The sequence below is a fragment of the Rattus norvegicus genome, chromosome 18 (assembly GCF_036323735.1).
Source record: "Rattus norvegicus strain BN/NHsdMcwi chromosome 18, GRCr8, whole genome shotgun sequence".
In the NCBI taxonomy this organism is placed as follows: domain Eukaryota; kingdom Metazoa; phylum Chordata; class Mammalia; order Rodentia; family Muridae; genus Rattus; species Rattus norvegicus.
In genome coordinates, this window is record NC_086036.1 from 66,410,322 (window position 1) to 66,532,549 (window position 122,228).

At 43.3% G+C, this 122,228-nt stretch overlaps 1 protein-coding gene, 1 long non-coding RNA gene and 1 pseudogene across 4 annotated transcripts; 2 read left to right on the plus strand and 1 right to left on the minus strand.

The window, feature by feature from the left end:
• Positions 1-38,874: 38,874 nt before the first annotated feature.
• On the plus strand, positions 38,875-105,791 carry Mbd2 (methyl-CpG binding domain protein 2). Of its 3 annotated transcripts, NM_001115025.1 has the most exon segments (7): positions 39,037-39,587; positions 50,839-50,998; positions 65,292-65,429; positions 95,490-95,580; positions 96,821-96,998; positions 102,057-102,195; positions 105,418-105,791. In NM_001115025.1, coding segments are annotated over 6 exon segments (1,239 nt in total). In that variant the 5' UTR covers positions 39,037-39,042; the 3' UTR covers positions 102,184-102,195; positions 105,418-105,791.
• LOC134483047 (uncharacterized) lies at positions 66,525-89,256 on the plus strand. Its single transcript, XR_010059879.1, has 2 exons — positions 66,525-68,539; positions 68,628-89,256. It is a non-coding gene; the product is annotated as an uncharacterized LOC134483047 (long non-coding RNA).
• Positions 105,792-113,801: 8,010 nt separating the features above from the next.
• On the minus strand, positions 113,802-114,739 carry Polr2k-ps3 (RNA polymerase II, I and III subunit K, pseudogene 3; annotated as a pseudogene).
• Positions 114,740-122,228: the final 7,489 nt, after the last annotated feature.

The window sequence follows — 122,228 nt, forward strand, 5'->3', positions numbered from 1 at the left end:
GAGGTCTGTTTGTTTTATTTAGAGAGACTGTGTTGCATTGAACCCCTGAGTGGTTTGTAAAAAAAATAATAATAGTGCTTTGACACACTAGCTTTGGGTCATAAAATCACCATTTCAGACTGGTTTTGCTGACATTATGACTCCGAGTATGTTATGTAACCGCTCTGAACCTGTACTGTAAAGACAAAACAGCATTCACTTAATTACATAAATGGAGAAGAAATAACGTAGTTTAGTATTTTGATGTCTGTAAAGCACTTAGCACATTAGCAGCTCACTGTGTCCATGCCTTCTCTAGGGGTGCTTTTGTGCCGGTATGTCAATATTTGATTCTGTGAGCTTCTTCTGATACCTTTCTCTCCCTATCTTGGTGGAGTAGAACATACTGATTGTTGAGAGAAAAATGTCACACTTCACTTCCTGTTGCTTTGATAACCACCATGACTAAAAGCAACAAGGACAGAAAAGGGTTTATTTGGGTAATACGCAGCCTGCTTCCTTCTACCGCCCAAAACCAACCCCTCAGGGGCTGCACTGCCTACAGTAGGTTGGGCTCTCCCACATCAATCATTAACCAAGGAAATGCCGCTCAGACATACCTATTAGTCAGTCTGTTGGAGGCATTTTCTCACTTGAGATTCCCTCTTCCCAGGTGACTCTACCTTGTTTCAAGTTAAAGGAAAAACTAATCAGCAGGAATGTCAAAAGACAAAACAGCCCTAGGCTGTTTTAGGCCCTTTAGAAAAGTAGCCATTTACTTTCAGCCTTTGTGTCTTGTCTGGAATGTATTGTTAAATTTAGCGAATCTCAAGCCTCTGTGACATCTGAAAACTCCTGGAAAGATTTGCTGGATTCTGTGTCTTTATTAAATGTGCTGATCATAACTGTTGTATCCCTTTGACTAAAAAAGTTTGTATCACTTTCATTTTGCATTGTGTCATTTGGGGTAGCTTAAAAAAATGCATGTTCCTCTACCACAGTGTTGTGTGACACTTCCTGGGGAGATGGGGACACAACGTTACTACTCACCCTGAATAAGAAACTGACAGAACAAAGCAGAGATGCCACCCAAGTTCAACTTGGTCAACTGTTGAGTTTACAGAGGTTACTTACAGTGTGGGTGAAGGGGTTACCTACAGGAGCATGGGAAGCTCAAAGGCAACTGCAACCCCACCCCAACAGGGCTGATGACTCCAGAGCTGTCAAGGAGCCTCGAGGTAGAAGGAAATTTCTACGTAACATAATGAGAGTGACCACTCTCATTTGACTTAGAATAAACTATTTTCTTTCACAGAAAAGTTCTTAATTTATATGAACAATTAATATACATGTGTATAATACATTAATTTTTTTGCATGATTCTATTCCCTCCCTCTCCCCCACGACCCATCTTCTCTACTACCTAGCTCAGACTGGCCTTGAACTAACTCTCCATCCTCTTCCCTTTGCCAAAGAACTTCTGAGATTACAGGCATGGGCAACCCTGCTCAACTGTGATTCTGTTTCTTATTAAGTATGAAGTGAGGGTCTTAAGAATGAGAACAACTCTTTTAAAAAGTGCCATACAGCCATACAGAGTAATAACAGGGAACACACGTGTGTGTGTGTGTGTGTGTGTGTGTGTGTGTGTGTCCAGTATATTTCTTTACAAATCACCATTGCATATTTAATTCTTAGACATCTAGAGCAATTCCCAAAAAAGTTTGCATAGGATCAAAATCAAAGAACCATACTGTTCATGTAGGTTTCTAAGGGAAGGAACCATCTGATAGTCCTACCCAGCTATGCTGCCTTTGAAATCAAACAATGACCAGCAGTCATGACACACCAAGGGTGCAGTAGTGGCATACGTGCCTTAGCTGTAACCAACAGCTCTCTAATTGGATTCAAGACCTTTCACCTAAAGGAAAATTACGCCTGGTAGTGGAAACCTGTCCACCTACCCAGGGCTAGAGAAGCCATGGGTATTGGAGGAGAGCCTACATAGAACAGTTTACTAAACGAGCATAATTCCTAACTACATTCTAAATACTCATACGTACAGGATAAGCATAGATCTCACCCCTCAAAAAAAAAAAAGTATTCCAACAGATGTAAAAACTTCACAGAAAACCACAACCAGTCTGAATGCTGAGAACACATGGCCATGTGATCCCCGGCCCCAACTAACTGATCTCTCTACAATACAATCCTTGCCCCCTTGCCCCAAAGGCTCAGAGATCAGAGCAGAAACAACAGTAGTAAGAGTGTGAGAACAGGAGCAGGAAGTGTGCTGTGAGGTTTCATTTAGAAATATCAGAGACGCAATAAACACAAAGTGTGATCATGTGTCTGCCCAAGCAGAATATGAACAACGATGACACCAGACACGCCAACACGGAAGGGGGAAATCTCACGGGGCCTCTGCTCTAGACAAAAAACTACAGGTAAGTAAATGAATGCTGGGAGTAGCCTTCCTCAGGAAAGAGCCCTCACCCCACTTTGCTTATCCAAGACCAAGCGGTCAGCCCTGATGTCATCCACATCTAAGAAACATTATACAGACTGAGCAGGTTGTATTTATATATTTAGGAATAATAAACATATATACCTATGTGTATAACAACATATATACCTATGTGTATAACAACAACAACAAGGACAGAAAAGAAACATGCAGAACTAGGTCCGCGAGTCACACAGAACCTACGCTTGGTTTAATGTTCTGCCATTGATTCGAGTTCTTAATAGTTTTTCTTTTTTCACAAGAGTGCACTTTTGTTCTGTAACTGAATCCCACACATGAATTAACCAGTGCTGGGGCGAGGGAGAAGAATAGAAGTGACACCCACAAAATGACACCTACGAAAGTCCCAAATGTCAGAAACAGGTGATAGCTCGAATGAACGAGGTTACTTCACAGCACAACATTAATGGCTCCCGAGTGAAGATGTTATCACTCTCATTTTACCAGAGATGAAAGGGGTGAGGAGGAGTGTGACTGACGACTCAAGCTTGCAGTCCCAGCATTTTGAAGCAAGAGGATCGGGAGGACAAGCATATACTTATGTGTCAGGGGCTGAACTACATGAAATCCTCTCTTGATGAACAGGGAGGTGAGGGAGTGGGGGGAAGCAAAAGGTCCTTGATTGAAGATATGAATCTAGCCGTGGCAGATCTACTTTTCAGAGTTCTCCACAAGAAAAATGGAATAATTCGTCTTCGGAGAAGGAATCAATGCCTCCTGGCCATTTTCCATTGTGCCTCAAACAGCAAAGCCTTTGGAGAGGGGAGAGTGTTTCTCAAATATATTAGCAGGCCGAGCCGGCTAGTTCTACGTCAACTTGACACAAGCTAGAGTCATATGGGTAACCTCAAATGAGAAAATGGCCTCATCAGGTTAGCCTGTGGGCAATCCTGAGGTACATTTCCTGTATTAATGATTTATATGGGAAGGCCCAGTACAACAGCACTATCCCTAGATGGACGATCTAGGTATTATAATAAAACAAGCAAGCCACAAGGAATAAACAAGCAGCATACCCCAGGGCCTCTGCATCAGTCCCTGCCTCCAGGTTCCTGCTATGAGTTCCTGTCCTGACTTCCCTCAGTGATGGACTTACTTGGACAAGTAAGCCGAAATAAACACATTCCTCCCCCAGTTGCTCTTGGTCATGTTCTTGGTGGTGTTTTTATTGTTTTCCTTTGTTTGTTTGGAACTATTCTATGAGTCACACTTTTTTTTTAAATTTTTTTAAAACATTTATTATGTATACATCATACAACTTTGTGCCTGCGTGTATGCAACTACAGGCCAGAAGAGGGCACCAGACCTGATTATAGGTGGTTGTGAGCCACCATGTGGTTGCTGGGAATTGAACTCAGGACCTCTGAAAGAGCAGTCAGTGCTTTTAACCTCTGAGCCATCTCTCCAGCCTGGAGTCACACATTTTTTAATGAACAGATTTTAATCTAGGATAATGTTAGAAAATATCTTGAGATTTGATAGTGTATCTGAGTATCAAATGAGAAATACAATGAAATGATAATTGAAACAATATTTATGGGAGGGTGCAAGATTGGAGAGCGTTGCTAGTAGATCGAATACGAGGGCAGCCAGCCACAATGGTTTGCACCTGCTAGAAAGAGCTTTTCTTGAGGCAGGAGGATCCCTCCAGTACAACAGTACGCGATCAGTTTAGACGACATAAGACCTTGTCTGTTATTTTTAAACAATGTCTGAGACATTTTTAAGCACCAGTAATCAATGTGTTGAGAGTTTATGGTCATTAAAAGCAACAAACATTCTTTTTAGTGAAGTTTTAGGCATGGACACCTTATAATGACTAAATCTCTCCTGGTTGCCATGCTGGCCACTCAAGCCTCTTGGGGCAGGGGTGGGGTGGTGGTGGGGAGTTGCCTGGAAGGGGAACAACATTTGGAATGTAAGTAAATAAAACAATTTTCTTTTAAAGTTCTTACCTGAAGAATGTAAGAACATGTCTGTGTATTCATGCTCTATGGTGGTTGCTGGGTGAGTCAGTAGAGACTGGCTGCTGGAGTTTATTGCTGACCAAAAGCAACTTGGGGAGGAAAGGGTTCATTCAGCTTGCACTTCTGTATCACAGTGCACTGTCTAGGGGAGCCAGGCCAGGAGCTCGAAGAAGAAACCTAAGCAGAGACCATGAAGGAGTGAAGATTGCTATCTTGTTTTCCCTGGCTTCCCTAGCTTGCTTTCTTAACCAAGCCAGGACCACCTGCCCCACAGACATGGCCACAGGCCCATCGGATGGAGTCGATTTCTAAATTAAAGTTCCTCCTTGCAACAAGACTCGAGTTTGTGTCACGTTGACAAAAAACTAACCAACACGTTCACCACAGAGCAAAATGAACAATTTGAATTGGCAGAGGCCCAAAGGACTGGTTTCACAATTCTTTTGCCTAGCTTAGCACTTACCAGCTGAAAGTCATTGTCTTTTCTCTAGCATGTTGTGACATTTTTGATGGTCCTACTTGGGGGGGGGCTGGGCCAGTGCTATACTGGTGGGTGAAGGTCATATGTTAAGTGCAGGCTGTACCACATAAAACTAATCCTTCCAAGTATCGACTAGTCAAGACAAGGACTTTAGTGGGATCTACACCCCATTACTCTCTGCCAAGCCACCTCAGATTAGGGTCCTGCTGGACAAGTTGGCCATTTCAGTTATGGGCTTTTAGTTATCAATTGCATCTATTTTTTTTAAATATTTACTCAATAGTTATATATAGAACATTTTTCGAGACACGAGAATATAATGAGAGAAACAAGTATTTGCTTTACTTCTGTGTGAATTAATATACTTTACCTAAAATAATCTTTCCAGCTAAGAACGATTTCAGAAAAATAGCTCCTTGCTTGTGGGGCTGGCGAGTTGCTCCAGGCATGAAGGGATAGCATGTCAAGGATCATTTAATGCATGGGGGAGCTCAAACCCCAAATCTCAAAAGATCGAATGACTAGAAGCCACCGTACTTGTGCTAAGATGGCCGTCATACAGCGTGCATGCCCTGTAGTCTTTACTGAGTAGCTTGCATCCCAGAGTCTCCGACTGATTGAACCCGGAGCTGTCATAAAGAAAATCCCACCCACGTCACACTGTATACTATTAGTGTGGTTCACAGTCTCAGGCTTTCTGTGAGTAATCTGAAAGTGCTTGATGCACCCCGTGGCCAAGAAACAGTACGAGAGGCTAGAGCTGATTTTGCCACTTGATGGGCCCAATGTTGTCTGTTTGAATGAAGAGGGTAGGAAGCAACATGATCCCTGTAAGATACCTTTGATAATTCATTTTTAAACAGAGCCTCCAAGTTTTAGTCATTGAGGAAGGAACTGTCTGATGTGCTATCCAGTTGCCACATATTGGATATGCTGTATTAAGTATCTCACACATTTCTAATAGTTCTATTATTATCAATACCGTCTTTAATAGTTCTCTTTAAAAAGAACCTCTTTCGAATTGCAAAGGCCTGGCATGATTATTATGTAGAGTTTGGAAAATATAAATAGAAGCTAAGAAGAAAATGGAAATTATTTGTCATAGTCTATAACTTGGTGCCCAAAGATAATCACGATTTGATAGTTTTTCAACAAAGCACAAGTTTAAGAAATTTTTTTCACTTCACAAATACATACATACATATATGAATATATATAAAATGTATGAATGTATGCAAATTTATAGACATATTTTTCCTTTCCTTACCATCACATCTGGCACAAGTGTATTTATAGGCCATTTCCTAAAGTTTATTCAAAGAGTTCATTGAGGGACTGGGGTGATGGCCCAGTTGGTTAAGTGCCTGCTATAGAAGCCTGCTGAGTTTGGATCCCCTGAATAAAAGCTCTTAAACTTTCTTAAAACTCTGTAAGGTTGTGATCCCTTTTATTTATTAGTGAAACCATTTGGAAGGACACTAAGATACACAAACCTTGTCAGTTCTAACTCCAAATGTGTGTTCTTGGATTTCCCTGCTTTCCTGTGTGTTTGCTGACATGTTCTGCACCAAGAACACACTCACTGGTTACCTATATATCATCTGCCTCTTCCCAGAGCAACCACGGTGATATTTTAATAAGACAATTCATAATAATTTGTTTTCCTGCTAAGAGGCCTTCAAAGGTCTTTGCTATCTCTGCGATGAAAGTCAAATCATTGGGCCTCCTTTTAGGGCCTCCCTCTACTCTGGTTCTTATAATATTGACCCTCATGCCATCTGTTGCTTTATTATTATTATTATTAATAGTAGTAGTAGTAGTAGTAGTAGTAGTAGTAGTAGTATTTTACTCTTAGTGGGTTCTTATATCTCTACCTCCACTCTAATCCTTATCCTACCCTAATCCCTTCCAACCCCTTCCCCAACACTAGGTAGGAGAGAAGGAAGATTAGAAAGGACTGTGCATAGACTTCCCTCAGTCAACAAAGACTACTTCGTGTTGATTAAGGGCACTGGGTTTCTAGGGGCAAGTCCAATCTTTGTCATGAGAGTATCTCCAACATTATTGTTCTCATCAACCAGCAGCAGTGACCAGGAGCAGTAGTGGCAGCAGCATCCACATCAGAGCATCCTGCCCTCTGCTCTGGCACTCTTACCCTCTGAAGAGTCCCCAGAATTGCAAAGCCAAACTATCTGCAGCTGGCGAAACCATGCCCCTACTAGTGTAGGTCACGATTCCTCTAGGTGAAAGTCCAACCAGCATAGTACTGGCTCTGATGAACTGTCCCTTGGCTGCACAAGCTCATGGCAGATGGAGAGAGTGGGAAGTCAGAAGCACTGGAGAGACCAGGCTTACCGTTTATGAAGAATGCATTCATTCACAAAGGCTAACCAGGCTCCTAAGACAAGTACCTCAGTGTCTTCCGAGGGCATGCCCTGTAGACCAATGAACCTCCCACTAGGTCCCAACCTCCTCAAAGTCCACAGCAGGACCGAATAGTGCCACCCCAAGGATCAAGCCTCCAATAATAGGGGAAGGTAGGTGAAGAACTATGGCAAACCCCCTCTGTATTATGGGCACTCGCATTAGTACTCAGTCAGCAAACTGCAGAAATAACAGAACTTGTATTCCTATACTAATCTGAACCAGGAAGCCCGAGAACCAGGAGAGCTGGTGATGTAACCTGCATCTTCATCCACAAAGGTAAAAGACCAATCTCCCACTTCAGAGGGACAGCAAGGAGCCAATGTCCCATCCTTGGCCTTTGGATTGCATATAGGTCTTCAGGAGATTCCATGACATCCCATATTACAGTCAGAGAGTGAACTGGCCTCACAGGATCACTGTTGTTTCTCAAAAGTTGTGGAACCATTAGGCAGTGGCACCACACTAGCAGAAGTAGGTTAATGGAGGGGCGGACACTGAGGGTTGTAGTCGGGCCCTGGTTCTAGCTGGAATCATTCAGCTTCCGGAATTGTCCACCAGCATACAGTCAGTTGCTGAACATACTTGTCTCTACCTCTTCCCCTTCTTGATTGTCTGGATCTCCTCAAGTGACAAGACAAAATAAGTCACTTAACGAGAAACTTTTTAAAGTTGCTTCTTGTCTGGTGTTTGGTCTCAGCAAAGAGGAAATAACCAAAGCCTCCCGTCATATTGGGGAAGGTAGTTTGTGTTTGTTCGGTCTACTGATTCATACGTGAATCTCACTTAGAAACACACCCTAAAAATATGCCCAGAACAACGTTTAACCAAATATCTACACGGCCCTGTAGAGCTGATATCTGAAATAACCAGGCCAGGACCATTTCCTGCCTCTTGTAGACCATCCTCTGGTCTTGCAATCTCTCAGATCTCCCCCAAAGTTATCCTAGTCTCTCACATAGTTCAGACTCACTCACTGTCCTATTCACGCTAACTATAACTACCTCAGCTGTTCGTCATTGGCTTCCTTTTAATCCCTTTCTCTTATTAGAAAATAAATCATTTTATGTGGTCGTCTCATACATTTTGTACATTATTAGAACCCACAAAAATATATGCAATAGACTGTTGTAGTTCAACATCAATAAAAGAATTGGATACCTGAATAATAATAGATCATCATCGTCGTCTTCGTTGTCATCATCCTCATTGTTGTTGTTTTGTTTTGTTTTGTTGTTTTGTTTTTTGAGATACAGTCTCTCCATGTAGTCAGATATTCTGGAATTAGCTTATAAACACCTTTCTTAGACAAGTCTTCCTTCCATAAGAGTCCTAAGCAGCTCATGCAGCTAAGTCTTGCTGTGGGACCTGACTTCCACCTGCCCCCTTTGCTGACTTGGCATAGTCATTGGACTCCAAAGGATAAAGGCTGGAGATCAAGGGACAGGGAATGTGCAATGGGAATGAATGCCCAGTGGGCATCCAGTAGGCAGCGTCCTCACCAAACAGTCACGTGAACATCACACACCCCGAGAAGCAGCACTCAGGAAGGCACGACATAGCATTGCTTCTGCGGAATTCTAAACAAGAATTCCCAACTCCAATCAAATCATAAGAAAAGATCACGTAGAGTCAGACAGAGAGAAATTCGCCCAACATTCATTCCAAGGTGAATATTAAAACTAAATGCATTCTGGGTTAAATTCTGGAGCCAAGGCAGGACATTAATGGGAAACTCAATGAAATCTCAAGTTTATAGGGGGAAAATGTGTTTATGTTGGGGTCTTCGTTTTGAGCTGTACATCACAGTAATACAAGCTGTTGACAAAATAAAAAGAGGGTAACTGGGTTTTACGACAATTTTATTATCTTGTAACACTTCTCTAAGCATAATCTAAAACAAAACTTTTGCTAGGTATGGTTGTACACACTTGTAACCCCAACAGTTAGAAGGCCAAGGCAGGGGAATCAGAGGTTTGAGACCAGCCTAAGCTACATAGTGGGTTCCAGGCCAGACTAAACTACAAAGCAAGTCTCTTACCTCAAAAGACCACAACAACCATCACCAAAAGGAGAGTTTGTTTTAAGAGATGGTAATCCCAAGTCAGAAACTAAATAAACCATAAACTTCTACTGTTACAAATTAAAAAAAATGTTCCTCAGAGGAGGACACCTATGCTGGTAGAAGTACTCAAAAGTGCAAGAAAATGTTCTGCCTTTTTATGTTATTCAACATATGAATAGATTTATGATAACCATTTAAAACTATTTAAGCTTCCTAAGTTTCGACTGCTCTCTCTCTCTCTCTCTCTCTCTCTCTCTCTCTCTCTCTCTGTATGTGTGTACTATATTTACGTACATGTTTTGTGTGAGCATGCAGGTGTGCTCACCCATGCATTTACCTTGGCCTCAGCCCAAGGCTGACACTGGATATCTTCCTCTCTCATTCTGTGCCTCATTTTCTGAAGGCCTCTCACTGAGTCTAAAGCCTGTTGACTCCGCTATCCTGATTGGCCAGGGATTCTCGGGTGTCTGCATCCCCATCGATGCTGTTGTGGTTTTGCACTTTCCACCCCTGGATTCTCTGTGGTTTCTGGGAACCTGAATTCAGATCATAGTGTTTACATAGTGAGCACTTTACCAACAGAGAGAGCCATTTACCAGACCTTACAGGTCATTACCCTGGCCTTCAACTGTACTTTCTTATTTCTGCCAACATGGTTTAAAATCCATAAAAAAGATGTTGCATTCCCATTGTTAGCATTTAGCGTTTTATAGCTAAACACTTGTTGATGTTGAAATCATTGTAAAGGTTTTGACATGAAATCACTCTCACTTGTTTACAGGCTTTAGCTTGCCTTTCTTTCCCATGAAAGTAGAAAGATTCTGGGTTGGGAATTTAGCTCCGTGGTAGAAGCTCTTGCCTAGCAAGCTCAAGGCCCTGGGTTTGGTTCCCAGCTCCAGGAAAAAAAAAATAGAAAGATTCTTGGGAAATGAACAGTAACCAGACCTAATTTAGAAATGTGACAACTGCTATCCCTCTGAAGTGTTAGATAGCACACACTATCAAGAAATTCTGTGGGTGCGTGAAATGGTTCCTTCTAGAAGATACTACCTATTGAAGAATACCGGTAGTTTGATCTTCTGGTGATTACTCAGACAGTCAAAGTTCACCTAGTAACGCCTTCTGCCACATTCACTTGTGCAATGTCAAATTAGTAGATCTGCTGTCATAGAAAATATCCTTGATTTTTTTTATTTACACAGAAATATTTGAGAAATCAATATGAGAGGTGAAAAATAGATACTGGGTTGATTTAATTTCTTTACCTTCATGGACTCACAGATCAAAGTCACATCGGGCGAAAGAAGACAGAATCATCACAGGAGAGAGAAGATTTTAAAAATGGGATGACTTAATGAAAGATGTGACCCTGTATCAGATCTTGGGACAGAAAAAAATTGATGTTAGGGATGAGAACAAGATCTGTTGTCTAGTTCACTGTTCTACCTCACAGTTCTCTCCTGGGTTTTGGTTGTTACATGATGGCTAACTTGGGAACACTGGGGAAAACTCAGCAGACAGTAGCAAGCAACTTTATGAACTATTTGGTCATTTTTTGCAACTTCCGCGAGTCTAAAATAGTTTTGAATCAAAGGAGAGTCACATGTGTCTTGGAAAAGTCCTCAGGAAGCTGTAACTTTCAAGTTAGACTCACTGTTTCCCAAGAGCCCCAAGATAGCCAGTTTCCCCCCAACTCTGAAAACACACATTGCTTCTTCAACTGAGCAGTAGAAAAAGTACAACGGCTGACTGGAGCTGCAGACTAGTTATCCAAATATACAAATTTCAAGTGCAAATGTGGCATGTGCCTATGATTCTAGCACTTGGACAGAATCATCAGGATGTTGGGGCCATCCTTGGCTACATAAGGAGTTCAAGGCTAGCCTGGAGGGACATGATAACCTGTCTCAAAAAAATACGCACCTCAAAACACTATAATTATACTCATTTTGTAGAGATATTCTTGCTTAAAAAGCCATTGAAGCACTCACATTTCTCCTTAAAAGTATGCCAGGCATTTGCTCATTGATTGAAAATTACACTGAAGAAGCTAAAGATAATTATCTTTAAGAAACTGAAAAAAATGCATGCATCTTTTTCTTTCTTGTCAAGCGAATATAGCTGGATGTTAATTCTCTAAATTCTGATGTCATGTGAGACTGTTATCTAATAGAGAAAAAAAAACATACAAGATTTTGGGAAATGGCCAGTGGAAGACTCATTTTCCTGGATGACTTTATGACAATCATTGAAAGGAAGTCCTTTTTGTGGTTCAAGGATTCTATGTTGTTTAATTAACTACACGCTTTCCCATTAATCTCCCATTAATATAACACTTAAGCCTTCTGTGGAAGGAAAATAATAGAGTCTGAGGTATCCTCTGATCCATGCCTTCATGTTCTGGTGCATGCAGGTCTGCACTCAAGATTTATTTTATTTTTTTTTTAAATTGTGTGTGTTTGTGTGTGTAGGTATTTGCATTCAAATGCAAGTGTCTGTGAAGGCCAGAGGCTTCAGATAACCTTGGGACTGAGTGACAGGTTGGTATATGTCACCAAAGGTACTCAGGGCCTTTGTCAGAGCAATGTACACTCCTAACCCACTGTGTCATCTCTCCTACCCAGATTGGCCTCTAAGTGTCTGTGTAGATAGGATCTTTGTAGAGGTTGACCTGACTGTGACAAGTTCACCCTTTGTGAATTGTGTCATAGTAATATCTCAGCATATCTCAGCATAAAGTCTTTATAAAAATACTTAATTTTAATATCAAATATGATGTTTTGCTGGAAAATTCATATACGAACATACTTTATTCAAAATATACACAGAAGAAAAATATTAGGTCTTTTATATATTGAGTAAATTGTTAGGTTCTGCTAATAAATAACAACGTATTCAGCTAATTACAAATTTTACCAGTATATTAAACATACCAATGTCCCAGAGATGTCTTTAAGAAGGGAACTGTCACAGAACATAAAGTGTGCTTCTTTTTTTTTTTTTTTAAATAAAGTGTGCTTCTTAAAAGTCAGGAAAAATCTTGGTGTTTTCTGGAAAATATTTGCTTCCATGAGTTTTTTTATTAAAGATTTTATTTATTTATTTATTTATTCAATGTATATGAGTACACTGTTGCTTTCTTCAGACACACCAGAAGAGGGCATCGGATCCCATTACAGATGGTGGTGAGCCACTATGTGGTTGCTGGGAATTGAATTCAGGACCTCTGGAAGAACAGTCAGTGCTCTTAACCACTGAGCCATCTCCCAACCCTCCATGAGCTTTTATTTACTAATCAGAACTCCAGTGAGGAAGTCATGGGTCTAGTCTCAGGCTGGAGAAAATAATTACATTTACTGCAACTCCATGAAGCATTCCTACTAAAAGGTTTATGGACTTTAGATACAGGAAATATTTTGCCGTTGAGCTTTCAATTTTTCTGTACAGGTGCCATATAATTGGATCGGCAGATAAAGATCATTTACCAGGTAAAAGGGCAGGATGGGGGAGGTGGCTATTGTTGCTTTCGCATTACAATTAAAAGTGCCATAATTAGACACTGCACCTCAGCACCCTGTTATGAGGTACAGGTTTAAACCCATCCCTGGCATCATGAAACCAGCGAGTTTCGTTCCATGTGCCCCCAGCAACTCCGCTTAGTAATGCGCAAGTGCATTAAAGGGGTTCTGAGACGTTCTTTGCCTGAGAGGACAAACCTCTTTGATAAGAACCACAGAACAGGCAGTACCCACTTGAGTCTGCAAAACTACGGTAAGACTTAGGCAGTTACTTTTCTTAAATGCTCAACCAATTACCAGATGTTTTTTTTTAAACTGGGCTTTTTTAACTTATTATTTATTTAGTAATAATTACTGCAATCCTGGGACTCTAGACCAGTGTGCTATATCTATTCTACCCCTGAGCTTCATACCCAGGCTGAGAGTCAGAAACGTAGACAGATGCCACGTAAGCACATTTGACCCACTGTGGTCTCAATTATTTTCCTATGTATGTTTGTGACTAAGTGTATGCCTGCTTGTGTGTGTGTGTGTGTGTGGTGTGTGTGTGTGTGTGTGTGTGTGTGTGTGTGTGTGTGTGTGTGTGTGTGCACAAGAATACTATTCTATGTGTCTGGGTCAGAGAACGACTTCCCGATATCTTGTTCGCCACTGACTATGGTACCCAGCGGGCCCGAGGGCTTCTGGGTATTCTCCAGGCTCCCGCTCCCATCTTGTCTTTCTAGCTCTGGGATTAGAGAGATGCTGCGGTATCCTGCTTTGGGTGTGTTCTGGGGGCTTGAACTTAGGACCCCACAAGCGCCTTACCTTCTGAGCCATCTCCCCAGCCTTGTTCTCGAAGTTCAAAAATCAAGTCAAAATAAAGCCCCTGCTACCTCTGGAGGTGTTATTGGCGTATTAGAAAGACTGTGAACTTTGCTGTTAGAAAATCTTCATATTTCTTCCACTGAACAATTATTCAACCTCACCATATTCTGTTTCGAAAGATAGTAATAACCTTCGAATTCATCGTGACAACTACGCATGAAACCTCTTGGCTCTTGCCACGTGTGACAGGGAGATCAACAGACGGCGTGCTCTGAAAACACGTTAAAAATGCAGAATCTGAGACTGCTTCTCTGACTATGAACTGAACTTTGCTTCTTTCTTTCTCTTTCTTTCTTTCCTTCTTTCTTTCTTTCTTTCTTTCTTTCTTTCTTTCTTTCTTTCTCTCTCTCTCTCTCTCCCTCCCTCCCTCCCTCCCTCCCTCCCTCCCTCCCTCCCTCTCTCTCTCTCTCTCTCTCTCTCTCTCTTTCTTTCTTTCTTTCTTTCTTTCTTTCTTTCTTTCTTTTCTTTTTTTCCCCCGAGCAGAGGACCAAACACAGGGCCTAGCGCTTGGTAAGCAAGCGCTCTACCACTGACCTAAATCCTCAACCCTTAGACTTTGTTTCTTCAGACCATCCCCTAGGCAAATCACCCTGAAACTGGAGAAGCACTTACATCTTCACGCAGTATGCAGTATGTATTCAGGAAATGCTAGGTTCTTTCCTTCTCTTCCTGATCCTTGTGCCAGAATTTTTACATCAGCTGCACTCCTCAGCGTCTTTCATTGCCAGTTGTGGATTTAATTCTGGTGGGTACACTGGGAGTGCATCACACCGGGCGCGCTCACACTGGGCGCGCTCACACCAGGCATGCTCACACTGGGGGATGGCATTCACAATGCACAAATGCCTGAGCTGGTGACCACAAAGGTGACAGTGACACTGCTCAGTTCCGTCTCCCACATACCACTGCAGGCATGAAGCTCACAGCAAGCAGGTTTTAAGTTTTTCAGGGTGGTTTGGTACCTTCGATGACAGTTTCCTGAGAAGGTTCTCATTATCATTGAGGAGGGCAGGCCCAAGGCTAATAATTAAACGGGTCACTGCTTGAATAGAAATTTAGGGAAGGCTTCTAAAAATGGCTCTGAGTTTTCTCCTCCTTTTAATCTCCAGAGTTTATCCACGAGCCCTGAGGTGTCAGAAGGGAATTGGGTAAAACCTGTCTTACCACATCAAAGGGATGTTCAGTGCCTGCCCACATTAAGAGGCACAGTGCAGGTCGGCACATGACAAATGAAGATTGCGTTTTAAACTCTGGGGTGTATTTAAGAGAACAATGGAAAGGCTTGTTACTACAATTAATGTCGTCTCTGAGATGCCTTCATTAAATCGGCAAATAAATCTAGTTTTATGTTTTTAAGCAAGTAAATAGGCTAATTCTTAGCTTGATGGATATGTTGGCTTTTGAAGGAGTGACTTTTACCATGCCTAGGTTTCTTTGGGCTCCCAGCAGAATGTCTTGAGAACAGGCATTTGTGTGCCTTCTGCCATAGATGTATCCCTTACAAAGACTATTCTGTAGGGGCTGGGCTAGTAGCTCAGATGGTAAAACACTTGCAGTGTGAACACTCATTGCAGAAACCTGAATGAGATCCCCAGGACCTGTATTTTAAAAAGCTGTGTGAGATGCCACCTGCCTGTCATTCCAGCTCTGGAGACACAAAAACAGGCAGATCTTTGGGTCTTTCTGAGTGACTCAGAGAGCAGGAGACCAGTGAAGGAACTTGTCCCACAAAACAAACAAACAAAACAAAACCAAAGCAGAAAGTTTCTGAAGGGTCCTAGTCAATTAGACCCCTGACTCTCACCTCGCATAAAAACTAACTCCAAATAGATCAAAGATCCACACGTGAAACCTGAAACACAGAAGCTTCCAGAAGAAAACTTAGTTTAGTACTGCTTCCTAACCCCAGGATACAGGGGTAAGAAAGAACTTTCTGAGTAAGAGTGAGTAAGAGTAACAACACACACACACACACACACACACACACACACACACATACACACACACACTTTTCTATGGCCTATTTATGAATTGAATTTATTCATCATATTTTTTAGTCAGTAATTCCTATTTTATATCACTGTTTTGGGCATGCGTTCTTTTATTGTGCTCTAAGTATCAAGGTGATTGACCTTCCCTAGTCTTATGTATAACTCATGGTAATTTACTTTCTGCGTGCTATTATTTCTCAAATGTTTTTAGTCTATTTAAAAGTCATCTAGTCTATTAAAAGTCATTTTTCCTTTTACTCTTCTCCATGAGGCCTTTTTTTTTTCCCTCATTGCTTTGTTCTTCCAAGTTTCTTGTACCTTATTGCCACATTTCTGATGAGAGAACCTGTGGTGGTTTGAAGGAGAGTGGTCCCCGTTGGTTCATATGTATCAATGCTTGGTCCCTACGTGGTGGAACTGCTTGGGAAGGATTAGGAGGTGTGGCCTTTTTGCAACACATATGTCAATGAGAGTGAGCTCTGAGATTCAAAAGCCCATGCCATTCACAATTACAAGTCCAGGACAGATGTTTCCCATTAGCACTGCCTTCCCGCACCCCACCCCACCCCCAGCCTTGTGGTTGTTGTCACAACATGTAAGGTCTCAAATACTGTTGCAGTGCCATGCCAGCCTGCCAGCAGCCATACTCCCTGACAAGATAGTCATGGACTCACCCTCTGAAATCATAAGTGCAATAAACTCTTTTTTCTCTAAGTTGCCTTGGACATGGTGTCTCTTCACTGCAAAAAATAAATAAATAAATAAATAAATTATAAATAAAATAAATCACAGAGACAGGGCCCATAACTGAATGACACCCTTTCAGCACAGCATATCTTCAAACTTACCCACAAGGGCTTGGCTCTTATATTCGATCCTGCAAAGTTACTCTCTTCCATTGCACTGGAGTGCCTAGGTCATTTCCTTACTCTTGTTTCTGCTACTCACTTTCAGTTTTGAGTTCCATATGCTTTGAATCACTGAAGGAAATATTTCTAACAGAAGCGATCCCTGAATGTAACTAGCTGTTCCAAACAAGCTTCCTCTCCTGTGTATCACTGTGGGGAACATAGACCACACAGGGATACCTGAGGTTATGTCCCACTTCTGCTAATTACCTAATCTCCCCTCAGGAATCACATCTAAAATGATATACCCCCGTTATCTCTCAGTCTACTGAAGTCCCAGCCTGTCTCCATCAGGGATTCTTGTGAGGCTAAAATTATAAACTATTTGTGAAAGAGCTGTGTAAGAAATGTCAAAATAGTTTGAAACAATAGATAACCAAGTATCCATTCCCAGGAAGGGATCTAGGGGAATTACCCAGTCTAACTGAGTGATTTTACTGACAGGGTAACTAAAAGCCAGGAAAATGAAGTAATTTGTTCATGGTCACTGAACTGTTTGGCTGAAGAAGATTTCCTGGTTCTTAGACCAGAGCTTTCTTCACCTCAGCAAACCGTCTTCCTAGACGGAGTGCATAGCTCAGGTTGCTTAAGCTTTCCTTCCCATATCATGGCTCCATGTTATGAAAACACAACCACAAAAGTCAACTGTGCAGAGCGTAAGTCAACTTTAGAAAGTTTAGGAAGGAAAAAACTTTAGGGAGAGGAGACAATGCACCCCAAGGGTGATAGCTAGCTGAGAGCCACACTTATTATTTGAAAGGCACCAAGAAATCCTACTTGTCTACCGGGATGCTCAGTTTTCAAATGCCTCCTCCTCCAGGATCTGATAGTCTAAAGATAAACTCCCTCTTTTAAAGTCAATCCAGGACCAAGAATTGTACCACTTTTCAGCTGATTGGATTACAAGATTTTAAAAGTGTAATAAGTTCCTCAGAGAATTCTTCAACCTAAAATCCATTTCAAGACTGATCTGAAGACAACTTGCAATCACCAAGGGTGATACTTGGAGATGAAACGCCACAAAGTAACCACCTATGTGTAGTGTAAGGTGTTGGAGTAATGTCCCCTTGAACAGTGGGTTAAACCCACTCACTCAAACACATCTCAGTGACTGACTGTAAGAAGACTGAAGGATTGGCAAGACTTTCAGCGGACAGATCCAAAACAGGGTTTAGAACTGTTCTGACCTGCTGTGCGCCCATTGAATTCATAACTGCTGTCCGAGTGAGTTGTCTAACCCTGAATTAGGGAGTTTTCAGAAGAAAAGACTAAGATCAAAAAGAGCTATCTTTTTGGGACACGAGAACTGACCAGACCTCCAGAACTCCTGTCTGAAGACCTTCCTGACCCCATATCCCAGAGTTCTTCTGATGCCTTCCCTAAGTGTTAAGAGGGGTAGTTCTTAATTATTTCCCATGGGACTTATTTATAGGTAAACTAAAAATCCCCAGGGTCCCAGACAGTCTCCTCTGAAGTTTTGCCTTGGACTAATCATGAATGTTGCACTAGGAAGAGATCGACTGTGTTAGGTCACGATGGACCTTTTGATAGACACCCAATGAAACTGGAGAATAATAAATATGACTGGAGAGCATATGATCATAAATGAGAATGTTTACACATTGTCATGTTGGTTAATGGGCTTTTCTCTACATAGGGGCGTTCATACTATGGAGGTCCTTGGTCGACTGTGCTTGTTCTGTTCTTGGACAGCCCTGTGGTTTGCATAGCTGAGATTATGATCATAGAAAATATCCAGACTTGAGAGGAAAACTCATGCCACTGATCTTGTCTGTATTTTCAAAGATTTCTTCTTAAGTTTTCGAATTTTAAATGAGTGAATGCTATGTATTCAGAGACGCTCTGACGCCTGAAAGAGTCAGATCCCCTTCGAACCACAGTTCCTGGTGGTTGCGAGCCACCTGGTATGGACGCTAGGGAGAGGACTGGGGTTCTCTGCGAGAGCAACGGTTGCCCTTAACCCCTAAGTCATCTCTCTGGCCGATGCCCCATTTTTTTTTAAACTCAATAAATGAAAGTAGAAGGCACCAGTTCTTCAAGCAAAGCAGAGTTGGTTTTAAATCCATACTGCATGTAAGCCATCCATTTCCTGAGTCACTTTCGTGAATTATTCAGAACGCATTTCCAAGGAGCCTCTCATGTGAGTGAGAATCATGTTGTCAGACTATAACTCAGAGCCTTTGAACCAGCCGCCCACTTAAAAAAAAAAAAAAACAAAAAAAAAAAAACAAAAACCAAAAAAACCAAAAAACCAAAAAACAAAAATGCCCTTAAAATGTAGAATTCCATTGAGTTAACTTTCTCCTGCCCAGCCTTTGGGAAGGCACCATAAGACTCAGGAGGGAGAGGGGAGAGGGGAATTCAGTCCTGAAGCTATATCCGGAGAAGGAGGGGCAAAGCCAGAGTTCTTCCTGAACTGCTTTTGCTCTGAGCTGCTGTGAAGGGAGCAGAATCAAGCTATATGGTTTTATGTGAGGCAATCACTTTTATTTTATTTTATTTTCCCTTTCAAAGCTCAAAGTTCAATGCCCCCCCTTACTACTAATTCAGAAATATATCCAAAGAATTAGAAGAGGTTCTCATTAACAACTTTATAAGCAACCGGTTATTTGGAGGAAAAGGGAATCTTGCCACCCAAGGACTCCTTCCTTCCGTCCCTCACAGCTTGCTCCTGTGAACTAAGTGTCAGTAGACAGGACACTTGTCCCCAGGAGCAAGCAAGAAACTGATTCTGAGAGAACTCAGGCCTGTTGGGGCCTGTGAGAGACAGATCACTCCTGCCTGTCCGTTCACTGATTAGAACCTGGAAGCCTAGCCGCCCACACTAACCCCTCAGGCAGCTCAGCAAACCTTCTAAAGGCAGTGCCCAGGAGCCATTAACCCCGCTTAGCCTTTGATTGTCAGGCGATCCTCTTCTCGTTACATAAATACCCCTCAACAAGGAGAGACAGAAAAGGGAAATGTCTTGACTTTGGACCCTAGAATCCCTTTTAATTATTAAAACATTAAAGAGCACATCTTAAAAGCGCTTCGTCTCTTCTCTCACAATAGCTCGAAGCAGAAATAACATCTAGTACATCGAATGTGACTCCAATTTTTTTATTTTATCAAACAACACAGATTTTGATAGTCCATTATCCCTATCCCTTAGCTTAGAAATAGCTATTGAAGACATAGACTGAGTGGCTATTCATCATGGAGGCCAAACCATGTCCTGGGGATGGCTGAGCTAAGTGCTAATTGTTTTAAATTACCTCCTACATTTTAAAAATGGACATATCCTAGACGTACCACTACTAGATATACCTTCTCTTGTTCACGCATTTAGAGAGATGGATTTCCCCTTAAATGGACTTCCTAAAAGAATAAACCATAAAAGAAAAATAAGGCACGCAAATATTCCATTGTCCTATTGCAAGAAGGCTTCCGGTAGCCGCTGGGCCAGGCTTAGTGCTTAATGGTATCCACCTCAGATAGCAGATAGAGAAATGGCTAACTCTAAAAGGGGCATCAGATTGCAGCTGACCCTTTTAACAGCGGACACATGTCCTGGGAGAAAAGACACAAAAGCAGAGGTGAAGGTCATCTGTCATTTGGATCTGAAGTCGCCCCCCAAAAGCTCATGTGCTGGATAGCCTGAGGTGCCATCAGGGGATCATGGAATTGTTAGGAGATGGGGCCTCGCAGGAGGAAGTTGGTTCATTAGAATCCTTTAAGGGGACAACGAGGCTTAGGCCATCTTCTTCATTCTGTCTGTTCCCCAGGCAGCCACAACTAGGTGCATATTCTACTCCAGGATCCTGACCTACTGTGTTGTGTTGTCGAGCAAGCCAGGTGATCACAAATTGAAACCACAAATCACCCTAAATATTTCCCCATTTTAAATTGTTTGTCTTAAGCGTTTTGCCCAAGCCACGGAAACGCACTGGCGTAAGAACGCTCGACAAAGGAGGTAATGCGGGTCAAGCAGCCCAGAATGATTCCTGAATGATCACCGTGATTTGGTGGACATCGGAGCGGGTTGGCTCATTCCTTAGCCTCACTTTGAACGGGAGGAAATGGATTTTCGGAAGACTAAGTCTCGACGGGCATTGATTTGAAATGAATTCTTCGACATGGCAGGAAAATGGGTGAACTTTGAACAGATATTTTGGGAAAAAAGATGAGCACATCGCTAATAAGCACATGGAAAAGGTGTTGAACATGAGTCACCAGGGAAATATTTGAAACCACAATGAGATACCACCACATGCGCAGAAAGGCTAAACTTTGAAAAAGAATATGGGGAGCAACTGGACTCTTTACATGTGGGTGGAAATGAAACACAGTCCAATGATGTTGGAACACCATCCACCCTCTCTTAAACTGTTCAACACATCTACCTGAAGAGAAGTGAGAGGCTGGGAGGAGGGTATGGCGCGATGGTAGTATGTTTTATAGCACATACAAAGACTCACAAAGACATATGCAAGACATACAAACGTATTTCCTGCATTTGGACTTGCACAGAGGGTAGGCGATGAGGCTCAGTGGATAACAGAGCCTGCTGCTAAACCTGGCAGCCTGAGTTTGATCTCTGGGTCACACGTGATAGAAGGAAAGGAGCATGATTCCCACAGTCTGTCCTCCTTCACATGCATGCCATGGAACATACACACCCAAGTCAATCAATCATTCTATCCATGACTTTCATATAGTATCCACTTCAGGTTTTTAAATCATCATCATCATCACCACCACCACCACCACCACCACCATCATCATCATCACCACCACCACCACCACCACCACCACCACCACCACCACCACCATCACCATCATCATCATCATCATCATCATCATCATCATCATCATCATCATCATCATCAGTGTGAACAGGCCTTTGGTCTTTATGTCAGTCTGTGCACCCGTTGCTTGCCTGATACCTGTAGAGGTCAGAAGAGAATGTCAGATCCCCTGGAACTACAGTTGCAGATGGTTGTAAGCCATTGTGTGGGTGCTGGGAACTGAATGAGAGGCCTCTAGAAAAGGAACCTGAGCTGTTCACCACTAAGCCATCTCTACAACACCAGACTTCTGAAGTATCCCCAAGAGTCAACGTTATATGACTTTACCCCCAGGGTTTTATAACTGCTGAAGAGAAGAGGCCGTTCTACAGAATGAGATGACTACTGGGAAGGAACTCGGGGAGGCAGCTCTTGTGAGCCATGTCCTGTGGAGTGGGCTTTTCCCAGAGACAGCTGCCTTTGAATCCCCTGTGCCCTGCTAACAGCCTCTTACCTCTATCTCTGTAAGGAACCTCAGTGGACTCGCCATTCCACTAAGCTAGACGTGCGTGGAATTGTTTTCACAGCAAGGGGGGGCACTTTGTTATCGATGCCTTATCGGGGGTGACTACAACCCCAGCAGGGGTTCCTTCGGGGTAGGAGACAGAGAGTGACTACCAAGGGACATAGGAAGCTGGTGGAAATGTTCGTCATCTTCACTGTGGTGTGCACCTATGTGAAGGCTGACAGGCCTGTACTCTTCAAACATGCATGCCTTGATATGTTTTCAATATGTTCCAAATACAATTAAGCTGTACTGGAAACATCAACACCTAAGTGTCTTTTTAATTTGTGTTTGTGTTTATGTTTAATTTTTACATACATTCTTTACATATATTACATCCCAACTCCAGTTTCCCTTACTTCCATTCCTCCTAGTCCTCCTCCCCACAACTCCCCTAGATCCACTCTTCCTCCGTTTTCTTTTAAAAAATACAAGAGCAGCCCTCCCAGGGATATCAACTGAACATGGCATAACATAAATTACAAAAGGACTAAGCACAAAACCTTATATCAAGACTGGATGAAGAGATCCAATAGGAGGAAGAGGGTCCCAAGTCCAGGGAAAAGAGTCAGAGATACTCCCCACTCCCACTGTTAGGAGTCACACAAGAACACCAAGCTATACAGCCATAAGGTATATGCAGAGGACCTAGCTCAGACCCGTACAGGATCCACGATTGCCACCTCAGTCTCTGTGAGTCACTATGAGCTCTGCATAGTTATTCTGTGCGTCCTGTTCTTATGGTGTCCTCAACCTCTCTGGCTCCTAGAATCCTTCCTCTGTGTCTTCTTTGGGGTTTCCCTGGCTTTGCCCAGTACTTAAGTATCTTTAGATTGGATCTTTTGCTGGCCCCATCCCTAGAATACTAAGTAGTCTGCATATGGAAATTTGTACCATGGAAGTGAGAGTCAAAGAAGCTGGCCAGGACCCATTGTGTACACGTTTGAGATCTCATAATGAAACTTATGTATGTAATCATTGACACTAAGTATACTGTTGTGGTGTGAATTTAAACATTGTTTCATGGTTCTTAGTTAACTTAATCTGTAACTGATAGTTGAAACTCTCAGAAAATATACAGAAAGTTAGGTCTGGGAGACACATGACTGAAGCTTGCAGAAGCAGAGTGTTGTGAGTCTTCTGGGGAAAGGTAAACAAGTAGTTCTTCACTGGGACAGGAGACTGATTGTAGGCCAAAGAACCTTCCCTTTAAGTAAGTGCCTCTTGGTCAACCAGTCAGTTTATTAGGGTCACTCACAGGAGCATGGGTGAGAGGTAACTTAAGGAAGCACCGAAGACTCAAACGCGCTGACTCCCTGCCCAGTTTGCAGGCAGAGCCTGATTAAAAGTTTTATGAGTTTCAGCGACTCTTCCCCACCTCCCCTTCCAGGAAGGAATGTTTACACTGAGAGGAAGTAACTGCCTGACACTGGGTTATCTCATAGCATTGGAAGAGGGCATCAGTGTAACCTTCGAGCGTTCAATAAATCTTAGCTCAAAGAGGTGATGTCAATAGGCTTGTTCTCAGATTTAGTAGATATGACTAAATTATAAAAGTGGTTTCAGGGCAAAGGGACACCAGGATGAGGAGAACAGAACAGAAATATTAGGAGAATGGGGGCCATGTGCCCTGGCGCTCAGGGGCTCTTCAAGTACATCGCCAGTGACATACTTTGTTGCTACGGCTTACAAGGGTCGAGGCTCACCTGGTACACGACCTCCCAATGGTAGAGACTGTGGTGCTCACATGGTAACAGGCAGGAGGCAGATAAAGCACCAGAGAGAAGTCAGGGCAGGCCAAGAGCCTTTCCTTTTATCAAAAGGTCATATTGCAGAAGTACAGCCTGGCTTTGCTCCTGTGTGTTTCTCAGGAGAGAAACACCCAACCATGTGTGGGCTTGAGTTTTAAGCCCACATTGTCCAGTCCCTACATGACCGTGATGTTCACTGGAAATCACAGTAATTCAGAATCTAATAAGGAAGTTGAGGCTTTTCCAAGAGAATTGGAGTTATCTTTGTGGAAACTCAACCAGGATTGTTTCTAGTGTAGAGGACACAGTAAAAAAAAATTTATGGGGGTTGTGGTGGACCAAGGACTTTTTAATATCAGTGAGGTAAATGCCTTTGAAATTGCCTCTCAGACTGCTGCAACTGTAACCAAACACAATGGATTCTCATCTTTACGAGGGCAAAACTGGACCAGGCAAAGCCAAGGAAAGAAAGGCTGGAGAAAGATGCATTGCGGCAGCTGGTAAAAAAGAGCATGGGGGGCATTTCTAGAATTATGAGACACAATGACATCGTCCCTTGACAGTGGGTGTATGTTTATACAGAAAAGCATTTAGCATTAGGCACTCCTCTAAGCATGCTTATATTGGTCGTACGTTCTGAGCATGCTTAGTTTAAGGTCACAGTTCAAGAAGTTAAGACAGAAGAGACATTTTTAGACATGCTCAGCTGGAGATCAAGATCGAAGTGGTCCATTGGGTTAAGTGTTTGCCACACAAGAATGAGAAACTAAGTTCAGATACCCATCACCCATGGTGCATCTGTAACATCAAGTGCTGGGAACAGAGACAAGTGAACTCAGGGATCCACTGGCCCAGTCAGGACATGCTAAATGCTAAATGGCAGGCTCCAGGTTCAATTTCAAAATAAGCAAGTAGGTTGGAGAGCGATAGAGGAAGACAGTGCAGGCTTCTGTCTCCCTCACGCACATGCGTGGGTAAGCATACCTGCAAACCATGGCCACAGCTCCAGTGGTAGACAGGAGCATTGAGGAGAACACACAGTTTGTTTCATAAAGACGACAGACAGGAATATCCCTGGAAATGCTCAGCTGTCTACAAAAAGTTTTAGCAGGCAGAAAGGAAGGGACCCCTTGAAAACAGGTTAATGCAAGAGTTTGCTTCTCAAGGAGCCCATCTCACTGGCTGCTAACACTACTAGCGCCCCACAGACAAGCAGTCAACCAGGACGCGAAGCAGGAAGGCTGCTCTTGAGTCTGATTTTCTGCTGAGCTGCTCCCACAAAGCTGTGTACCACTTCTGTCTCCCTCTCTCCTCACACCTAGCTGAGACATGAGATTATGAGAAACAGCCTTATCCTTCGAATTCTTAGAGGTTTAAATATGTGGTTAATGTCCCCCTAAAATATTTTTTGTATACTGTAATATATATACATATATGTGTATATATATATACTTATCAATCTGCTTTAAAGACAACAGTTTGCTGTTTGTCCACAGTCTCTTTAGATCCCTTCAAAAATTCATATCTGTCTCATTGGTTATGATTATAAACGTGATATGATGAGTAGGAAGAAGAAACAAGAAATCCCTAATCCTTCCTTAAATACAGCAATGTTTTTCTTTTCTGTGTGTCCTTTCTAGGGGTGTTTTCCACATAGGGCAGCCTGTCAACCTTGATGTACACTGACTGTGTATATTTTGTCTTGAGTGAGGACGCGTAATCGTTGGTTTTGCTTGTTGTTCCCCCATTCCCTTTAGCAAGAGCCGCCATGCCTAGCAACCTATAATCTTCAAAATCTGGTTAGGCATCTGGTCTGCTTTGAAGGTGCTATAACATTAATCGACTGGATAGGAAATGCTGTCAAAAAGTCAAGTTGAAAAATTATAAAATAGTTCTTTAAGTCCTAGCAAAGGAATGGTCAGATTTAATTACTAGTCAGTGAAACGCTTGAATTTTCTAGACACAGTGACATACCACAGAGATGGGTTTCTTAACTCTACCATTCTTGTGTGTGTGTGTGTGTGTGTGTGGGTGGGTGTGTGTGTGTGTGTGTGTGTGTGTGTATAATAGCTTTTAAAGCAATAGATCATTTATCCAGGCAAAAATCTCACTTAAAATATTGTTAACCACTGTAACTGTAGGTAGAAGCAGAAACTTTTTAGCAGTTCATAGTTTACTTTTTAGTCCCTGTTAACAAGAAGACATGATGTAACCTAGAGAGCAGTGAATGGGCCTGACCACAGGCCTTGTCAAATAAGAGCTGTCACTGATGGTTGGTGCTATATCTGCTTTCATGGCCTTTCCTGGTTTCATTATTTTTTGTCATTGCTTTTATGACACGGGGTCTCACTATGTAGCTCTGGCCATCTTGAATTCACTCTGTAGACCAGGCTGGCATGAAACTCACAGAGATCTGCCTACCTCTGAGATCTCAGATCAAAGCCATGTGCCACGATGTCTGACTAGTTATTGTTTTAGAGAAGTTTTTAGATAACCCCAATTCACTCAAAGAAAGCTGTTCTAAATGTTTTCTTTATGTGGCTTAAATTCAGGACATCAGACATAGTGGACAAGTTTATACCTTCAGATGTCCAGTACAGTGTGTGTGTGTGTGTGTGTGTGTGTGTGTGTGTGTGTGTGTGTGTGTGTGTGTATGTGTGTGTGTGTGTGTTTGGATCTTCTAGAACTAGTTACGGCAGTTGTCAAATGCCCAACACTGGTTCTGGGAACTGAACTCTGGTCCTATGTAAGAGAAGCAAGCACTCTTAAGCACTGAGCTACCTCACTAACCTCCTCAAATGGTCATTTTTTGCTTTTAAATGAATGACCATAGAAAAGTGAGTATACTCTTTCATAAATTGATATATAAATTTGAGAGGATAGAAGCACATATTTGCCTATAGTTGAATCACTAATAATTTCCAAGTGATTTAACTCCACATTGAAATTCCCATGTGTTCAAACACATAACTGTTAAGTGTGCCACTCAATATGGTATGAACTATTTGTGCTTGCATGGGTTTTATTTGAACACACACACACACACACACACACACACACACACACACACACACAAAGTAGACATGACATTTCACAATAGGGCATACATGCCGTAACGATATTTCTATTGCCACCATTTTATGTGTTCAGATGTAAAAACATAAACCAGCATTTAGAGAGGAAAAGCTAAGTTGAAAGAATCAATGATCAGCAATACAATATGAGAAATTCTACCCTTACTTATCCATATGGTAAAAAGTCAGAATCTATAAGGGGACCCTACAAAGATCTGTGACCACAGCAGATCTCTGTGTGTTTGAGGACAGCATGGTCCACATGGCAAGTGTCCGGATAGCCAAGGCTATAAAGGGAGACCATGTCTCAAAAATTAATTAGTTGATTAGCTAATTAATTAATTAAATCTATGAATCTTTATACTCATGTCTTTATAGCCTCCTAAGTAGTTAAGTTCACAGACCTGTGATGCCAGGCCCATCTTAAAATATTGTTTTTAAAACCAGGCAATGATGACATACACCTTTAATCTCAGTACTCAGGAGGCAGAAGCAGGCAGATCTCTGAGTTCGAGGCCAGACTGGTCTACAGAGTGAGTTCTAGGACAGCCAGGGCTACACAAAGGAACCCTATCCAGAAAAAAAACCAAACCAAACCAAAAAAAGAAAAAAGAAAAGAGAACACCAAAACACTTGTTTTTTAATTGTTTCTTTAAACCATAACTTTAAAAAAAATATTATTAGCTACCCAAAAGTATTTTGGAAACACTTCTGCTTATCTGTCTTTAAAAACAGCTCCCAGAAAATGTTAATCTTTCCAACCACCATTATCCTCATGACTTTCCTGAGCTGACATAGCTACTCCCTGACAAGTTATGGAAAGGCTGGGTTCTGAAAGAATGGGAGTCTGAGGGAGCACTTCCCCACTTCAAGGGCAGCAGTTCTACCACTGGCTCTTTTGACATGGAGTCTACAAACGTCGCTTTTCCTGCCTGAACACCAGGCTATCAAACTTGCAAATAAACGCAGGCAAGCAGTCAGTACTAAGAAAACAAACAAAGGGAGAAAACAAACCAACCAGCCAACCGGACCACATTTGCAGTTCAGAATTGTGGCTGAGCCGTATTTTTGAAACCGGAGTCCTTCCTTCAAAACTACCCACTAGGGACTCAAAGGGTATTGTCAGTTTCAAGCCGAAAACGTTGAAATAAGGACCTCACAAGTTCATACCTAAGAGCTCACACCGGGGAAGAAGCCATTAACATGTGCAAAACAGAAAAATGACTTCTAAACAAAGGGAGCCCGTATTTCCCCACCCAGGGTGTGAATCCAAAGGGCTCGGGTTTCAAACCAGGTGGACCTTTGCGGCTTCCCTGCAGCTTGCTTACCGGTTGCTGAGTCTCTGACCAGTGATTAAACATCTGGTCACCTTAGTATCTTTATCTGTAACCCGAGGATGATGACGTCTTCTCTATGGCATGGTGAGAACTAAATACATGAAAAACATCCACTCCAGGGACTGGCAAATAATAAGTGCTTGGGGAAAATGCCAGTTATACTTCATTTCACGAATTTGTGAATAAGAATACCACAAGCCAAGTCATATTTTGACCTTCCCTCCCTCCCTCCCTCCCTCCCTCCCTCCCTCCCTCCCTCCCTCCCTCCCTCCCTCTCTTCCTTCCTTTCTATTTTTAGGGAGAGTCTCATCTAACCTGGGCTAGCCTTTGACTCAATGTTTATCTGAGGCCAACCATGAATCCTTGTCCTTTTGATTCTCTCCTGCCTTCTGCCCCCACATTCTGAGATTATAATACACTCTGTGTCTCCAGACAAACCACCCAGTTGCTGTATTTTTAGTAAAATATTAGATGCACATGTTCTTAACAAGTTAAACGCTTTGCTAAGAGTAAGGAAAGTAGATGGTCCCTGGCCCACTCCTGTGTTCCCCTCTCTAGGGGTGGCAATATCTGCTTCTTGAGCTGGGTACTCGGCTGTAGGTTCACCTTCCTGGTTTTGGTTAAAACCTTCACATATTACTTTGTGTTGTAGAATACTCTAAAATTATGACCCGGATTATAGTGATTTTCTTTCACCCAGAAGTTAATGATGGTCTGTTTTTTTCCTAGAGTTCTTTGTAATTATCGCTGATTTCTAGTCCCCCACCAATCTTTTGATATGATTTCCTGCGACGTCAATGAAATAGACAGTCAACCTTCCTTATTTATCTAAGTCTCCCTAGAAGTAAATGTGTCATTTGTCTTCCTCCCTTTCCCTCCAAATGTGGTCCCCACCTTCAAGCTTAGCTTCCTAGCTAAAAGCTGGTCTGACTTGAAGGATTTAATGGCATATAATTTACAATGGAATGTCTTCTTTTCATGGTGTATGTGTGTGTCTGTGTGTGTGTGTGTATGGTGTGTGTGTGTGGTGTGTCTGTGGTGTGTGTCTGTGTGTGGGGTGTGTGTGTGTCTCTGTGTGTGTGAGGTATGTGTCTGTGTCTGTGTGTGAGTGTGTGTCTGTGTGTGTGTCTATCTGTGTGTGTGTGGTGTGTCTCTGTGTAGTGTATGTGGTGTGTGTGTGTCTGTGTGTGTGTGTGGTGTGTGTGGTGTGTGTGTGGTGTGTGTGTGGTATGTGTGTGGTGTGTGTGTGGTGTGTGTCTGTGTGTGGTGTGTGTCTGTGTGTGTGGTGTGTGTCTGTGTGTGTGTGGTGTGTGTGTGGTGTGTGTCTGTGTGTGGTGTGTGTCTGTGTGTGTGGTGTGTGTGTGTGTGTGGTGTGTGTGTGGTGTGTGTCTGTGTGGTGTGTGTGTGTGGTGTGTGTGGTGTGTGTGTGTGGTGTGTGTGGTGTGTGTGTGGTGTGTGTGTGGTGTGTGTGGTGTGTGTGGTGTGTGTGTGTGTGTGGTGTGTGTGTGTGTGGTGTGTGGTGTGTGTGTGTGTGTGTGTGTGTGTGTGTGTGTGTGTGTGTGTGTGTGTATAGATCAGAAGACAACAACTTTGAGGAGCTGGTTCATTCTTTGTACCTTGTGGCACCTGGGGATTGAACTCAGACATCAAACTTGTCGGCAAGCAACTTTATCTGCTGAGCTAACTCACCAGCTATATATACACAATGTCACATTGCCATGATGATCTTAAGAGGTTCATGCTGCAAATTGTGTCCACAGATTTTCTTTTTTACATCAACAATGATTTCATGTCAAAGCAAACTTAGGCAAAAACTAGATTCAACTAAACTTATATTTCTTTTTAAATACATTAATGACTTTCCCCAAATTGGCTTTTTATTACTGAAATATGGCGAGCATGCTGCACACACTTTTAACCCCAGCATTCCAGAAGCAGAGGCAGGTGGATGTCTGAGTTCAAGGGCTAGCGTGTTCTGTGTAATGAGTTCCAGGACAGCCAGGGCTATGTAGAAAGATTCTGCTTTAAAAAAAAAAGAAAAAGTTTCTGAACTTATCATTTTGGCATTTTCTCTTCTTATTTTACAAAACCAAATATTATATTATATCTGGTTATTGCCAGTCTTAATTTGTATGACTATTCCCCGACCTTCTCATCCAAACGTGCTTTAATGCAGAAGTTTGAAATACACCATTCAGAGGGACAGTTTTCTGCTCTTACAAGTGGCACTACGGTTGGTGGAGAAGACTTTCTACTCTTTTTCTGCGTGCTTTCTCGTCTCCATGTTCCTAGTAACTTGCAGCCATGAAGGCAGAGAGGGAAGGATGGAATTGGGAAAGAAGGCGTCTTTGTAGTTCAGTTCTGTCTTCTTTGTCTTCCTTTCCGACATTTTGATATGCTTGCCCAGCCAGTCTCTTCTGTGGTTGTTCTGGACAGCATAGCAAAAGTTAAATGAGAGAAAGAGACAGAGACAGTGTAGTCCTAATCAAGTAAATCATTAATCTTTTGCAATCCAGTGACCACCCAGTGCGACTCTCACACTGGGCTGTATCTAACCTTGTGGCATCTTAAAAAATAAACATATTTTGGGTGTCGTTTTCTTAATTTCCTTAATTTCTAATCATAGTTATGATTCAGGAGGGATAGGCCGGTGCCCTAAGCCCTAGCATGCCTTGGAGACTCCAGCCAGCAGTACTCACGCTGAATGTGAATGGGACACTGCTATTTGGAAATCCCTAGTAGGGATTTGCCAGTGCTGCTCAATCCGTGAGCTTATCAGAAGGCATAAGCAAGTTCCTGCCAGATTTAGTGAGGAGGTGTACTGTACTGTAGTTGCTTTTCTCTTGCTGCACTAAAACACCGTGACCAAAGCAACTTACAAAAGAACGAGTTTCTTTGGGGCTTACGGTTTTAAGGACTAGAGTCCATGATGATGGCGTGGACTTAGAAGGCAACTGGTGGCCAGAGCAGCTAAGAGCTCATATCTTGAACTGTAAGGAGGAGACAGAGAGGGCTCACTGGGAATAGAATTGTCGTTTGAAACCCCAAAGTCGGGGCTGGGGATTTAGCTCAGTGGTAGAGCGCTTACCTAGGAAGCACAAGGCCCTGGGTTCGGTCCCCAGCTCCGAAAAAAAAGAACCAAAAAAAAAAAAAAAAAAAAAAAAAAAAAAAAAAAGAAACCCCAAAGCCCATCCCCAGTGGCCTATGTCCAACAAAGGCATACCTCCCAATCTCTCCCAAGTAGTTCCTCTAACTGGGGACCAAGCATTCAAACATGTGAACCGTGGGGGCCATTTTCAGTCAAACCACCACAAGTCAACATTACCGAGGAAACTGAAGGGAATGTGCAGAGACATCTAGATAATGAGCTAAGCTTGGGGACACATCCAAATCTGACAGACTGTACCAGAAATACAGCTGGAAAACAATGGCAGAGGAAGGGGGGCCAAAATAGGTTTTAGAAACTAAATTTAAAAAAAAAAAAAAACCTCTCATACATCAACTGACTTAAAGACAAACATCACGTGATCATCTCAATAGATGATGAAAAAGCTTTTGACATCCTGATAAAAATCCTAGAGAAAGTAGCACAGGAGGGAACACAACATAATAAAGTTACATGTGAGAAACCTACTGTGTGTGTCACCCTAAACGGAAAAAACAAACCTGAGGCAGTTCCACTGATATCAAGAGTGTGACAGGGCTGTTCACTACCCCCACTTCATTACAGCACTGCGTCCAAAGCTCGAGCTGGAGCCACAGGGAAGAGGGAGAGATTAAAGGCACAAGCATTTTAAAAGCAGAAGTCACACTATCCCTGTTTGCAGATGACATATTGTGTCTAAGAGATCCCAAAAAGTGTGACAAAAAATTTCTAGAAACGATAAACAAATTCAGCAGTGGGGCAGGATACAGAATCAATGTGCACAGAGCAGTGGCTTTTTTCCATACACCGAGAGTTTCAGAGAGAGAGATCTTAGACACACTCTCACTCAGGACAGCTTCAAGGAAAATAAAATATCTTGAAATAAACCTAACTATAAAGAAACACGAGATCCTGAAAATTCCTGTTAAATTGTTGAATCATATTACACGAAGTAATCCAGGTCCAGAAAGACACTGTGTGTTCTTTCTTATCTACGGGATTCTTAGGTTCAAATCTTCAGATGACATAATTTCAGAGTACATAACCTGGAGTGATGGCAGGGTAACGTAACAGTAAGGATGTCTGAAAACGTCATAAGGAATTATACTACTACGTGCTTAGCTAAAACTATCTATAATACATGTATGTTGGTGTATAAATGTGCATATGTACTTTAAATAAAATTTCCCCATCTGAGCTGACAATGTGACTGTGTCTCCTAGAAATACTAGAAACTACACTCAGGAGGCCTTACTCATGTGCCTCTTAAACGTGGTCTGGATAAAGACAGCACCAATTAATAGAGGAAGTAGCTTGAATGGGAAAATCTTATGGAGCCTCAACCGTACACAAAGAACTATGGGCAATGAGAAATGCCGAGAGTGGGAGAACTAGGCTGCCTCATGGATGAGCACAGCACTGGATATGCGATACCAAATGGTCAGCCCTGAAAATATGTGCATACAGGTACTGTCAGACAGATGGGCAAATTATATTTATGTATTTAGGAATATGTGCACATATATGCCTGTACTTACACACATAAATACGATATATCATATATATATATATATATCTCAACAATTAAAGACTTAAGAGGCCATCAATTTTCATGAGAGCAAGGGTAGAGTTTGGAGGAGGAAAGGAAAAGAGGAAACAATTTAATTATATTACAATCTCAAAAGAGAAGAAAAAGAAAAAATCAAAATCAAAATATAAGGTTCACAAGAGAGAAGTATAATGTCTTAGAGCTCTTTGAATATGACTGGAACTATTGACTATGAAGGTCGTGTGGCTGTCTTTCCCCTCCAACTTGAAAAAGGTGTACATGACCTTTATAAGAAAGAATGATAAATTATTAAAGAGCCATTAATCCTGTTAAACGATTATCCTCATACTGTTTAAGCATGTGACACTATGTATGTTTATGGCTTGTATTAGTTACAAAGGCTGACCACATTCATATATATACGTACATAAAAAATTATCGCACAGATAGTCTTCAAGTTAAGCCAGTTTTCTATTGTGGATGATTTCTTCTTCCCGGAAACCAAAATACTGGTGTCAAACTTTATATGCGGACAACAGTCTATCACTAGTGCAGGTTCCCACCTACAGATGGCGAGGCATCCTGGCTACCTGTGACTGGTGGAATAACAGGGGAGTTTCTGTTCAGCCTACTCTGGAGTTCCTTGATCTACTCACGGCCTAACTTTGTCATTCCCATGTTATGTCAGCGTCTGTTCCGTCATCCTCACTCAAAGCATCACAGCGTACCGGTAACTGGATAAAGCTCGTGCAGTGAAATAAGATGTTAGGCATCTACTGTGACCGAATGTGATGGCTTCAAACAGTGACGTTACCTCTAAAAAGAAAAAAATTCATGCTGAAAACTTTTTTTGATAGAGTTAGAAAAGTAAGTCCATTGGATATCTCGTTTGGAAAGGTAACAATGGGGCGGGGAGTGGTGTCTCTGGTGTTAGGCAGAAAAGAGGACAATTACTGTGACATAATCAAGTTCAAAGGTCATTTTTAGTACCCCAGTCTCTGAAGATTGAGCTTTCAATGCACCGAAGCGAGAAGTTCGGGAACTTTTTTTTGTTCCCATCAGAGGTTGAAGGAAAACTCTTTCCTGTTCTAAAGCCTCGGGGGCTCACGCCAGACAAGTGTCTGACCCATAGCGCAGCTGTCACAGTCAGGGAGGGTAGAAATTACAAGTTATCAAGTCACGTGTTCTGCTGAACACGTTCATGATCTAGGTTCTCAGAACGGCCAGCCCCGGTTCAGTAGCTTTATAATGTCACTGATTCTTCTTCTTTGGTTCTGCTCTTCTTATAGCATCTGGGGGTGGGGGGTGGGGTGGGTGGTAGGTGGTAGGCGGCTCAGTCTTTTATCTTTGTGGTCTTCTCATCATAGTTTCAAAAAGGCTGTCACACGTGAAACACATGTCAGAAATCAAGTCTGTGTTACTACAGCAACACAAGGAAGAGGGCAGTGCCACCACGCTTTATTTTGAACAAAAGAGTAAACATTCTCACCCCCCCCAACCTCCTCCCCCTCCCCCACCCCGCACTCTTCTCCATTTCTTGTCTGAGCTGCAGATCTAAGCTACAGTGAGAAAGTGTTCACGTCTAGTTCTTATAATGAAGGAGGCCGAGGGAGAGAGTTTGGTAGTGACTCTTCGGTGCTGCCGTGCCATGTGTCTGCCTCAGATAGAGACAGACAAAGTTGCTGAGTCACAGTTGTCCCCATCGTCCACCCAGGACAGACTTCCGTGCAGAAGAGGTGACAGTAACCGATGCCTGGAGGCAAGCAACTGTGGTCAACTCTTAGGTTAGGAGTTTGGTCTTCCAATGAGGAAGACAATAACTTCCCTTGGGATCAGACAAAGAGTCTGAAATCGTTATTAGTAATGTTGCTCAAAACCTAAAATACGAGAACATGTACACCGCTGGGTGGATAGACATTTATCGTAATTCTAGGAAAATTGCATTTCTTTCACTTACTGAAATTGTAACCAAATTTTGAGATCTTTGGTTTTCTTCAGTGTCAAAGATCTCGCTGGTTTATTTTAGGGGTAAAAAATAAAAGATGAAGCTAAGGTTACGTATGAAATCTGGCCCTTTCGTTGAATAATAGGGTCTTATCGACCTCTGCTTTGTACCTCCCAGGTGTTCAGGCAAAAACTAAAACACCAGCTGTCGCCCTGAAAGCCTATCTGCTCTTTCAAATATTTCCTCTTTGTTTACCGAGTAAAGAGAGGAGGTTCAGGCAATAGAGAGGGAAAAAAAGGTAATTTTGAAAGAGATATACACTGTTACATTTTATTATGGGACAATAGAATGAACTTGCACGACTTGAGATTTGTGCAATTTGCTGACTGGCGTATGCCCTCACGCTGTACCTCTGTGTGTGACAAAATAACAAAAGAAGACCTAGCATATTAAAAACAACAGTACCCCTTTTGCCAGTGGGCTGTGTTAAGGGAGAGAAAAAGAAAATCGTCACTTTTTTCTCCCTCCCGGAGATCTGAGGGTAAAGGACGGACTCTGTAAGATGTTACATTAGAGTGGGCAGGAAACCGAAAAGACTGCCTCCAGCTCTAATTAGCAGGCCTCGTGACTCACTGAGTTGGCGTAACTACTGTTCACCTAATTTCCAACAAAACAGGCTGCTGTTACAGGCCTAATGACACTTTCAAGTACACATGGTATAAATAAAGTTTGTTTTTTTTTTTTAAATAACCCTCTCCTTGGAAGGACTACAGAGGAATCTTGTACTGAGCAGTTCCAACCAGGAAGAGTTAATTATCTGCAAAGCGAGTGAAAACAAGAAATGGTGCCTTCTGGATCACGGAAAGTCATTTAAGAAGTGACTGACATTTCTAAAAGTTTCTGCTGCCTGTAATACGGCCGGCCGGCACTCGAACGTTAGTGGGTCATGTACCAAAGGATAAAGCGCTTGAGGCAACCATGAGACAACACTTGATATACCAAACAGTGGTTTTGAACCATAATCTGGCCTGAAAAACACCAGAATGTTCTGACATTTGATGCACTCGCAATCAGGCGGGTGCAGGGACACCTGTAATCAATCCAAGCCACCTCTAGAGCTCTGAGGGGAGAAAGGCTTCTCTATCTTCGTACTCCTGCCACTCCAAGCTGGATCTGTGCTTCCTCCTCTGCTACCTGTACCTCAGCACCGAAACCCGAAACCCGGGTGTGAGCCGCCCGTCCCTATCTCTCTACAGCCCCTGTTTCATTCGTAGAAACTTCTGTTACCAACCCAGGCCTCCGCTCCTGCACAAACTCCCTAGTTTTTGCACTCGGTGCTCTTGGGAATTCCCTCCCTCCATTTTGTGTGCTCTATTGTGATTATTTAACGTGGTCTTCATCAGCTCACGGATTTCACCTTCCTCACTAGTGCATCCCCAGGGCTTGCTGCCTGGAGTCAGAGAAAATACCTAATGAATGCACGGAACCAATACAACTCACTTTAAACTGTGTGCTCTCAGAAAACAGAAGCTCGCCTACTCCCTGTGATGCGGATTAGGTAGAAAAAATGATAACATTTCAGTGTCCTGAGAAACATGTAACATGCTTTTTTTTAAAAAAATTCATTAAAAGCAGACCTCAAATTCAGTTTACAGACATTTGATTATGTGACAGTTATGATGTTTTCAGAGTCTCTTCTACAACAGCCTTAACTCGAAGTGTCCATCATCCCTTAGAAATGGTATAGGGTGCATGGAATGAAATAGGCTCACGAAACCAGGCTCTGCGTCTAGACAACTGTCCCTGAGTTTAAATACCTGCATCTGTGTTGCTGCTCATTTGACTGAAAGTTATCTGACTCCTCCTCATAGTCTCTAAAATTATATGCATGCACATGTTTATGGTTTATTTTTGAATCGGGTATAGATTTCTTCTTGGACTACTTTGCTTTGTATTTGGGTAACTTGCTGTTTACCCCTAATCTGGGGCATTTTTAAGCATATCTTTTAAAAGCAATATCTTATGATTTGGACTAATGACCCTAATGCAGGAGCTAGCTCTCTGTATCAGGTAGTAAATGATAGTAGTAAACGATTAAATGATAAAAAGGTCCCATGGTGAAAACCACAACTTGCTTGCACTTGGTATAGTGAGAACAGAGACGTGGGTTAGAAAGAAAGATTAAAGATTAACATGGCAAGGTCTGAAACACTGAGGGAGATTCCTAAGAGTTGGATGGGAGTTAGCACAGACTAGACAGATAAAAGTTAGCCCCGACTAGACAGATCAAAGGAACAAGGGGTTCCTGGACCAGTGAAAGTAGACCAGCTGGCCCCTCCCCCTTCGCCTTGTCCTCGATAGTCTCTTGTCAACTTGACACAAGTTCCAGTCATTTGAGAAGAGGAAGCCACAGTTGAGAAAACGCCTCTATCAGGCTGGCTTGTATGCAAGCCGGTGGGTCATTTTATTGATTAATAATTGATTGGGAGGGCACAGCCAGTTGCATGGGGTAGTGTTGCCTCTAGGCTGATAGTCCTAGGTGTTACAAGAAAGCAGGCTGAGCAAGCCATTAGAGAGCAAGTCAGATAGATAGCAGCTTCCTCCACGGCTTTGTTTTACCTGCCTTAAAGTTCATATCTCAGACTCTTGTCTTGGCTTCCCTTAAATAGGTTGTGACTCAGGATATGTAAACTCAAGTAAACCCTTTCCTTCCCACGTCGATTTTGGTACTGGCCTTTCTATCTCAATAGAAACCAAACTAAGATATCCCCAACCCCCGAAGAGACATCTAAGTCACTACTAGTTTCTCTTATGTTCCTGCTTGTAATGCAGTTAAATTATAAGGATTGCTTCCAACAAAACGTTCCACCCAAGAGACCTCAGACCACCCTAGGGACAAGCAACTAAGCATGAGATTAACCAAGAAAGACCACAGCTACATCTTGGTGGCTCCGATAGAGTTAATTGCCCCGGTAAAACTACAAGCTGGTCACGTAATTGTGAGAACAAAGGAAGCTTAGTTTAATTAATAGCACTGGAGACATCCGCAATATCAGATGGTCACTGGCAAAGTGACTAATAGTTACCAGTCAATAACTAACACAGTTGGAGTCAGAAACAGACTGATGGAGCGGGTGTCAACCACCCCTAGCTGGCTAACAGCTTACGAGGCTGAGGCTGGAGATCACTTGGTCCCATAAATTTGAAGCATGTATGTTGGACAATACAGCAAAATCCACCTCTCAAATATGAATAGAACATAACTTTCTAAAATTTTAAGAAATTTCTTTAAGTAATGTTCCATCATCCTTTAAAATTACTCCTGAAGTAAGCTTGCTGACTTAGAAGAATTACACCCAGGTGGACTTTCCAGATACTTATTTACCAGGTCAAAGGCCATTGATGTTTTTAATGTGACACCAGGAGGTTTACATCAAGAAAAGATCTCCTGAAAGGAAGTCAATTCCAGATGAATTCAGGGATTTTAGCCCTTCTACTGAGAATCTCTATAAGCCAAACCCTTATGACTGAATAGTCCTCTTCTTATACCCTTAAAAAGTCCTAAGAGAATCAGCCAGTGGCCCTGACTCCAAGCTCTAGAGGACACTAACAACAATTTCAATGGAGGCACTGTTTTCATTCTTCCAATCTGCAGTCCCTGGGAAACCATGGTGGACAGGAGGCTAACTGCTATTGCATTCAGAGAGCAGCTGAGTTTGGAAATACAAAATGATAATTGAGAATTCTCAATTCCTAACTGAGAAGCAAACATAGGTAACCTCACACAATGGCTACAGTTAACCCTATTTGTAACAATGTAGCCGGCCCTGCTTGACACGGGTCAGTAGGATTCCACAGTCCAGCCTTCAGCGCTCCGCGTGCCCAGTGGGGGTTGGGCCGGAAGGGCGCGGCGGGGGGCGGAGCAGGTGGACAAAGGGGCGTGGCTCAGAGGAGGCGGAGACAACATGGCCGTGCCTCGAGCTTGGAGGACCTAAGAGGCGCGGCCGGGGCCACGCCCCGGGCGGGAGGGCCGCTCTGTGCGCGCCCGCTCTATGATGCTTGCGCGCGTCCCCCGCGCGCCGCTCTGCGGGCGGGGCGGGTCTCCGGGATTCCAAGGGCTCGGTTACGGAAGAAGCGCAGAGCCGGCTGGGGAGGGGGCTGGATGCGCGCGCACCCGGGGGGAGGCCGCTGCTGCCCGGAGCAGGAGGAGGGGGAGAGCGCGGCGGGCGGCAGCGGCGCTGGCGGCGACTCCGCCATAGAGCAGGGGGGCCAGGGCAGCGCGCTCGCTCCGTCCCCGGTGAGCGGCGTGCGCAGGGAAGGCGCTCGGGGCGGCGGCCGTGGCCGGGGGCGGTGGAAGCAGGCGGCCCGGGGCGGCGGCGTCTGTGGCCGTGGCCGTGGCCGTGGCCGGGGTCGGGGCCGTGGCCGGGGCCGGGGCCGGGGCCGCGGCCGTCCCCAGAGTGGCGGCAGCGGCCTTGGCGGCGACGGCGGCGCGGGCGGCTGCGGCGTCGGCAGCAGTGGCGGCGTCGCCCCCCGGCGGGATCCTGTCCCTTTCCCGTCCGGGAGCTCGGGACCGGGGCCCAGGGGACCCCGGGCCACGGAGAGCGGGAAGAGGATGGACTGCCCGGCCCTCCCCCCCGGATGGAAGAAGGAGGAAGTGATCCGAAAATCAGGGCTCAGTGCTGGCAAGAGCGATGTCTACTACTTCAGGTACCTCTCCTGAGGGTGCGAGGGTGGGGTTAAATGTCAGCTCGGGGTCAGAGGTCAAGAGCTAGCCTGGGCAGGGGTTGCAGGATTAGAGCCGAGTCATAAAGATCTGTGGCAAGGACCGGGTTGAGCTGGTATGGAAAGAGGAGGGGTGTGCGGCTGAAGCCCTTGGCAGAGGTTAGACCTCAGTGGAGTGAGGGGCACAAGTGTCTGAAAGGTCAGGACACAATCAGTAGAAGGCTTCCGGGAAAATGGTTTGCGAAGAAAGGGTTAATGGGAGGGATGGTGATTCAGGTCCATGAAAGGGTTAAAAGAAGGTGTAATTCATCGAAACTGTAAAACGCAGTCACTGTTGGCTCCTGTCCCAGCACGTCCCAGATTCATCATCAGAAGTGCGTTTAATCTTGCACATGTGGAAGAATTAGCCATCTACGGGAACAAAGTTTCAGTTAACTTTGTAGGATACAGTGAGGTTTCACATAAAGTAGACATTTGTAATTTCAGAAACTGGAATGCTTTGGCGTGGCAGTACATTCTCCGGTTTAGTTTTTTTTTTTTTTTTTTTTTTTTTTTTTGACAACGGAAGTTGTCAGACTCCTAGACTAGCATTTGTTCCCCAGTGAACATGTGGCAATGTCTGGAGACATTTTTACTTCTCACCTGGGGAGAGGGTGCTGTTGGCATCTGGTGTGGAAAAGCCAGAGGTGCTACTGCTGTACTGTATAGTCCGCAAGCAGTCCGTGCAGGAATTCTTTTCCCAAGTATCAACCAGGACTAAAGTTAAGAAATCTGAGATGTTTCAAGGATTTTCACTTGACTGTAATCTCACAGTATTGTGCTTACACTGCTCCTGTCCTTCATGTGCGATAGGTGACAAGCTAAGGGAAGGGTCAGTGACCACTTGATACCATTGGGGGTTATAATCAAACTGACTAAATGTTCCTCCAGACCGCCCTTCATATAGGAAAAAGTGCAAACGTATTCAGCTCAGTAGTTTGGAGGGCCCTGCTTGTGGACAGATTGAACAAATTTCAGCCAGTGTAACATGTGAGTGTTTCGGAACTAGTTGTCAGTCATTCAGAAGTTGGAATAGTGTGAAGGATTTCCTATTGGTCATTTAGCCAGGGCAGGAAAAGTATGCATAGTATCTTCAGTCCGTGTAGTTAAGTTTAACAGGTTAAAAAGTTATATACAATGCAAAATGCATGACTGCAGTTGCTGCACTTAGAACATAAGTATGAACATATTGGCTTCCCCTCCTCCTTGGTGCTGCTGGTCAAACCCAGGACCTGGGGCATCTACAGGCAAGTGTTTGCCACCAGTATCCCCAGACCCTGAACACATCCTCACTGGTTGCTTGGGACGATTGATTAGTTTACTATTTTTTCAGCTTTTGAAGTAAAAAAAAAAAAAAAACCAAAACAATCGTGTTGTGTTCTGATGAATTCTTTTCACTTTGTTTGAGACAACTTATTTTCAGTGTTGGGGATTAAGTCTTCTTTGCACACACTCCCCTGCCCCCCTTTAAAAGTTAGTGACCAGAGCCTTGCCAGGCGTCCCAGCTGGCCTTGACTTTGCCTCGAGCTCCCATGTTCTTGCACAGCTTCCTCTGTAGCTGGGATCACAGCTGAGTAGCACCAGGCCTGGCTAGAAAATTTACGTTAGAAATGTAAAGGTGATTTTGTGTGTGTGTGTGTGTGTGTGTGTGTGTTAATTTCTTCATTGCTCTTCAGTTCAGTTCTGTGAGGGTGCTAAAAATACAGCACTCCCACTCGCAGGTACCTTCGTTTCATTTCTGTCCCTGTTACAATTCTGCATTACTGTTACACTGTACTTCATTTCACTCTCACCTTTCCTAGTCGGCCGTCTGCACAGGCTCTGTGAACGGTTGCCAGTGTCTGTGTCTCGGAGGCAGCTGTATTCGACAAGAGTTTTTTTGTGTCCGGGATTGAGTCCGGTAGAGAAGGCTTCATTCCAGTTGAAATCTATATATCTCGTTGCTTATGAAACTTGTCTTGGGATATGGCTTGTTCGGTTTTGAGTGATGGATTTATTCAAACTAACTTTGCACTTTAGGAAAGCTTGTGTTTTTTGTTCTCTGGATATGTAGCTAGGAAAGCTATTTCAGCAGCCAAACTGGGTGTGGTTGCCCATGCCTGTAGTGTCAGATACTCAGGAAACTAAGGGATGGGATCACTTGAGCCCAGGAGTTTGGGCCGGCCTGGTTAACGTAATGAGACGCTTGTTTGTAGAAGTGTATTAGAGACTGGTCAAATAGTTTGGTAGGTAAAGATCCTTGCTGTCAAACCTGATGACGTGAGTCTGCTCTCTAGCTTCCACCTAAGGGAAGGGGAGAGAGGACTGGCTCTCACAAGTTGTCCTCTGATCGACTTGCCTTGCCGTGCACACATAGACATCAGATAATGGATGCATAGATGTAAAAAATTAAAATTAACTTTTACTTTTCTTTTAAGTTTTTTTTTCCCCCCCGAGGGTTTTAGAGACAGGGTTTCTGTGTGACCCTGTCTGTCCTGGAACTCTCTTTGTGGACCATGTTGGCCTCAAACTTACAGAGCTCTGCCTGCCTCTGCCTCCCGAGTGCTGGGATTAAAGGTGTGCACCAGCGTACTCAGTTTAAAAGTTAATAAATAACCAGAGCTTTTGACTGTTGTGGAGCTCTTGTCTAGCATTGATGACGACGATGATGATAGAGTCTTAACTGCCCTGTGATTCATTATGTAGACCAGGCTGGCCTTGCACTCTTAGAGATTTACTTGTCCTATTTAGGCCACCGTACACAACCTCTTTTATGGAATGCATGTAGTGTACCTTGTGATTCACCTCTGAGAGGCTGAGGAAGCCAGAAAATACAGTGTGAAGCTCGCAGTGCATTAGTTCCTTTGACTTGTGATGATGATTTTGTGTGATGGATTATGGTGGTAGACCAGTGTAACCGAGTTCAAATTAGTTTTCTGACTCAGTTTTACATTTTGGTGTCTCCTAGTGTACCTGCCTTTAAACAGAAGCTCACAAAACTGTATCTGTGTATCTGTTAGTGGTATGTTTTAAGGGTGAACTCTTCTGCTGGTAATGTGAACACATGTGTCCAGCTGTTCACACAGATTCTAATAATGCTAACCCTCAAATTAGCCTGCTCCTGGGGAGATTAATTTAAACTAAGCCATGCCTCTTAACAGACAGAGGGTGTGCCTGACACTTATTAATTGGGCTGGAAATAGACGCACAGGAAAAGCCTTAGGTTTTGGTAGAATATGTTTTGGCTGCATCTTGAAACTGCTAGGGTTGTAATAGAAGACCTCTGGTTGCCAGTTAAGCACTGTAATTATACCTCTGTCAGGATTACTGAGATAGGGTTGGGCAGTTCATATATTATCATCCAAAGCATGTTTTAAAAAAGGGTGTGGTTTGTTCAACTACTGGGTACGTTGGTACAATTTCTGAAAAAAATTCATTGCCACATTTGAACCCATAAAACAGTAGTTTTCTTCCTGGCCAGTATTTGGCTTTCTGGGTAACACTGGCTGCTTATACTTCCGTCTCCACAAGGTTCTTTAGGAGCTTGCTCTCTCCCCTTTCTCTCTCTACCTTCCTCTCTTTTCTTTTGCAGCCCTTGTTGGGCTTGACAGTTGCCATATGATCCCAGGCTGGCTTTGAAGTCATGGCAATCCTTCTGTCTCAGCCTCCCAAATGCTGACATTGCAAGCATACACTACCAGCCTTGGGAAGCTTCACTTTCTTGAAAGAATAGGACCCAGATGTTGTTGAGGTCCATACGAATCACAAGTGATCGTGATGGAAAGTCTCCAGAGGAGAGGCGTAAGATTAGGTCTGGAGAGGCTTCTGCAGCTTGTCGGCTCACCAGTGGTGCATCTTGAGTGTGCCAAGGCATCCCATGCTCCCTTTACCCCTTCTCTAGTGGGTCTGCCTGTCATACAGACCTCATAGCATTTGACACAGGGACTAATACTGTCCTTGCTCAGGTAACCAGACAGGCAGCAGACACAGTAAGGAGTGACTGTAGTTTATTTCTGCTCCCAATTCCAAGGCATACAGTGCATTGTAGTCCTATCCCGGGTTATTTATTTGGAGCAAATTAATACTGTATAATTTCATTCATAAGTAACTACTTAAGTGGACTGCTTGTGGAGATAAGACTTCTATAACCACACAAAGCTCAAACATTGCAAATGTAGAAGAGAAGTCAGCAGACAGTCAGGATTATTTTCCTGCCACAGTGGTCCTTTCGCTGTTTGCTAAGAGGACAGAAACACTGAGTGCAGTGTGGGCTTCATGGTGGACATAGGATGCTAATAAAAGTAGGAGCCTCTAGAGGCAGTCCTGGAGATTGGAGCATTGCATTACGGTAAAAGGTAAAAGGATGGCCATTCAGCCCATTAATGATGGAATGAATCAGCCAACATGGGTGGAGCAAAGGTCACTAGGTTAGAGAAGTGGTTGAAAGGTTAAAGGGAGCGAGGTTTAGAAAGAGCCTCAAATGCAGAAAGAGGTATAACTCTCGCTGATGGGGAAAGCCCACCAAAAGCTATTACTTTTATTTTTTTAAGTTTATTTTAAACTTACATAAAACATAAACGTTATCCATTTATTTGTATATTCTAAAGCTAAATTTACATAGAAGTTTTTTAAAGAGGAGCTGAGGTTGCAGTGCTGTTTTAGGAAGAGCATCTGAGTACTTCAGAATGGAGAGACTGGCAGACTACAAATCAGTCTGTCTGTCTGAGACCATTTTGACTGTGGCCATGTGCAGGATAGGTTCAAGTGTGATTATTTAGTAGCTGATCAGACATGGCGTTAGACATGTAAACATGGAGTTAGTACACGAGTAGCACTGGAAGATGTGGTGCAGGGGGCTGGTGAATGCTTGTTTAGAAAAGCTTACATTCAGAGTGGGCGACGGAGTTGTGAGCAGTTGGCCTTACTCAGCTTTCCTGTCAGGGCGCACTGTTTTCTGAAGCAGGGCTGTGTATTTTTAAATAATTTACTTGTTGTTTTCTGTTCATAGGGTTTCAAAGATAATTCTAATTTTCACAATTTAGCCTCAGATAAAACTTGATTACTTGGTCCACTAGTTTTTTTTTTTTTTTTTTTTGTTTTTTTGTTTTTTTGGTTCTTTTTTCCGGAGCTGGGGACCGAACCCAGGGCCTTGCGCTTCCTAGGTAAGCGCTCTACCACTGAGCTAAATCCCCAGCCCCGGTCCACTAGTTTTTAATGTTAAGGTAATCTTTTGTTTGTTTGGTTGTTTTGAATATTAACTCAAACTTTTTTGATTTAAAGTAGTAAAGAAACATTAAAAGTTTGTTTAGAGAGGTGGCTCAGTGGTTAGGAGCACTGGCTGCTCCTCCAGAGGATGTGCGTTTTATTACTAGTACCCACATGGCGTCTTAGCTGTCTGCTATTCCAGCTCCACGCGATAGAAGGGCATTGCATGTATGTGGTACTCAGATATACACACAGGCAAAATACCATACAAATAACATACGTTAAAAATACAAATATTTTTTTTAAAAAGTTGAGGTTTTGGTTAGTTTAAGCTTTTCCATTTTAAGTATGTAGAAATTCTTTGTGTGAGGGTTTTCCTTACTTTCTCAGTAAAGTTCTTCCTGATAGTGGTGAGTAGTGCTGTACTTTTGACCGTGTTCACCACCATAGCTCTCTTGCCCTCTTGAGATGCCCCTGTCCCTCACAGGCTGCTGCATCCTGCTCCGCGGTGGTGACTGCCACACTCATAGCTCACCTTGTGGGAAGCTGCTTTGAGGAGATGTAAAGCTGTATCATCGAAGCTCTGTCATCAAAACAGGTCCGGCTGTTAGCGAGGCCTCAGAGGATGGTTTCCGTTGCACCCTGCAGGTCTCCCGAGACAGTGGCTGAGCAAACTGCAGTTGTCTGGCTCATGCCTTGGTGGGTCCAGGTGCGTTGAGTGGGACACAAACGCAAGTCCCTGAGTTCAGTGTCTCTGTGCAGTTCACGGTTTCTTCTACATACACTTTCTTTTGAATAATTATATTTAAGAATCTTTAAGGTGGAGTTAGATTTAGCAACCTCTTTAAACAGTTTTACAGGAATTAAAGAAATCCGGAACTGTCCTCATGTGAACTGAGAATCCAACTCCTGACTTTGATTTTTATTTAAATGGTGGGTAAGAGAAATGAAAGGCATGATTGCAAGTTAGCGTCGGGACAGATAGGGGCAGTTGGCAGGGAACTTTTCTCTGTGGTTGAAACTGAAATAGTATTTCATTACTGGATTAGCTTTGGTCAGAGCAAACTGAAAATGACTAATACCATTCAGCAGTCTACTAACATGAGAAAAGAGCACTGCCGTAAACTTAACTTACGAACTGACACTGTAAACTAAATGTTTACTCGACACTGTAGAATAGAAGCTTAGGCACTTCGCAAGCGCTGGTGGACGGGTAGCAGCCATCTTAGAGGACAGATGGGGATGTAGTCATTGCGTGTGCTCAGCCAGGCTCTCTCGGGAGGTTGCTACTGCGCAGATGACGGGAATCTGCTGGGAACATTTCCTACTTAACTGTGCTCCTGGGCCTTGTCCTCCCAGTGCTTGGCTTCATCTCCTGTAGGGCAAGGCCCCTGGTCTTACATTGCTGAGACAGGCAGCTTACGTTACTGAAGCATGTGACAGAAAGGACAGTGGCTTCTCCGTCTGGTCTCGGCATGGCACACACCTCCCAGATGCCTTGGAGAGTCTGATTTGCTTGGTAGGCGTGGAGCAGGGCTAACGGCAACACTTGATATTGCTAACGCTGAAAACGTGACTTCTGCATTTACCCTTTCTGGATTATATAATCAGTGGAGTTTGTGAGACTTTTGAAAGTTGTAATTAGTACTTTATATTTGATATTTGTCTCTAAAGCTAATTAACAAAAGAGCTATTTTGAGTCATGTTGCCCATACACTGAATCGCTTCTGCTGTGCTGGAGGCTGGCTCTGGGCCCTGTGCTTGCTGGGTAGCACCGTACCCCTGATCTGTGTCTTCAGCCACTGGGAAGTGAGAGTCTGGGGTTGAGCTCTCAGGCGTTTCGTCTCTTTGGGGTCTATAGAGAGAAGTGGCTGGGGTGTAGCCTCAGTGAGTTATCCTCTCGATGCAGTGACACTGTGGTGCTAGCATATTTTTAAGGTGAATTTTAACACATAGGAAATACCTCTTGCACATTCAATTTTGAAATTTATTAGTTTTTCCCAAATGACTTCCACCAAAGGCCTCAAATTACTTTTGTTTCAGCCACATGCTAAGCATAGTGGTGTTTATCTTTTCGGTAAAAGTTACTGCCTGAATATTTCAAGTTCTGAAAATAAGTCAGTTGGAACAAGGTCCATACTGGATCTCCACTTTTTATTGTGGTGAAAAGATTTTTAGGAGGAAGTCTGATTAAGAATTCTCATTTTAGGGGCTGGGGATTTAGCTCAGTGGTAGAGCGCTTACCTAGGAAGCGCAAGGCCCTGGGTTCGGTCCCCAGCTCCGAAAAAAAGAACCAAAAAAAAAAAAAAGAATTCTCATTTTATTTTTTAGAAAGATATTTTTCCTGTTTTTCTCTATGTACTGGAGATTTTTTCCCAACATGGGATTTTTATTGCTTCTTTGGAGATTTTACGTCATAGACCCCATCACATCCACTTCCCAGTCCTTCCCTGTCCAGCCCCTGCCCACCCCCTTCTGACCTCCCTGCCAGCAAAAGAGAAAGAAACAAGTTCATTTGTGTTATCTTTATACTCACTGGAGCGCGGTCAGACTCTGAGTGGCCGGCCTACCGTGCTGGGAGCCATCTATTGCCTGAGCTACTCTTTGTTCTGTGGGTCCCCTGCTAACTGGACTGCCTGGTTGGCCTCAGTGGGAGAAGAGGCGCTTAGTCCGACTGACACTGGATATCCCAGGGCAGGATGGTACCCAAGGGGTGTTTCTCTGAGGAGAAGGGGAGGGAGTAGTAGAGAGAGAGATTTGTCAAGGTTGGACAGGGAGGAAAGAGAGGGGGAGGGGGCTTCGATTGGAATGGAGAGTGAATAAATCAATTAATTAATGAAAAAAAAGACCCTACTGTTCCATGGCTTTCTGTTTAGGCTGTTACTACCTTTTTTTTTTTTTTTTTTCTGTGTGTGGGAGGGTGGAGGTAGGGCTGTCACTGATGTCTTCCGTGCTCCTCTTTCTCAAGTGTGCGTCTGCAGGTGTCAGGAGCGCATCTGCTCTCCCGTGTGGGTGCCAGGTGAGCATTTTTCACTGAGCGTCCTCCCTTCATTCCTTAATTCTTTTTTTTTTTTCTTTTCTTTTTTTTCGGAGCTGGGGACCGAACCCAGGGCCTTGCGCTTGCTAGGCAAGCGCTCTACCACTGAGCTAAATCCCCAACCCTCATTCCTTAATTCTTAAAAGCCACCCAAGCCACCCGGGCTGGGCTGGAATTCTCTTTCTTGCTTCAGCTTCTAAGTAGCTGAGAGCACAGCATGTCCTAGGCCTGGCATCGTCCTCCTTCCCTCTCTATTCCTTTACTTGTTAGCCATTTTAAAGATGGTTTTTCAGAATTTCTGTATTAGTCATGAGTTTGGATTGCTAGAGCTACCTGGGTATTCTAGCATGATTAAAGCTACAATAATAAATGACTGAACAGTATAGTATTTTTATAACTTCAAATTAGTGAGTGATATAGAAAGACTTAAGTAGTAAAACTGACTAAAAATGATGATTTTAATTTTAAGATTCATCTCAGCATGCTGCAAAAGAAAACTATGTTCTGTCTTACTCAGTTGATAAGGCTTCTTGCTCTCAGAAAGTTACTTTTGTTCGGTGGTTGCCTCTAGATAATGACATTTGAGAGTTTTAGGAAAGGGGGTGTATAATATTTGGTTGTTGGAAGTATGTATAAGAAGGAAACATACAGGAATCGTAGTAGAACAGTCTCAGAGGCTTGCATAATTGTTTTTCCCTTGGAATCATAGTGACACGGGTGCCCAGGGGGCCATGACCATCAGCTGCGCTTGGCAGATTGGAAAGCTCATTGACAGGCCTATCCTGTCTGGGAATATACACGGGAGAAGCTCAGGATATCGGAGTTGGCAGAAAAAGTCTGCAAGCAGTCGGTTTGACGGAGAGCTTTTGATGACTTAAGAATTTGAACTTGGTGCTGCATGGGTAGCTGATGGGGCTTGAAGGATTGCTAATGTCCGTCTGGCTTTGAGGGTTAGGTGCTCCATGGGCAGTGGTGGATGCTATTGGCAAAGATGGGGACGACTGGTGATGTGTAGGCAGTGTGTGAGGTGGATGCATGTGGCTGGTGAGGGTGGGCAGTGCTCAGGCAGTGTTGAGAGTAACCTGGTATTGAGAGAGTTCTCAGTGTAAGTTCCACTGGCCATGAGCACTCTGTGGGCGATCCTCTCTTCTTTGCCAGCATGGATTTTGGTCTGGGCTACTTTACTTTATTCTGGTGACTGGGGACTGTACTAGTCATCTGTTGGATGAAGTTCGTGTACTTTGAATTGTGTTTCAAGAATGTTTAAGGCAGGGATTGTGGAAAACAATGTTGATAGGCCTTCCAGCTGTCCAGACTCTGATGGCAGGACATGTGCTGTGCTTAGCCTGGAGCCCAGAGTCACTTCCATCCAGAGGGATGGCTGACTGTTTAGTTTTCCAACAATTTAAAAATTCTCTGGGGCTGGAGAGATGGCTCAGTGGTTAAGAACACCCGACTGTTCTTCCAGAGGTTATGAGTTCAATTCCCAGCAACCACATGGTGGCTCACAACCATCTGTAAAGAGATCCGATGCCCTCTTCTGGTGTATCTGAAGACAGCTACAGTGTACTTATATATAATAAATAAAATAAATCTTTTAAAAAAAATTCTCTGTCTGTTGAATTACGTTGCACTCATTGTGACTTCTCAGTCCGGGAGCACAGCCTCTTTGAGATGCTTTCTGGGATTCTGAGAATTCTGCAGACACAGTCACAGTCGGCTCTGGCATATTTGGCTCATAAAAATTGCAAGATAAGACTTTGAGGACATTATCCTCCACAGCAGTTTCTTTCAGACTAATGACATAGAAAACCTTTTAAGGAAAGTCTATGCAGTTCTGGTACTTTTATAATTTTGCATCTTCAGCAGTTTTTTTTGTTGTTGTTGTTTGTTTTTGTTTTTTGTTTGTTTAGAAGAAGTAAATTGTTTATTTATCTGGATTCTTTGGGATTAAAGGCCAGGCAGGTACCCTCACATCTGGCTAAGAAGAAATTATTATTGATGGGTTAATTTTATTTATTTATTTTTCTTTCTTTAGATCTCTGTGCTTTTTTATTTTTACTTTCAAAATTATGATAGAATTACATTTCTTCACTTTCCTTCTTCCAAACCTTCCTTTATACCGTTCTCTGTGCTCCTTCAAATATATGACCTCTTTTTTCATTAGATGTTATTGCATGTATATCTATGCATATATGTGTGTGTGTGTGTGTGTGTGTGTGTGTGTGTGTGTGTGTGTGTGTATACACAGACACATATATATTTCTAAATGTAACCTGCTTGTTAACAGGCTTATTTAAGACAGTTTGTGGGGTTGGGGATTTAGCGCAAGGCCCTGGGTTCGGTTCCCAGCTCCGGAAAAAAAAAAAAAAAGACAGTTTGTGAAAGCGAAAGTCGAGTCAGAATTGAATGAACAGATAGTCTGCAGATAGTAATGCTTGTTTTCCTTTCAGTTGTTATGGTAGTTTTAGTAGGGAATGTCTACATATCAAAATTTGAGAGTTTCATTTTTTCCTGTTGTAGATGTTATAAGCCTATGCCAGGTTATGTGGGTTCCAAATGCATATGTTTTAGATTAGCTACCGACTTTAAAAGTTTCCCGGCTCTTGGCATTGTATATAAACCAGTGTTTTCAAAAGACAGTTGGAAAGAAGTTGGTGAGAATGAAGACTCTGGCAGGGGATTGGGAGCGCGCGTCTGTGTCTGTGCTCAGTTCTGACTGCGACAGAAGGATAATCTGTAGCAGCCCGTGCAGCACCTTCAGTGTTAACTGATACATTATGTCTTTCTTGAGAAAGTAAAGGGGTTTCTTCAAGACTTGTAATAATTCCAAAATTAAACCAAACCCCTACAACTATAATTTGTAACAAATGAAAACAGACTACTGTTAAAAAGGTTATATAGGGATCTATTTAAAAAGATTATATAGAAGCTACTAATGTTTCCCTTTGTACAGTTAAACATATTTTCTTTTAGTCCAAGTGGTAAGAAGTTCAGAAGTAAACCGCAGCTGGCGAGATACCTGGGAAATGCTGTTGACCTTAGCAGTTTTGACTTCAGAACCGGCAAGATGATGCCTAGTAAATTACAGAAGAACAAACAGAGGCTGCGGAACGATCCCCTCAATCAGAACAAGGTTGGTAAATGTACTTGTAATGTGGACATGCACTTCCTAGGCTCTCCACCAGTGTTTCATGTTGTGTTTGGGTTGTGATCTTGGTTGGCTGAAAATGTCTCTCCCTACTACAGAGCCTTTTAAAACTTACAAGTGAGACTTATGTTTCTATATTTGGAAGTGCTTGGAAAAATGTGTTAAGTAATTGTGCATAGTAGAAAACAATATTTCAGTATGTCATTAGGCCAACATGGGCACCAACCACACTTTGTGACTTTCTCTTTTTTCTTTCATTCATTCATTCATTCATTCATTCATTCATTCATTCATTCATTTTTCAAGATACGGTTTCTCTGTGTAGCCCTTGTTATCCTGAAACTCATTCTGTAGACCAAGCTAGCCTGTAACTCAAAGATATCCCTGCTTTTTCCTCCCAAGTGCTTGTATTAAAGGCGTTCATCATCACCATTTATCTGGCTTGTTTTTTTCTTAATTTTTTTTTCTATTTCCTAAAAAGAGGCAACATTCCCACATAGTGTATTGTGTCTAATTTTATAGTTAGTTCAGAAGTTGTGCCTTTGACGGTGATGACACCTACCCGTAGACATCACTGTTCTCGTCAGGTTTCACGAGCTCTAAATTTTCTTGAACTTGTTGCTTGACTATTCTGTAGCAATATAAATAAGTTACATTTGAATATGTTAATTTAATTTGAGGCTTTAGAATCTTTTTTTTTTTTTAAAAGCTTCTGTTCTTCCAAGGACAACTGGCCATGTATGACCCACAGATGACGCATTGCCTTGCATGGTTCCTCTAAGTATGTTCTCACCTCAGCACTGAGACAGGAGCTGAGGTGAAGTCACTGCAGGTTCCTCAGGGATTTCAGGGACTTTGTTATCAGTTGTGAAAGGGCTTCATTTCTGTACATTTAGGAGTCTGTCTGTGTGTTACCATCAACACACTTTCTCCCTCAGGCTTGTGAAGTTCAGGGTGAAAAGCAGAGGCATTTCTTAGGCTCTGACTGCTGTGGCCGGCCAGAGCCTCAGTGTGCAGTCCTGAGGAAGCAGGCTGTGGGCTCAGGCGGGCGGGCTATGCTGGGTTTCAGCAGCTACACTCACTCACACACAACATTCTTACTCTGAAGGCCCGAGGCCTTTTGTAGAATTGGGCAAGAAAACTCCTATAGCTTTATCATGAGAAAATACAGTGGGAATTTACATAAAAACATTTAACAAAGTATTGACCCATGCTATTTTCCTTTTTTTCAAACTGCCCTTTCCTTCCTTAAGGGGCAGCCACCTTCTGAGCACCGAGCCATCCTGCTTAACATGGCGTCCGGTGTAGGAAGCTTTCTGGTTCAAGCTCTTTATCTCATTTTTTTGTTTTTGTTTGTTTTTGTTTGGAATACACAAACTCACACACACATCATGTGCGTGTGTGTAATATATTGATGGATATAGCGACTACATTTTTCTAGAACTGCTGCTGTAAACTCTAGTTATAGCACTGCCTGCATGCCTTAGAAGGACTTACATATTTATGAAATGAAGAGAATGTGTTTAGATTACCCTGCTGTGCCCAGAATCACAGTTTAGCCTCCTTTAATGTAATTTGAAGCTTTACGTCCTGACAGTTATGGTTCGTTAAACCCCAACACTAATTGGTCTCTAGTTTGTGTGCACCCTTCTGCTCTAGCCGCTCTGGACCGCTCTTCACCCCGCAGCATGGCATGCGCTTTCGGGATCTGCTTGCTTCTGTGCTGTTTCCTCTGCTTGGAATGTGCTCCCCTCCCCCTCACCCGGTGACCTCCTCAGCTGAGGCTCAGCTCCATTGCCTGCATACCGGGGAATCCTGTCCCTCCCTCCGAGATGACCATGTGCTTCAGCTAGACTGTGAGCTCCACGAGAGCAGGACTCTTTGCTTTGTTGTTTTGTGTAGTTGCCCCAAACCTTGCACGTAGTAGCCTATTAAATAAATACTGCTTTACTCTCCATTTGATTCTAGAAGGGTGTAGTGATAATAAATGCTTATTCAATAAATGTGTACAACACGCGTGTGGAGGTGCCGGTTGTTTTCATTGTTTTCCACTGTGTGAAGGTTGTGCTGCCTGGTCTACCTTGACCTGAGTTTTGTTTTAGGGAAGTAGCCACAGTTTTACAAGCAGACTTGCTTTGGGAGTGACACTATCATTCCAAGCAGGAAAATGTGGTAAAATGAAGTTGTTTTTCATGACGCGCTGAGTAAAGAAAACTGGGAATGACAAGTGGCAGACAGAAATCTCAGTATGCAGCAAGCTTGGTCAGGGGTAATTACTCATTGGGTACTTTCCTTTTTTTAAGTTTTTACAAGAGGTTTTCTTCTTAGAACTGGGGATATAGTCAACAAGGAAGGAAGGTTTTAAACAGGATTAACCGACTGTAAGTTGATCTTAACGTCTGTCTTCTGTATTATTGCTAATGAATGGTTATTTTCAAGTATCATTAGAAGGACCCCTCTGAAGATCTTCACCAGCGCCCTTCAGTCATCCTCCGGTGGGCGGGAAGGGAGCTGGGCATTGCCCTTGGATTAACACACTGCAGGTTTTGTACCTGTTTTGCTTTTCTCAAATTTAGTCTTAATCTAGCCCTCAAAGTTGATTGCATTCTTGATTTGATTACACTTTATTGATTTTTCTTGCTACTGCTATAATTATTTGCAGACAACCTATCTCTCAAGCTGATAAAATCCATCTGAGATACCAAGTTACTGAGGCTCTCACTAGGGTTAATGGGAGCGGCTGACTCAGAATAATAGGAAGTGGCCAACTTGAGTGTGGTGAAGTCATAGCAGTTTGACCCCAGTGGAGCATTCTGGGATGGAATTGTGGTAGCTTTAGCCACACATGTGACCAATACGCAGTTACATATGCGTGGACTCCTTGGATTTCTAGAATGAGAAGGCAAAGCTTCAAATACTCACACAGACACACACACACACACACACACACACACACACACGCACACACACATTTAGACTTTTAAGACATATTTCAAATTTCAGAGATAGGATTTGACATTTTAAGGAGGCAGTGGAGACAAGATGGTAATTTCGGGTGACTGAGATGGCTGAGCAGTTGAAGGCCCTTGCTGCCAAATCTGATGACATGAGTTTCATTCCCATGACCCATGTAAAGATGGAGAGAGAGAGAGATCACACACACGCACACACATATACACATGTACGTACACATGCATGCACACACATGCACACACATGTACACAGATGCACACACATACACATGTATACACACATACACATGTACACACACATACACATGTACACACATGCATGCATACAGAGTGGGGGAGGGAGACTGGGAGGAGAGAGAAAATATAAACAATATAAAACTAAGATAATGTCTAAAGCTGACGTGGAGATATTCTAGGATGAGCCGCATTAGGTTGTTTGTACAAAGCAGGCTTAGGGAACTTTGGAAACTTGGTTCTGTTAGAAATTCTACATTAAGCTGAATTCCTTATGTTTCTGTCTTTTAATACTACAGTATTAATGGAATATCATAACGAAGCTGCAGAACTTAAATGCACATGTCCTGACCTTGATGTGGTCTGCGATAGATTTTGCAGGTTGCTTACAATAGACATGTGGACCCAGTCTTCCTGAGTGAACTTGAGAGCACTGCTGTAGCCTTAGAAGGTGCCACTCTGTGCCTGGCCTGTTCCTCTGGGTGAGGTCAGGTCTGTGTCAGATCTGCCACTCTTCATTTCTCATGGGCCATCTCCTGTAGTGTGCATAGTCAGTATGTCATTGTGCATACAGGCACAGACTTAGATTATGTATGACCGACTGTATCCTAGATTTTTAGACACACGGAGAGGATACATGTTTCAATTATCCTCATGAAATAATAAAAATTGCACTTAAGCTCAGTAGTGTAATTTGGAGGCAGTTACTGTGTAGCTAGTGGATAGCTAGCCTTTGGGTTAGGCAGCATGCACTGTGGAGAAGCATGCAGCGTGCAGCATTGCAAGCGGGCGAAGCTGGAAAGGCACAGTGCTAGCTGGGCTCTTTGAGTCCAGAAAGCAGCAGCCCTGAATTAGTGCTGTGGCAGGAGGCCTGGGAAGGGGGAATCGAGAAGTGAGTAGATTTAAGTGCCTGCTGGTTACAGCGAAAGGGAATTGATGCTTCCTAAAATTGTGGCTTTGGTCACTGCTGCAGTTTGGGTATACTTTGTCTCCTAAAAGTTCTTGTCTGGAGACGTGGCCCTCAGTACTGTGATTTTGAAGCGGATGGGGTGGCCCAGTGGAAAGTGACCAAGTCATAGGGTTCCATTTTTATAATGGATTAACGCCACCCTTGGAGGGAGCATTGTGGCTTTCACAGGCATTCCTCTAACGGAGAGCTGTAATAAAAAGATCAAGCCCAGCCTTTTCCTTCTCTCGCTTCTCTGTTTGCATACCTGTCCCCTTGCTGGCACCATGCTGTCTAGCCAAATAAAGCCCTAAGTTGCCTGAGCCCTAGGTATTTTGCTTAGCAACAGCCAGTTGAGTCTTTCAAGAAATAGAATGGCTGCTGCTGAAGGGTTGACCAAAGAAGACAAAACTTTATTGAGTTTGACATTTTAATTACCCTTCTTTTGAGACAGGGTGTTTCTACATAACTTTCACTGTCCTGGAACTCATTATGCAGACCCAGGCCAGCCTTGAACACAGATCCATTTGCCTCTGATTACTGGGAACTGAGATTAAAGGTAGCAAATATCAGCATAGGAAGCTTTAATTAGCTCTGAGCACTAGGTTTTGTGGGGACAGAAGCCAGGTTGGATTGTAATGTGAAATTGGACAGCAAGGACAGCTATTCAGTAAATTTTCATAGGTAAGTTTGAGAGTCACTGAATAAGAGAGGAAAGAGACGACACTTCAGTTCAAAGATTGGAATGGTTAAAAACATGGGTCGTGAGAGAAGGAATTGTGGAGATCAGAAAACTGTGTTCTCAGATAGCAAGGCCATGTAACTACACTAGTTAGGGAGGAATGTGAAAGGCACAGGAAACTAAGGAAAAGGGATAGTCAACTGATGGAGATTTGGGGGTCCGAAGGAGGGAATGGCAGCCCTGAGTTGTGAGCTGCAGACCGGAGGCTTCATTGAGATCTGGAAATAAGAGTTGCTGCTTTTGACCCAGTGTAACTAATGGCAGGTAAGTGAGGTTGAACAGGGGAATGGTCCAAGGACAGATGGAGGTCTCCAAAAATGAGGACAGAGTTTGGGTTTAGAAGGACAAAACATAATGAACTAAAGGATGGTGTGTGTGTGGGGGTGTGTGTGTGGAGGAGTCAGAGACTGGGGGCTATAAAGAAGCTGCTGCTTTGGAGGGAGAAACAATGGAGAAAGTCTAGAAAGCAGTAGGGAGAGCAGAAACAACCTTTCGGATCCCTAGATGCATTGTCTCAAGGGGTCAGAGAAAGGGGCCTGAGTCTAATGACTGGGACTGCATATAGAGAACTGAGCTTTCTTCTCGCTCCCAGTTAGCTGCCCTAACACAAGCTCACTCCCCCACTAATAAACATAATTTAAAAATTAAAAGAGCTCTGGATGTAGCTCAGGGATAGTGTGAACTTAGGGATTGTTTCTTTTATATTAATAAATTGGAGCAGACAATCTTCCTTTTCATGACAATAATTTTAATGCAGATCATACAGATTAAATTTAATTACATTATTTTTCGTTTAGTACTTTTAAGTTCAAGACAGAAATAAGATTATTCAGGCTAGGGCTGTTCGATGTAGGGCTAAATGTGTAATGGCATTTTGGCTCTAATTAGCTTATTGGAAAGAATTTTCAAAGTTGAGGCAAGCATGATTCTAAATTTGAGACTTCTGTAGAGGAAGTCCCAGGAGATTCTACTTGAGGGGGATATAATTGATCAATTAAAATAGTGCGGTGCAATGTGCTAAGTAATACAAAGGTGACTGGGTGATATTTTAGGTAGAATGTTGATGACAAGTTTCTCCGCTAGTAAGGTTTAGATGAGTTTTGAATGGCAAGTGACCATTCTCCAATAACTTGAGAGAAAAGCTTTCTATGCGAAGGAAAGAACTTGTGCAAAGTCTTTAAGGAAAGGTGCACCAGTATGTGAGTGAGGACAGAAAGAAGGGGAGGTGTTGGAGTGAACTGAGTGGAGAGCGGAACCCAGATGAGGTTGAAGACGACGACGACGACGAGCTGCCCATAGTACAGGGTAATACAGAAAGGCCCAGGCTCGGTGCAGTTACACGTTAAGAATGTATTGTAGGGTAGCAGAAACAGGCCAGGGTTTGAGTTGGGATCTGTTGAGGACTACTGTACTTGTCCAGGCAGGTGACAATGACTTAGGCAGTGCATATTTTATGAATTAAAAAAAAATAGAAAAGAAGACTGGTCAACTGGTCACTATTTTTTTCCCCAAAGAGTTTATAGTTTTATGTGTACAGAAATATCCTTAATAAATGGGTAAAGGCTATTTTCCCTAATGAATAAAGTCATTATTAATTAGACGCCATCATTGCTGCTAATTAGCCATTTATTTAGAAATTTGGGTATAATAATAATAGTAATAGTAACACAAGTTATAAGCTTGCTGGTGAGAGCACTTTGGTCAGTAAAGTGTTAGGTTTGTCCAGCTTTTGGGGATTCACATGTATCCCACTGTGGTAGAAACCTCTGAGAGCACCTGGACTTGGATGTCACATTAATAATGGAGGTCGATTTGAGGATATGGTTGTGTGTGTCATGACATTCATGTGGTTTTATTTGGCTACTCATTTCTGCTAATGATTTCATTAAATTTTATAGCCCAATTTTCCAGACCTAGAATCTGGGGCCATTGTGTCATACAAAAAACCGCTTGTGTGACTTTTCATAGTTCTCCCAAGAATGCATACACATGTCAAACAATTTTCTATTCCCTGGATCTAGAGATACAGGGGCTGTAAACTGACATGGTTCCAGGAAATGAACTTGCATCCTGCAAGAGCAGCAAGTGCTCTTAATTGCTGAGCCATCTCTACATCCGTGTGTGTGTGTGTGTGTGTGTGTGTGTTCGAGAGTGTGTGCGAGCGCCTGTGCCTCCCTGCCTGCCTACAGCATTTATGTGCACCACATATATGCAAGAGCCCACAAAGGTCAGAAGAGAGTGTTGGATCCCCCGGAACTGGAGTTAAAAGTGTGAGTCACCATTTGGATGCTAGGAACTGAACCTGGGTTCTGCAGAAATAACACGCACAGAAGCCATCTTTACAGATGTACTTTTAAAAAGCTATGATGAATTGCCAGGCAGCTTGCATTGTGGGCGTTTGATTTTTGTGAAATTTGAAATTGCTACTTGAAAATAACCTTGCTTCTACTCAAGCACATGCAAGTTATAACTGCCCTGGAAAACCATAAAAGGTTACGTGTCTTAAGTTTCTGTAGCATGCCTAGTAGTGTGTTAAAGGCCGGTATTTATTCAGGATTGATTTGCCAAGACAATCACACACTTTTTTACTGATGATCTTCATCTCTCTGCCTTCTGGAATGTAAGCTCTAAGGCAGGGACTGTTTACAAATGACATTTTCAGCTTCGGGTTAGGACCCAGCACACAGTAGACACAGTCTTTGCACAATGACTGGCTAAGACTGTATCAGTGTCATTATCATGGCCATTTTGTTTGATCTGTAGAAGAGTTGCAGTAATCATCCTGACCAACGGATAAGGGAATTGACCATAGTGGCAGCGAGTCTTTGCTTCCCCATTAGGGTATAAATATCTCTGGAACATGTTGTGTACTCAAAGCTACAGAACGAACATGGTACATGGTGATATTTTACAGTGTCAGTTCTAAAGGAGCACTTAGGGTAAGCAGAGCCACAATTTTCACCCTGCGATAAAATAAAATTTCAAAGTGAAAAGTTATTGTCAGTGTGAAAGTAAACCTTCTATGCTGTGGTTATAGGGTTAAGCTATCTTTCATCCAGCTTTTCTCCAAACCTGACTGACAGGGCTGGAGATGGCTCCAGGGTTAAGAGGACCTCCTGCTCTTACACAGGACCAGGGTTCAGTTCTAGCACCTGCAAGGTGGCTCACAGCTACTTTATAAGTGCAGTTCCTGATACTCTCTATGCCTCTGCAGGCAATATGACCAAGTGATACGCACAGAAACACGCAGGCAAACACATTCATACACATAAAATAAAGATAAATTTTAAAAGTCTGTCTAAAGAAGGTGATACATAGAGTCTAAGTCACTATGCTGTAACAGGTAAATTTCTCATGCATATCTATCTGTAAGACTTCTTGTGGGGTTGGAGTCAAACCCAGGGCTTTGCATGCTATGCAGGCACTTTCCCACTGAGCCATGCCCATGCTTTACACACGTGACCTGGAGGGAACTGAGGTCAGCATATCTTTGAAGCTTCATAAACTGCATGGTTTCCTTCAGTCTCTGAGGACACCTGTATGGATATTTTTTCCTCCACATTTTCCCCCTAGCAACAACCTTTCATATTATAGATGTGCATGCTTCTCACATGTGTGTAGTGTCAGAATGGCAGTCAGTGCTGTGCTGTCGATAGAGGAACAGCTGGAAATACTGGATTGAAATGAATCACTTGGTAACAACTTTTCCCACAAATAAAACTCTGAACAAAATGTAGGGAACTTTATGTATCTGTCTACTGATTATTAAGGGTTTTTTTTTTTTGATGTCTTACAATCAAATTGTCTTAAAATGTGATATTTTAATACAAACTCTTAAAAGCAGTTCAAGGTCTGAGTCACAGGGTGAATGCATTCTTCCCAGTCATGTGACCAGGACTTTTCAGTGCCACCTCATCTAGAATAAACGGAAATAGGAATAGAATTGATGTTAGCAATTAGTAACACTTATCAAAGAACATGAAGGTATTTAAAAATTCTTGCAGTCAGGCATACTTGAGTGTGCCCATAATCCAGGGACTGGGGAGGGCAAGGCAGGAGAAGGATCATTTGAGACCAGGGGTTGGGAGGCCAGCCTAGGCAATGTAGCAAGAACCTATTTCAAAAACAAGAAGTAGAAAAGGCCCCACCAGCTTTCCCTTGGAGCTGTAGCTCATTTCTGAAGTTAGGTATGTTTAGTAGTTACTTTAAAATTGTAATACACCATGTTTGGTAAAACAGTATTTTGTTTTAAACATGAGAGCTTTATATGATCACAGGAAATAGAAAGATACCACTAAATTTCAGTTGGATAAAATACTAATTAATATTAATAGTACTGATAAAATATCACTAAAGATTTTTTTCAAGTCTGAAATTGGAAATAACTTTGGAAATGACATTTTTTATTCAAAAACAAAATGTAGACTGCTGACATGTTCCCTCGTGTGTAGAGGATCGATGGCTTTTTAGTGTGTTATTGTGTAACTAGGCAGAACTAAGACAGTTCCACTTGTAATTACCTACCTTAAGTAAAATGGAAACTGATGGCAGCTTTAGAGGGCGGTGAGCTGCATGTACTTTGAACATTCTGAGGAGGCAGGGTAGAAATGCCGGCGGGTGCTGGTTTATAGAACAGTTCTACAACCTGTGTCTCGGTGACCCGTTCCACAGTACTGAGACCCATCCCTTCCCAGCCACTTTCACTGCGTGGACCTTAAGTCTTAAGTCACAGGTATCTGTGGAAGGCCACTGAAGAAAGTAAAAACAAATCTGCTTCTTTAACAGGACATATTTTTAGAGTTTTAAAGTTCACGAGCTTTTGACTAGAGGGCTGGGCTGGTTTATAACATTGCAGTGAGTTTGCTGGTTAAGTTTGTAATGTAAAGGAACTTCACTTTTTTTATATTTAAAGAGGATTTCAGTTTTATGAGCAGCTGTAATTGTGCTTCACGCCCAGGTGATGGTGTTTAATGCCCAGGCTCATGGCAGAGTGCCAGTGGTCTAGGCAAACTCAGGTAGCAGGTAGCTGTGAATTAAATGACTATTTGGCAGTTAAGGGGAGAGTAACAATACAGTTTACTGGTTCTGTGAACTTCTGGGAAGCCAGTCTTCAGTCTACTTGGCAGATTGTCTACGAGAATATTATGGAGTACAACATTGTCACTTTGTTAACTATTTAAAAGGAAAGGAAAAGGAGTGTTAAAAAAATGATTGAGTGAACTCAAGATGAGGATATCAGGTACATTCTTCAGTATCTCTTTCTCTCTTACTCCGGGGTGGGGCTAGAGAGATGGCTCAGAGGTTAAGATCGCTGGCTGCTCTTCCAGAGGTCCTGAGTTCAAATCCCAGCAACCAAATAGTGGCTCACAACCATCTGTAATGGGACCTGATGCTTCATGCAGATAGAACACCATGTATATAAATAAATACACCTTTAAAAAATATAGACTAGGATACTTTAAGATTACATAGAATGAACCACCTCACTAGAGACTGTGGATCCTAACAATGTATCTTGAATATTTTAGCAAACTCTTCTCATTTTTCTCCATTAACCTAAGAGCATAAATATATAAGAAACACCAACCTTAGCTTTTAATACTAATAATTTCCTATGGTCTCATCTTTGTGGACCTAAGACTCACAGTGAAGAATAATACAGGATATACTTAATGACAGCAGCTGTTTTCCTTAAGAATTAGATTAGGATTCTTTGAGATTGAACACTGACCTTCAGTGACTTTGTTTAGGGCTCCAAATGTTCTCAACGATGTAAGCCAGAAATGTTTGATGTCTTGTATGCATCCCAGTGTTACCAAAGGTGTCTTTAAAACTGCACACGTAGCACCCAAGAAAAAGCACCAAGCCTGTCTACCGTTAATCCCAGTGCTAGGGAGGCAGACAGGAAGATTGGTTCTTTCTGGCCAGTTGGTCTAGCCACATTGGTAAACTTCAGGTTTGGTGAGACACCTTGTCTGAAAGTAAGGAGGAGAGACAACTGACACCAACCTATGGCCTCTATGCCCAGGCACACATATGCATGCATAGATACACCAAATGTGCACAGACAAGCACATGCATACACACAAAGCCCATTCCTGAGCCCCATTAAATAATAGTAAAAAAAAAAATCCACACATGTGTGCGTATGTGTGTGGGGGGTGGGCACGCCCATGTGCTCATGTACATGTGTGGGGCCATTCCTATTTTATGGCGCATGTGTAGAAGTCAGAGGACAACTTGTGGGATTCCATCTCCTCCCTTCATGGGCCTTCAAGGGTTAAACTCGGCCCCAGGCTCCTCCATCAGTGAAGCCACCGGGCTGGATCAAGCCGCACACTTTCTGAGCTATCATCCTTAGATGATTGTTTTGCAGCCTGCTCCTTGAATTTGCACAGTTACAGATGGTTAAGACCAAGTGCTAGGAACTACTCTTGTGATAGTTGTTCGAGATAAACCTACCTCTTGACGATAAGCATGTCCTCTGGGGAAATGAGGGTGAAAGAGTGACAGGAATGCACGGTACACAGAAGAGGGGTGTGTGCTGTGGGCAGAGACGTTCATAGTGGGTCTCAATGTTACTGAAGCTGTCATAGCTGCCAGTCACAGCTGCCAGGTGATGTTTACCTGCTGGGCTTGCTAATATTCAAATAGTGGCCACGGACTCCATACCTACTCTGCTCGACACCGCTCTTACGGTTCACGCAAATGAGAGTTGTCCAGGAATGCGGGAGGTAGCCTTGCACCTCTCGTGGGCAGCTGCAACAAATGACCAACCAGGTCAGTCCAACATTTCTCCATCTTTTAGTGTCTGAGAGAAGCTAGAAGAATGGATTTCATACCAGACTCCACCCTCAATCTACTAAAGACCCTGAAAAACCGTCCGCACACACACATAGTTGGACTTGGACTACCTGCCGTCAGTCAGGAGTCCTTTTTTAGAGTAGTGCTATCCCCAAGGCGAGCATCAGCATCATCACCAGTGCAGACCTCACACTGATGCCAACTGCCTGGGTCCACATCAGCCTAGCAGATCGGAAGCCCTGGGGATAGCACCTGTTATCCTCCTCCAATACGCAGGGTGGTTCCAGTGTAAACTCAGATTCGAGACCCACTCTTCAGTAGTGTGCAATTTCCCATTACCGTTCCGCATGAGGACAGTAAAGACATAAGCTCGTCAACTCTAAGTTCCCGAAAATATCTCTACATAGAAATGTCAGGCATGAATTACTCTCAGTGTACGGCTTTTTGCATCTTTTGTGAGAGTCAAAGTGTTGATTAAGTTTTTGCTACCTTTGCATCGGACATTGCAAATGACATTAACGGGAGCTCTGTTTTACAATTTGACCTCACTAAGACATGTTTGACATGCTATTTACTGGGTGATTCAAATTTGATAAATGCCATGTGACCTTCTAAAGCTTTGATTTCAAATCTTGCCAAAAGCATGACAATAAAGAATGCCTGTTAGGCTGGGTACCTGCCCATCATAGGCAGCCTGACCTATGTAATGGGTTCCAGCATGGATTATGTGGTGAGACTACCTCAGCAAACAAAGCAGATATGCAAGGTGGCTGTCCCTCAGTGTTCTTGTGTGCACAAGGCTTTCAGACTGTGTGTTCTTTCAGATTTTTGGAATATCTCCACATATGTAATTAGGGCTCACTTGGTGGTCAGACCCAAGTTGGCGCCTGCAGTCTTTCCTTATGTGTGTACATTATACATGTACACAGGCAGTTTTATGTACTACATTTTACAAGACTTCACTTGTTTGCACCCCATTCTGTGTGTGGAATTTGCCATTTTTATCATAGGTGTTCAATTTTTGATGTTTTAATTTAGGCATGTCTCCTCATTTTTTTAAAAGATTTATTTATTATATATAAGTACACTGTAGCTGTCTTCAGACACACCAGAAGAGGGCATCAGATCTCATTACAGATGGTTGTGAGCCACCATGTGGTTGCTGGGAATTGAACTCAGGACCTCTGGAAGAGCAGTCAGTGCTCTTAACCGCTGAGCCGTCTCTCCAGCCCATGTCTCCTCATTTTATAAACATTTTCAAAAATGAATTCCGTTGACTGGAATCAGTACTTTAGTGTGATTTTATGTTAAGTGTGGATTCACTGCTAATTGAGTTGGGTTTTTTGCTCCTTTTTTTTATTGGATATTTTATTTACATTTCAAAAGTTATTCCTTTTCTTGGTTTCCTGGACATAAGTCCCCTATCTCATCCCATCCCCTTCTTCTATAAGGCTGTTCCCCTCCCAACCCACCCCGCTTCCCACCCCACCCACGACATTTCCCTACACTGAGGATCCAACTTTGGCAGGACCAAGGGCTTCTCCTTCCATTGGTGCCCAGCAAGGCCATTCTCTGCTACATATGCAGTTGGAGCCCTAGGTCAGTCCATGTATAGTCTTTAGGTAGTGGTTTAGTCCCTGGGAGCTCTGGTTGGTTGGCATTGTTGTACATATGGAGTTGCAAGCCCCTTCAGCTCCTTCAATCCTCTCTCTAATTCCTCCAGTAGGAGGTCTCGTCCTCAGTTCAGTGGTTTGCTGCTAGCATTCGCCTCTGTATTTGACAGGCTCCGGCTTTGCCTCTCAGGGGACATCTATATCTGGTTCCTGTCAGCATGCACTTCTTAGCTCCATCCATCTTATCTAGTCTTGGTGGGCGTATACATATGGGTCACATTTGGGGCAGGCTCTGAATGGCTTTCAGTCTCTGCTCCAAACTTTGCTTGAGTTAAGTTTTAATGCTTACATATTAATGCTAATATGTGTCCCTCTTGTTAGAATGTGGAAATAATTGTGATCTTTATTGCTGTCTTAAAGTTCTTATTCTTCCTCAGATACGGTCACTTAAATGTCCCTCGTACTCTGCTAATCAGATAATATCAGACGAAGAATTAATGCTACACCTACCTTACTTATGAAAAAAATTAATATACGATAGAGTGCTTAAAATGCAATTTTAGAGAGGCTGGAGAGATGGCTCAGCAGTTAAGAATCCATATTGCTCTTTCAGAGGCCCTGAGTTCAGTTCCCAACACCCACACAGCTGCTCACAACCATCTAACTCCAGGTCCAGGAGATCTCAGTGCTTCTTTGACCATTCCATGCACTTAAATGCATGTGGTGCACATACATAGAATCAGGCATACATACATACACACACAGACACAGACACACACACACACACACACACACACAGAGATGTAAAATAAATACATTTAGAAATAATTGTTCCTTTAAATATTTAACTGTTGACACTGTCTGAAGTTGGAATAATCTTATTTAAAGTTCTGGAGTTTGAATTTAAAAAGGTATTGATTTAATAAGTTTTTCATTTAATATTAATGAGAACACATTTCTATTCCAGGGTAAACCAGACCTGAACACAACATTGCCAATTAGACAGACTGCATCCATTTTCAAGCAACCAGTCACCAAAGTCACAAACCACCCGAACAATAAAGTGAAGTCAGACCCTCAGCGGATGAATGAACAACCACGTCAGGTAAGGAGCCCTTTCGTCTCCAGTCATCGTTTCCAGAAAATTCTGGTATTCTTACCAGGCACAGTTCGGGTAAATTCTGGTTAAATTGGAATGCATTTGGAGGAATGTTTTATATCCAGTCCTATTGTAGAGAATAGCCATAATACAGGACTTAATAAAATATTTTAAAGTGAATTAGAGTGAACGGAAGCAATAGCATTGGCAATGGCTTTAGTTTTCCTGTGTTATAAAATGCCTGAGGCTCGGTTGTCCTAATCTTAGTTTTTTTTAAAGACTATTTTTGTAGAGATAGTATTAACTAGAAGGCTTAATCATGGAGCTTGTGTTGTGTTTGGTTTGAAAACATTTTCTATTATTTGGAAATTGCTTCTTTACCCCTCTGATTCTGATTTTTAATTTCGAGGAATCTATATCAAACCTTTTGAAAAACTGAATTAGATACAGTTTGTCAGTATGGGTATATTACTGTGAGATCCGTTTTTGTATAAGTTCAATGCATTTTTCTCTTTCTTTATTTCTTCAACTTATATCTACCGGAAACTTTTCTTAGTATTATCTGAAAGGCTCCCCCGTTGCTAACGAAAGTCCCCCGCCAGGGACGAAGACTGTATAGCCTTCCAGATGGCTCTGCTGGTCCTCCCTCTTGTGGTCAGAAGTTAGGTACTCCATGAACTTCAGTCACGGCTGGGGTGAGAAGGTGGAGGGAGACACTGTATTTCCTCTCTTCTCTCTGTTTCTTCCCACTTTCCAGCTAGAAGCTCCGATTGGCCTACAATGAGTGTCTCTTGCTTGAATGCTGTCCACTCCATCTTGTCATTTGATTTGTTTTACACCAGTCCTTCAAGCGTTTCATCCTCACATTTCACAAAGGACTGGGCCAAACCCCTCAGACATTTGCTCTAGAAGAAACTACAGGAAAAAAAAAAAGTCAGTTCCCACATCCTCTGCAGTGTTTTTTCCTCTTCAGGTGAGCCAGGAAAACAGAAGATGTTTGGAGCCATTGGATCAACATCTTGCTATAGATGTCTCAAGATTTGAAGTTCTAAACTTGCTTTACTGTTGGTCCCCAAGAGATTCAACAGGGGCCATGTAAGTGTATCACATCAAGTATAAACGATGCGTACCTGCATGTGCCATTAGGGTCCTGTCAAAGCAGAGGTTTTCTGTGGGCCATTCAGCTTTCTGCGTGAGGTTTTGCCCTTGTTTGTCTCCCACATTTGGGATAAGTGCACAGCTGTGGGTGTGTTCAGTTCGCTTCAGCACAGAAGGGATCCTACCATCTTGACCTCTGTTTTTATCAAGCCGTTCTCCGCTTGCATTTTCCATAGATGAGCTACGTAGCTGTGAATATCTGGCCTCTGGCTTTTGGATGAGTTAAAATTGGTTTCCTTACAAAGGCTTTTATCATTCAAAGATTTTTGAAAGTTTGTAACTGAGGAAAACTTTCCCAATCCCCCCCAAAACAGAGGTAGAATATAATAACCCCTGCTACTATCTACGTGGGAAATTTGAGTTGTGTTGAGAACAGGTTTTATTTAATAGATTCTGTCCTCATCTTTTCTTTGCTAGATCATTCTCAATGTTGTGTTTAAACTTGTGTGCTCTATTTAAAGATCAATTGATTGACCTATTTGGTCATTTTAACAGTGATTTCATTATTTAGTAGACCTGAATCCAGTCACAAATTGTAAAAGCTGTGGTAACTGCTTTGTGCTGGATGTGTCCTTGCCTGTAGAGATCAGTAACCTAGAGATTTAAACCAGACACGAGCAGAATGGTACCTACTCATTCTTTGGTTTGTTGAATAGTTTTGAGTTTTCTCTCTATTACTCTGATATGGTTTATGGAATTATTCTAAAATGAAAAGCATATGTTCCTTCTCTCACTCTTGTCAAAGAATTTTAGCATCAATCCAACACAATCTTTTGAAGGTCTACGCTTTTAGCTGGTGTAGACAGGGTTATAATTATTTAGCAGGTTACCTCTGCAAACACAGCTGGTTTCCAGTTATTCTCATGTACCCTAGTAATCGTCTTAGGATTTTCTGATCGCACCAAGACAGTTGTCTTTTACTCTTCATCATCTTCAACCTAACAGCCGAAGTAACATTCGAATGCTGTTCATCGGTATGAAGGTAATAAGGAGGTTTCTATAATGGTGTTATTTAAGTAGTCTAGTTTAGATACAAATCTGTTAGTGAATGACCCTGATTTTAATCATATTTTGGCATAGACGGCAGAACAACCATTGCTGAGTAGATGGTTGATGGAAATACATGAAGACAAAAATCATTTTAATTTGCTCTGTGTTATTTAGATCTAGGAAAGTAGACAACCGTATAAATTAATCATTTCTCAACTTGACAAAGTTATTTTTATTAGGCAGTGAGTGAATTAGACAATGAGATTTATATTTCTGAGGTTCCCATAGGTAACATGTTTTTATTCTTTAAATATATCCTTCTCTTTTATTAAGGTATTAAAGTTAGCGGTATAAGCATTGACCTTAGGCTTAGAATTGGAATGAATTTTAATTCAGGCTCCACACTCAGCAGGTTTGAAGTTATAGATGAGAAGGAAAAAGATGAGCAGTTTCGTTTTTTATAGAACAAGCACTTCATGCCCGGGTCATTATATAGACTCATTCAATATGAATTCTGTAAACTATAAATTACAAATGTATATGGATTGACTCTTTTAAACGCTTTATCTTTAACTGTGTAAACGATTATATTTAAAGAGGGCATTAACGCAGAGTTTAATACAACACACAGCTATTTCTGCATAAATTAACACTATAAAGCAGAAGTGGAAGGTATTGTCCCTGGACTGTGTGGCCCTGCAGTAGGGTAAGCCGCTGTAGGGGAAGCAGCTGTAGGGGAAGCAGCTGTAGGGTAAGCAGCTGTAGGGTAAGCAGCTGTAGGTAAGCAGCTGTAGGTAAGCAGCTGTAGGGGAAGCAGCTGTAGGGGAAGCAGCTGTAGGTAAGCAGCTGTAGGGTAAGCAGCTGTAGGGTAAGCAGCTGTAGGTAAGCAGCTGTAGGGTAAGCAGCTGAAGGTAAGCAGCTGTAGGTAAGCAGCTGTAGGGTAAGCAGCTGTAGGTAAGCAGCTGTAGGTAAGCAGCTGTAGGGGAAGCAGCTGTAGGGTAAGCAGCTGTAGGTAAGCAGCTGTAGGGTAAGCAGCTGTAGGGTAAGCAGCTGTAGGTAAGCAGCTGAAGGTAAGCAGCTGTAGGTAAGCAGCTGTAGGGTAAGCAGCTGTAGGTAAGCAGCTGTAGGTAAGCAGCTGTAGGGGAAGCAGCTGTAGGTAAGCAGCTGTAGGGGAAGCAGCTGTAGGGGAAGCAGCTGTAGTTTGCTTTGTCCTTCCGTTAGGCTGAGAAGCTGGAGCGACTCTCCTATCAGATCATGAGTCCCAGTGGGAAGGTCATCCCAGCGCTTATTTAACTAGCTATACCAAACACATTCAAGGGGGCTGGAGAGATGGCTCAGCGGTCAAGAGCACTGACTGCTTTTCCAGAGGTCCCGATTTCAGTTCCCAGCAACCACGTGATGACTCACAACCATTTGTAGTGGGATCTGATGCCCTCTTCTGGTGTGTCTGAAGACAGCTACAGTACACTCCCATACATAAAAGTAAATACATAATTCTTTTTTTTTAAAAAAAAGACATATTCAAGTTTTTAAAATTGAGTCCCGATTGTGATGAGAATTTCTGTCCTGGTTAGTTAGTTCCCTGACTAAGAAAGTTATGTGGATAACTCACTGTTTGAGTCTAATTTCTTTAATACATGTGTTTTTGATCCTGTCTGGTCTCTTTTGTGTTTTATTTTTGAAGTTTTTTATTTCCTTTAAATTGTGGAATTAACAGAGCTGATGTACCTTCAGTGTTTTTAGTAGTCTCTGAACACTGTTTTTCTGAAAGAATAATCATGGTTTTCTGTAGAGCTTAGTATGGGAAGCCACTGGAGATGATACCTGAGCCCCACCTCATCTATTTTGTCTTTGATTTTCTAGTCCTCCTTCGTCAGGATGTAGAACTTTCCCCTTCTCCCTCCTGGAGGCCTACCAGCCTTTTTTTATTAGAATGATTTGCTTAAATCATATTAGAAGAAATTAGAAGAAAAGAAATATAACATTTTCAACCCCGGTGCATTTAGCACTGTGTGCGAAGGTTTTTATGAGCATGTCGGTGTCTGGTTGTCGCTATCTAGAATGTGACTGCGCGTTGTAGGTGTTGTAGCGCCACGAGCCCTCCGTGGGCTCCACAGGTACTTTTGGTATAGTCTCGTCGTAATGGCTTCATGACTAAGACATGGGTCATCAAGCATGGAGTCCCCAGATGTATATTCTATTCCTTTCTCTTCTCTACACAGAAAAACTGACTGTCTGGGTAGAGAACAAAAACAGCGTGTCCTGTGCGGGTTAAAGCTCTTACTCTAGGGAGTTTGGGGAAGATGCCTCTTACAAAGTACCACATAAGTAGTGTAGACGGATGCTGTGCGTGATCAAGGCAAGGCTACTCTGGCTAGGAAGCTTTGGGAAAGCCAGAGAATGTTGAAGGTTAAGGGACACCCAGCAGCAGTAAGTGGGTGCATTGGCAACAGACAAGTAGAAAAGTTACTTAGAAACGAAGTGTGTGGGGCCTTGCTTTTTGTTGTTGGTTTGTGGGGATTTCAGTGCATGTGTCATTTATGTATGCGTGTATGTATGTATGCATGTATGTATTTATTTATTTATTTTTACAGTACTAGGGTACACATTTGGGGCCATCCCTGTGCTAGGCAAGCACTCACCATTGGCTGTATCACTATCCCCAAAATCAGGGTTTTAGTCGGAAATAACAGACCAGGTTGTCGAGGACTCCTTAAATGCTGGCCTTTAGAAGTTGGAAGTAGGTTTATCATTTGTGTTCTTTCTAAGAGAAACACATTTGGGGTAGATAAAAGAGACATGCTTTCTTTTAGCTAAAGCAATCCCGATTATTATTTTTTTTACCATTTAAAATACTTTCTTTTAGCATTTTAAAGAGCACACTAGTGATTATACATTTGTGTATTTTTAAAATGTTTCATGTAACATTGCACAGTTTGGGGTTTTATGTTCCTGTAATTTGTAAATTTATACTAAATGTTGTGCTAGTAATTGTAAGTTATTATTGCTTATGATTTTCCCAACTACATCCCAGTTTAAGACAGTGTCCATGGAGTTTTTGTGCATATTAAGTCTCTTCTCTTTGTTACAATGATTCTCAGAAATATCATTAGCATGAACTTATGATTTTGATATATTCCATCAAATTGATTTCCACAGAGTTGTACCAAAGTAGAAGACTACCCAGTGGCCAGTTAAGCACCTCGGTTTCATTTGTCTTCTGTGGCACTGCATGTTACTTCTAAAGTGTTTCCTTTTTATGTTTATTTACTTCAACTTATGTTTATTTGAATACGTGTGAAGCTGAGTGGACAGAGGCATCTGTGTGTCCTTTTGTAAGGAGAACGCAGCGTAGAAGACTTTGACTGTTTTGTTGCTGTTGTTACCCTGAGCGGAGTTTGAGGACACCTCCTGTGGCGTAAGCTAGTGTTTGTGACTTTCTCACAGGCCTCTGCGGTTTCCCCTCCCCTGCGAGCCGAGCCGGTCCTTGGATGGCTCCTTTCCTCCGCTGGCTCCCAGCGCTTATGTTAACAGTTCCCAAATCTGCATTTTTTTCCTGCACCTGCTTGTTTGGTTCAGTCCCCATGGAAGTGTCCCAAGCACCACCGGATCAGCTTGTTAGGCTCTGTACGTCAAACCGGCTGGTTCCTGTTTGTGCTCTATTTCATTAAAATGGCCCCGCTCGCTCACCTTGCCGGGGCTCTGGGGGAGCCAGAGCGCGAGCATTCTGCTGCTCCTGCATCTGAACCCCAAACCTTCCAGTTCTGCATCTGCTGGCCTCACCCTAACACTCCCTTTAACACAGTCCTTGTCAATTTTATGTTATCATTCTTATCGCCGCACACCAGGAAGCTTCTAGCAGTTCATTGCTTCGTGAGTCACTTTACAACAAAACGGACCAGGCGTTCTTGACAATGGTGTTCACCGTGTTTTCAGGGAAAGTAGGCCGTGGAGGCCTGTGCTACTGTCCTAGTGGACATCGGCCCTCTGCTACTCAGCTAGAAAACGCAAGCTCGAAAGGTGGAGATGGAAATCCGGAATCTAGGGTCTTGGCTAAGTGTGGTGGTGCACACCTTTGATCAGCAGCGCTCCAGAGGCAGAGGATGGCTATCTGTGAGTTCGAAGCCAGCCTAGTCTACATAGTGAGTCCAGGATAGCTAGGGCTATGTAGAATGGCCCTGTCTGAGAAAAACAAAAGCAAGATGCACAAACAAAAAAGAACTTCTTAGTACTAAACACATCTGTCTACAGCATAGTCCCACGTAGTTAAAACAAACAAGCAAACCTAAACAAGACGTCACACAGAAGAGAGACCATAGGTACTGGAGCACAGGTAGAGGTGTTACAGCTGATTTCTCCCACTGCCCTGCGGTTCTGAGGTGAAGGTAAATCGGCAGCAAACACACTCCCCTTCCTTCACCCACTACAGAGCTACCGTTTTCTCTCTCTGCTTTCCTCCTTGCTCCCATTGGTTTATTCTTCTTATGCATCTTAATTAAGGTTTCTGTTGCTGTGATAAAAACCAAACCAAACCAAACCAAACCAACCATGACCAAAAGGTAACTTGGGGAGGGAAGGGTGTATTTCACCGTATACTTCCTTATCATTATTCTTCACTGGAGAAGGAAGTCAGAGCGGGGACACAAACGGCAGGAACCTGGAGGCAGGAGCTGATGCAGAGGCCACATTCCCATGGCTGGCTCAGCCTGCTCTCTGGTGTAAGTCTGGACCTCCTGCCTAGGGATGACAGCATTCACCGTGAGCTGGCCCCTCCCACATCCATCATCAATCAAGAGATGCTTGCCAGACGTGCCCATAGCGCAGTCTTCCCATTGAGAGTCCCTCTTCCCAGATGACTCTAGCTTGGCCGGGTTGACCCAACACCAACCAGGACTCGTTCTTCTGTCATGTGGATGTAAGGAGTCTCTGCTCAAGCCCTGAGGCTGCATTTTAGTGTTCAGGATAAAGTTAAAGCGCCTTAACACGACTTAATGCTATGCCCTCTCCATCTTTTGAGACAGAGTTGCCAGGGACTGATGGTAACAGATGGCTTTCAGCTTCTGATGCCCCTGCGTCCACCTCATGGTTACTGCTGTGATCACTTGCTTGGACTGAGCCCAGGTTTTCCTGAGTGCTACTGAAGCATTCTACCAATTGGTTTAGCTCCCTCCCCCCCAAAGCAGTTTCCCCAGGTCACATTTTATTTATTGATTAGAGAAATCGATAGCTGATCACTATAAATAAGTTAGTTCTTAATTGTAAAAATTAATTTATTGCCATGAACAAGTTACTAACGAGTTAAATTGGGGCGCGTGTTCCATCGTGTTTGTATGGGGATCAGAGGATAACTTGCAGGCAGGAGTAGGCTCTCTCCTACCACCATGCAGTTTCCATGGGTTGAACTCCAGACCCTGGATTTGATAGCAAATGCCTGTAACTGCTGGGCTCACTCCCCAGGGCGCTTCTTGATTTTCTTGAGGTTTACCGCTCTGGCTTTTTTCTTTTGCCCTACACTCAGATAACACTGAAACTTGGTTTTCAGCTTTCTGTGTGGGTGTACTGCTCATTCCTCTCACCCTTCTATACCTTGCTCATGTTCTGCACATTTTCTTTTTAACCTTTAACTGCCTAGTTTAGACTGGTCCCAGAACTCTACACTTTATCTGTTCTAAAAGCCTGTGTTTTATTAAGTCTGGATTTAGAGATCTGCCTGAGTGGTTTTTCTTCCTTCTTTTTGATTGGCACCATAGTTTCCATGTCAGTTATCCATGTGTATTTTGAATTAATTGAATGGGATTCCTTTATTTATTCACTTATTTCATTTATTGAGATTACCAGGGACCTGCTACTTCCCTAAATACTGGGGCTATTTCAGTGGACAGGACAGTGTCCCTGTGGTCCTGGAGCTGACCACCTAGTATGACAGAGTGAGGTAGGAAAATACTTACGTACTAGACAATGTTGTAAGTGCAATGGACAGCAGGAGTGGGAGAGTACAGCGTCTTTAAAAGGAGGCCTGGAGAGCTGGTTCAGCACTTCAGAGCAATTGCTTCTCTTCCAGGGGACCAGCATTCAATTCCCAGTAGCCAGTCGGCAGCTCATGACCATGAGTAACTCTAGTTTAAGGGGATCCAATTCCTTCTTCTGACCTCAGAGGGAAGCAGACATAGAAGTGATCAGACACGAATGCAGGCAACACAGCGTACACATTAAAGAAAAAGTAGAGGAATAGACAGAGCTCTTTTTCTAGCTATTGTGCACAGTATAAGAATTAGCTTTATGGTTGGAAGATAATTGGAGAAATTGTGCTAGGCTGTTAGGACATTATCGGTAAGGCCATGAGATAATTGATGAGGTTTATTGACAGATCAGCTGCCTTTGTGGGAAGAATGTTTAAAGACTAATGCCCCAGCAGGATTACAGAAACACCAAAGAGCCACTCAGTTTTAATAAATAATAAAATAAGAAGTTGGGTATTAGAATATTAATAATCTTTAAAATCATTGGAGATCTGGTTAGTAAAAGAGGGTGGTTGCAACCCAGAGGGACACCAGTTTTGAGATATTAATTTACTGTTCTTTATGGAGGCAAGGGTTATTGTTGGAACATTTTATGTAAATTTAAAATGAAAGTATTTATGACTGTCTCACTCACACCCTACAGTTTATGCTCCCAGTTCCCTTTAAGACATGACAACTCAAGTGAGGTGACCGAGGGCTTTTTCTCCAGTGTTGGGGAGGGAGCTTCAGGGCTTTGCGTTTGCTGGGTCAGTGACCCACAGTGGAGCCAAGCTCCTAACCGTCCACTGTTTTTGCATTAGCAGAGTTTCTCTAAAATTCTGAAATGTAGATAAACAATATTAGAAGTGTCACAAAGTGTTTCACATCAAAGGCTGCTTGAGCCCATTGTCTCTTGTTTCTGTGCCCAGACACCATGTTTTTGTCCCTGCCTTTCTCTTTATGGTTACCATTGTGTCTAACAGTCAAGCACTTGGCAGAGGGCGCCTTCATTGTTAATTCTGACTGCTGTTGCTTGTTTGCCCTCTTCCATGGTAGATGGATGCTGTTTTCTCCCGCTGCTGCTCCGCTGGCTGCATCACAAGGTTAGGGACATGGTTGACTTAATAATAGTCATGGTTCAAAATTCATGAGCAAGACTCATCGTGCAGTGCTAGGCTAGACTTTCTACATAATTATAATCTTGAGAACGTCTGCTGCGTCCCTACAAGTAATGTCTCTGTTTCTTGTTGGGTCTTTTGGGGATTGCCCTTGCCTCTGCTGAGGCTGTGCTTAGTTCCTGATATTTGCTGTCCAGCTGAAGCCCTGGACTTGCTTCTCTGAGTTCCTTTCTGCGTTTCCATCTTATCTGAGGGTGTCCTTCTTCACTTAGTAATTAAGCCTCCAGGAGCTTGTCACAAAAGATGGTGGGAGACGGAGTTTTTGAAGACTTGAATATTAGAAATGATTTTTTATTTGGACATACTAATTTTTCTGCTGGTGGGAGTCTAGATTGAAAAAAAACCACTTTCCTTGGCATTCTAAGGGCTTTGCTTCATAGTCGTCCGCCTTCGGGGTTTCTGGCGAAGAGGCCAGTATATGCTCACACAGTCTGCTTGCTTTTCTGGCTGTTTTGTATATGATGTTAAGGAATCCATTCAAAAACTATGTATATGTATACCATATATGCTTATGCCTGTATTATACCTGTGAGAGATGGAGAGATGGCTGCAGCCTGGCATGGCGGTACAAGCCTGTGATCCTAGCATGGGGAAGACTGATGCAGGAGGATAGAGAATCTAAGGCCAGTCAGGCTGTATGCTAAGGCTCTCCCTTCAAAACAAAACAAAAGAGGAATGCCCTGTGTGTTTCTCGGATCTTTTTATTCAGCCTGGGCATCGGTAGGAGACACAGATGATTTCTTCCCTTTGTTGGGCAACATTTCTTCAATCTTTCAGAATTTCCAGCTCCCTTGAATCTCCTAAGTTTTTAATTTTCCTCTGTGTAAGTTGGCTTCTCAGACTTTTTCTCTAATTTGGCTATGTTTGTGCCTTTACTGCCTTCATTTCATTGGTCCTTCCCTTTTCTTTTACTGGTGATTCTTTTATTGCCTCAAGGGAACGCTCTAGCATGTATTTCTAAGTCTGGGCCTAAACCAGAGTGGAGCTATTGGGCCATAGAACGTATGTGTGTTGAGCTGTCTAAGATGCTGCTAAGCCATTTTCTTGGTGGCTGTGTACATCTACACATCCATCAAGGGGTGCAGTTCCTATCAGGTCTTTGTTGGGACTTAGTGTGGTTAGTCCTCAGAAGTGCAAGTACGTCAGTGTGTACTCAGTGGTTTCTTTATGGTTCTAATGTGCATTTTCTTGGTAAGTGGGGGCCCTAATAACCAGTTTTGTGATTTGGCCATGTGTATAATCCTCCTGCTGCAGTACCTCTTCAACACTTCCGATCTGTTCATTACTCATTATTGTGTACATGTAGGGGTCGAATCAGGTCACTATCAGCTTGGTAAGCAAGCAAAAGTTTTTATTCAGTGTTATAATGGATTGGTTTTTCTCATTGAGTCAAGGAGTTCTTTGTGTACATTTGAATATAAATCCTAGTATTTGCTTCAAGTTTGTAGATTACCTCTCTATTCTCTTAAGAGTGGCTTTGGGAAATATGCACTCACAATTTTAAGAAAGTCTTTTGGTGAGCTGGTCTGGGAGGGTGAGACTTTCTGCGTGCCGATGATGCCCTGGTCATTGTTACAGTGTCTATTCCTTAAGCTTCAGTCACCGATTTTTCTTAAGACCTGTTGGTTTACTTGACAGTTCTCAATGTAATCTTTTAGGTTATCTTCTGAAAGCTTATGTTACATTTAGATCTACTGTCCACCAAGAATTGATCTTATGTTTGATATAAGGTGGATTTATGTCTCAATGTAAGGACATCCAACTGACATAGCATGATTTTTTTTAAAAAAACCAAGTATTTGTCCATTGCTGTGCTCTGCCTTCCTTGCTGTTGAGCATACACAGGTGAACGAGGGCTTGTGGAGCTCATGTTTATCCATTAGGCCTTGCATTTTTTCATGGGAAGCAGCTTCACACACACAGACACACACACAGAAACACACAGACACACACACAGACACAGACACAGACACAGACACACACACACACAGACACAGACACACACACAGACACAGACACACACACAGACACAGACACACACACAGACACACACACACAGACACACACACACATGAGACATATATAACAAGACACCGACACACACACAGACACACACACAGACACAGACATAGACACACACACAGACACACACAGACACACACACACAAACACACAGACACAGACACACACACAGACACACACACACAGATACAGAAACACACAGACACACACACAGACACAGACACACACATGAGACATATATAACAAGACGCAGACACACACACAGACACAGACACACACAGGAGACATATATAACAAGACGCAGACACACACACAGACACACACACACAGACACACAGACACACACAGACACACACACACAGGAGACATAAATAACAAGACGCAGACACACACACAGACACACACACGAGACATATATAACAAAACGCAGACACACAGACACACACACAGATACAGACACACACAGACACACACACAGACACACACACACACAAGACATATATAACAAGACGCAGACACACACAGACACACACATAGACATATATAACAAGACGCAGACACACACAGACACAGACACACACACACACACACACGAGACATATATAACAAGACGCAGACATATATACATATATTTGCAGCTACGTAACTAAAGCTCTGCTTGGTTTGTACCGTGAGTCTCTCATCATCATCTACTGCTTGGTTTGTACCTCGAGTCTCTCATTATCATCGTCCTTTTTTCCTGGGACGCCATAAGAAGATATGGCTGGCCTTTGGTTGTCATCCATTCTCTGCAGGTCCTGGGTTTAAGTCGCCTTAGCTGGCTATAACCAGGTAGCTCAGGTGCTAAATGGAACTGATTTTACTTTATTTATTTATTTTTAAAAGAATTATTTAATTATTTTATATATATGAGTACACTGTAGCTGTCTTCAGACACACCAGAAGAGAACACTGGATCCCATTACAGATGGTTGTGAGCCACCATGTGGTTGCTGGGAATTGAACTCAGGACCTCTGGAAGAGCAGTTGATGCTCTTAACCACTGAGCCATTTCTCCAGCCCCTGGAACTGATTTTAAATAGAGCAATTTGTCCACTGGACAGTGAATTCCTTCTAGATAGAAGCATCATTTGTCCATATAACCCTAATTTAACGTCTTATGTGTTTAACTTCTCAAAAATTGGTGAATGCAAAGTGCACATTTTCTGGGTTTTGCTTTAGTCTCTAAGTTTGTGACAAGGTCTTTTTTTTTTTTTTTTTGGTTCTTTTTTTTCGGAGCTGGGGACCGAACCCAGGGCCTTGCGCTTCCTAGGTAAGCGCTCTACCACTGAGCTAAATCCCCAGCCCCGTGACAAGATCTTTTTATTTCTTTTTTTCCCCTCCTTTATTTTGTTGGATGGAATTTGGGGTCAAACTCAGAGCTTTGTACATCAAGGCAAGCGTCTATCACTGAGCTACAGATGCAGTCCTGGAGTATTCTACCTCAGTTCCATACACAGTCCTGGATGGTACCCTACTAGGGAACCACATACTCGTCCTGGGGGACAGTCTACAACTAAGCTCTTCTCCCAGTGTCAGGTTTCTTTCTCTTCTGATCATATACAGTAAATGCCTTATGAAAATGAACTGTACAAATGAATTTTATAAGTCTAACATTATTTAAAAATTCTCAGCAAATTGCTAAAAATTTGTAATATGAAAAAACTTCCTTATAGTTTTTCAATGTTTTGATGATCTATGATAGAAGCGACAGTCGTTAGTGTTTGTAGTATGCTATTGAAACTATGTCTAAGAGAGAATTTTCCTAAAAGAATACATGTGTTTGTGCTGCCCCAGGATTAGAACCTTTAGCTGCCAGACTAGCTCCTTTCCAGGGATGTTTGCATGCAGCTGTGTAATAACATTCATGCTGTGTCGCATGTTGCTGTGTGAGCAACCCTGCGGTAACGTCATGTGCTTGACCAAATTAAAGGTTACGGCTACAGCTATTACAAAGTGACTTTTTTTTCTTTTCTTTTTTTTTTCTTTTTTCTTTTTTTTGGAGCTGGGGACTGAACCCAGGGCCTTGCGCTTGCTAGGCAAGCACTCTACCACTGAGCTAAATCCCCAACCCCCAAAGTGACTTTTTTAAAAAAGATAACCTGTTTCTCTGTCTGATGAAGTATTAGCAGTTTTCTCCTTAGGTACTGGGCAACTTACATTTCCTGTGGATTTTAGTATTTTATTGGAATGCTACTTACAGTCTTTTTTCCCCTTTGAAAAAGGTGTTCTAATATGCTGACTAACAGAGTAGAGAACACTGGAGCATACAGAGCTTCATCCCTGAAGGCAGACCTTTCTAAATCCCCTGACAGCAGGTGAAGATGATAGTCGAGTTGGGCAGAGGGGACGTGAGACAAGAATGGCATCTAGAATTACAAGGTTCTGTGATCTCAAGCAATGTCAGTGATAATACAGTAGCAGGGAGGGTAAAGCCTGGGTTAGAAAGAAAAGAAAGATGGCAGCTCAGGATGTAAGAAGACCTTCTCTTTGGGAGTAAAGAGGCAGTTTAAGAGAGCAGAGGCATGAATGAGATTGTGTTTCGGGTACTGAGAGTTCAACTGAGCTTGTACCTTTAGGGAAGGAGCCCACAGAGCTGCAAGTGCGATGGTAGTGAACTGGGCGATGGATGAGGCAGCAGGAGGAGGTGGGGCAGACCAGGGCCAGGGTGTGGGGCAGGCTCAGCACAGGAGCAGGGCAGCTGAGGCGGAGGAGGACACTGCAGACCTCAGTGCCAGGCACCTCTAGTGAGCCCGGGACCGAGGCTTGTGGGCTCTCTAACTTAGCTAATATCTAGCTCATGATGTTGAAAATAAACAGAAAGAAATAGTTTCGAGATAGTTTTGAAAGACCTTTCCTTAGTTTTACTTCCGAACTTTAGCATGTTACTAAGTGTTGAGTTAATTCCAATGGAGAATGTAATTTCAAATGAAAAATGCACTTTAAGGCGATCTGTGAGGGTCAAAATCAGCTTTACTCTTTTGCCTGGCTACATTCGAAAGGATGCTCCTCTGTATGTTTTTAGTTAGAGGAATCCAGAGCACTGGTGGCTATACACTAAGGTTTTATGCAAATTTGTGTGTTCAAGGCCAGTTTGTGTGTTGTGCTTTGTTACTAGGTCTATGCTTGAACATGAGAAGTCACTCTGATAGGAGTCTGGCTTTTCACAGTAGTATGTGTGACGTCTTTGCAGTAGCATGCTGTGTAGTGCTGCGTGTATAAGAGCTCCTAAAATCTATGTGTCTCTACTCTTTACATTCTGATGTATGTGCCCCATCTTTAAATGTTTCAGACATTTGGACTCCCCGTCTTCCAAAATAAGTAATCTTAGAATGGGTCTAGCTTCTCAAAACATCATTTAATCCAGTGCGTTTGAATTATTAATAATTAATAATTGCTTTTTACAGCCTGATTTTAGTCAGAAAATGGATGAATTTCAACTTTTAAAAATGTTCTTTTTTTACTTGCACATTTTTTAAATTTACATTTCAAATGTTATCCCCTTTCTTGGTTTCCCATCCATAAACTCACTATCCCATCCCTTTCTCCTCCTTTTTCTATGAGGGTGCTTTTCCGCCAACCCCACAGTGACATTCCCCTACACTGGGGGTCCAGCCTTGGCAGGACCAAGGGCTTCTTCTCCTTTTGGTGCCCAACAAAGCCGTCCTCTGCTACATATGCAGCTGGAGCCATGGGTCCCTCCATGTATAGTCTTTGGGTGGTTTAGTGGTTTAGTCCCTGGGAGCTCTGGCTGGTTGGTATTGTTCTTCTTATGGGGTTGCAAGCGCTTTCAGCTCCTTCAGTCCTTTCTCTAACTCCTCCAGTGGGGACCCTGTTCTCAGTTCAGTGGTTGGCTGGGAGCATTCACCTCTGTATTTGTCATGCTCTGGCAGAGCCTCTCAGGAGACAGCTCTATCAGACTCTTGTAGGGACTTCTTGGCATCAGCAATGTTGTCTGGGTTTGGTGGTTGTGTGTATATGGTCTGGATCCCCAGGTGGGGCAGGCTCTGGATGGCCTTTCCTTCAGTCTCTGCTCCAAACTTTGTCTCCATATCCTCTCCTATGAATGTTGTTGTTCCCCCTTTTAAGGACTGAAGCATCCGCACTTCGGTTGTCCTTCGAGAGCTTCATGTGCTCTGTGGACTGTATCTTGGGTAACTCGAGCTTTTGGCTAATATCCAATTATCAGTGAGTGCATCCCATGTGTGTTTTTCTGTGATTGGGTTACCTCACTCAGGATGATATTTTCCAGTTCCAACCATTTGCCTACGAATTTCATAAAGTCATTGTTTTTGATAGCTGAGTAATATTCCATTGTGTAGATGTACCACATTTTCTGTATCCATTCCTCTGTTGAAGGGCATCTGGGTTCTTTCCAGCTTCTGGCTATTATAAATAAGGCTGCGATGAACATAGTGGAGCATGTGTCTTTTTTATATGTTGGGGCATCTTTTGGGTATATGCCCAGGAGTGGTATAGCTGGGTCCTCAGGCAGTTCAATGTCCAATTTTCTGAGGAACCTCCAGACTGATTTCCAGAATGGTTGTACCAGTCTGCAATCCCACCAACAATGGAGGAGTGTTCCTCTTTCTCCACATCCTCACCAGCATCTGCTGTCACCTGAGTTTTTGATCTTACCCATTCTGATTGGTGTGAGGTGGAATCTCAGGGTTGTTTTGATTTGTATTTCCCTGATGACTAAGGATGTTGAACATTTCTTTAGGTGCTTCTCAGCCATTCGATATTCTCCAGCTGAGAATTCTTTGTTTAGCTCTGTACCCCATTTGTAATGGGGTTATTTTGCTCTTTGGAGTCTAACTTCTTGAGTTCTTTGTAAATATTGGATATAAGTCCTCTATCATGTGTAGGATCAGTAAAGATCTTTCCCAATTTGTTGGTTGCTGTTTTGTCCTAACGACAATGTCCTTTGCCTTACAGAAGCTTGGAATTTTAGGAAGTCTATTTGTCGATTCTTGAGTTTAGAGCATAAGCCATTGGTGGTCTGTTCAGGAAAATTTCCCCAGTGTCCGTGTGTTCAAGACTCTTCCCCACTTTTTTTCTATTAGTTTGAGTGTATCTGGTTTAATGTGGAGGACCTTGGTCCACTTGGACTTGAGTTTTGTACCCGGTGATAAGCATGGATTGATTTGCATTCTTCTACATGCTGACCTCCAGTTGAACCAGCACCATTTGTTGAAAATGCTATCTTCCTTCCATTGGATGGTTTTAGCTCCTTTGTCAAAGATCAAGTGACCATAGGTGTGTGGGTTCATTTCTGGGTCTTCAATTCTATTCTATTGATCTACCTGCCTGTCTCTGTACCAATATCATACAGTTTTTATGACTATTGCTCTGTAATATAGCTTGAGGTCAGGGATAGTGATTTTGTCCAGAAGTTCTTTTATTGTTGAGGATAGATTTCGCTATCCTGGTTTTTTTGTTATTCCAAATGAATTTGCAAATTGCCCTTTCTAACTCTATGAAGAATTGAGTTGGAAGTTTGATGGGGACTGCATTGAATCTGTAGATTGCTTTTGGCAAAATGGCCATTTTTGCTATATTAATCCTGCCAATCCATGAGCATAGGAGGTCTTTCCATCTTCTGAGATCTTCAATTTCTTCCTTCAGAGACTTGAAGTTCTTGTCATACAGATCTTTCACTTGCTTGGTTAGAGTCACACCAAGGTATTTTATGTTATCTGTGACTATTGTGAAGGTTGTCATTTCCCTAGTTTCCTTCTCAGCCTGTTTATCCTTTGAGTAGAGGAACGCTACTGATTTGTTTGAGTTAATTTTATAACAAGCCACTTTGCTGAAGTTGTTTATCAGGCTTATTAGTTCTCTGGTGGAACTTTTGGGGTCACTTAAGTGTACTATCATATCATCTGCAAATAGTGAGTGATATTTTGACTTCTTTCTTCTCAATTTGTATCCCTTTGACCTCTTTTTGTTGTCTGATTGCTCTGGCTAGGACTTTGAGTACTATATATATATTGAATAAGTAGGGAGAGAGTGGGCAGCCTTGTCTAGTCCCTGATTTTAGTGGGATTGCTTCAAGTTTCTCTCCATTTAGTTTGATGTTGGCTACTGGTTTGCTGTATATTGCTTTTACTATGTTTAGGTATGGGCCTTGAATTCCTGATCTTTCTAGGACTTTTGTCATGAAGGGATGTTGAATTTTGTCAAATGCTTTCTCAGCATCTAATGAGATGATCATGTGTATTGGCTAGTTTTGTGTGTCAACTTGTCACAAGCTGGAGTTATCACAGAAAAGGTGTGTCAGTTGTGGAAATGCCATCATGAGACCCAGCTGTAAGGCATTTTCTCAACTAGTGGTCAAGTGGGGGAGGACCCAGTCTATTGTGGGTGGTTCCATCCCTGGGCTAATGGTCTTGGGTTCTATAAGAGAGCAAGCTGAGCAAGCCAGGGGAAGGAAGCCAGTAAGAAACATCCCTCCATGGCCTCTGCATCAGCTCCTGCTTCCTGACCTGCTTGAGTTCCAGTCCTGACTTCCTTTGGTGATGAACAGCAATGTGGAAGTGTGAGCTGAATAAACCCTTTCCTCCCCAACTTGCTTCTTGGTCATGATGTTTGTGCAGGAATAAAAACCCTGACTAAAGCATCATGTGTTTTTATTCTTTGAATTTGTTTACATAGTGGATTACATTGATGGATTTCCTTATATTGAACCATCCCTGCATCCCTGGGATGAAGCCTATTTGCTCACGGTGAATGATTGTTTTAATGTGTTCTTGAATTCTGTTTGTGAGAATTTTATTGAGTGTTTTTGCATCGATCTTCATAAGGGAAATCAGTCTGAAGTTCTCTTTCTTTGATGGGTCTTTGTGTGTATTATGTATAAGAGTAATTGTGGCTTCATAGAAGGATTTGTGTAGTGTTCTCTATGGTTTTATTTGTGGAATAGTTTGGACAGTATTGGCATTAGGTCTTCTAAGAAGGTCTGATAGAGTTCTCCACTAAATCCATCTGATCCTGGGCTTTTTTTGGTTGGGAGACTTTTAATGACTGCGTCTATTTCTTCAGTAGTTATGGGGTTGTTTAGATGATTTATCTGATCTGATTTAACTTTGGTACCTGGTATCTGTCTAGAAAAGTGTCCATTTCATCCAGATATTCAGTTTTGTTGAATATAGGCTTTTGTAGTAGGATCTGATGATTTTTAAAATTTCCTTAGATTCTGGTGTTATGTCTCCCTTTTCATTTCTGATTTTGTTAATTTGGATACACTCTCTGTGCCCTCTGGTTGGTCTGGCTAAGGGTTTATCTATCTCATTGATTTTCTCAAAGAACTAGCTCCTGGTTCTGTTGACTTTTAACTTTTTGTATAGTCCTTTTCATTTGTACTTGGTTGATTTCAGCGCTGAGTTTGATTATTTCCTGCCTTCTACTCCTCACGTGTATTTGCTTCTTTTTGTTCTAGAGCTTTCTGGTGTGCTGTCAAGCTGCTGACATATGTTCTCTCCAGTTTCTTTGGAGGCACTCAGAGCTATAAGTTTTCCTCTTAGCACAGCTTTCATTGTGTTCCATAAGTTTGGGTATGCTGTGCCTTCATTTCTATTAAATTCTAAAAAGTCTTTAATTTCTTTATTTCTTCCTTGACCAAGTTATTATTGAGTACAACGTTGTTCAACTCCCATGTATATGTGGGCTTTCTGTTTTTTTGTTGTTGTTGACCAGCCTTAGTCCATGGTGATCTGATAGGATGCATTGGATTTTTCAATCTTCTTGTATTTGTTGAAGCCTGTTTTGTGACTGAGTATATGGTCAGTTTTGGAGAAGGTACCATCAGGTGCTGAGAAGAAGGTATGTTCTTTTGTTTTAGGGTGAAATGTTCTATAGATATATGTGAATCCATTTGAGTTCATAACTTCTGTTAGTTTCACTGTGTCTCTGTTTAGTTTCTGTTTCCATGATCTGTCCATTGATGAGAGTGAGGTGTTGAAGTCTCCCATTATTATTCTTCAAGGTGAATCTTGTGCTTTAAGCTTTATTAAGGTTTCTTTTATGAATGTAGGTGCCCTTGCATTTGGAGCATAGATATTCAGGATTGAGAGTTCATCTTGGTGGATTTTTCCTTTGATGAATATGAACTGTCCTTCCTTATCTTTTTTGATTACTTTTGGTTGAAAGTCGATTTTCTTCGATATTAGAGTTATTACTCCAGCTTGTTTCTTGGGACCATTTGCTTGGAAAATATTTTCCAACCTTTTACTCTGAGGTAGTGTCTGTGTTTGTCACTGAGGTGTGTTTCCTGTATGTAGGAAAATGCTGGGTCCTCTTTACGTATCCAGTTTGTTAGTCTATGTCTTTTTATTGGGGAGTTGAGTCCATTGATGTTGAGAGATACTAAGGAATAGTGATCGTTGTTCCTTGTTATTTTTGTTGCTAGAGGTTGAATTATGTTTGTGTGGCTCTCTTCTTTTGGGTTTGTTGCAAGATCACTTTCTTGCTAATTCTAGGATATAGTTTCCCTCCTTGTGTTGGAGTTTTCCATCTATTACCCTTTGTAGGGCTGGATTTGTAGAAAGATATTGTGTAAATTTGGTTTTGTCATGGAATATCTTGGTTTCTCCATCCATGTTAATTGAGAGTTTTGCTGGATACAGTAACCTGGGCTGGCATTTGTGTTCTCTTAGGGTCTATATGACATCTGCCCAGGATCTTCTGGCTTTCATAGTCTCTGTTGAGAAGTCTGGTGAAATTTTGATAGGTCTGCCTTTAAATGTTATTTGACCTTTTTCCTTTACGGCTTTTAATATTCTTTCTTTGTTTTTTGTGTTTGGTGTTTTGATTATTATGTGATGGGAGGAATTTCTCTTCTGGTCCAATCTATTTGGAGTTCTGTAGGCTCCTTGTATGTTTATGGGCATCTCTTTCTTTAGGTTAGGGAAGTTTTCTTCTATAATTTTGTTGAAGATATTTACTGGCCCTTAAGTTGGGAATCTTCTCTTCTATATTTATTGTTTTTAGGTTTGATCTTCTCATTGTGTCCTGGAACTCCTGGATGTTTTGGTTAAGAGATTTTTGATTTTTGCATTTTCTTTGACTATTCTGTCAATGTTTTCTATGGTATCTTCTGCTCCTGAGATTCTCTCTTCTATCTCTTGTATTCTCTTAGTGATGCTTGCCTCTATGACTCCTGATCTCTTTCCTATCTATCTCCAAGGTTGTCTCCATTTTTTATTTCTTTATTGTTTCTATTTCCATTTTTAGATTCTGGATGGTTCTGCTCAATTCCCTCACCTGTTTGGTTGTGTTTTCTGTAATTCTTTAAGGGATTTTTGTGTTTCCTCTTTAAGGGCTTCTACTTGTTTACCTGTGTTGTCCTGTATTTCTTTAAGTGAGTTATTTATGTCCTTCTTAAAGTCCTCTATCATCTTCATGAGATGTTATTTTATATCCAAATCTTGCTTTTCCGGTGTGTTGGGTATGCAGTGTTTGCTGTGGTGGGAGAGCCGGGCTCTGATGATGCGGAGTAGACTTGGTTTATGCTGCTTAGGTTCCTGTGCTTTCCTCTCGCCATCTTGTTGTCTCTGGTCTTAGCTGGTTTTGATGTCTCTGACAGTGGCTTGACCCTCCTGTAAGCCTGTTTGTCAGCACTCCTGGAGACTGACTTTTTCCCAGTGGGATCTGGTAGAGAGCTGTGAAACTGTTATAGCTCTAGGCACAGGCAGAGACTGGAAGGGTCCTGTCCCAGTCTGCTCCTGGGTTCTTGTGTCCTGCAGAGCAGAATTGGTGGTCTTACCTCTGCTCTCAGGTGTGTCAGAGCTCCTGGAGACCGGCTTTCAGCTCTTGGCACAGGCAGAGACTGGAAAGATCCTGCCCCTGACTGCTCCTAGGTTCTTGTGTACAGAGGGCTCTAGGTGGGTTCCTCTTTAGCCAGGAATGTGAGCAGAAGTGGTGGTCTTCCATGAGCTCTCAGGATTGTCTGCATTTCTGAGAGTCAAGCTCTCTCCCCCATGGATTTCTTTTTTTTTTTTTTTTTTTGGTTCTTTTTTTTGGAGCTGGGGACCAAACCCAGGGCCTTGCGCTTCCTAGGCAAGCACTCTACCCCTGAGCTAAATCCCCAACCCCCCCCCCCCCATGGATTTCTTAAAAATATTTTTATTAGATATTTTATACAATATATTTTGATCATGCCTTTCCTCCTCAAACTCCTCTCAGGACCTCACCCCATCTCTACCCACACAACCTCATGTTCTCTCTCTCTCTCTCTCTCTCTCTCTCTCTCTCTCTCTCACACACACACTCTCTCTCTCTCTCTCTCTCTCTCAGAAAAATCAAAAACAAAAAACACAACAAAATAAACAAAAACCTTCAAAACAACAGGAAACAAAAACAAACACCAAAAATCCACAAGAAACACAAAAAAAATAAAATCTAAACAAATGAGCAAAAGCCCAGTAAGATAAAACCTGCCAAAATCAAGCAAAGTGAAACAAGAAGTCCACAAACATCCCTTCAGTTCTGTCATGTTCCTCCTGCTGATGGGCTCCTTGGTCAATGCCTAGTTTTCAGGCAGTGTAGGAAGAGGACCAGCTGGGGCAGGCACTCCCTGCAGTTTTGCATTCCTGGCTGCTCTGGCTGTCTGTTCTGAGATCTGGGTCCTCTTGTGATAAATACCTTTCTGTTTTGTCGTCTCTCTGGACTAGAAATGTTTATCCTAAACCAATTTGTTTCTCCCTCTTCCTCTGATGCCCAGGGATGTTTGACCAGTTGTTAGAAATGCCCTAGTGCCCCAAACAGAAAAGGTTGCCAAAGATCCATGGTAATTGTCAGAACACCAGTTCAGAAAACCCTGCTGTAGACGATTGTATCTGGGGAGGTCCTCTCTGTTCAAACCTGTTGGTGACTTCAGCATAGATCCTGTCTGTTCCCTGCTTGCTCCTGCCTGCCATTCCAGACACAAGCCCAGCTCTCCTGAGGTTTCTCTGAGGACTTTGCCATCACCACAGTGTAGAAACAGACAGACTAAAAATAACAAGAAATTATAGTTTGGGAGCTCTTAATTAAAAGCTGTCTATGCCATCCACTGAACTTGAAAGAGAAAAGGATTCAGATCTTTTATAGGCCTCCGTTCATTCTGACAATTGATAGGCTGCCAGGTGGGCCACAGTGCAGTCTGCGCTGTGGTAATCAAGAAGTTTGCAAAGCAGAGCTCTCACCATCCACAAGTGTCTGAAGCAGGGCCTCCCAAGTCTGGGTGTTCCAACAGCTACCGTGGTGTTTAGCAGCCTGGTTGGTCCACACCCCTTGGTGCCTATGGTACTATCCCATTTCTAACAACCACAACATGTCTCTGCCTAATATATGTGCTCTAGACTTCCCCCTTTCTACTCATATGTCTCAACTGTGCATAGCCTTGGGAGTGTCCCTTGTCACTGTTCCTCCCAATGTGTAATGACAGGGAGTTTACAGGGAGTAAACCTCTTGCATTATTTTAGCAAGGAACTGATGTCTGTGTGTGTAGGGTGAGGGTTACTGCAAGTCCAGACAGATTGATTTTTCCGTTGTCTTTTTGAAAAATTTGCAGGATGAGACTGTTACGGACACCCCAGAGTGCTTCCCAGGACAGACTCATTCTCTCCCTGCTCTATCCACCCTGCCCTATCCCACCTTTCAGCAGCTTTGTGCACAGTTGCAGGGCCCTGTGTGCAGGGGGCCCTGTGCTTGGAGTAGCTCCTATAGAAGGAAGAGCCCTGTGCTCTGAGGTTGTGCTCTTAGTGCCTAGGAATTCTTAGTTGTTTTTTAAAGGGGGCTTCCTGCTTTCATTTTTTTCTAGACTCTGGTTCTACTCCTGAAAGGATTCACTATCAGCACTGGGTCCAGGTGGGAGGATGTCTGCTTGGATATGTGTGTGTGTGTGTGTGTGTGTGTGTGTGTGTGTGTGTGAGTTTGTGTGTATGTGAGTGAGTGTGTGTGTATGTGTGAGTGTGTGTATAAGTGTGTGTGTGAGTGTGTGTGAGTGAGTGTGTGTGTATGTGTGTGTATGTGTGTGAGTGTGTGAGTGTGTATGTGTGAATGTGTATGAGTGTGTTTGTGTGAGTGTGTGAGTGTGTGTGTGTGACTTTGTGTGTATGTGTGTGAGTGTGTGTGAGTGTGTATGTGAGTCTGTGTGAGTGTGTGTGTGAGTGTGTGTGACTTTGTGTGTATGTGTGTGAGTGTGTGTGAGTGTGTATGTGAGTCTGTGTGAGTGTGTGTGTGAGTGTGTGTGTGACTTTGTGTGTATGTGTGTGAGTGTGTGTGAGTGTGTATGTGAGTCTGTGTGAGTGTGTGTGTGAGTGTATGTGTGTATGAATGTGTGTGAGTTTTTGTGTATGTGAGTGAGTGTGTGAGTGTGTGTGTGAGTGTGTATGTGTGAATGTGTGTGTGTGACTTTGTGTGTATGTGTGTGAGTGTGTGAGTGTGTGTGTGTGTGTGTGTGTGTGTGTGTGTGAAAAAGAGGGAAGTGGATTTAAAGATACTTGAAAGTAGCAAGAAATCCTCCACAGAAAATTTGGGGAGGAAGGACAGATGCTTAAGCATGTTGTAAAGCTCAGCTGTTAATGTCCTTCAAAATTAATTTTTGCCTTGTTCCTTTCTACCTTGAGATTTTTATTAAAATGATATCAGGTGATTAGAAAACCTCATGAAGTGTCTATAACCGTTTGTAATGGTTTTTATTGTTATATTTCATAGGGAAGGAAAGTGATACTTATAGAGGGCTAGCCACCAAATTCATAAAGTTACTGGAAAAACAAGGCTTAGAATATAGGTTGGTCTGAGTCTAAAGGCTCACCCTGCCATTCAAAGTTAGATATTTTTATCTTCCCAGTTGACTGTCAAGATGAGGTCCTGAGTAAATATGGAAGATGCTTTTATGCTATGTGAGTTTTTAACACTGTCCAGGTACACTAGGTTTCAGATGGGGTATGACTGTAGATATAAAATAGCACAGTAAGCTGGAAGCTCTCAGATACAGGTGCTTGGGAAGCACCCCCCTCTCCATTTGTTGCATGAAACACTCGTTTTTATACCTATCCAGTCTTGATTCCTGGAAATATTTTCTTAAAGGAAGAGTCTCATTTTAAAATTTCCATCCTCTGGAAATTCTGCCGGTTTAGATGACTGGCATTTGCAGCTGGACCCCAGAAAGCTTGTTTTTGGAGTCAATAAATCAGACTTCGAAAGTCACACGAACTGTCCAAGAGCAGTTGACACTCTGAGCTCGACACCAGCTTAGCTAAAGCATTGCTCACTGGTGCCTCCTCATTCTGCAGAAGGAAAGGGCGGGGCACCGGACAGGACCTGCAGAGTATTTGTCTGTGCGTCCCTTAAATGGCTCCTATACCTTAAGTGGTTTCAGACTAACTCAGTGGCTTTCCTGTCAGGTAAAGATAGATAAATCTATCATGCATCCAAGGCTTGTCCTCTCTGGTCGGATGGGGAGCACTAAGCACTAAGCACTAAGCACTAAGCGCTAAGCACCCGTCGTGCTGTGCTGTTTGGAGCAGGGTAACAGCCATCCTAACCTGATTTCAGTTCCAGTCTCATTGCTCACTCCTTGTCAGCCTCACCGAGCCTCGCTTCCTTCATCTAGAAATGTGAACTTATAGATATTTTTAAAAATGGTACAGAAAGCAGTGACTGAATTTCTGTAACAAAGCATTTAGCAGAGGGCTGGGCCTGTGGTTGGCTAAGTGGTGGTTGTCGTTTGTTACTGTTCGTCCTATGCCATTGAGAGCCCATGACTGAGTGTATTTGTCCTGCCCCAGCTGAACTTTGGACGAGCCCTTTCTCTCCGCCTAAACAGTCACTAACAAATCATTCTACAGCGAAATAAAATGGGAGGGGACACTACTGCCCTTTAGTTTCTGAGGTATAGAGAATAATTTGTGCTTTTTCTAGCCATAGTTCAGGCTAAAATGTGGTGCCAACAGCAGAGCGCCTCTCCTTGGATACTGCCACTCTCTTACCTCAACTCAAATACGGTTTCTTACGCCCACAGCAGAATCACCGGAAACAATAATTAGTTAATGAAACCCAGCGCTATGGAAATGGAGTCTCTGAGGGCCAGGCTTTAAGATATATTTGAAATAACCCCCTTTGGCCGCTCTGTGTAAAACTGTTGATAAATGCTGGTTACTGGTTAAGCGTCGCTCTCAGTTTCTGTTCGCCTACACATTATTCCTCTACAATTCCTAGAGCTGCTTCCTAAAATCTGTCTCCAATGTTGAGGTTAATTTTTGTTGGCATGATTATAGTCTCTGTGGTCACCCTTGCTCTATTTATTTTTACCAAATAGAGCTTCCTTGCCAGTACACAAACACCCCAGCACCTACCAAAATACAGTGCCCAGGATGGGTGCTCAAAGAATACTCACTGAGCTGGGCCTGAGTCTCTGATTATCTTTTCCTTATAAACCTTCCCTTCTATGCTGCAACCTGCAGCTCTGGGACTGACCTGTCTGGGGCAACCAGGACTGGAGAAACAGGATATTTACGGAAAAGCTGGCATGGTGTGTGTGTGTGTGTGTGTGTGTGTGTGTGTGTGTGTGTGTGTGTGTGTGTCTGTACGTGCACACGCGTCTGTGTAGCAGTGTTAGGCCTCAGACTTCTGAGAGGTGAAGCTGTGGTTGGTACTTTCTGCAAACACTGTCAGCGTTGGTGCTTGGCTAGTGGAAGGCTTTGTCATTCCCCTGAGCCTGCCCCAGGGAAAACCTTGAGGTTCCCATGGATCTGAGCTGCTGGAGTTCTTGGTGTGGTCATGCTCATGGCAATTCTCATTCACTCAGGACTCATCTGATCCCTACGTGTCTGACTTTCTCAGAGCACAAATCCGTTCAGAGTATGAGTTATGCTCCCAGGGCCGATGGAAGGGTATGATGGATAAACGTTGTAGCGATTCAGTTTCTGGTGCTCCGGTATTGTGTGGTTGTGACTTTTCTCGTGGTCCCTGTTTCTTCCTCATCTTCTGGATGCTCTTCAGGAGACAAACCAATGCAGCCCGAGCCAAACCGGACCTCAGCAGTTAAAAAGCAAAACCTCCACGGTTGGATTTTGAGTTAGTTTTACTTTCAGTAAACTTATTTGGTTGCACATCTCACAAAAGCAGCAGCTCTGTACACATCATCACGTTTGCCCCCTTGGTAGGCCAGGGTAGGTAAAGTGCAGGCAGCTATGCCCCTCAATGCTCTAATGTGTATACTAAACCAAGATCTGAGAGAAGAGGGCACAGTGAGACCCAGGCCTGGTGGTGACTAAAATGCTTTTCCCAAAGCCAGCATTGCCATTGGGGACAGTTTAGGTCCATTGGGGTTTTTCATCCCAGCTGGTGTTTCTCCAACAGTTAGGTGGTTTGACAGGCCATTGCTGAGATTGGCAATAGAGGATGGTGTTCCTGTGGGAGCTATTGGATTTTTTTCTAGTATTCTGAGTGATGATAAGATAGAGGCATACGAGTATTTTGTTGGTAAGGACTAGAAACATACTTATCAACCCAAGGTGATAGTGCATTGATTTGGGGACTTGATCCATTTACTAAATCAATGTTTCTCTTACGTATTATATCTATGTCATTTGGTAGCAAGACTGAATTGAGGATACAGTTGAATTAGGGAGGCAAAATCTCATTTTCATGTTAGAATGAGGACAATGATGGTGTTTACAAAATGTGCTGGGAGAGATGAGGTAGCTGTGGTAAAATGGGAACTCTCATGATAGTGTTGTTGACTTGAAACATTCTAGAATGACTCAGGAAGAGAGTCTTCAGGAACAGTAATCCATACCTGGTCTTGTAGATCCTTTTGTGTACATATCTGTGGTTGTTGTCTTGATTATGATAACTGATGTGGGAAGAGGCAGCTCATTGTGGGCAGCGCCATTCCCTTGGCTTGCCGGTTCTGAACTATATTTAGAGTGGAGAAAGCAAACTAAATCACACAAGTATGCATGCATTCATTCCCTCACTGTTCTTCAGTGTGTGTGTGGCTGTTTATGTCTCTGCCTTGACTTTGCCTGAAATGAAGGACTATGACCTGGAATTGTAAATAAACCCTGTCTCCCTTCAAGCTGCTTTTGTCTGTGAATTTATTACAGCACAGAGAGGAAGCTAGGCTACTTCACATGCAGAAAGACTTGCAGCACTTGTCCTATTATTGTCCTTGGACATGAGCTGGCTGGGGAAGACTTGCAGATGAATTAATCTAATCCTGGTAAACATCTGGGCTCAAGAGGAACATGAGAAACATTTAGACAAAAGACTTTCCCTCCTTTGTCCTTCCCCTAGGACTGAGATGTAAACTGAGGCCAGTGCAGCAGATCACAAAGTCTGGGGAGCTGCCTGCAGGGTGATGTGACTAGATAAAATCTACAACCATGTACCCACGTTTAATCCAGCATTTTCCATGATTCTCTTCTAATTTTTTTGTATAATTTTCCTTCTGATTAACAACTTTTAAAATTAAACATTAGAGTTGATAGGTTCTAAGTCATCTTTTAATTCTGGAAATACAGTTTTAGTGTAGAATATTGGCACTCATATCTACCCATAATCCCCATACTTTTACTTTTTGGTACTTTTGTTTTATTTTTACAAATTAAGTCATAGTGTAGAGTCGTTTCTTCCTCATGAGTTTGGTTCGAGGACCACTTACCAATATCCGACCCATACAGTGCTGAAGTCTCTTGTGTAACATGTAACATGGCACCGACATATTATTCCCCATCTTCCTCTATCTTTTAGGTTGTGTCTAAGTTACTTACAGCATCTACTCTGATGTCAACGCCGTGTACATTGTTATTACCTTGTTTGTTTAGAGAATAATTGCAAGATGTTTGCACATGTCTAGTACATGGGCAGTTTTCTGTAGTAAGTTGAACAACAAATATGATGTCTAAATATGTACATGTATGTAACATAAACATACATGAGTTTGGATTCTACATCTATATTGTGTGTTCATGTCTGTGCGTGTGCGTGCCTGCGTGTGTGTGTGTGTGTGTGTGTGTGTGTGTGACAACAACCTCAGCTGTTACCCTCATGAATGCCATCTACCTCCTTTGAGGCAGATTTCTTAATGGTTTATCTCACCGGTTAGGCTAAGCTGGTTGGCTTGGCAGCAAGCCCCCTGCCTCTCTCTTCAGCCACAGTGCTGGGATTACAGTCCAGTGGCAGCTGCCGGGAACTTTACTCTGATTTTTGGGATTGAACTCAGGTCTTGATTAGTGCCAGGCAAGCACTTTACTTACAGATGATATTTCCTACCAAGGAGTAAACAGAATGCAAAAAGGATTTCTCAGGACACTTAGGATCCTCATCAGACTTACGCTGAACTCTTAATTAGCTTACCTCCATCCTCCTAGTATTGATTGCCTTGCTTATGTTGGCTACATATTGATATTACTTTGCAGGAAGAGGTAATACATGTAACTGTATTAACTATATATACAAAAGTCTTTGGAGTACTGTGTTGGAAATTATTCTTGTTCCAGGTTTGAGGCTATAAATATAATATGTTATTGTGCTGCAGGAGAAGTCATACTACCGTATCTTCTCACGCGTCTGATAGGTGGTCATCTAATACTTTACACATTAAGCTTCTGAAGGCCCTAGAAGTAGCTAAAAGTAAGTGTTATGACTGCTGTACGGTAGTCGCTTGGCTTGCATCGCCGCACTAATTCCCTACAGCCGTCCTGTGTGATAGCCATTGCTCCCTCACCTGTGAAGGAGAATTAAAGCCTTTGAAGAGGTAACACATGACCAAGGCCGTACCTCTCACAGGCGCTGGAGCTGGAGCTCCCCCAGGCATTCACGTGTCTTCCACAAGCCCAGTTCTGTTGCTTCGCTGGCTATTCATGACACAGATTGTCTCAATAGCACCCATGCACAGGTCCTCTTATCTAGGGTCAAAGGAAGGGAGAGAGTCCGAGAGAAGCCTTGGTTTTTCCTTGTCTACAGTAAACACGATGTAGATTAAAAAGAAACAGGATCAGAACCATTGTCGATTGCGCTAGATCAGGATAGTGTGTTACAGGGACTCAGAAGATGCTATGTGGCTGCACCCATTCGGTGAGCCAGGAGAAAGACTAGCATCTGAAAAGCACATACAGTCAAAGTGTGCACTGCCCTCCACAGCTCCCTGAGGCAGGGACCGCTGAGCGAGCAAGCGATCCAGGGACCGGTGCATCAGAGAGACAGTGACTCACAACTGCTGTTGAGATGCTTTGGAAAACTTTCTATCAACAGTAACTATAGCATTTACCCCCTAAAGGATACTGAACGGCTAAACTTCTGAGTGTCTTAGAAAAACCGTGTTTTCGTAAAGATATTGATTATTTTTTCTTTGATAAAATTTAACATTGGCATTTTATGCTAAATGAATTTTTAAAAATTCAAATTATGTGTTATGAGCAATTATGTATAATTTGTAAAACACAACGGTCTGTAATATTGAAGCAATTGAGTCTGGAAAATTAAAACACTTTTTCAGTAGTGTCATCTGAAGGAGTTATCGTGTGTTGAGTGAATTCTTGTTTGGCATTTCATCTAGCCTGTTCTAAGGAAAGAATCAGAACATGGTAGGAGACCATTGAACTGACTTCATTATCCAGCAGCATCGCCAGATATGCTACCCCCTTGTCTCAGACATCCGTGTTAACAGTGGTGTTTTTGCCTTACAGCTTTTCTGGGAGAAGAGGCTACAAGGACTTAGCGCATCAGATGTAACAGAACAAATTATAAAAACCATGGAGCTACCTAAAGGTCTTCAAGGTATCGAAATTGAGTTGAAGAGATATTTGCTCAGTACCTACTGTGTGCCAGGCACTGTACTTAGATATTGGGCATTCACAGGTGACCAATACCAGCAGGCCTTTGCTTTGGGGGACCACGTGCTTTGCTGGATGACATGCCTCTTATGCTATAAACCAAGGGAAAGCATACATGACAGACGTCATAAAATACTTCTGCATAGTATGTCAACCTTAACCTTTTGTTTTCTTCTGTGTGAATGTTGGGTTCTTGGCTAGCCTTGTGGTCTTTAACCCATGCGCTGCTGTAACACCTGAACCAAGCGGTTCCATGTTTCTGACTTAGAGCAGCATCTCACCCCAGCATTTGCTTTCTTGTTCTACACTGAAACACCAACTTCAAGCTCTCCTGCTTCTCTATAGATGCTGCTCTCATATACTTGTGCCCCATTCAAGGTAACATTATTTCTCAAGTATTAGAATTTCAGTCCTCAACATTGACTGAGTGTGGATTTCTCAGAAATCTTCCAAGTGGACAGTTGGGCTGATATCTCATACTTGTATGTTCCTACACATTATTGCTTTAAATAAATTCAGAACTTTGATGGGATCACTTAAAGTTTGCTCTGGCTAGAGGCCCTCACAAGCCCGAGGTTGTGCTCTTATCACTTTGAGGAATCTGGCTCTGGTCATTTGAAAGTGATGACTAAGTTAGTGCATGTCATGCTGGCACTGACCTTCCCTGAAGTCAGAACATAGATGATAAGCCTAGAGATTGGAAATTGTTATTAAAAGCTAAGTAGGAAGAAACCAATCCAAGTTATGTTAACAGGGATACTTGAGTATAGCACAGTGATCTCACAGGGTCTTAAATTATGTAAATAGTTGACCTTTCTTGAGAAAACGAACATAAGTTTTCAAAAGTTAGGGCCTTAAGAAATGTATTTTGGGGTTGGGGATTTAGCTCAGCGGTAGAGCGCTTGTTTAGCGAGCGCAAGGCCCTGGGTTTGGTCCCCAGTTCCGAAAAAAAGAAAAAAAAAAAAAAAGAAATGTATTTTCAAGTTGACGTTTGAATTCTTAACTGTTCTTAACTGTCCTTTGGTGTGCAGTAGCCATAACATGGATGTGGCTTTTCCTCTGTGGCTTTGGCGGGTTCACTTGTATGGTCCTCAGTAAGCATAAACATCCTGGCCTTTGAGACAGCGGCAGGCCCATCCGCTCAGGGGCGGTTCCCTCTCAACAGTGTTGCTTTCTCCCTGTAGGAGTCGGCCCAGGTAGTAATGATGAGACCCTTCTGTCTGCCGTGGCCAGTGCTTTGCATACAAGCTCTGCACCCATCACCGGACAGGTCTCTGCGGCCGTGGAAAAGAACCCTGCTGTTTGGCTTAACACATCTCAACCCCTCTGCAAAGCTTTCATTGTTACAGATGATGACATTAGGTAAGCCATTTTAACATAATCTTGAATACCTCAGTTTTGCTTGTAGACTTTTTTTTTTAATGAACGCCATTAGGTTCAGTGCCACAGCTAATACAGTTGATCATCCTGTATTCAAAACTTAAAACCGAGTTCAACACCCAAAGCCTTTTGAGGTCTGATTTGACACTGTAAGTGAGCAGCCTGATGCCATTTAACTTCGCTTCATGTGCTAAGCTATTAAAAATGCCATGGAAATCACCTTCACGCCGAGTGCATCAAGAGTATGTGAAGGGGGAGTGAACTTTGTGTTCAGCTGTACGTCCCACAGACCAGACATCTTTGTCTATATGCATACAAATTCCCCCAAAGGCGGGGTGGCTATCTCTAAGGGATGCCTCTGTCAGAGATGGTCTTTTGGGTACTACAGAAGTCAGGGTTAGCTTTATGCCAACTTTATGTCATCTAGGAGGAGGGACTCTCAATTGAAAAGTTGCCAGCATAAGATCGGGCTGTGGATAGGCCTGCAGGGCAGTGACTGACTGCTCACCTCCCTGTGGGCAGCGCCATCTCTGGGCTGGAGGTCCTGATGCTGTAAGAAAGCAGAATGAACAAGTCGTGAGGACAAGCCAGTGAGCAGCCCGGTCCATGCCTCTGTCTCAGCTCTGCCCCAGGCGCTTGCCCTGCTTGATGAGTTCTGGCCCAGACTCCTCTGATAATGAACTGTGATATGAAAGTGTAGGCAAAATAAACCTCGTTGTTCCCAAGCTGCTTTGGTCATGATGTTCACACAGCAATAGAACTAATATACAGAGCTTTTGTGAGACGCAGGGAAGGTGATAAAGATCTTGGTAAGGAAAATGCTCCCGAAATAAGCTTTGTTTCAGAGTGAGCATCACAGGCATGGCATCACAGCATTAGTCACATTCTCAAAGCAGCAGTCACAGTCGGTGCCTCTGGAGCTCCGCTCTAATGAGCCCCTTTCCTGCATCCCATCGGGCCTTTTCTGCAGTTTCTTTTTAGTTTTAGTTTGCCTTTGTAGTGCTTGAAATCGAAACCCAGGCCTCTGGAATTCAATCCCCAAACCACACCCTTAACCCTTTCACGTGACTGTGATTCTTCCCGCAAGCCTTTGTCTGCAAGCCAACCTTTCTTCAAAGAAGGTGACAGACAGCTTTGCCGCCTTAAGGCCCAGTTGCATTTTAAAGTCCAGTTTATTTAACATGAGTTTATTTATTTCATTCAAACTCAGTTTAGGGGTTTACTTATATCAACTTTGTTACATGTAAAGATTTAAAAGAGTTTGAGAGACACAACTCATCCATGCACACACGCATACGTTCATGTGCACGCCCACAAGATACACACAGGAACACATTCGCGCACATGTATATATGCACACTCATACAGTAGAGCAAGATGGGAAGCAACCGAGGAAAACAGAACAAAGAGGTAATCAGTGGGGAATAAGAGAGGAGATAGTTACATCTGTGAAGATCTTTCTAAGGCTGGGCCACAGAACAGCCGCTTAGTGCTACAGTAAAAGGGAAACCCAGCTCAGCCTGACAGCACCCAGAAGTAGAAGCAAACTATTATTTGGAGAAGCCACACACTAAGTGGTGAGATCACAGGAAGTTCCACTCTGGAACCTTTGAACTGGGGCTCCATTACTTTGTTGTGATGATAGTGATGTCGCAGTACACTGCTTTGTCTTTGAAACATGGTGGTGTGTAAATGAACGTCACTATTTCTGTTTGAGCCCAAGCCTGAGTTTTCCTGGAGTACCATTCCTAGATGAGACCAGCAGATGGCAGTTTGGAAACATCCAATTTGAAATAGTTTTCTGTTTGTTTTTGTTTTCATCTAAATCTATAAAGAGTTGATATGGAAATGTTCCTAAATGTGTGAATCTAGCTAGATTTATAACTGGAAAACCCTTCTCGGGCTCTAAAGTAATCTGCTTTGAAAAGATAGAAACCGTTTGAGGTTGTATTTGGATGCTTTTGTTTCCTGGAATTTGCAATCAACTTTATTTTTGAAGAACTTATAAAAAAATCAAATATAAAAATCAAAGCAAGAGATGAGGTTGCCCTGTGGATCATTGTGACCTTGAGGAAGATAATCACCTGGGGAACAAGGCTGTTTCCTTCTCGGTGTGAACACAGAGATAGCGAACAGGACTTTCCCAAGTCGTGTGGTTAGACTGGGGTATGGGCATGTCAGTGGCATCGTTCAACACTAGGATTGTTGATAGTCAAGGCGTGATCTCAAACCCAGACCTGGACCTGTGTTGATTGTCTAACATCCTTTCATGTGAGGGAACTGGCACGGCAGGACTTAGCCGGCCGCGTTGCTTGTTGAGTTGGCACAGGCTCAGGAGTGACTGAGTGCAACCGCTGCTCTTCCTCCAACTGGAGCCAGCCTTTGCGGTCCGCAAAGCTTCTAATTAGAGACCTTATTCTGGGGTTGGGGATTTAGCTCAGCGGTAGAGCACTTGCCTAGAAAGCCCAAGGCCCTGGGTTCGGTCCCCAGCTCCGAAAAAAAGAAAAAAAAAAAGACCTTATTCTTACACAGGAGCCTGCTGATCCTCTCCATTATTCCAGTGACGGTGTGTGTGCTTCCCCAGTGAGCCTTGGCTAAAAATCTCAGCATTAAGTTTATCTCTTCAGCATACTTGATAATATTTTCATTCATGGGTGTAATTGTTTTCTGATACTTAGTGACATCCCATAAATTGTAGCCTAAGTCGTTTATAAGTTCACAGTTCTGTGGTTCGACTGTGCTTAGCCTCACTAGGCTGAAATCAGTGATTTCTGGATCATCTTACCTTCAGGAACGTGGGAGTCTTTTTCTAGGTTCAGATGCTTGATAAGAAACTCATTATGTGCTGCAGAGAAGAGACCTCTGTTCTCCTCTTGGCTGCTGAACAGGGCGCTCAGTACTCTTGAAGGTGACCTTGCGGTCCCCACTACTGATCTACAGTTCCCACTACTTACCTTATGGTCCCCACTACTGACTTGTGGTCGCCACTACTGACTTGTGGTCCCCACTACTGACCTGTGGTCCCCACTACTGACCTGTGGTCCCCACTACTGACCTGTGGTCCCCACTACTGACCTTGTGGTCCCCAGTACTGACCTTGTGGTCCCCACTACTGACCTTGTGGTCCCCAGTACTGACCTTGTGGTCCCCACTACTGACCTTGTGGTCCCCAGTACTGACCTGTGGTCGCCACTACTGACCTTGTGGTCCCCAGTACTGACTTGTGGTCCCCACTACTGACCTTGTGGTCCCCAGTACTGACTTGTGGTCCCCACTACTGACCTTGCAGTCCCCACTACTGACCCACAATTCCCACTTGGCTTCTCTTACACCTTCACATTGTTCTCTCAGCTTCTTACTGGTTAGGTTCATCAGCTTCCTTGTGATTAACTAATGATTCGATGATTAGTAACCAATTATAGAGCAATATCCCACAGTGTCTACCAATGTCATCCACTCCTCCTGGGGTAAATTGTACAAGGAGTACGTATTGGATTTGGAGGAGACTTGGAGAACGTCATAGAATTCTGTCTATTCCTACAGCAAGCACATTTGTTGCATAAAGGCAAGAAGTTGTATTCAAAGTAAAAGAAACTCTTCAGTAGACATCAGAGCTCAAGCTAGACCTCCTCACAAGGTGCAGTGTGTCCCGCCCTGCCTTCCTCATGGGTCATTCCCAGCCTCTGCCTCGTGACCTGACAGTAGTGGTGAGCTTGCCAATGTGACGGATGTGTGTATTCTTACCCTGCTCCATTACACGGACAGGCGTTGAACCCCAGCCTCATTTGATACAAAGAAACTGTAGAGGTCAGAGGTCAGACTGACATTGTACTGCTTCCCTCCTGTGGATTTGAATCTCCCTTTAGGAACTGGAGGTCTGTTAGCAATTCTTTGTGCTCTTTCTTTTAATAAAGAAAAGATAAAGTTTTTGTGGCTACATGATACCTATTACCCTCCTTATCTTGGACATGGTATCATTTACTTCAGGGTAACAAAATGAACTCCCCAGCTGGCTAATCTTCTGGAGTTTTCCGGGACTTGCTTCCTTTACCTGTTTGGAATCCCAGGTTTGGGCAGTGCTGCAGTCTGTCTGCCCTAGTGGGAGGAAACCGCACTATTTTTTCTGTACAGCCCTGAATGTTCCTCGTTACTGTGCTTTCTTCACCTACTCTGCATGGAGCCTGACATCACCTGTCTCTTCACACCAGGATATGGCTGTTCTCCGTGTGGGACTAGCCTGTGCTCCTCCTCCTCTGTCTGTTTCTTGCTCTGGCCTCCTGGATTGCTTCTGGATGTCCATTTGCTCTTGTGGTCTCAGGAGCTGGCCTCATCTTCTCCCTTGTGCTTCACAGAGCTGTAGAACATTCTAGTAGCCCCTTAGCCTTGGTTTTGTTTTTCATCTAATGGTTCAGGACCTTCTTTATGATGTAGAATCACTATCACTTTTGATGTCACCTTGCTTTCAGCAAACTAGAGAAGCTCATGGTATGGTCTCACCTACTAGGATCATCTCAGTTGGACAGGTGGTTTTGGTCTTTGTCCTCAGTGCATGGGCTTTAGGGGTCCTGGCCCTGCTCTGCTGATCTGGTCTCGAAGTACTCATCCAGCCACAGATGCCAGGACAAGCCCAGCACATGTCTCTATTGAGGCTTCAGCTCCTAAGTGGTTTCCTTTCCTTTTCAAGGCCAGCTCTCTCACATATCCTTACTTCCAAGTCATTTCTACTTATTTCTTAAATTATAATCCCAAATCTTCACATACTTGAAATTCTGGAAGTTGAGGGAAAGATCATGCAAGTTCATGTATTCGTTCCAGAATCTCTTGCGATAAGAGGTGACCACCATTGTACAGGCTGCAATGTGTTCTGGTGAGAGCTAGCACCGTCTGCTTCCCGTCTGCTTCCCATGTAGCGTGGCGTTTGGGACGCCCAAGGAGAAAGAAGTGCACCTGTCTGTGTGGTCCTCGAGGGCTTGGGGCTGCCAGAATAGTTTCATTTTTATCACGGAGTTTTCAGTTTCATTTCTTTCTGTTTTTGAAAAGGAAACAGGAAGAGCGAGTCCAACAAGTCCGAAAGAAACTAGAGGAAGCACTCATGGCGGACATCCTGTCCCGGGCCGTGGACACGGAGGAAGTAGACATTGACATGGACAGTGGAGATGAGGAGTAAGAATATGACCAGGTGAGCCTCGCCAGGCACAGAGAGAGGCTGGGGAAGGAAGGGAGGAGGGGGCGCAGGGGGACATGGGGGGAGGCTGGGGGGGGCGAGCACAGAGGGAGGCATACAGAGAGGCAGGTAGAGAGAGGCACATGGAGGGAAGGCATTTGCTCTCATGGTGTTTTCCCCTTGTAGCCTGCTCAACACTTACAGGTCCTGCGCATGCCCCACTCTGCCCTAAGGACCCATAAGCTATCATGTTTGCCCTAATTTTGGGAGGACATTGTTGTTGCCGTAGCCACCTACCCAGAAAGAGTCCTTTGATCTACTTTGTATGCTTTTAATTGGTGCTGAAAAAATGGCTAGGGTGTCCTGAAAGAAAGCAGAGGAAGGAGAAAAGGACTCTTAGTTTGGGAGGAATGGCTAGCCTGTTTGCCTTCTGGGGGGTGCCACACCCTCCTTGGAACTATGGCATTAAGATAAGCAGAGTCTTGCCATTAGTAGATTCTTAATACTGTGCATCAGATATAGAGAGATCAGGAAGAGAATTGACAAGTCTAACACCTGCACCTTAAAGATGCTCTTGTAAGTGTGCGTTCTGTTTGATGAATGCTCACCTTCTGTGGCTTTGATGCTGTATCACTTCCTAACCTCTGTCTTGTGTCTTGGCAAGATCTGTTTTACTTTCGGCCACACATATACCAGTGGCTTGTTCCCTCAGAAACCAAATCTGAGAAGAGAGACAGCAGAGCAGAACATGATGCAAAGGGTCAGCAAAGCTGCCGTGAGGAAGGGATGTTTACCTTGGTCCTGAAAGATGAGTAGAATTGAGTCAAGCAAGCAGAGCACAGGTGGAAAGTGGCTTGGTTAGAAGGGTCAGCAGAGAGAAGGTTTCTTCAGAGAAGGGATTTGAGGTGGGAATGTAGTGTTGCTGTTGCCTAGGGAGCAGTGGGGAGTGTGTGGGCAGCAGGCCTAGCAGGAAGGTCTGTGAATCATGGTGCAGACTTCGAGCTTACTCAGTCTTACGGAAGGTTAGTAGTATGATCGGATTTGCTTGTTTGGTGTGGAGTAGAGAAGGCATGGAGGCAGGGACCAGTTGGAATGTTGCAGTGTTAGTCTAGTAAGGGACAGTGGTGACTTTCTCAAGGTGACACTCCTGTCACCTTAGCAGGAAAGGGTAGGTCTTAGATGCGGTAGAATCAGCTTCTGGGTGGCTGGCTGGAGGTGAGCTGGAGAGAGCAGAAGGGAGAATGAGGTTCCACTGGAGCTGCTGTGGGAGTCCTGTTTGGTGGAAGAGCAGAGCACAGGTCGGGAATGGAGAGAAGATGGGCGAGCTGTTGGCATCACCTTCCCTTCCATCGGGTGCCTCTTTTTATTTTAATAGTGTCCCATACCCTGATGACACTGCGACCAAGGAGTAAACTTAATACATCCTTCCCTGTGCAGGCAGGGCAGTACCATCCAGCAAGCAATTTCCCAGCCACACAGAATGTTTAGATCATTTTAGTCCTATTTTAAGTTTATTTCCTTACTGGAAGAGTCTGGCTCAGTCTTATTTTAAGCCTTTTATCTCCTCACTGAGGACAGAAAGGGACTGTGTTGACAATTTAGACTTTGTTTTACAAGCTGAAAGGATGCACTGTAGGACTCTGATGAGTTCCTTCAGTGTGTGTTACATTTGTCAGAGAAGTGTAGAGCACGTTCCTCTGGTCTGAGGCCCTAACCACGGTGTCTCTGGGGCAGTAAGGGAGCCTGCATGAGTGTTGTTCCCACTGGCAGTCTATGCCGTTGAATCAAGATGCCATCTGGAGTGGAACTCGTCTTCTGTCAGGCTTTTTCCTTCTCTTTCAGAATTCACTCCAGGACGGTCAGGAGTGGCATAGTTAAGGCCTTAGCTTCCTTGGTGATGACTTTCTAGAGTGCTCTCGGGCAGCAGACAGACAGCTCCTGTTGATAACAGGTGTTTAGGCACTCCTCCCCAATGCACAGCAGCCGGCACCTGCTCAGGATATTGAGGAATGGTTAGAATTTTAATTCTTTAAAAATGACTATTATTCTGACATGTTCAATAGGAACAGACTTATGCATATTATATACTGACCTTAAGAAGACATTGTTAGACTAAGCCAGTAGGCTTGTAACGTATGGAATAATTAGGATAGTTCTTAATTATTAAAATTATGCTTTTATAACCTACTCATTTAGTCTATGTGCATCCAAAATCCTTAATAACCTGGAGCAGGGCTGCACAACCAGAATGGATGTTCATCCTTATGTATGGAATAGATGGGGCTCTAGCTTACAGCTAGATAAGAGGTGGGGCTGGCCAGTCACATGACTCATAACAGATTGTCTCTGACTCTTCTAAGCTTCATTTTCCTCAGCTCCGCCAGCCTCCTCATGCTGTGCTCTGTCCAGTGTTCTGTAGACACAGGAATGGCATGCACTTTTTTATTCGTAGTTAAGTAACATACCGAGGTCTTCAGTATTACTTAAATTGCATAGAATAGATAAGTACCCAGGTTATCAGCATTTTAAAAATGATTTCGAAAAGGAGATAATGACCGAAACAAATGTGTTGAAATGAGCAGCTGTGAGTGAACTGGATTAAAGATACAAATGGTGGGCCGGAGAGATGGCTCAGCGGTTAAGAGCACTGGCTGTTCGTCCACAGGTCCAGCGTTCAATTCCCACCAACCACATGGTGGCTCACAGCCATCTGTCATGGGATCCGACGCCCTCTTCTGGTGTGTGTGAAGACAGCGACAGTGTACTCACATACTCACATAAAAATAAATCTCTTTAAAAAAAAAAGATACAAATGGTTCAGTGCGCAGTTGCACGGAATCATCCTACTTAGGTAAGCAGGAAGACGCAGGCACACTCACAGATGTTCTGAGGTAAAGTCCATCATTGTGGAGCACAGGAGATTATTAAGCCGAATTTTCTCAAAAACACGTCTGGGTTTGTCTTCTGTCTTTTGGAATGTTTTATTTATCCTGTGAGTTTCCTTTTTATTCTTTTTAAGATAATTGTAGACCAGAAATACTGTATAAGCACGTGACCTGGGTACTAAAAGTACTCAGGATGAAATACTGGAGTACCAGGATCTGGTGATTAGAGTTTTTAGCCATCACTGTCTGGACTGCAGCTCAGGGCTCTACCAGGGCTGTCAGAATGGGGTTCTTAGTGAGTTTCTCTGACCTTTCACCTAGGAAGTCATCGTTCTTTCTTTTGTCTTCCCAGGTAACTTTCGACTGACCTTCCCCAAGAGCAAATTGCTAGAAACGGAATTCAAACATTTCCACCGGGTTTCGCCTGTAAGGAGAAGAGTACCTGAGCACACAGCTTTTTAATAGCACTAACCAATGCCTTTCTAGATGTATTTTTGATGTATATATCTATTATTCCAAATGATGTTTATTTTGAATCCTAGGACTTCAAATTAGTCTTTTATAATACCAAGCAGGACCTAAGATGCAATGACGCTTTCCGTGCCAGGTGCGATCGACTGGAAATGTAGCGCTTACCGAGATATTCGTTTCCCCCACAGTTTTAATATAAACAGATCAGGAGTACCAAATACGTTTCCCAATTAAAGATTATTATACTTCACTGTATATAAACAGATTTTTATACTTTATTGAAAGAAGATACCTGTACATTCTTCCATCGTCACTGTAAAGACAAATAAATGACTATATTCACAGACTGATTGGAACTTCTTCTGTTAAAGATCACACACAGAGCCCTGGATAGCGTTCCCGCATTCAGCTTTGCCCCGCCCTCAGCCTGCTATTGGAGGTGATAGGAAGTAGCTGGCATACTGTAGTGCGCCTGCGCCTGCGGGTCTCTCTCTCTCTCTCTCTCTCTCTGTGTGAAGATTGTGGTTCCCCGGAAGCTTCGCACTGACTTCCGACAGACAGCTTTCCTGTCTTACCCGTGAGTGGTACTTTGGGTAGTGTTACACGGTAAGGCTCTTCCTTCCTTGTGACAGGAGTTAGGGTTGCAAGGCCCATGGAAGGAGCTGACCAAAGCTCCACTGGTTTGACTGGAATGTTTGCCCTTTCTAGTGTCCGCAAGCTAAGTCAGTAGAGCGCTCCAGGTCCTTCGCCCCAGTGAGGGGCAGGTCTAAGACAGCCTTGTGCACCAGAGTGTGAGACTTTGCTAGCCAGCGACCTTGTCTTCTGTTAGAAGCTCTGGGCCTAACTTTCTGACCACTTAAATTATTTAGTAAATACTTACTTACCAAAACTACCATTGAATTATTCGATGAGTTTTTAAATGAAAACATAATACTTAAAAATTGATCAGAGCCAAAGACAAGTAGGAGTGGCTATAAGCAAATTAGAGGAAATTATGAAAAACAGAGCAAAATTAATGCAGCTTTACAGGTACAGTTTATGTGCTTGTGTGCTGGACCTGTGCTGTGTGTTCACTTTAAATGATCACACATGCTAATCATGCTTGAGTCCCTACATTCAGGTCTCAGCACCAAAAACAAAACAAAACAAAACAAAACAACAACAACAAAAAGAACAGAAACAAACAAAAAACAAACAAACAAAAAAAATTGGCCCAAAGTACTGTGCTCAAGGTTGTAACCACTTGTGTATCCTTGTCACTCGTGTCCTTTATCCCCAGGACCTCCACCACCCCTTCATTCCCAGGGACGGAGGGAGTACAGGATCCTCAAAGCCATGCAAGTGGCTGTCTTTGGGCTGCCGTGGTTTTGGAACTGTATTGCTGAACTGTAAAAGTTTGGAATTTCTGATCTGATTACATTCTTGGGTCTGAGCCTTAGGCCCCCAGTTTTATGGAAACATCCCTGCTGGTGGATGGGTGGGCAGCTCTGCCTGCTGTGGGAGGATCGTTGTCAGAGGACCCCTGGTAGGGGCCCGTCAGAGCGACTCGGGATGAGTGTGTTTCTAGGCCGCTATTAGAATGGCTTCCCAGATGTTGCCCTCCTTCTACCCAAAGCCCAGCTTTGGATAGCGTCTGTAGTAACTGTGGCTTCCGATCACTTGTCTTGTTTTTTATACAGCACAATCCAAACCGCCGTATAAACTTCTGTACACACATCCTTTGAGAGCAAACTGACCGTGTGCATACGCAAACGCTTTAGCAGGATTTCTTTGCTCACGTAGAAAACAAGGTGTGAAAGCCATTAGAACGAGGCCTCTCAGTGACCACCGCTCGAGGCTGCCATGCTCCACAGGACATGCGCCAAATCAAATTCATCATTTTATCACCACATGCCCACCATCATCTTGGATTCTTCTACTTGGGTCAAAGTTGATTTCAGCTGGACAAGGCTGAAATCCGGAAAGGATGCCGGATGCGGCTCATTCCCTCGCTAGTGGCGTCTGTGAATCAGTCCTGATAAGAGTGCTGCATTAACCACCCCCTCAGACCCTTCTTTCCACAGCCACTAAGCTCACGGGACCCTTCTTTTCACCCTCTGGATTCCGGAATAGCCTTCTTTTTCTCAGCTGTTCCCTGCCCCTTCTCCTTCCTCTGTCTCCAGTTTTTTTCTCCAAAGAAGCAGCAGCGGTTGCACCCTTCCCTGCTCGGAATTCCCCAGATGCCTTTAAGCGCAGCTTCAAATGTCAGAACGTGAGTTCTGCAGCCAGAGAGCCCATGTCTCGTCCTAGTCTTGGCACTCGTAGCTTGTCAGGGCCCTCAGTCTCCTTGAGTTTATTCCTCCTTGGTGAAACAGGGATAACAATACCTACCTCATAGAGTTGTGAGGATCCCGCGAGATGGCGTTTGCAAGGTGTTCAGTACCCAGTTCCTGGCACTTTGCGGGTCAAGGCCGTCGCCACCATTCTTGTTGCTTTCGAGAGGTGCTCGCGCCTCGTCTGTGTGGCTTCACTTTTCAGTACCTCGTTCCTTTGTAGAGATCTGTATTTGTTGTCTCTTGAGTAGAATGTAAGCTCGATGAGAGCCAGGCTGTTTCCGGGCGCAGCCCCCGGACAGCACCTAGCCTGTGGCACATCTTCAGACGTGTAGTAAATAAGCACTCATTCCTGTTTCAAAAAAAAGGAAAAAAAAAAAAAAGAAATGGAAGGATGGTCAAAAGACTCTTCATGATCTCATAAACAGTAGTCTCATCCGGCTCTGACCCTGTTCCCTTTCATTTCGAGAAAAGCCACACCACTCGCTCCTTTGAAGTTCCCTGGGGGCCTTGGTGCCCTGTGCACCTGCTGTCCCCTTTGCCTGCCTGTCTGCGCGGCGAGTTCCTGGTCACCGGTAAGTGGCAGCTCGGTGGCTACCTCATCCGCGGTGTTGCCCTGATTTCTCCAGGCAGATGATCTTTCCATTGGCCAAGTTCTCGGTGTCTTTTGTAAATACCTCCGCGGAGGCAACTCACTGTATTGTACGAAATGTTTTGCATGTCCGTCTCTCGTACTACACTGTAATCCATGTAAAAGCTGAGCTGGTGTCCTTTCATCTTCAAGCCCTCCGGGGCCTTGAACAAAGCCTGGAATGTGCTTGTTAATAAGTATTTGTTGAATGAAATTGTGAGTGCATAAAGACTCGTGCTGTTAGAAGACATATTTTATCAAGACAGAGTGCCCGATGGCTTCCAGGATTTTTTTTTTTTTTTGTCCTTTAGAAAGCATTCTATAATCTCTTTGAATGTAATATTGTTTAAATTTAAAAAAATAATACAAGTTTAATATAGAGCTTCGTAAATGATTGCAAAAGATAGAAGCTTTGTGATCTTTCAAATGCCGTAGAGTTCAAAATAAATATTTGCACTATTTCCATAGTGAATGCTATGAGGAAATGTACAGCAATAAATTTTGATGCTTTAAAAAAATGTTTGTGTAAATCATCTTCCATGCCTTAATCCATGAAAGATGGCTCTGGCTTCCGGGACACGAAGGACTTCGGGCTGGGTTGCGGGGTACCGGAGCTCTCAGAGCACCGTTCTTTTTTTTTTTTTTAACTTTTAAATTATATATTGCTAAATTATATCTCTAAAGTATTCTTTTTTTCTTTCGTATTTTTCTTTATTTTTAATTTTTTTCTTTCCTTTTTTTCTTTATTAACTTGCATATTTCTTATTTACATTTCAAATGTTATTCCCTTTCCCGGTTTCCGGGCCAACATCCCCCTAACCCCTCCCCCCTTCCCCCTCCCCTCCCCCTCCCCTTCTTTATGGGTGTTCCCCTCCCCATCCTCCCCCCATTGCCGCCCTCCCCCCAACAATCACGTTCACTGGGGGTTCAGTCTTAGCAGGACCCAGGGCTTCCCTATCCACTGGTTCAGAGCATCGTTCTTTTTTTTTTTTTTTCTTTTTTTTCCGGGGGGGGGGGGGGGGCGGAGCTGGGTACTGAACCCAGGGCCTTGCGCTCACTAGGCTAGGCGAGCGCTCTACCACTGAGCTAAATCCCCAACCCCCAGAGCATCGTTCTTAACACCCTTGTTGCTTTGCTTGGGAACTTCAGACTCAGGAGACCCCTGCCTCCCAGCTGCCTGCAGGGCTGGCCTGCCTGCTGTCACCTCTGGGATGGGTCTGTATGTGACCCCCGTACTCGGCACGTTTCAGTTGTCTACAGAGGAGGGACCATCTGTCAGCTACCTCACATCGGGCTGTGCCTAGAGGAGCTGCAGAACTAGGCCTTGCCATGCAGGGGAATAAGCTGCCCATAGCAGAGCGCTGAGACAGTTGGAAAAATTGTCATTGGTAGAGAGTATGTCCTCTTTCGTTATAATAACTACCTTTTTAGAAGGCTATGAGTAGGGAAAATTTTTTTTTATTTCATCTTAGAGTTTACAACCTAGCATTTTACAACCTGACACTTGTACCACTGCCGATGTCATCCTTGAGTTTTTAACTGTATAAATAAAACAGGTGTGTATTTTTATTCTCATTTAAGAGTTAAGGAATTCAAGACCCAGACGCATACATGTTTAATGGAAGTTAACCTGGTGCAGGGAGTAGATTGGAATACAGTGGTCTGTTTCCAGAACCATTCACCCTGTGTTGCCCCCAGCTCTCTGTGACGGAGAGTAGCACAGTGGCAGGGGCCACATAATACAGTATGCTTGTACCTGATCGCTAATGCCGGGCAGAGGGGCCCTCTGAAGCTTTAACAGAGGACGCTGTCTGAGAAATCTTTTACAAGGATGATTTCTTACTTATGTAGTTCTTCGTCACAGAACATAGGGACCATTTTTATGTAGACTTAGGCTATGTTTCTCATGAATTTACCTTCAGGTTTTGTGACTGTGCACCCCGATGAAAGAATATTTAAAGTAGGGTGAGCCTGCAGGGCATTGAGAGTAGGAATATTTGACCCAACATTTATTTTCATCTCAACTTTTTGGGATTTTCCTATATTTAAGTGTCTTACTGTGAACATATTAGCACATGTTTACAAATCCAAGTTGTAAATGAACCTAAGTTTGGGACCCAGGCTTTTATTTTTGAAAGGACACAAAGAGCTTCCTCTTGTTTCTGGAGTTAAGGAGGCTGCCCACACGGTGCAGTAACACGTACACTTTTGTGATCGTGTGTGTGTCTGGGGCCATTTCTGTGACTTCTGTGGAATTCTCAACGGGGAATAAGACACAATGAGCCATCAAGGGTTGGCCTGGAAACCGCCCTGGCTTGGCTACTGGTCTCCCTCCGTCCTCACAGTCCGTCATCTGTAGCTTAATTTCTGCCTGAATTGAATGGATGGAGGCTATAAGTGTACATCACGTCCCCCGCATGGCAAAGATATTTCGTGAATGCTTGCAATTTCTTCTTCTAAACAAAGCAAAATGAAACCCAACTAAATTAAAAACCATACACCAACACCCCCAGATGATTTTTTTTTTACTTTTTTACCCTTTATTATCAATATGAAATTCCATATATGTAATAATCAAGATATAGTGTAATAGCCCTTTTCCCATCTTCCCCCTCCCTAGCAAAATACATTCTTTTTATTTCTCAGACATAGCAACTATCCTAGGTATTCTAGGACATTAAAAACGTGAGTCCTGTGGGAGGACGACCTTAAAGCCCCAGGTGATTTTATGCTTTTTGGGAGATCTGCCTTGCTTCTTGTTGACGGGGTGTGTACTCCTTTTACTGGGAGAGACTAGAAGTCAAGGCTGCACATGTGCATTTAGAGAGCTGTCAAAATGAGAGTAAGGCACAGTGTGACATATAAAAAGACCTCAGTCCCAACAATTATATGTGTGAAAATGGAGACTCTAGAAACTTGAGAGAAAACCCACAATGAATACATGGTAGAATATGCAGGTGATGATGAGAGTTACTTCATTTTAAAGACTAGAATTATTACTCTGTGTGTGTGTGTGTGTGTATGTGTATATGTGTGTGTGTTTGTGTGTATGTTTGTGTGTATGTGTATGTGTGTGTGCATGTATGTGTATGTGTGTGTATATGTATGTGTGTGTATGTGTATATGTGTGTGTGTTTGTGTGTGTGTGTGTGTTCCCACTCCTAACCAAGAAGCTATGTATAATTGATACTACTTGCAAAGAAAAAATTAAATTTTCTTCAACTGAGTCTCACTGGCTTTATTAGCCACACTGCAGGGTAGGTCTGGTGTCCAGCAGGAAAACCACAAAGTGAACTCGATGTTATTTTTGTCTACTTTTTGTCTCAAAATGCTTTGGGCATATTTTGGTCTTTTGCTTGTATATTTTGGTTTCAGCTTTTTTTGGGGGGTATGTATGCCTGCCCCTCCCCCCAGGGTACTTTTATTTGTGTTTTTTTTTTTTTTCTGGAGCTGAGGATCGAACCCAGGGCCTTGCGCTTGCTAGGCAAGCGCTCTACCACTGAGCTAAATCCCCAACCCCTTATTTGTGTTTTTAAAGAGAGAAAAGGGGCTTGGAGCTGGGTGGGCAAGGAGATACGGAAGATCTGGAAAGAGGTGGGGGAGGGGAAATTGTGATCAGAATGTATTACAAGAAAAACGTCCTTTCAATAAAAAGGTCAAATTTGTGCATGTGTTTGTGCGTTTGTGTACATGTGTGTGTTCAGGCGCCTGTATGTCATGGTGTGTATGTGGAGGTCAGAGGACAGCTTTTTATGATTTGGCTCTGCCTCCGTAATAGGATCTGGGAGTTGAATTAAGGTCATAAAGTCTTGTTGGGCTAAAACTTTAACCCGATAGCTCCATTCCATCTTCTAAAACCCCCTCCTCCCCCTCTTCCGTCTTCACTAATCTTAGGGTCACTTACTACAGTGTTGAACAATGGGAAACTACAGTATTGCTGCTATGACTTTAAGACGAAACAAAACCACTAATGTCACTAGAATTTTGTCACTGCTGTGAGAAGGGGACAGATTAGTCACCTAACACTGAGACACAAACACCAGAAAGAAACAGTATTACTCAGTGAGTTAAAATGCTCAGCTTCCTGGCACTCCAAATTCCCTCAGTGAACGGTCACTGTGTCAGCTTCCCACCTCTGACAAAATGTCTGAGATGATCAGCTCACAAGCCGGAGGGGCTCGCTTTGGCTTGTCGCCCTGGTCCTGGTCCTGCTCCTGGAGGTCTCAATCTTTGGGCCTGTGTTGCTGGGACACACACACACACACACACACACACACACACACACACACACACACACACGGTGGTGGAGGACAAGTAGTGAGGAGATTGTCTATGTCATAAGGGCTGGGAAAGAGAAGGAGATTAGGATTCAGAGGTTCCCTTCAAGGGTAACATCCCCAGTGACTTGAATTCTACCTGTGGGCTTCGAAGGGTACCACCTCCCTCCATAGCACTCTGAGCTGGTGAGCAGTGTTTACCATCCAGATTTAGGGAGGACACTTAATCAAACTGTCACGCTAACAATCTTCGTTCTTCGGATGCTTTAGAAAATTAAACTCCTAGTAATTTGTTGCCATAGTCTTAAAATCAATAGGCAAGAGGAAACCAGCCAGCACTGAAGAAGGAGGATAGTTCTGGCTACTTGGAGACTTCCCCTGATTCAGAATCTCCGAGATTTAGAGAAGAAAACTACACACTTAACAACTCAGGGGTTTTAAGACACGTGGCTACTCAGTCCTCTTTAATTCAAGCGCACCAAGCTAAGCATAGCTCCTGTGCCCAAATCAATACACAACTTCTCATCTTTGCTCTGCGAGCTGCAAGGCCAGCCGGGGCCGTGTTCGCTGATCTTAAGTGCCTGCACCAATCCTGACAATATCTTGCATATTGTTTGCTAAATAACTGTTTCATGAAGAGCAAGAACTAGCTGTCACGTGAAGTTAAGGTTCCGGGCTGAACTCTAATCATCACAGGACAGCTTCTGTCAGGGCTACACACTGTTCACAGAGGCTGCTCGCATGCAGGACCTTGGGAAGCCCTTGCTGGACTGGACTACCTTGAGGATGGGATTTGAGCTTCTTCTGCCTCTGGTTTTTCTTTCTTTCATCTTCTTTCCTTCCTTCTATCATCCTTTTTTCTTTTCCTTCTCTTCCTCTCCCTCCCCTCCCCTCCCCTTTCTCCCCTCCTCTCCCCTCCCCTCCCCTCCCCTCCCCTCCCCTCTCCTCTCCTCTCCTCTCCTCTCCTCTCCTCTCCTCTCCTCTCCTCTCCTCTCCTCTCCTCTCCTCTCTTCTCTTTTTTGAAACAGAACTTCTCTGCATAGCCCTTGCTGTCCTGGAACTCGCTCTGTAAACCAAGCTGGCCACAAACTCACAGAGCTCCACCTGCCTCTGCCTCCCACATGCTAGGAATAAAGTCATGCACCACCATCACCCAGCTAGCCTGCTTCTCTAGCCTTTGCCGTCCTACGTTTCGGCACCTGATCTTTCTCCTCTGCTCTATACATTGTCTACTGTCCTGGCTCAGGCTTACAGCGTTTATCCTTTCTACCATCACTGAGTTCCTCAAAATGCTTTGTCTGCACCCACACTTCCTTATAGCTCCTTAGCGAGCATTGGATAACACACCCACTGCTAAGCTAGTCGCTGAGAAAGGGCTTTGGAATTACCCTGATGGCTGAGATTAATCATGGGTGTGATACGGCGGTTGGAGAGTCAACCACAACACCTGTTTGCGTCTCCTTTCTTGAGCTGCTTAACTGTTCTTTTGTGCCACATTTTCCTCACCGTTGTACCGCCATATTTCAGCCTTTATTTGTAGAAGTACCTCCCTTTCTTCAGTGTGTCCAAGACCTACATTCTCTTTCCTTTTTTTTTTGAACCAAAATTTCCTCTATACAAAGTATTAAAATGCGATTGCATTTCTAAAATGAAGCTATAGGTATACAGCTGTAGTTTAGGTAAGCTAAGTTAAAGGCTATACAATAAAGAGAAACATTAATGGGGAAGATGAATGAGGACACTCTGGAATTCCCCCTTTTCATCAAAACCCACTGACCTTTTAGTCCTCTTCGTCTATATTATTCTGCATTGGATTGGATCCCTGGATTTTATTTCAGTTTCAGTGTGACACTCTTCACAAATATATAACAGTGGCTGCTGCATTGGGGGTCAGAAGTCTTTCTGAGTGTCTGCCGTTAGTGCCTCTGCAGCTCCAAGAAGTGTCCCTTCTCCACCCTTCCTTCTCTTTAAGCCCAGGGGCATTGCGTTTCTTTTTAAATGGTTCCTCAAATTCATCTCTCTCTCTCTTCCGTCTCTTAGTGGCCGAGTCTGCCCGACGACACGTTGTATATGACTACATTTTGCCAGATCTCCAAATGTTTCTCATGGGAAACACATTGTAAATGCCTATAGGGTTTGGAAGTCTGACATCTCGAAGGCACAGGTCTACCCCTCAGAGCATCTTCACTTTGCCACCGATCACAAGTTCCAGGGAATTTCCCAAGATCAGCCAAAGCTGACAGTTTGCCATTTGGACTAAAAATACCCCACTGAGAATAACATTTTCATAGTCGCAATGTATTTCCGAGAGTGAGTACAGACTGCCACCCACTGAGGAGGTGCACACAGGGGAGCATCTGTGAGGGCTTGGGGTCCCCCACTATGCTCCGTGAGAATCGCCGCTTACCCGGTTCAGGAGCAATCCACACTGGGACAGTGTGAAACTGCAGAGGTCACTTGAGCTACCGGATGCAGTGTTTTCTCACGGGGGATTCACTGTGTAGGCTTTGATAATCCGTGGGCGGATTGGTCACGTGTTTGGACTACTTTTCCAGGTTGCCCTGTTACCTTGTGACTCAGTGCCCCGCCCCCCGCCTTAGCCAGGTAGTTTGTCTCTCTCGAGTGACCAAGGACTACACTGTTACTCTGAGGTATGGCTGGCTCATTCTAAAATTCATTGTTATTAGGCTCTACTCCCGCAATAGCGTCACTGGACAGGGGCCATTTCCCCCCTCCACCAGCCCGGTCAAGAAGTCAATAATAACAAAAGTCACAGTTTTCTCTTTGGGCAAGGTACATTCTTAGACTGCATCTCTCATGATAAGGATTTTGGTAGCAGATACTGACTTGGCTACTCCTAGGACTTGAGCCAGATTCTGTTGATGATCAAATTAATATTTACATATTATGGCAAAGCCGTACGTGAAGAAGAGCTGGCGTCTGATGCTGTCCCACCAAAGCTCGGCTTCACTGTCGGCTCCGCTCCTCCTGTGCACAGCGATCCCATAACAGTCACATCTCAAATTATATTAGATCCATGCACGATCATTTCCTCTTTTCTTTTTTTCCTTTTGTGTTTTATACAAACTGCTAAGTTTTTATTTTGGTAGGTCTTTCTGAGTTACAAATGTTCACATGTATAGTCTACTCAATCTATAAAATGGAGTATTTTATATGGCATTTTGAAACTTTTTTTTTCCTCTCACAATGATAGAGACTTAAGTATGTAATCTCTTATGTTACAGGAATTTTTTTTTTTCAATGGACAAAGGCTCGTTTAAGTTTAATGACTGAATCATTGAGGCCACAGCCAGGCCACTATGTACAGACATGAGGAAAGCTTTATTTCTTGGTCTCTTCCTTCTTGAACACAGTCTTGATGATCTCTTCCTTCTTGGCCTGGAGGCGCTCCTCCCAGCGCTTCTGTGCTTCCTTGGTCTTGGTGAGCCTCAGCCTGGTCATCCAGTAGCTTCTTGCCAGCCTTGCATGCCTTCCATTGGTGGATCTGCTCCACGAGAATCCTCTTGTTTTGAATACATTCCCTTTGACCTTCAGGGACAGGCTGTGATACATATGGCGGTCGGTCTTCTTAGACTCCCCGTATCTCCCGAGAAGCCGGTAAAGGATCCTCATCCTTCTCATCCAGGTCACCTTCTCGGGCATCCGAGCGTTGGCAATACCCCTCCTCTTCCCTATGCCCATTTGCCTGCCCTTCCGTCGGGCCAAGATGTTCTTCTGGCATTGAGCCCGGGAACGGACGGACAGTCACAGGCTTCCCGATGCTCAGCCCATCTTTGCTCAGCTTCCTGATCTGCTGACGGGAGTTGGCATTGGCAATTTCATTGGTCTCACTGGGGTCCAACCAGACCTTCTTTTTACCACCGTGGAGGACACTAGAGGCGAGCCTCGTCTGTAGCCTGAGCGTACTCACGGCTGCGGACGCAGCAGCGAAAGGAAAGAGCTTACAGGGATTTTTAAAAAAATCGTTCTCTTAGCTTTATTTCACTAGTCGCAAGACCAATTTGTGGAAAAAAAAAAAAGCATGCTCCTTTGAATGGCTGACTTTTATTTTGCATTTAGATTTTTTTTATCTTTTTATTTTATTTTACATTTTCTTTTGTCTTAGTCTGGAGCAAGCGAACAGCTTGATAATAAACATCAAGGGCAGAGAATCTCGTGTACACTTTACCCCCTGGGTGAGAGCAGCGACTGTCCCCATTTAATTTCAGCAACGATATTCAATTATCACGGCAATTACAAAGGCAGGGATCTCCTAGTTCTCAGCTTCGAAATCCGAATATTTTCCATACTGTATTAGTGTTTTCTTGATATAATCCTAGGACTACTTAAAGAGATAAGGACGTCAGGACAGGAGGACAAATGCTCACGATCACTTCCACACTGTGTGGCAAAGCCTGGAGTTTGAAGTCGGCATAAAAGTCAGACCCAATCTTCCCCTCCCCCTGCCTCCTCCTCCTCTCTACCCATCGACCTAGAAAACTCTCTAACTTCCTTTAAAACACACACTATGACTTGGCCCCTATAATTGTAAAATTTTTCTGGCTTTATCGTAAACCAGTGGGGCACATGCTCCCTCCCTCTGAGGGGAGGTTGGGCAACACCCGGATATTTTTTTATTATTACAGTCGGGGAAGAAAGGTGAGGCAGTTTATCACCCCGCCGAGTGGAGAGGCCAGACATACTGCTGAGAGATCTGTAGTGCGTGGGGAAGGCCCCACAAATGTCAGTTAAGGTGAACCCCTGTTTCGGAGGGTGTGCCATTTAAAGGCTATGTGGAAATGTCTAAGCACTTCAGTTTGTCTTTGTAGACGTTAATCTCTTGAGGTGTATAAGGTGATGCGAGTGCAGAGTTCGACAGCCCTTCCACATACCCGAGGAGCACAGCACCACTCTGACTTGTAAAAGGTGTGTTTACTTTTTAAATTGTAGACTAACATTTGGGGGCTCTGGTGCTCGGCATTGATGAGTCTAATTTGCTCTCCACTGTGACTGGGTAGAGCCATTCACCCCTCCCCAGACACTCCTTGTACTATCTTATCTACCTACTTTCTTCCTCATGGGCGTGTCCCACTTCCTGTTTTACCTCCCCTGGACTGTTGTTTCAGTGGAATCAGGACACACACACACACACACACACACACACACACACACACACACACACACACCACTCACACCTTAAGCTTCTTTTACTCAACATGATGTATGTCAGAATAGCTAGTGTGTTATAAGTCCACTTTTAAACCACTAACAGTCGTTACTATATCGTGTTTTACCATAGCCATCATCAATGCATTTCTAGAAGATTTGCTTAATGTTAAGAGGACCAAGCAGAGGAAAAGTGTGATGGCCTGTGGACAGCAGGGCTCCAGATTCGCTACAAGTCAAGCATATATGGAGGCCACTTAACCATTCTACATTTTGCTTCACTGCTGCATTTGTTCACTTTAATTCATGCTGAGGATCGTGCTAGAGACAATCATGAAAACAGGAAATAACTATAAACCAAATTTACACCCTGGCCTCATTGTCGGGGACCATTAGGAAACTGTCACTCAGTTACTGAGTGAAAGGACTTAGTGATGGGACCATTTGCTGAGACTTCGTGTCTGAATTAAATTCAGGTTGAACATCCAGAGAGCAGCTACCTCAGAAAACTGGGCAAGGATAATGGATGCATCCCACAGAGGCCGGAGCATAGAGTGTGGCTGAGGAGGGCAAAGGGGACAGGCGTGTTGGGTGACCCAAACCCAGCTCCTCTTTCCTCTTCCAAGCTACTCCGTCTGCCCCAACTTTCCTCCTGTCCTCATCTCAGATCCTTGCTAGTTCTGTTCGCTGGAAATACAATAATCTGACCCATGCTTTACAACCCTTTCTGCAGTAGAGTCCAATCCCTTGTCACCTTTGCCTTTCACGTCACTTAATGGTCTGGGCATTGCTTGTAATTATTTTGGGGTAGGCATTTGCTCCAGTTTGCTTTCTGTTGCTCGGATGAACACTGTGACCAGATGCCTGTTGGGGGAGGAAGTGGTTTATGGTTTGTTTCAGCCTACAGGTTATAGTCCATTGTCAAAGGAAGCCAAGCCAGGAACTCACATCAGGGACTAGGAGCTAAAACCACACGCAGAATGCTGCTTACCCCTTTGTTGCTCAGTTAGCCTTTTGTACATCCCAGGACAATTTGCTCAGGGATGGGACTGCCCACAGTGGGATGGCACCTATGACATCTGTCATAAATCAAGACAATTTCTTGCAGCTATGGTCCTAGGTCAATTCAACCTGGACACTCTCTAACTGAGACCCCGTCCTTTGACATGGCTTTGAGTTGTGTCAAGTTCATGATTATAAGCAAGCTAAACAATGTCCTCTGTAATCTTATTCCTTCCAAATCCCTCCCTGTCTTGTTTCCCCATGACTATAATGACAAAGCGACATACTTTTATTCTATAGAGTTCTTTCTACGAATGAGGGGCTTGTTCTGTGTCCAGAATGTCCTTGATCTCACAATCAATTCTTCTTTCTGCTTCATCTCCTCAAAGCCAAGATTATAGTTATATACTACCATGCTGGAATCACCTTACGATCTCAGCCCCCAGGAGACAGAAATGTATGGTGTGCGGGTATTTGAATTTTCAAGTGAGTGACAGGCAGGCATTATTTAAAGAGCCTTGATTCAGACTTTAAGTTGTGTTGGATAAAATAAGCAAATCATAAAAGTACAGATATTTCATGAATATCTCGACTTGTTAAATAATAGAGATAGAATGTTCGATGGTGATTGTTAGGGGGCTGAGGGAAAGGGGTAATAGGGAGTTGGTGTTTAATTAATACAAAATATTTGCTTGGGAAGATAAAAGATTCGGTGGGTAGGGGGTGGTGATGGTGGCTACTAGAGTTGGAACAGAGTGTGCACTTCTCAGGATAAGTATCTGTTTGTGGGGCCTAGTGGAAGGTTGTTTGACATTGGGAGGGGGTTCTTAAAGGTGACAGTGTAGTGTACTGGCTGGTTTTGTGTATCAATTTGATACAAACGAGAGTCATCTGTAACTGGGCTTTTTGACCCCCCATCAAAGTTTCCCAAAATAATGACTCTGAGCTTTCTTATATAGAATAAATGCCCAGGCCAACAGCTTTGGCTCATTTCCACTAGCTTGTAACTCAATTATGCTGTTTAAACTAGTCATGCCTCATGGTTAGTTTCTTTCATTTTCATGTAACCATCTTCCTCAGAGTTCGGAGCCAACCCCCACACTGAGAGCCTGACTTATCCTGGAACTTCCACCTCCCTATTTACTGCCTGAACTAATCGGTCAACACCATTTTATCGACGAATGATTCTTCCATACGTTGCACAAGATTCTCTTTCCAGTCATCAGAAAGGAAGGAGCCTCGGTTGAAGAAATGCCTCTATGAGATCCAGCTGTGAGGCATTTTCTCATTTAGTGATCAATGGGAAGGGCCCAACCAATGGGTGGTGCCATCTCTGGGCTGGTGTCCTGGGTTCTATAAGAAAGCAGGCTGAGCAAACCACAAGAAGGACGGTCAGCAGCACCCCTCCATGGTCTCTGCATTAACTCCAGTTTCCTCCCTTGATTTACTTCCTGTCCTGACTTCCGTCTGCAATGCAAGTGTAAGCCAAAAAACCCCTTTCCTCCCCAACTTGCTTTTTTGATCATGGAATTCTGTCACATCAATAATAACCCTAAGTAACTAACGCAGGGGTCGTGCTCCTCTCTGTTTCTCGGCCACCATAAGGTGCCAGCTTGCTCCTCCAGGGAATCCCTACCTTGCTGTGTTGCCCTTGCCCTAAGTACAGAAGCAATGGAGCCAAATGCCTGTGGACTGAGTCCTCTGAAACCATGAGCCAAAAGAAAATCTGTCGCTGTAAGTTGACTTAACTCAGGCCCAACACAGTCGTACAACATTCTCAATGGTCCTCTGCCTCATGAAGTGTGTGCACCTCAGTGCTTAAAACAATGACTTTTATTTATTTATATACACATTCCCATAGTCTTAAAAACTAAAATCAAATAAAAAAAAACAAGCAAACAGAAAAAAACCATGTCAGAGACTTCCATTACTGTCCCTAGCCTAATTAAATGTGCCACAAAAATGCTCTTTCCTTAGTAGTCAGAATCACTGTGGGACTGGAGAGAGGAGGGGAATCAAATGAGATATATCTTGATCTTGTTAGTCTGGCATTTGATTTCACGGTTTCCTTACTGAGGCTTTTCAAGTGACTCCTCCCCTCCCCCATCCCGAGAGCTGAGGTCCCAACCCAGGGCCTTTCACTCTACCACTGAACTATATCCCTGACCCCAAGTGACTTTTTTTGTATCTTGGACCTACAGCAATTATGTTTAGGACTTCTTGGTGATCAAATATTAAGTAAATGGGGGTAGGCAGGCCCTGTGCTGAGCCATCCGCTGTGGCTAGACACAGCTGACCTGGCATTTTCGGAATGAGTTGAGAAAGGGTGTTAGGCCTGTCTCATTTTGGGTGCACTCTCCAGATGAATGTTGCTTACAGTTGTCAAACGTGGAACTTACCAGTCCTCGGGGAGTATTCCTTATTACGTAAGTTTCAGTTATAATTTCTTATCCTTTCGTAATGACGAACCAGCTTCTTTATCTTCCTGGATGGTTTGGAATGGAGCCAAGGTTAACTCAGAAGAAAAAAAACCATATTGAAATTTGATTTTTTCCGCCCCCTCTACGATGATTTTAAATACTGGGAAATTGTCAGGCTGGACTCGATAATAAAATACAACTGAGTTTGACACAGGAATAGTTTTTTCAAAAAATAGAAATAAATACAACTAATTGGAGAGCTTTCTGTGAAGCTACCAATGAGCGGAAGGGACATAAATAGTGCAGGGAGGGTCACCATTGTGATATCATCATAATGTGTATTGAAAAGGGACAGTGACCTCTGCAGTGACAGAGCCTTCCGGTCCAGGAAGTGACACACGTCAAGTGCATCCAGGCTGGACATTGCCCTCTTTCCTGTCTCTGTTCCCACGGGCAAGGCGCCTCGGCTGAGACTGAACTAGAGAACTTCCAGCGGTTACTTCATAAGACGGCCAAACCAGCCGCATCATCTCACTCAAAACCCCCCAGTGACTTCCCACAATAAATACTACTCTGCTGGGTTTTGCAGACAAGGATACCGAGTCGCAGTGTACTGGACCCACCAAGTTGGCAGGCAGAGGGCAAGGGCTTGAACCTGGAGAGCATGGTGCCAGGGTCTGTCTCCATGTTTCTGTCCTCTCTGCCCGGGTCCCAAAGACTCACTTGGGGAAGTTGCAGTAGTCTTAGAGAAAGATGGGTTGTGTTCCAGAGAGACAAAGTATGAAAGCAGCCTTCTTGGCAACATTCTTGTTGAAATCACCGAGAGGAAGGATAGGACCTTTCCTCACTGGGGAAGGAGACTAAGAAGAGGAGGAAAAGGCCAC

Excerpts from the sequence above, each read along its gene's own strand:
- Mbd2 (XM_063277586.1), top strand. The coding sequence starts at position 39,043 with ATGCGCGCGCACCCGGGGGGAGGCCGCTGCTGCCCGGAGCAGGAGGAG. Across the intron at positions 50,999-65,291 it reads ATCCCCTCAATCAGAACAAG|GGTAAACCAGACCTGAACAC; the intron begins GTTGGTAAATGT and ends TTTCTATTCCAG. Across the intron at positions 66,519-95,489 it reads AGAGATTCAACAGGGGCCAT|CTTTTCTGGGAGAAGAGGCT; the intron begins GTAAGTGTATCA and ends TTTGCCTTACAG.